General features: G+C 38.3%; 2 protein-coding genes, 2 non-coding genes and 2 pseudogenes across 10 annotated transcripts; 5 read left to right on the top strand and 1 right to left on the bottom strand.

Annotated features, from left to right (window-relative positions):
* Positions 1–12,193: 12,193 nt before the first annotated feature.
* CCNT1 (cyclin T1) lies at positions 12,194–47,462 on the top strand. 3 transcript variants are annotated; one of them, XM_020977157.2, is made up of 9 exons: positions 12,196–12,408; positions 14,988–15,069; positions 30,852–30,980; positions 32,025–32,085; positions 34,175–34,237; positions 36,171–36,216; positions 37,344–37,507; positions 38,245–38,315; positions 41,098–47,462. In XM_020977157.2, the coding sequence occupies exons 1-9, from the start codon at positions 12,257–12,259 to the stop codon at positions 42,487–42,489; spliced, it is 2,160 nt and encodes a 719-aa protein (XP_020832816.1). In that variant the 5' UTR covers positions 12,196–12,256; the 3' UTR covers positions 42,490–47,462. The 3 variants fall into 3 exon arrangements, with proteins under 3 accessions (XP_020832817.1, XP_020832816.1, XP_078012902.1); XM_020977158.2 differs by lacking the exons at positions 38,245–38,315; positions 41,098–47,462 and having other exon boundaries at positions 12,194–12,408; positions 37,277–37,399; XM_078156776.1 differs by lacking the exons at positions 12,196–12,408; positions 14,988–15,069; positions 30,852–30,980; positions 32,025–32,085; positions 34,175–34,237 and having other exon boundaries at positions 36,193–36,216; positions 37,277–37,507.
* A 17,358-nt stretch (positions 47,463–64,820) lies between these two features.
* On the top strand, positions 64,821–110,436 carry KANSL2 (KAT8 regulatory NSL complex subunit 2). Of its 5 annotated transcripts, none has more exons than XR_013487535.1 (10): positions 64,821–64,908; positions 65,668–65,926; positions 74,371–74,549; positions 75,112–75,226; positions 79,230–79,393; positions 79,632–79,798; positions 85,346–85,442; positions 93,151–93,404; positions 105,662–105,889; positions 108,312–108,398. XR_013487535.1 is itself a non-coding variant. In XM_020977170.2 (10 exons), exons 2-10 carry the CDS (start codon positions 65,676–65,678, stop codon positions 108,447–108,449), a joined length of 1,485 nt encoding a protein of 494 aa, XP_020832829.1. In that variant the 5' UTR covers positions 64,821–64,908; positions 65,668–65,675; the 3' UTR covers positions 108,450–110,436. The 5 variants fall into 5 exon arrangements, 3 of the variants coding, with proteins under 3 accessions (XP_020832829.1, XP_020832828.1, XP_020832831.1); XM_020977170.2 differs by having other exon boundaries at positions 105,662–105,781; positions 108,312–110,436; XR_013487536.1 differs by lacking the exon at positions 108,312–108,398 and adding an exon at positions 101,278–101,553 and having other exon boundaries at positions 64,822–64,908; positions 105,662–105,750.
* Positions 77,549–78,950, bottom strand: LOC110201506 (heterogeneous nuclear ribonucleoprotein A/B pseudogene; annotated as a pseudogene).
* Positions 85,540–85,674, top strand: LOC144455198 (small nucleolar RNA SNORA2/SNORA34 family). The gene has a single exon (XR_013483911.1). It is a non-coding gene; the product is annotated as a small nucleolar RNA SNORA2/SNORA34 family (small nucleolar RNA).
* LOC144455200 (small nucleolar RNA SNORA2/SNORA34 family) lies at positions 104,201–104,336 on the top strand. Its single transcript, XR_013483912.1, has one exon. It is a non-coding gene; the product is annotated as a small nucleolar RNA SNORA2/SNORA34 family (small nucleolar RNA).
* Positions 110,437–117,928: 7,492 nt separating the features above from the next.
* Positions 117,929–118,904, top strand: LOC110201512 (peroxisomal 2,4-dienoyl-CoA reductase [(3E)-enoyl-CoA-producing] pseudogene; annotated as a pseudogene).
* The last annotated feature ends 14,462 nt before the right edge of the window (positions 118,905–133,366 follow it).

Here is a 133,366-nt window from a genome sequence, read left to right as displayed (position 1 = left end):
TGGGCAAGTCATTTAACCTCAATTGTCTCATCAAAAATAAATAAATAAATGAATAAATTATTGGACTGTAGAATACAAAGAGGATATTATAGATGCATTCAATTTACAGTTGAAAGGGAACTCAAAGGTGATCTTAGAGAAGTGATTTTGACATTAATGGTAGTTAGAATTTTTTTAAACCTGGGGTCATGAAAACCTGGAGTTCAGATCTTGTACTTGATATTTACTAGATGAGTGACTATGGGCAAATCACTTAATCTCTCTAAGCCTTGGTTTCCTCATTGACAGTTTCTACCCCATAGGTTTTTGGGAAGGGATCCAATGAGTTAGTGGTTTGTCAAGTGCTTCATATACCTTAAGTTGCAAGACCCAGTGAGGGATGACATGTCTGAGTACAGCACAACCAAATAATGTTCATTACCAAAATGGCTAAAGAACAATATTTTTTTAAATATACTAACTTCGAAGATAATAAGGAATTATGATTAGGAATTGAGGAAGTACACACAGAAAAGTCTTTACAGACCCTAGAAGTATTCTGTAACTGAATGCCAGCTATATGCAAGGTATTCTACAAAACTGAAAAAGACAGAGGCCTTGCCTTATAAGAGTTTATAATCTCACAGGAGAGATGCTAAATTCACAAATAATTGTAACAAAAGGTAGGCTAGAATAAGTCCGCAAAATTAGTACAGAGTGCTGTGAGACACTCAAAAGTGTTCTGATCCTCAAGAAATGAGATAAAGTTCCAAGCCATGGGAAGATTAAGGACAGTTCTGGCCTCATGAATAGGCAGGGGAGACATTCGAACTGCATAGGGTACTAGGAGGGTCATACCTTCCTCCCTAGCCGCTAAAACTAAAAATTCCATAATAAGAGATTCCTTCCTTTACAACTCCCTTAGATTGTAAACTTCTTGACTGTCTTTTGCCCTTTTTGTATCTCCAGTGCTTTGCATAGTGCCTAGCACTTAGTAGGTGCTTAATAAATGTTTACTGATTGATTGGCATAAGGATGTTTCCTCATTAAAAATTAAATACCCTTGGGACAGGTACCACCACAATATCCATTACCAATATCAAAATGCGCAAGTACCACAGGAGAGTTACTAAGTGTTAAGAAGTTAGTAAAGCTATAAATTACTTCCAACTAAGGTGATAAGAAAAGGCATCTGGGAGGAAGTGACATTTGAGTTGAGTCTAAATTTGTGAACCATCTAGATTTCAGAAGTTGATTAATCTGATATAGAGGTAATAACATAAGGTGAAAAATCCTTTTTTCAAACTGCTATGATCCCTCAAGGGAAAAGAATTCAACCTCTTTTCGAATTAGTTAAGAGTTAATGGGTTTGCTAGAGGGAAAGGTACAGAATGCCTGAGGGCACTAAGGAGGAGGAAGGGGTTGCTAAGGGACAGATCAAGCCTTTACCAACAGCTTTCTAGGTGCTAGCCAGAGTGCTAAGTACTAGGGATACAAATACCAGCAAGCAAGATAGTCCCTTCTCTCAAGAAGCTTTACATTGTAATGGGAGAAGTTGTTCATTCCAACTTTCTATGATACTTTTTGGGATTTCCTCAACAAAGATACTGGAATGGTTTTGCCATTTCCTTCTCTAGCTCATTTTACAGATAAGAAAACTGAGGCAAACAGGGTTAAGTAACTTGCCCAGGTCACACAGCTAATAAAGTGTCTGAGGCCAGATCTGAATTCAGGAAGATGAGCCTTCAGCCTGTCCACTGCTCTACCTAGCTGCCTTGTAATAGGGGTAGACAACACATAAAAGAGAAAATGGAAAGCTGCAGGAGGAGGTAGAGATTGCCAGGAATGGAGGAAGAGGAAGGGTAAGAACAGGAAAAGGAGGAGAGAGTCCTGGTGTGGGTGAGGTGAAACATGGCTTGGGTCCTTGCCACAGAGGGAGTTTTTGTGTTGAAATGCTGGGGTCACCAAACAACAAAAATAAGTTTGCTTCATAATTTTGATCCAGGAACTCTAGCAACTGTACTCTTCTACCCTTTCCTGTCCTTTTTCAAGAAAAACTTACTTTCCAGAGGTTACCACAGTAAACCTTAGCTTTTAGGCATTATCATCCCTCTTCTGAAGGACTCAGGGTGTATCTTTCAGAAGAAATCATTAAGGAATAACTAGACTGATTCCATCTTTAGGAATCTGATATCTTTCAGTTAAGCATGGTATAAGGGCAAAAGCCTTCAAATCAAAAGACGTGGATTAGAATCCCAGCTTTGACTCTAAACAAGTGATTTAGGGCAAGTGAGCTAACCTTTCTGAACCTCAGTTTCCTCATCTATAAAATGAGGCTAGTAATACTTTTACTACCCTATAGCATTGTTATAAGGCTTTATAAATATCAAAGGTGCTATGTAAATGTGAGTTATTTTGTTGCCTTTGGGTGCACAATGAAACCCCATTTTAATTTATTTGTTTTCGTAAGCTTTTGAAGAAAAACTTAACTCTCCTTCCAGTTAGCTAAAGTCTCCTGAATATGTCAATGTCTGTCATTTACAAAGATTCTCCCTGTGGCTCTATAATCCCAAAAAGTATCTAAATGAATGGCCGAGCCCTAGTGCTGGAATCCTGGGTGTGTTAACAGGAAAGTCTGCTCCTAAACCATCCACAGGCTGCCAAAACCTAATGAATCATCATCTTCCTCTAAAACTGACTCAAGTATGCCCTAATAAGACAGATTAATATTTGCTTGTAGCTCAAGAGTGATGGCAAGGTCCAAAAGGACATGGCCTTCTCTGCTTGCTTTAAGAATGTTGCCTACATTACAAAGATAGGCAAACATTTCTGTCTGGTATATGACATGAGAAGTCACTATGCTATTTATCACAACACAACTGAGGTACAGAGAAAGAAAATCCTTTTGAAGGTACAAAAAGTATCCCGCATCCTCAGATCCTCTCATCAAGGTGAGTGATATAATTTAATCTGACTTGGAGACTAGCAAGATCAAATTTTATCAAGTTCAATACTGATAACCTGTATATGATGACTGGTGGACCTAATTTGGATTACATTGGTATGATCACCAACAGGGGATGTCATTCAGGCTCCTTCAATGTGGTACATGGCAAGGAAGTCAATGAAAATAGCTTTGCCACCAGGCTTTCAAACATTTTTGTTATTGACATAGGTAACAAGCCTCAGATTTCTCTACCCAGAGGAAAGGGCAATTTGTTTCAACATTGTTCAGGAAAGAGAAAATAAGTTGCAGCCAAATGTTGGTAGATAAATGACTGAAGATTACACTAGGGTTTCTGTGGTCAAATAAATGCTTATAAAAAGATTCTACATTTACAGTAGCAAAAGTAAAGTTGCTGTTGGTACAATCCAAAAACTGATTCTTAGCATCTTTTGCCTTCTCCTGCAATTACATTGTCATCACTGAGGAAGTTGGTCAACAAACTTTATTAACCAGGTACTGTGCTAAGCACTGGTTATACAAAGAAAGGCAGTCTCTTCCTTTCAGAAATATAAATTCTAATGGCAGAGGCAGCATCCAAATGACTACATACAGGGGCAGCTAGGTGATGAAGTAGATAGAGCACCAGCCCTGGAGTCAGGAGACCTGAGTTCAAATCCCACCTCAGACACTTGACACTTACTAGCTGTGTGACCCTGGGCAAGTCACCCAACCCCACTGCCTAGCCAAAAAACAGAACAAAACAAAAAAAACCCCAAATAAATAACTAGATACATAGAAGATGTATATATGTCGTGAATCAAAGGCAATCTCAGAGGAGAAAGCACTAGTAGCTAAAGGTGGGACTTAAACTGAGTCTTAAAGGAAGTTAAGAGGCTGAGGTGAGGGGACAGAGTATTCCAAGCTTGGGAACAGGTGAGTACAAAGGCATAGAGATAGGAGATGGAACATCACATTGGAGGAACAGCAAGGAGGGCAGTTTAAGAAGACTTAGAAAGGTAGAAAGAGACTTGAAGAGATGCTTCAAATGCCAAAAAGTGAAGTTTATATTTGATCCTGGAGGTAAACAGGGAACCATTGGAGCTCACTAAGGCAGTAAAGGGTGGGGGGGGGAAGGAAGAGGTGACAAACTTAAAAAATATCACTTTGGCAGCTGAATGGAGAATGGATTAGAATGGGGAGAGATTGGAGGCTGGGAGATCAAGTGGGAGGCTTTTACAATAGTCCAGACAAAAGATGATAGTGGACCTGAACTGGGGTGTGGCTGTATGAGTGGACAGGAAGTGTAAGGGAGTCAAAAGGACTGAGAGCCTTTTTGGTATTTTTGTCTATTTCATGGGTCACTAGCTGGTTGGATGAGGTATGCTAGGTGTGAACTCAAAACTTTTCCTACTTGAAAAGCACATTCTCTGAAAAATTTCCATACCACAATGTGTGGAATCAATTCTATACCAACAATGAAGCATTGTTATTAGGAGTTATTATTAATAGTTGTTTGTACTGAATTCTCATCTCATTCCTTCTTGGTTTAATTTAAAATCATTTCCTCTTAAAAACTCTTCAGTAAATTCAATTCTTCCCTCATAATTAGTTAAATGAGAATCCGAGTATCCATTGAATGAAGAACTTTACACTGACACTTTGAGAAAGATATAAAAGAATTAGAAGTTCTATTTTCTGTCTTCTGGGTATTTATGATCCTAATGTGGCAAATATACATACATAATTTGGGAGCAATTACCAATTAATACGTCAGCAAGTACAGAATGACAAAAGTGTGGTAATGCAATTGGAGTACACTCAATCTAAGAAGACTTCTTATAAAATGATGTTTTGAGTTGGATATTAAAGGAGGCTGTGGACTTCAGTGGTAAAGATGAGGTGGCAGGTATCCATAGAGGAGGAATGTGCAAAGGCAAGCAGGAATTAGCAAGCCTGTGCTGGAAAAACAGATTGACTTGGCTAGAATAGAAAGTAAAGAAAGACATCCCAACACATATGTAAGGTCAGCTCTGTGGCATGACTTAGGGCAAAGGTCTTGTCAACATAGGCAGATCCCTATTGTGTTACTTTTGGACACTTTTACTACATAAAAACTCCAAGGACATGAAAATTCAGATATCCTCAGCTGGGAGAATTGTGCTCAATAAACCTGAAGATGGTTAGACTCTTGTTAGCTGAGTTACCTTGTAAAAGTCTTGACTTTCCTGAACCTCAGTTTTCATCACTGGTAAAATGGTGGTAATGATACTTTCATTACCTACCTGAAAAGGTTGCTGTAAGAAAAGTACTATGTAAGAGTTATAAAAATTATAAAAAGCTACTATTATTATTACTATTCAGTCCCTCAGCTTTCTCATTCAACAAACATTTCTTGTAGATAAGCTATCATACTAGCTGCTACGGTTGGGATAGGGAGGGTGTCTTCAAATAGCTCACAGTTTAGTTCAGGAGAGAATACATACATACACACAAATGTAACTATGCCAGATAAAAGGGCTTTTTAAAAATCCTCATCCTAGTCTTCTCATCAGTACTGACAATGCAGGATACTCTACTTTCTGGGTTTCCATAGCATTGTTGTCTGTTGGTTCTCCTCTTACTTGTCCAGTTGCTTCTTTGATGGGTTATTATTTATGTCTGACCTCCAAATGAATTAACCTACGGCTCTATTCTGGGCTGTCATTTCTTCTTTCTACCCTCTCTCTCTCTCAGAGATCTCATCAGCTTCCATGGATTCAATATTATTGCTCTGCAAATGATTCCCAGATCTATATTTCTCTCTCTTGAGCTTCAGTCTCACATCAGCAATTGCTTATTGAATATTTCTAAATGGCTGCCCCATTTGTATCTCAAATTCAACATGTCCAGAACAGAGCTCATTATCTTTTCCCTAAAACCCAGCCCTCTTCCTAATTTCCCTATTTCTGTGAAGGTCACCACCATTCTCTCATTCACCCAGGTTTGCAACCTCCTACCTCTTAGCCTGGCCCAGAACTTGAATGACTTACCTTTAACTCCTCCTTTCTGTCCTGCACCTTCTCATATCCATTCAGTTGCCAAGTCCTGTTGATTCTACCATTACAAAATTTCTGGCAGCCATTACCACTCCACTCCTAGAAGAGCCACTACTCTAGTTCAGGCTCTCCCCACTTCTCATCTATTGCAATAGCCTACTTATTAGTCTCCCAATCTCTCCCTTTTTCAATCTATTCTCTACACAATTTCCAAAGTAAGATTCCTAAAGCATAAGTCAGGCCACGTCACTCCTCTGCTCAGTAAGCTCCAGTGGCTTTCCATTGTCTTTATGATCAAATACAAAATCCTGTTTGACATTTATAGACCTTCAGACTCGTCTTATCTTCCTAAGCTTAATACATGTTACCTCCTCTCATGTAGTTCAGCCATGTTCCCTTCCCTGTCCCCCTTTTTGGCTAAAGATTGACCACCAGCTCTATCTCCACCACTGCTGGAGGAAATGCAGAATCTCAGTTCCACTTAACCCCTCATCTACTCCCAATGGTAAGTGGTAGGCCAGAACCATTGAGGCCCCCCTGACCTGCACAGTGGATGTGGTTGGTCATAGCAACTGAACTGTTAGAATCCTCCCAGTTAGATGGAGGACAACTTCTAGCTCCCCTTCCCCTCCTAGCACTATCTTATGACTTGTCAATGTACCTTAAATATCCCTGAACCTTGCCATCTGCCCCATCATTTTATACTTAGGACTTCTGGGCCTTTCCATTTGTCCTAAAGTTGATTCCTATATTATGTGTCACCTCATACAATTGGAGAATGAGTTCCTAGAGAGTAGAACTTTCCACTTGTATTCTCAGTGCTTACACAGTGCTTGGCACACAGGAAACACTTAATAAATGCTTTTTTATAATTAATTTTTAGTTTTCAACATTCACTTCCATAAGATTTTGAATTTTGAAACTTCTCCTCCACCCTCCCCAAGATGGCATGCAATCTGATATAGACTCTACTTATACATTCATATTAAACATATTTCCACATTAGTCATGATGTAAAGAATTAGAACTAATCAGAGGAACTACAAGAAAGAAGAAACAAAACAACAAAAGAGAAGGAGAGCAAATAGTAAGCTTCCATCTGCATTCAGACTTCAAAGTTCTTTCTCTGGATGTGGATAGCATTCTCCACTGTAAGTCCCTTAGAATTGTTTAAAATCCTTGCATTGCTGAGAAGAGCTAAGTCTTTCAAGGTCAGTCATCGGACAATGTGGCTGTTATTGTGTACAATGTTCTCCTGGTTCTGCTCATTTCACTCAGCATCAGTTCATAAAAGTTTTTCCAGGTTTTTCTGAAGTCCACTTGCTCATCATTTCTTACAGCACAATAGTATTCCATTACATTCATATACCACAATTTGTTCAGCCATTCCCCAACTGGTGGACATCCCTCAATTTCCAATTCTTTGCCACCACAAAAAGAACTGCTATAAATATTTTTGTACATGTAGGTCCTTTTCTCATTTTTGTGATCTCTTTGGGATGCATAGAAGTGATATTGCTGGGTCAAAGGGCATGTACAATTTTATAGCCCTTTGGGCATAGTTCCAAACTGCTCTCCAAAATGGCTGGATCAGTTCACAACTCCACCAACATTTTCCCACATCTCCTCCAACATTTATAATTTTCCTGTTTTGTCATATTAGCCAATCTAATAGGTGTGATGTGGTACCTCAGAGTTGTTTTGATTTGCATTTCTCTAATCAATAGTGATTTAGAGCATTTTTTCATATGACTATAGATAGCTTTAATTTCTTCCTCTGAAAACTGCCTGTTCATATCCTCTGACCATTTATCAATTGGGGAATGACTTGTATTCTTATCAATTCGACTCAGTTCTCTATATATTTTAGAAATGACACCTTTATCAGAGACACTGGTCATAAAAATGTTTCCCAGCTTTGTTTCACTTCTAATCTTGATTACATTGGTTTTGTTTGCGCAAAACCTTTTCAATTTATAACGTAACCAAAATCATCCATTTTGCATTTCATAATGTTCTCTGTCTCTTGCTTGGTCATAAATTTTTCCCTTCTCCATAGATCTGACAGGTAAACTATTCCTTGCTCTCCCAGTTTGCTTATAGTCTTTATATCTAAATCATGTACTCATTTTGATTTTATTTTTGTATAGGGTATAAGATGTTGGTCTATGTCTAGTTTCTGCCATACTATTTTCCAGTTTTCCCAGCAATTTTTGTTAAATAGTGATTTCTCATCCCAGAAGCTGGAGTCTTTGATTTATCAAATAGTAGATCACTATTGTCATTGACTGTGTCTTGCATACCTAACCTATTCCATAAATGCTTTTTCCATTCATGCTGCAAGCCAAACTAGTCTTGCTTTACCTCACATGACATTCAATCTCCATTCCCAGTGTTGTTGTACAGGTTGTTCCCCATGCCTGGCATGCACTTTCCATCTCCGCCTCTTGGAATCTCTGGCTATCTCCAGAGTCAGCTCAAATACCACCTCCCACATAATCTTTCCTGATGCTCCCAGCTGCTGGTGTCTCTGTCCACAAAAAGCCTCCTATTTACTTGGTATATATTTTGTATCTACTTTTATGTGTACGTGTTTCTCTTATAGAACATAAGCTGCTTGAGGGAAGGGCATAATAAATACTTGCTGGCTAAATAACTTTTAAGTTAACAAGCATTTATTAAGCATCTGTTACCTGCCAGGCACTGTGCTAATAAAGGCAAAAAAATTACTTACTGTCAAACTCAGAAACTAATGAAAGAGACAACATACAAGCAACTATGTATAAGCAGTCCATAAAAAAGATAAATTGGAGATAACTTTATGGTGAAGGCAGTAGCATTAAGGGGACCAGGAAAGACTTCATGCAGAACGTTAAGTGCCATAAGAATTAGGTATGAAATGCAAGGGGAGTTTCAATAAAGTATGAATTACTTCCACTTGTGGGGTGGAGAATAAAGCATTTTAGCTGGGCTGTGAATGGTAGGCAGGATTTTGATAGATAGATACAGGGAGTTTGGGGGAGGGAACATCCTGGATAGAAGGAAATAGAAATAAAAATCTTAAGGGAGAGGAGTTTGAGTCAACTGGGGAAAAGACAGCAGATTGAAGTATGAATTGAAAATGAATAGTAGAGGGTAAAGCTCTAAAATACATTGAATGAGACAAAAGTATTTTGTTTCATTTTGTATGACAATAGTAAGGAAGGAGCAGGAAAATGAATGAGCTGTTATAAATTAATTCACTTTAGTTCTTATCCTTTCCTTCATAGCATCTTTATTCCAACTATTTCTTTCATTTTTAGTAATTTCAAATCAAATTAACAAATATTTCTTGATTATTTACTATATTTAAGCTTTTCATATTCCTCTGAAATTTCAGAACATATGCTCCAAAAAGTGGTGTCAAACTCAAACAGAAGCCAGGCCACTAAATTGCACATAAGGATCACTGCAGTCCTCATATTGACTTAGAAAACTACATTATCTGTGCTCTGTTGTATTTGTATTTATTTCATTAAATATTTCCCAATTACATTTTAATATAATTCAGGCCCAAGTTAGGAGTCAGGTTTGACACCTCTGCTCTAAAAAAGGGACCTTAAAAACCATCTAGTCCTACCTTCTCATTCTAGAGACAGGAAATGGAGGCTCAGACTAGTTATTCAGTCACGTAGGTCTCTATATGTTTTTAAATTCACTTCTAAAGAAGGTGAGGAAGCTGAGGACTTTCTCATCCTAAGCTAATGTTAAATATTTTGCACAAAACCCATTTCTCTTGATCTCTGTAGGAAAATAAAGCAGTATTATACGAAAAGAGCGAGCACTGGCTCCTGTTTAAAACTCCCTTCTTATACCACCTGGGTGGGCTTGGGCAAATAATTTAACCTCCCTGTGTCTCAGTGCCATCTACAAAATGAAGAGGTTGGATTAGATTGCTGTAAGGGTCCATTCTAGCCCTAGTTCTATGATCCTATGATCTTCCCAAATCTTCAAGGGTAAGGACCAGTCACAGGTTGGAAGTGGATGAAGGGTACTTTCTGAATCGTTGTTTGTTCTTCATTCTTGAAGAGGATCATGACGTCAAAGAGGTGATGCCATGACACGCAACTGAATTGGATTAAAGGGAGGGAGAGCTGTGTAAAGTCAGGAGCCTCACTTTCTCCTCCAGAGCCATCTGGGTCCAGTGGCCAGATATAGATCAAGACAACTGGAGATGGCCCTAGATACAGTGAGAGACCTTGGTTTTTAACAAGTCTCAGTTGGACTGAGACAAAGACCATTTGGTGATAAAGGCTAGGTAAGAAATGAGGCAGAGAATGGCCTCTTTTACCAAGTTAAAAAACACAAACAAAAACCAAACACTCTAGGAAGGAAGACACCCTTAGGGTTTCTTGCCCAAACAGAAACTGCTATTTATATTCACTGTAAGCCAATCAGGGCCCAAAAAATGACCAAGTGAGCCTTGGAGTGGGACCTATTGTTGGCCAATCAGTGAAAGTCAGGCTGCTTGGTAGATAGTATGCTCAAAAGACTCATCTTCTAGAGTTCCAATTTGACCTCAGACACTTTAATGGCTGAGAGACCCTGGGCAGGTCACTTAATCCTGTTTGTCTCAGTTTCTTCAACTGTAAAATTAGCTGGAGAAGGAAATGGTAAACCACTCCAGTATCTTTGCCAAGACCAAATGGGTTCACAAAGATTCAGACAGGATTTAAGAGCAACAACAACTTTCTGAATAGAATAGAGAAGAACCAACAGGAAATCTTTGACTAAAGCCCCTCTTCCAGTATTCCAGGTTGTACGTGAAAACTGCAAAGGATAATGTGAAGAAAAGATAAATGTTTAATCACCAGTATTTCTGGGGGGGAGGGGAGGAATGACATGACGCCCTTCCACATTCATTCTGCATTTTTTTGCCATCACTTTTTTATATCTAGACAATCAAGAAAATAATGAGGCCCCATTTATAGTTTTCTGATTTCTTAAGGTGTAAATACAATGAAATTTTAACAACTCTGGTTATGGTTGGCTCCAGCACAACACACATGATTTTTTTCATTCTCAAATGTCATTTTGTTTGCCTGGGCCTGTGGCTAATGGTGATCATTAAAGTCCTTACTAGATTTTTGGTTCTATTCTTAAACCCCTTTAAGTGACAGACTGCAAGGAGGCATTTGAGAACCTTGGATCAGGCTTGTGAACTGCACCGGCCCCCCCATCCCCCCCCAAAAGCAGAGTGACACTTTCCATTCGACATCAGAAAATAAATACCTCCAGATCAGGAAGAATACATTTTCTCATTATAAACCTGCATTTATAAAAACCAGCATTCAACACCATCCCCTACTGCGCATCACCTTGCCCTCTGCCCCAGATGAGTTGGGAAGGAATACGTCTTACCCAAAATCCTGACATCACCCTCTCAAGATTTGTACTGTCATTACTAAAATTCACATTTTAAAACATAACCCTACTAGCTCTGCTACTCTTTCGTCCTGTCATGCGTGAGTGAGACGAGCCGGAGCCCTGTCCCAGTTCCAACCACTGGGTTCTAATCCTGACGCCACTGTGGACGACCCGGGTGACACGGAGGAGAGCTGGACCGTGTGACTCCTAAAGCTCCTTTCTAGGTCTCAATTCTACAATCCAAGGAGCTGATAACCTTGGCCCGGCCCGGCCCGCCGCCCCATTCTAAGGGGCGTGGCTTCCAGGTCCCTTTATGCACCTTAGTGCAAAAACACCCACGAAAGGGCTGGGGCCCCCCAACGGGTCATCCTCCCAGGTTCACAACTTCAGAGGCTCTCAGTTAACTAACAGTGGAAAACCACTAAAAATAATTAACAATCATCAAGCTAATCCTGACGTTTGCTGGTTCCCTCCCTCCCACATCCACCTCAAGAAAATACTCCACCCTCCTCCCCCACCCTCCGCCCAGGCAAGGCAAGAGCGCGCCACAACCGTCGCTCCTCCCCCCATTCTTTTTCGCGCGGAGACCGGGACTCGAGGCGGGATCTCCTAAGAACTAACCACTAAACACCACCTTTCCCGGACCTGCGCCCTGGAGCCAGCCAATCCGTGCGAGGTTGTCGACTCGGTCCGAGGTCAAGTTGAGGCACTCTGCGGAAGTACCCGCCTCTCGCTCCGCCCCTGCTTCCTCGCGGGGGCCCTCCGGGCCACGGAATCGGATGTGCGTCACCGCGCGCTTCGACGTCTCCCAGCGGATGTACGTCGCTGCGCAATTGACGCCGGGACGTGCTTGCCGCTGCTGCCGCCGCCACCGCCTGGTTGAAGCACTATGGAGGGAGCTTCGGCCAAGCGCTGGTACTTCACCCGGGAACAGCTGGAAAAGAGCCCGTCCCGTCGCGCTGGCATCGACCCGGACAAAGAACTCTATTGCCGGCAGCAAGCAGCCAATCTGCTTCAAGACATGGGGCAGCGTCTCAACGTGTATCCTTACCTCCGCTCCGCGGCCTAGGCCTCGGGATCGCTCCGCTGGGCCTCCGATTCTGGGTTCGGTCGGAGACTTGAGAAACAGGGACACTGGGAGCGGGGCGTAGCATCTCGTTCTTTTCGGGGTTCAGGGACCGCTGAGTAGGCCCAGAATGCCAGCATGGGAAGGGTTAGGACACTGTGTTTCCGTGGGGGGAGGTGAAGCGGAGTCATTTCCCGCTCCACGGCCGCCTTCTACTCTTTTTAGCGCAGTGTGTGCATTTACCGCACCCAGTGTCTTTTCCCAGGCCTATGTTAGCCTTTTTCCTGACAATTTTTTTTAAACTTTGTACGGCCTTCCCGCACTCGGTGTTGGAGAATTGGCCTGCTTGTACCCTATGGGGTCTGGGAGAAAGGGGTTTCCAAAGCTTCAGCTGCCTTCTAGTTTTTGTTGAAGACGTGTCGAAGGGTGAGGCAGGGAGAGTGCAGACACGATGGGTTGTGAAGTAGAATTGTTAAACATGAATTGCTTGCAGTGGTTGACTGGAATTTATGCCCCAAGTGCTTTAGGTAGTAACCTGACTGTTAAAACACTGGGATGGCCTGAATTAACCTTCTCTCAATTTGTCATTGTGCCTACTCCTTCCACTAGTAGAAATGATCAGAACTCTGGTATAACTGAATTGGTGATGATCTGCATTTGAACTAAATTTAGGCCAGTTCTGGACTTACATTTTAGAAAATGTTTGTTAGCTTTAAAATCTTATATTTACTTTTATTAATGTTATAGCTTATATAAGGGCCCTGGGTGTGAATTAAAACTATTTCCTGTGCTAAGTTCCTTTCAGTCTACTGGCCCAGACTTAGAGTCAGATTTAGACTTGATGGTCTAGGGTAGGGAATCTTAACCTGGGTTAGATTTCTAGGGGTCTGGATGAAAAAGAAAATTAAATATTTTCCATTAACTTGATCCTGTAGTCAAGAAGACCTGATTTCAGATTCAGCCTCAAGACACTTAGTAGCTAGGTGACCCCTGGGCAAGTCATTTAAACATTGCCTCAGTTTCTTCGTCTGTAACGTGAGAATAATTAGCACCTACCTCCCAGGGCTGTTGTGTTGACAAAATGAGGTATTTATTTGTAAATGGTATTGCAAACCTTAAAGCACTATATAAATGTTAGCTACTTATAATTATTATTAACAAAAATTTAACATTTCTTTTAATTTTTTAAAAAGCATTCTGAAAAAAGTGTCCATTGGCTTTACCAGTCTGCCAAAGGAGTCCATAACACACACACACACAATTAAGAATATCTGATCTGGAGTTTGGGAGGTCCTACTATGTAGATGTTTTGGTGACTAAATCTGCTAATTCTTCAACTGTTTTGATAGAAACACGTGGTAATGGCTTTTTAAAGAGTGGTGATATATATTATTCGTATTCAGCAATGAAGTTGCTAGTAGCAATTATTATCTATGTGTTTGTCCGAGAAAATTAACGCCAGATCAACAGTTGTTTCTGTGCATATGAGGTTCTTGATTGTTTGGCTGGAATCTACAGTTCTAGAAAAAAAAGCCCAAGGTCTCTCACTGTATCTAGGGCCATCTCCAGGTGTCTTGATCTATATGTTGCCACTGTATCCAGATGGCTCTGAGGGAGAAAGTGAGCTTGGTGACTTTGCACAGCTAGTCATGACATCACCTTCCTGCTGTCTTGGTCCTCTTCAAGAATGAAGGACAAACAACAACAGTTCTAGAAATATGCTATTGAATGTGATTTTCTGTTATAGACTTAAAGTTACCTAGAAGAGCTATTGTTTTGTTTGCCTTTTTTCTCTAATGTTTTGGCATCCTTGTAGTCTGTAGATACTCCTCACCTGAAGTTGTGCTTTTGTTCATTTTTAGAGCAGTTTTTCTTTGGTATTGAATTTTCCCCCAATCATCATCGAGTTATAACTAACTTGTAGAGATTAAATGGCTTACCTGTTGTTACAAAACCTAGACTAAGAGTAGGAAACCTTATCTGCTACTTTACATATTCATCTTATTGAACAGATTTTTGAGTGCTTACTGTGTACATAGAATTGTGCTAGGCTTTTTGAATGATGGAAAAAAGTATAATGTGTTTCAGACCTCAAGCTTGCAATATAGTATAATTACAATTAACTGGTATAGAATATTAAAAGAAAAGCTTTTAGCTTTCCAATAGACATAGGAAAATCTCCTTGGTCTGAGTCATAGGGTCATAGGTTTATAGCTTAGAGGAACCTTAGAGATCACTGAGTTCAAACTTTTCATTTTAGAAAAGAGAAAACAGGAGCCAGAGAGGTGACTCTTAAAATGACACAAGAAGCGTCAGGAGTGTTTTAATATCCCAGTATTCCTTAAATATATCACATTTGATACTATGTTTTGTAGCTCGTTAGAGCAATTTCATGTGTACCTAGGACCTGTGATTGCATTGATAGATTATATTTTCATGCAGAAGGAATTATTTTTATGCTTTATGTGGTCTTTGAGAAAGGCAGAAGATTGTTAACTTTGGGGAAACTTTGGTCTGTGCCTATCTGTATTTTGACTTAACTTAAATCTCTTAGCTCCCAACTGACCATCAACACTGCCATTGTGTACATGCACCGATTCTACATGGTCCAATCTTTTACACAGTTCCATCGGAATGTAAGTATGGTTTTACAGAGGATAGAAGGATACTTTATAGATGGAGGGGGGGAATGGGAATGGGCATTTATGAAGCACTTACTGTGTGCCAGGCACTTGCTAAGTGCTTTACAAATATCTCATTTGATGGAGAAGTGTAAACAATGCAGTGTAAATAATTGGTATTGTCTGTACCTAATCTTATTTATTTAACCTATAGATGATTTGGAAGAGGAGTGCATAATGATATTTCCAATTCAGTTTCAATTCAACAGACATTAAGCTTTTACTAGGGCACATTAAAACTTTTGTTCAGAGATAAATTTAAGACGTCCTGCTTTGCACAATGGTTAGTAAATATGGGGAACTTTTAGAGATTAATAGAGATAGTAGACACTGAAAGTATAGAGAGAGATAAGGACATGGGGACTGATCCTGTGATTTCATTCATATGAAGAACTCATATGAGGAAACTCCTGCATTGGTCTGACTGGTCAGTACCTTCTCTGCAACTTAAAATATTCTAAGAGAGTTGCCTAGAGCATTGAGAGGTTAAGTGACTTCCTCAAGGTCACACAGCTATTGTGTATCTGAGGCAGGACTTGAATGAAGTCTTCTTGACTATAAGGCTGGCTCTGTCCACTACCCCAAGACTGCCGCTTAAGAATGTGAATAGATTTGAAGTGAGTTCAAGTAAATTCAAGGAAGTCATAAGAAGTTATAGAAGATCAGGATGTTTAGGATATAGCACTAACCTTTTTAGTTTAATGTCAGAGAGGACATAATTAGTTTCCTGTTAATGAAGGAGTTTGAATCCTGCCTCACACTTCATAGCTCTTTAACCCTGGACAAATCACTTAGCCTCTCTAAGTCTCAGTTTTCTCATCTGCAAAGTGGGGATAATAATAGCCCCTACCCTAGACTTCTTAATGTGTATCAAATGAGTTGTTCAGTTATATACACACCACACGATATAAGTATTATTCATATTATTGTAATAATTTTTAGTACCACTGTCAGAATACTGGGCTAGGCAAACTCGTGTCGTTGAAGCTGAACTAATATTTTTGTACAGTTCCTGTGTTCTTAAATTTTGAGATAAGCTGGAGAAAAGGCTATGGGTATGGCAAAATCAGGGTTAGGAATCATTGTATGGATAACTCTGGATTATTTTCCTAGTTTTGAACATTTGAGGTGTCCACTTTGAAAAGGATTTTAGCAGATGTTATATTAGCACCTAATATGAGTTTTCACCTTGATTTAATCAGAATGAAAGTATTAAAATTGGAAAAGCTAAAGCTTTTTAAAGAAGCAACAGCTGCTTTGGTCTTTCACAGGGTTCTCTAAGTCCTATCTCATCTCATGTGCAGGCTATCTTGTATGATTTGAAGCCTGCAATGAAATCTGAAATCATTAGGTTCACTGTACATACAAAAATATCATTTGACAGTATCTATATTATGGCTAAACTTCAACAAATATACAACTTTATAATATTATTCTTTTGGTTTAATAAGTTGGATTCGTGGTATATAATGGTTTTAAATGAATTAAAATTAGAGACAACCCAGAAGACAATAGAAGTTGCATGCTTTTTCTTTTTTGGGGAGGAATCACTATCAGTCTTCCCTCTAAAACACCTCCCTTCTTACCAAAAAAAAAAAAAGCCCTTCCTTTTAAACAAACATAGTGAAGCAAAACATCTGCACACACATCCATACTCTAGTCGTTCATTCTGTCGATGAATATTCTGATTGATCACTGGTCTTCTGGAGCCTATATTGTTCATTGAATTGATGGAAGAGCTTAGTCTTTCAAAAATGTGGCACAGAAGAAGGGGCACTAGACCTCTGGAGTAAGGAAGACCTTGGTTCAAATTCAGCCTTAAATACTTACTAGCCAATTGACCCTGAGCACTTAAACTTTTCTTCAGTGTCTTCAGCTATAAAGTAGAGAAAAATAACATCTGCCTTCCAGGGTTGTTAAATATAAATGTAAATAAATAAATAAATACAAATAAAATGAAATCATATTTGTCTAGTACCTTACAAACATTAGAGTGTTACATCAGTGATAGCTGTTGTTGTTATTATTCCCTTATTAACATTGTGGTCGTTGTATAAATTGTTTTCCTGGTTCTGCTCACTTCACTTTGTTCATGCAAGTCTTCCTAGGTTTTCTGAATCTGTCCCTTTCTTTACTTCCATTTCTTTTGTATTATCATAATTTTTTTAGCCACTGCTTAATTTATGGACACCCTCTTCCTTTCTAATTCTTTGCTATAACAAAAAGTTCCGCCATAAATGTTTTTATATATATGTCTTTGTCCTCTTTCTTGGAACTCTTCATGGTATAAAACTAATAGTGATATTGCTGGATGAAGGGGATAGGAATAGATTAATAGCTTTTTCAGAAATCCAGCCTTAAGCATTTCCCCCTGTGCCACGTAGTCTTGAGAATACTCATTGTTTAAGGAAAAGAACTTTTTCTCTTCATGTTGAAAAATACCGAATCATTTGCCCCAGGGTATTTCAAGGTAAAGTGGAGGCAGTGTGGCACAGTATAAAGAGTTCTGGGTATAGAATTAGAGTACTTGGACATCCTGCTTACCTACCACCTTTGTGAACTGGTTTGGGCAAGTCACTTAACCACCCTGTGAGTCTTAAGTTTCTTCCTCCATCAAATGAGGGTTTTGGACTAAATGAGGGGTCATTTTGAGTTCTATATAGGGTCCTCTGATTAATTGCTTTATTTTGGAAAAAGTTAAACTTTTTAACTTTCCCCTTTAAGTGAGTAAATGTTTCTGGAATATGTTATAGAAATTTTTTCTAGCTAAGCCTTTATAAGTACTGTATAGGCATTTGTGAAATTCTTTTTTCTTAGGCCTTGAATTTCTTCTTCAGAGTGAAGAATATAGCATATTTTCCATAATTTTCAAAAATAAAACCAAAACCTTTCGTTTGCCCTACTGTGCTCCATGGCTACTATCTTATTTTCCTCTTGCTATTCATTGCCAGACTTTTAGGAATGGTCTGTATCTGCTGCCTTCATTGCTCTCAGTCCTTTCTTAAGCCTTTTCATTTTGTCCTTCACCTCCTGCCCATTTTGCTGAAACTGCCCTTGCAGATGAATAAAGATACCATTTTGGGGGGCAAGTAGGTGGCGCAGTGAATTAGAGCGCCCGCGCTGGAGTTAGGAGGACCTGAGTTCAAATCCGGCCTCAGACACTTGACACTTATTAGCTGTGTGACCCTGGGCAAGTCACTTAACCCCATTGCCTAGCCCCCCCCCCGATATAATTTTTGCTTAACCTTTGTGGCATGTGACCATCTTCATTAATTTTCTTTCTTCTTTTGGTAATATTGTCTTTGTTTTCTAAGTGAGCTTTCCCGGAAGCCTTCTTTTTTTCTAATTACACTCTCCGTTTCAGAGAATTTGTCTTTTAATGGTTTCAATTACTACTACTATTCAGATAACTCCAATTCTTAACCAAGTCCCTACTCTGTAATATCAATTCAGTATCTTCAGGACGTATGAGACATTTCCATCTGTGTGGAAATTTCCGCCTTGCTATTGTTTCAAAGTAAAACCTATTCACTCAAACCCCCACTACCTGAGGAAGGAAAAAGGGAAAAATTTGACTTGCATGGACAAAGGATTCTGGGAAGATGATGGAATAAGGGAGGAAATCACCTGCCTCTCCCAAATTCACCTACAAACAATTTAAAATAAAGCCTCAAAGTTAAATAATTAAGTCTGTGTGAAGCAGTTATTCCCCATAATTAAGTGTGTGTGAAGCAGTTGTTCCTCAAAGAAAGCCCTGACTCCTGGGATGATGGTCTGGCTTGATTAAAGTGAAGACACCTCAGAATCAACACAACAAAACCTGGAGGCAGCTGTGTCTCAGCCTCAACTTCAGGAACTTTCGCCTCACTAGTAGTGTGGGGGTCAGAAGGGAGTTGAATAGTGGTGCTACACAGCCCAGGGCTCTAGGTGTGCTGACTAAACATTGTCCCAGGCTATGGCTATGGCTATGGCTATGCATGATGAGGAGGGAACATACACCAGTGAGGGGGGCGGGGGTCATGCTGCATTTGGACACTTGCAGAGTCCCTGATTTTGGTTCCAGGGAAGAGAGGTGAGCTGAAGCTTGAAGCCACAGGAGGGAACACAGGGAGTAAGAGCATTTGAGGTGACAGCTTTGCTGGGGGCCCTGGTTGTGGCACTGAGAGAAGTACCAGAGGTCAAGCCCTCAGATAGAACACAGAAAACAGCACAAAAAAACCAGAAGCCTGAAACATCCCTGACACTTAAGGATTAGAGCCCAACTCTAACATAAAGGTAACAGCCAAGAAATAAGCCTCTTAAATAATGAATAAGCAAAAGAGAAAGAACCAAAGCATAGAGAGGTACTGTGGTGATAATAAAGCTCTGGTTTCAAACTTAGAAGAAGATAATGAAGTTAAAACAGTTACTTCTGCTTGGAAGAAGAGCCCAAAAAGTTTTTGAAAGAGTTTAAAAAGGACTTTAAAAATCAAATAAGAGGGGTCGAAAAATTTTTAAAAATAAGTAATGCAAGGAAATAAAAAATTATGAAAAGAAAGTCAACCAATTGGAAAAAAGATCCAACTCCTTAAAAATTAGAATTGGGCAAGGGGAAGCTAATGCTGCCATAAGATGCCAAGAAATAGTTTTTTAAAAACTGAAAAGAATGAAAAAATAGAATGTGAAACACCTCATTAAAAAACAACTGACTTGGAGAACAAATCAGTTAGAGACAATATGAGAATTGTTGGACTACCTGAAAGTTATCAAAAAAATGTCTAGACATTATACTTCAAGAAATTAAGAAAATTGCCCTGAAGTTTTAGAATGAGAGGGTAAAATAGAAATTTTTAAAATCTGCTGATTACCACCTGAAAGAGATTCCAAGATGAAAACTGAAAGGAATGTCATAGCTTAAGTTTCTAAAGCTCCCAGGTCAAGGAGAAAATGCTACAAGCAACTAGGGGGGAAAATAATTTTAATACTGTGAAGTTCCAGTCAGGATAACAAGATTTAGTAGTTTTTGTGTAACTCAGTGTTATTTTAGGTAGTTTGAAAGAGCGTATATAGATAGCTTGGGGGTTGAGTTGAGCATGGTGGGGTAATCCTAAAAAAAATTGGGTAAGGAGGTAAAATAGAGCAATTATCTCATACAAATGAGGTATGAATGGAAGAACTGTTACAGTGGAGGCAGGAGTGTGGAGGATTGGTGGTGCTTCCTAAAACATTCTCTTCAAAACTGGAGTAAAGATAACTTAAATCTAGAAGGGTATAAGTTTTCTTAACTTCCAAAGAAATAGGGGGAAAGGGGTAGAATAGGGAGAGACTCAGAAGGGTGTGCAGATCAAGAAATAGGATAAGGATGGGATTCTTAGAATGGGTTTGGATTAAGGAGGCAGTGGTTAGAAGTAAATTAGATATTTGAGGAAGGATAGGGTAAAAAGAGGGAGAGAAGGATAAACTGAAGGAAAATAGGGTGGAGGGAAATACACGACTAGTACTTATAACTTTGAATATGAATGGGATGTACATACCCATAAAACAGAAGTGGCTAGCAGAATGGATTAAAAACAAACCAATATGTTGTTGACAAGAAACATTTAAAAATGAGAGATACATAGATACATATTTTTACATAGAGTAAAAATAGAGGACTGGAGTAGAATTTATTATGCTTTAGCTGATGCAAAAAAAGCAGGGGTAGGAATCATGATCCTCAGACAAAGTTAATGCTAAAATAGATTTAATTAAAAGAATTTAACAGGAAAACTACATTGTAATAAAAGATACCATAGATAATGAAATATCAATGCTAAACTTATATGGCCAAATGGTATAGCATCCAGCTTTTTAAAGGAAAAGCTAGAAGGATTACAAATGTAAATACATAGCAGAATTGTACTGGTGGGGGACTTCAGCCTTCCTCACTCAGAAATACATAAATCTAACCAAAAAATAAATAAGTCAAGGAGATGAATAGAATTTTAGACAAGCTATGTATAATAGATATTTAGAGAACTGAATGGGAATAAAAGGAATATGCCTTTTTCTTATCAGTACATGGTACCTTTACAAAAATATACCATGTATTAGGGCATAAAAACCTTATAGGTAAATGGAGAAAAGCAAAAATATTAAATACATTCTTTTCAGATCAAAATGCAATAAAAGTTATCTTTAATAAAGGACTGGAACCAGATTAAAAATTGATTGAAGACTAAATAAGCTAATCTTACAGAATGAGTAGGTTAAAGAATAATTCATAGAAACAATTTTATTAAAGAGAATGACAGTAACAAGTTACCTGCCAAAATGTATGAGATGTAGCAAAAGCAGTAATCAGGAAAATTTATATCTCTAAATGCCCTTATCAGTAGAGAAAGACCAGACCAATGAATCGGGTATGCAATTGAAAAAAACCTATAAAAAACGAATTTAAAATCTCCAATTAAACACCAAATTAGAAATCCTAAAAATTAAGGGTGTGGTATTACTCTCACCTTTAAATTGAATGTAAGAAAACCATTGAAGTAATGAATAAAATTAAGTTGGTTTTATGAAAAAAAAAATAAAATAGATAAATCATTAGTTAATGATTTAAAAAGAAGAAAAATTACTAGTGTAAAAAATGAAAAGGGTGAGTATGCCACTAATGAAGATGAAATGAAAGCAATTATTAAAGAGTTATTTTGCCCAATTATATGCCAACAAATTTAACAATTTAAGTGAAATGGAAGAATGCTTTTTCCTTTTATTTATTTGTTTTGTTATTTTGGAGTTCTTTAAAAACTTTTAATAGTATCTTATTTTTTCCAATTACATGTAAAAATAATTTGTAATATTCATTTTTATAAGATCTTGCGTTCCAAATTTTTTTCCCTCCTTTCTCTCCCCCCTCCCCAAGATAGCAAGCAATCTGATATAGGTTATACATGTACAGTCATGTTAAACATATTTCTACTTTAGTCATGCTGTAGAAGAATCAGAACAAAAGGGAAAAACCACAAGAAAGGAAAAACAAATGAAAATGGTATGCTTTGATCTGTATTCAGACTTCATGGTTCTTTCTCTGGATGGGGTTAGCATTTTCCATCATGAGTCTTTTGGGATTGTCTTGGATCATTGTATTGATGAAAAGAGCTAAGTCAATCATAGTTGATCATCACACAATGTTGCTGTTGCTGTGTACAGTGTTCTGGTTCTGCTCATGTCACTCAGCATCAGTTCATGTAAGTCTCCAGGTTTTTCTGAAATCCACCTGTTCATCATTTCCTATAGCACAGTAGCATTCCATTACTATCATAAACCACCACTTGTTCAGCCATTCCCCAGTTGATGGGCCATTCTCTGGTTGATGGGCATCTCTTCCAGTTTTCAAAAAGAACTATAAATATTTTTGTACATGTGGGCCCTTTTCCCTTTTATATGATCTCTTTGGGATACAGAGCTAGAAATGGTATTGTTGGATCAAAGGGTACTCAGCACAGTTTTATAGCTGTTTGGGCATAGTTCCAGATTGCTCTCCGGAATGGTTGGATCAGTTCACAACTCCACCAATAATGCAGTAGTGTTCCAAATTTCCCACATCTCCAACATTTATCATTATCCTTTTCTGTCATATTACCAGGCTCTTTTTTTTTTATCATAGCTTTCAAGTAATCCAGTAATTCTTAAATTATCTTTCTTGTATCTATTTTTACAATGAGGTATTTTACATTTTCTTTTTTTTTATTCTTTTGATCTTGTTAGATTGATTCTTGATGTCTCATAGAGTCTTTGTCTTCTACTTGCCCAATTCTGATTTTTAAGTATTTTTTAAAGTTAGCTTTTGTACCTCCTTTTGCACTTGGCCAATTCCTATTTTTTAAGGAATTGTTTACTTCAGGCAATTTTTGTCCTTGCTCTTCCAGGCTGTTGAATCTCTCTTGCATAAGTAATTTCTCAATTTTTCTTCTCTCTTATTTGATTTTTAAAATCCTTTTTGAGGGGCAGCTGGGTGACGCAGTGGATAGAACACTGGCCCTGAAGTCAGGAGGACCTGAGTTCAAATCCAGCCTCAGACTAAACATTTGACACTAGCATTGTGACCTTGGGCAAGTCACTTAACCCTAATTGCCTTAAAAAAATCCTTTTTGAGTTCTTCCAAGAAGGGTTTTTGGGCCTGAGAACAATTCACATTCCCTTTTGAGGCTTCGCATGTAGGCATTTTGACATTGTTGTCCTCTTCTGAGTTTGTGTTTTCATTTTCCCCATCACTATAGTAGCTTCTATGGTCAGGGCTTTTTTTTTTGTTTTTTACTAATCTATTTCATAACTTTTAAAGTTGAACTCTGCTCCTAGGGCATAGGGGCCACTGTCCCAAGCTTCTTACACACTGGGGGCCAGGGATCTGGTTTTCTGCACCAGGGCCTCAGAAGCTGTCAGCGTGCGCACTGTGCTGGGATGGCCCCACCTAATTGCACCTGTTGTGCCATGTTTCTGGAGCTGGCAGTTTGCCTTCTGTGCTGGTGCTAGAGGCCTCACAGCTGGCCTGCTGTGCCACTATCCTGCTGAGACAGGACTGAGGTGCTGTTGCTATGATCCTCCTCCTGGCTTGCCCAGATACCGTCTGTGCTGGGCTGTGCTCCCCTTTTACCCAAGTGAGACAGACCTTTTTTGAAGTCCTTCTAAGTTATCTTAAGCTGGAAAATTGTTTCATTCTGTCTTTTTGTGGGTTCTGTCACTCTGGAGTCCATTTAGAGGCTTGATTTAACATTGTTTCCCAGGGAAACTGGGGAGAGCTCAGGCAACTTCCTTGTTTCTCTCCATTATCTTGGCCCTGCCCCTCAAAATGGAAGAATACTTCAAAAAATATAAACTGCCTAGATTAACAGAAGAGGAAACAGCATATCTAAATAACCCTGTATTAGTAAAAACAAATTGAATATACTATAAATAAGCTTCCTAAGAAAAAAGCATCAAGACCAGATGGATTTACAAGGGAATTCTACCAAACATTTAAAGATCAACTAATTCCAATATTAAATTGATTATTTGAAAGAATAGACAAAGGAATTTTCTCAGACTCCTATTATGAAACAAATATATTGCTGATACCTAACCAGGAAGAGCAGAAACAGAAAAAGAAAATTATAGACCGTCATCTTTCACCATTTACCATGATACGGTCAAAATGGATACATGACCTGGGTGTAAAGGGAAATATAGGAAAATTAGAGGAACATGGAACACATTACCTATGTTATTTTTGGCTAGAAGAAGAATTTATGAATAAACAAGAGATAACATTGTGAGAAGCAAAATGGATAATTTTGATTATATTAAAAGATTTTATGCAAATAAATCCAATGTAGCCAAGATTTGAAGTGAAGCAGAAAGTTGAGAAAATATTTTGTAGAAAGTTTACAGATAAAGGTCTCATCTCAAATTTTAAAAGAATTCCTCAATTGATAAATGGTCAGATATGAACAGGCAGTTTTTCAGTGAAGAAATCAAAAACTGTGTATTGTCATATAAAAATCATTATTGATTAGAGAAATGCAAAATGAAATAACTTTGAGATATCTCATACCTGTCAGATATGGCTAAAATTAAAGGTAAAGTGATGGACATTGTAGGAGATATGGAAAAATTGGGCCACTGATACACTGTTAGTGGAACTATGAACTGATCCAACCATTTTGAAGAACAATCTGGAATTATGCCCCAAAGTTATAAAACTCTGTATACCCTTTGATTCAGGAATACCACTATTAGGTCTGCTTCCCAAGATGATAAAGGAAAGAGGAAAAGAACCTATATATTCTAAAATATTTATAGCATCTTTTGTGGTGGCAAAGAAGTGGAAATTGAGAGGGTGCCCATCAGTTGGGAAATGGCTGAGCAAGTTGTGGTATATGAATGTAATGGAATGCTATTGTGCTATAAGAAATGATGAGGGGCAGCTAGGTGGTGCAGTGGGTAGAGCACTGGCCCTGGATTCAGGAGGACCTGAGTTCTAATTCAGCCTCAGACATATAACATTCACTAGCTGTGTGACCATAGGCAAGTTGCTTAACCCCAATTGCCTCACCAAAAAAAAAAAAAAAGAAAAGATGAGCACAGTTGATCTTAGAAAAAGGTGGAAAGACTTGCATGAAATGAGAACGTTGTATACAATCACAGCAATATTGTTTTAAAAGTGCATGGATTGTTTTTTGGTTAATTTCCTGTTGTCCTTTCTAGCCTTCCCTTCTGTTCATCTTGTATAATATCACCTATTAGATTGCACTTTAATTTTTCACAAGTCCTAGATCATTATAAGACTTTATTGTTATTTTTCTGCCCTAGTACCTCAGTAACAGCTTCTTGTTTATGTGATAAAGTTCAGACACAAGCCTTTTTTTTTTTCAGCTAGGTTTATCTTCTTACTTTGCTGTGTCCCTTCTGTTTTTCCACTTTTGTTCATACTATGTTTATCCCACTTCATTTCTCATTGCTTTATGCGCACCTCTTGAAACAAGCTATCTTTAGCTTCCTTTGCTTCCCCCTTCTGTTGTGCTTTATGGAATCCTCTTTCTATTATTAATAAATTTCCACTCATTTTAGACCTTTTCCTCATAACTGCCTTCCATCTCCTTCCACTCATAGAAAACTGGGTTGCCACAGAAGGCATTGCCTCTTAGCCACCCTCTCCAGAACTGGGTATCCCTTATCCTAACTGCTAATTTCTAAAATAAGTTACCCTCTCTTTACTGTTATCATTTAGCAATCTTTTCTCCTTTGAGACTGTCTCTGTTAGTTTGTCATTGTGTCAGTATACTCTTTGGGGTACCTTGTCAGTCTCCTGGTCACCCAGTTAAGTATTTATTAGGTGCCTTCTGTGTGTTAGACACTGAACTAGGCATTAGGGGATACAGGTAAGAACAATCTCTATTTATACCATAAGGGGGGGAGACAATAAGGCCATGTAAAAATATACGTTAAATATGAAGTTATAAATATGTAAAAAGTAATTAATACAACATAGGGAGGATGAATGCCAGCAGATAATAGGGATCAGGAAAGCTTCATGCTTTCGTGCCTAAGCTGCATGTTAAAGGAAGAGAGGGACTATCTGAGGTGGAGCTGCAGAGAGAATGCTTGTAAGCCTTGAGAACAGAGGCAAAGACACAAAGTTGGGACACGGATTGTGAGAAACAGAAGGCCAGATTGGCTGCTACTAGTGTACAATGAGGATAAGTGCAGGTTGTATAGGGCTAAAACAATATTTTATTCTGGAGCCGATAGGAAGCCACTAAAGTTGGTTGATCACATGGTCAGATTTACACTTAAGGAATATTACTTTGGCAACTGTGTTTAGGGTGAACTAAAGTGGTCAGAGAAGAGGCAGGGAGACCAATTAAGAAATTGTTACTATTATATTCTAGTCAAGAGGTGATGAGTGCCTTGGACTAAGGTGTGTGAGTGGAGAGAAGGGCCTGAATTCAAGAGATTTTGTGAAGGATATATATTGGGGGGGCTGTCTAGGAAATGGGTTTAAGTGACTTGCCCAGGGTCACACAGCTAGTAAATGTTATATGTCTGATGCAAATTTGAACTCAGGTCCTTCTAAATCCAGGGCCGATGCTTTATCCACTGCGCCACCTAGCTGCCACTGAAGAAACAGCAAGATTTGACAAATGTTTGAATATGTTGGGTGAGGGAAAATGAGTAGTCCAGGATAATGCCAAAATTAGGAACTTGAAACACTGGAAGGATGTTGGAAAAGAAGAGTTTAGAGGGAAAGCTAATAAGTTAGATTTTAAACATATTGAGTTAAAAATGTTTCCAGGGCATCCGGTTTGAAATATCCAATAGGGAGTTGGTGATGCAGGACTCTCAAGGAAGAAACTGGGACTTGATATATACAGAATGTCCCCAAAGTCTTAGTGGAATTTTAAGCTATTTACTACACTAAGCCTTTTGGAAAGCCCTCTATAGATCAGAGTCATCTGTGTAGAGGTGATGGTTAAACCCATTGGAGCCGGTGAGGGAGAAGAGAGGACCTATGAACAGAACTGTGGGAAACACTTACAGTTAGGGGGCATGGTGTGGATGAAGAGACAGCAAAGGAGATTTGAGAAGAGGCATGTCAGAAATGTCTGGCAAACTCGAAGGGAATTATAAAAATCTAGAGAAAGGAAAGTATTCAGGAATAAAGCATAGCCAGCAGTGCCACCCGTTGAGGAGTAGAGTGAGAAAAGACCAGCAATAAAGAGATCATTAGTTACTTTGGAGAGAACAGTTTCAGTTGAGTGACAGGTCAGAAGATGGATTATAAAACATAAAGGAGTGAAAGTGGAAGCAGTGAGTGTAGATACTTATTTCAAGGAGTTTGAGAAAAGAGAGAAATAGAAGATGACAGCTTGAGGAGTTGTAGGGTCTAATGAAGGTTTTTTTGTTTTAAGGGTTAGAGGAGACTTCAGAATGTTTGAAAGGATTAGGGAGGGACCAATTAATAGGCAAAAGTTGAAGATTTATGGGGGATGGGGAGTAGATAGAGTTGACTAAAGATGCTTTCTGCAGTAGAAGATGGGGAGGGGATAGGTAGAGGGGTAAGCCAAGGGCCAACTCTTTGTCGGAGACTGAAGAAAGGAGTAGTAGATGATCTTATGGGGTTTTGAGGTGAAGAGAGAGAGGCTCACATTAAATGGCCGCATTTTCCCCCAGTGAAGTAAAAGGCAAAGTTCTCGAATGAAGTGAGGGGGAAGAGGATGTATGGAGCGAGCACTTGAGTGGAAAGGAGGTTTGGAATAGCTTATCACTTACTACTTCCACTTGCTCATCCTTCTCTTTCTTTGCAGTCTCTTGAAATCTGCCTCCCAGCCCACTATTTGATTGAAACAATTTCCTTTACTCCCTCCCCTCCCACCCCCAAAATTTCTTAACTGCTGTCTCCTGCTGGTCTTTGTTGTTCTTATCCTATTTGATTTCTCTGTATCTTTTGACACTGTTAAAACCTCCTCCTGGTTGCTCCCTCCTCCTTTGGACTCTGTGACAGTGCTTTCTTCTTGTTCTCACCTTATTTGATTGCCCCTTTATCTCTCTCCTTTGCTAGACCATCATTCATCCCCTATCTACTTAGGTTTCCTTTAATGTAGTGGTATCAGTGAGGATCCTTGTGGCCACACATCTATATTGTATCCTTTTTTTGTTAAATAATTGGGAAACAATTACATTTTAATCCGGTTCAGTACAGGCATTTGACACTTCTGCTTTAGTGTCTGTGATCTCTTAGTAATCTCATGGGCTTCCCTAAGTTAGTACAGTTGACTTCCAAAGCTATATATTCATCTCTAATCTCTCTCCTGAATAACAGGCCCACATTGCCAACTGCCTTCATCTGAAAGTCCTGTCAGCATCTCATTTAACATATCTAAATGCATCTCCTTACAAGATCTTAGAAAACTGATTGTATCTCCTTCACTTTGCATTCACCTAGATTTGCAACCATGTCGTTGTTCTACTTTAAAAAATCTTCTGTGGTTCCTTATTGCCTCTAGGATAAAATGCAAACATTTCAATTTGGTGTTTAAAGCCCTTCACAGTTTGGTTTGAATCTGTCTTTCATATTACTCCCTTTCATACATTCCAAATCCCATCCAAACTAACCTATTAGCTGTATCCTTGTACCAAATACTCCATCTCCTGCCTCTCAAATGCCCCATGCCTGGATTTCATTTCCTCTTTGACCCTTCTTCCCCTTTTCTGTTTTCCTCTTCAGATTGCTTTATATTTATTTAATTAATGTTGTATGCCCCAGTAAAATAGTCAGATACTTTCAATGCTCTATGAAGGATAGGGCTGTTTTGTTTTAATCTTTGTGTCTGCAAGGCCTACTTAGCACAAGGTCTTGATACAATTGAATTGAACCATTGATACAATTGAATTACATTTTTGTAAATGTAGGCACAAGTGAGTTTAATGAAAGAAGGTTGCCAGAAAGAAGTGATTTTGGAAGTGATAATTTATGGATTAGTAAAGAAGAGTGGACACTTAAAGCGGGGGAAATGAAATTACATTGATAAAGATTCCAGGCAGTGGCAAGGCAAGAGTTGTATGGGGATGCAAAGAAATTGGCTTGATGAGATTTCAGGAGCCTTGTAGAATAATAGTGAGATATAAGTTTGAAAATACAGGCCTTGGATGAAAGTTGTTAATCCTGAGTATAACACATTAAAAAATTATTTTTGTGCAATGGCCTGGGATAGGAAGCTGGTTTGGGGGTTTGTTTTTTAAAACTTTTTACAAATGCTGTCACTTCTTGATGATTTTTATATTTTATATCCTTTTTGGATTGATCAACCATAACAAATGGATAATCCTAAATTAATTTCCCCTTCTGGTCAGCATACCGTTGAACCACATACCCACCATCTCTCAGTATGTACTAATTAATATGCGCCAAAATAAAACAGTATAATTAGGAGAATTAGGCCCCCCCCAAAAAACCCTCATATCTCTGTACCTGGCTTTAAACAGACCTAACATATCAAATTCCATATTTATGAAATGGATAAATTAATGGATGGGTTTTAATGTTAAAGGAATCCTCTGAATATCCTTGTGAATAGTAGACTTCTTAGTAAATTTAATATTTAATTCATATAGTTTGTCCAGGAGCATATTTTGTCATGTAAATAAAGAGTAAAAATGATAGCTAGCTTTATGTTGGAGCATATGCCAAGGTCAAATATAATTAATATGAAGTTTAACTAGCTTTTTTGATTTATTTTAGTTCAGTGATATCTTTATGGATGATAGAAAATTGATGGTAGTAGTGGACTATTCATTTGTGCAATGTAAGTCATAAATGTCTTTGTTATTTTTGAAAGGGCTTTTCTTTTTTTCCCTCCCTCCGTTTTTTTCATCAGCTCAAGGTCTTCATGTTGCTCCTGTTTGGGATAAGATTAAGCAACACCCAAGGCCATGTGTAGTTGGGGAAGAACAAAGAGAACCAAACACAAAAGTTTTAAAAAGACTGATAACTCTTTCAATAAATTTGGGCCACATGAAGAGATCTTTCAGCCTGGTAAAAATATGTTGTAGTAGAGAAAGACTGCTGAAGTAATAACACTATCACCAGTTGCTATACAACTTTCTTATCCAGTGCTATAGAATTAATAAAAATCTGGAAGAATTCCAGATACATAAATAGAAACTCAAACTATTGGTATTGATTATTGAAATGGCTAAAGTTACTCTTTACGTGAAAAAAGCATCCTTTATTATATTTAAAGGTATAATTTATTTTTCATGTTGACATATATGTGGAAAGATGCTCACTTTCACTCTCGTGTATATACACATACAGAGAGAGAAAACCTTGGACAGCATTGTCTTTAATATATAGTTTAATCGATGTTATTTTGGCATCAACCTTCCTTGGCATGGATTTTCACAGGTTTTTTTTTTTCTGTTTTACCTGTACATTTTGCATTTGGCCTGGGATTAATGATAATAACTAAGTAGGCTACTTAGGTCACGACTTGAAAATGTAAAGCTGTCCTTCATATGTATCTCTCCTTAGTTTAATAGAAAACAATAAAGCTTTTCACTGCAGGTTGCCTTTAAATGCTATTAAAGTAGCTTCTCATGCAGCCAGTAGGAGCAGTTATTAAAGAGACATAAGATTAAAGCATAAAACATCCAGTTTTGTTTGTTTGTTTGTTTGTTTGTTTTGTAGACTTGGTGTTGGAAATAAATAATAAATTTCTCTTTTTTTCCCCCCCTTTAAGAGTGTTGCACCAGCAGCCCTTTTTCTGGCAGCTAAAGTAGAGGAACAACCACGAAAACTAGAACATGTAATCAAGGTAGCTCATGCTTGCCTCCATCCTCTGGATGCACTTCCTGACACTAGAAGTGAGGTAAGGGATTGTTTTTGGTAAGTTGTGACTTGCTTTATGTTTATAACTGTTTATGTGTAAATTGAGTTATCACAAGTGTATAATGGGCACTGACTGTTAAAGGAATCTCTGAATGAATCAAACATTTAGAATTTGTTGCAGTGGGTTTCCTCAAGCAGAGCACATCTGTACTGGCTTTAGTAGTCAAAGGGAGGCAAGTGTGGGGTAAAGATACTTAATTAGATTCTGAAATGAGGCCTTTCTTTACCATTTAGAAAGAGGTAGGTTTTTGCATCATCTCCCTAAGTGGTTTTTTTTTTCAAGTCATGGACTTTGTCTTGTCTTCCTTAGCCCTCTCCCTTTAGATTCTACATCAGAACAGTTTTAGTTGGAAGTTGTGAATATGCTGTATTCTAAGGCTTCTAGATTGCCATTTGCCCCCATAAGCAAGCAGGAGAAAACCCCCTTTTCCCCAAAATATTTTCACATCTTTTTTCTCCTTTGAATCTCACAAAGGAAAGGGGGAAAGGGCAGCTGTTTTCATTTTATTGAGAGGGAAATGGCATAGAAAAACATTTGCCCAAGATTATACAGTTATTTATAAAGTTGAGTCTACAATCCAGCTCTTTTTACTCTCAGTCAGCTTTCTCCTAGACCATGCCATTTGCCATCCAAGCAGTCTTCTGAAGATAATTAAATAACATATTACTCATTCTTCACAACACTTTTCCTCACCCTCTCTAAAAGGGAAAGCTTTATCCAGCAGCAAAATATTTAAGGCAAATTTGTTCACTTCTGGTAATGTCTTATATGCCAAAATATTATTAGACTCCACCCTGGGAAATGAATTTAACCCATGAGGCTTTTGTTACTAGTCATCTTTTAACAAAATACTATATTTTAGCATTTGGCCCTCTCATTTTAGGGGAATCTTTGATAATTCCCTCTGGTGTTATATACGGGATAAAGCTGTTTTTCCTGGTTATCCCAAGAGAGATTGTTATAATTCTTCAGGCTTTATAGAGTGCCTCATCGTGAGTAACCTGCCTGTCCTCTCAACCCCAGGCTTACCTGCAACAAGTCCAAGACCTGGTCATTCTAGAGAGCATAATACTGCAGACCCTGGGTAAGTTTTAAAAGCGGACGGGCTGCCACCTGTGGGCTTCACCCAGACTGTGAAGAGTTTGCAGAGCTGAGGGCCTAACCTAACCTATGTCCTGCTCCACAGATGAAGGATAAATACACCTGGCCCCTGAAAAAGCAAGACCTCAAACAACGGATTCCTTACAGACTTTGTGGTTCATATTTACATTTAATATGATTTTCAGGTTTAATATGCATTTTTAGTCTTTTGATAAATGGCAGCATAAAAACGAATCCAGGTCTACAAAACCTGTCTGCTTTTCTCCCATAGGTTTTGTGTTCTGTTTGGCCATTGGGCTCTGGATATTGATGTTTGTCTTTAAATTGTAACAAACCCTACTATTGGGTCTTGTGATCAGCCTGGACAGCAGAATGGGAGGCCAAGGGACTCTCTTATAGGTGTTCTGTTTGGAATAGCACTGAGATTTGTCCTATCTTCAATGCTATGAACTTTAAAAGCTAATTTAATATTTCACTAGGCCTTTGAATCTGAAGTTTTCTTTCTTTTTAAACCAGGATTTCTTTCTTGTGCCATCTTACGAGGCAAATTTGCTATGTGGTGTACTGTACCATATAAAGATGTGTTGTTGCAAAGTTGGTTGTAGAGTTTTTTTCCTTGAATCTAATAGTTTTTTCAGCTATTGATGTTATAAAATGAGAGGTGTATTACAGTTTTACCTAAAAACAATTAAAATCACGTTTAAGGAGATTGTATTTCTAGTAAAATAATGTCTCAAGGCATATCGAACTGGAATTTAAAAGTATTTTATCAGAAATTATTCCCATAGAACTAGATATGGGGTTTTTAACCTTTTTTTTGGTTTGTTTCATAAAACCCTTTGGCAGTCTTGTGAAAACCCATGGCCCCCATCTCAGTGTTTTTAAGTGCATAAAATAAAAACATGGGATATCAAAGGAAACCATTTCTATTGAAATAGTATGAGTTTTTTTTTTAAAGTTTCATTGTTTATAGGTAGCTCTGTCTTTACCCAAAGGTAAATAATGAGCTAAGTGGCACAATGGCTGGAGCTTTGAGTTAGGAGTTAGCAATACTTAAGTTGGAATCCTGTCTCAGATACTTAATAGCTTTTTCTGACCCTGTACAAGTCAGAACCTCTTTCACCCTCAGTTTGATCTGTAAAATATGGGGGTTGGACTCTATGGCTTCTTAAGTTCAAACTAGTTTTAAATCTAAATACTCCCTTTTAAGACAGATTTTAGCTGATGCAAAGCTATTTGTTTTGTATAACATGTATAAGGGCCTGGGTTATAGTTGATTGTGACTTTGAGTGTTTAGAATACTCTTTGTTCATTCTTCATTGTTGTAAATACCAATATAAACATTAATTCTATTATCTGATCCCATGGAATATTTTACATAAGAATAGTTTCCATGATGCAGCTTTTCCCTTATTAGGGATGTACTTGTATCAAGGGATTATGTACATTCCAAAACTTGAAAATTATGTTCTTAAAAAAATCCAATTTTTAAACACTGTTTAAAATTCTGCATTGAGGGTAGATAAAAATGGTAAGTATAATACCATTTATAGTGGACTTAAAAAAAGATAAAATTGTACAGCAAAACTAATTATTTTTTGGACTAAAGTTTAACTTTAGAATATAATTATGCGTTATTTTACATTTTAAATGGAGAAATGAAAGGAGAATATCCTTGACATTGTTATTTTTTTTTCCCCTGAGAAAGGACGCACCAGGGATTTGCCCCCTCCCTCTCCTCCCATCTGCTGCCCAGGCGCTTATACTAGGTTATTATGTTTGTGACTAAAAATTATTTTGTTTTCAGTGGTGTTTCAACAGTGAAGAAGTTCTTAATTACTTGGAGAACTAGAGACAGCAGTGGCCTTTCAATTTTATAACTAGGCATTAAATCACCCATGGAGATAATTCAACATAGAGAAGAGTTTCTATCTGTGGACCTCTTGTTCCCCTGAACAACTATTTTGGGGAGGGGAAGGAGGCATTTTACTTGCTCAGATGCAAGGGGTGCAAAATGTATTGAGTTCCTTTTGCTTGTTAACCAATCTTCTTCCTTCTGCATTTTTTTTCAGGCTTTGAAATAACAATTGACCACCCACACACACATGTGGTAAAGTGCACACAACTTGTTCGAGGTAAGGAATCCAAGATTGACGATTCTAACATGATCCAATGTTGCTGTAAAGGATAGTACTTCTAGATGGCATTTATACACACATTACATAAGCATTCATTTGTCAGGGATTAAAGTAAAAGTCTTGGCTTAACTTTCCTTTTTAATAGTCATAATACTGGAAGCAGCCTTAGAAGGTTACCAAGTCTATTCTGTCATCAATAAGGCCACACTTAGTCATTCCTAGATAAATGAGAAACCTCATTTTTAAAGATTTTTCCCAAACTTTTTAAAAATTGAAATTGATGCCTTTTTTACATTAATCTTTTACCTCTAAATACCTTTCTCCCCTTACCCCCAAAGTGAATCCTCTCTTATAACAGGGGAAAAACTCATTGGCAAAGCAACCAAAACATATGCATCATTCCATACCTTTCAGTCAGCAAGCCTTAAGCCCTTACTATATGCCAGGCACCGTAAAGAATTATAGTCTACGACCTCTCAGCCAATAGGAAAAAATGTGTTTCTTCTTCTCAGAATCAAGATTATTCATTGAATTAATATAGGTTCAGCTATCCTTTAAATATTATTTTCATTTATGTTACTGTAGTCACTTTGTATAATCTTTTGATTTCCTTTGATTTCCGCTTTCCTCATTCTACATCACTTTGTGTTTTCCTGTCTTTCCCTGAATTTCTTGTGTGTTTTTTCTTACTGTGCAATAATTCCATTACATTCATATGCCATTATTTTTTCATCTATTCTTCCAGTTGATAGAAACTTGTTTTGTTTCTGACATTTTACTACTTCAGAGTGCTGCTATGAATATGTTGGTCTATGTATAGTCTACATGGTTTCTTTCAGTAACCTTCATGACCCTTAGTGAGATCACCTAATTTGAAATTGCTTTCCGAAACAGTTGGACCAATTTAGAGTCCTTCTAGCATTGTTTTTTTTTTTGTCTTTTGTAATCTTTACCAACTTGATGGTTGTGAGCTACGAAACCTCATAGTTGTTTTAATTTAATTTCTCTTTAGTTATTTAGAGCATTTCACCTGTATAGTTCTTATTTTCATTTCTTCTGAAAACTGGTCATCTCTTTTGGCCTTTTTGTCGGGAACCTTCACAGTTTTTTGTGAACTTAATTTGATGTCTAACAATCCTTTGTGCCTATAAAATTTCTTTCTTTATACCCTCCTATATCCTAGTTAAGCCTGTTTCTCTCTCTGCTTGATCTTTCTGGTCAGTCTTCCGTATGAGAACACAGTAGTCTGGTAGACATTTTCTAAATATTCCTTCTTTCTGTTCTTCCAGGATTAATTATTAACTTAGTCTTATTGCAGATCATTAGTGGTCTTTCTCTGAATCTTTTATAAATCTGCCATGTTACTCTTTAATTATATTTTTAAGTTAAAAAATTAGTTAAATTTTAGTGTTGTTAAATGCCACTATTGTTGAAAAAGCAAAATTACTAGGAAATTCCCCAAATTTGGATTTTAACACACAATTTTTTCCTTTAGAAAGAATTTTTTGTTGTTGAGTTTGCAAATAAATTGTGGGGTTTTTGTTTTAAATTTCCATTAATATGATGATTGTATATTTTGGGAACTGATTTCCCTCATGGAGCCACTGAATTTTCTGAATTAACATCATCCCCACTCTAAAATAATTGCATTGTCTGTTTTCTGTAAAAGCTAGTTTTGCAGACTTGAGGCTGTTTTTCATATTTCATTTTGCTTTTAATTTTTTCTAAATCATAAATAATTTTTCCTCTGTATTTTAAAAGGTCCATTTCTAATTAGTTATGCTCTTTAGCATAAAGAATATGTAAAATGGGCTAATGGTGAAAATTTGTAAGTGACTCTCCTATAAATTGTTCTTATTAGGTCCTAAATAGGATCACATTTTCAACTAACATACTGTTTTTCCAATAGTTCTCTTTTTTTTTTCTCCAGCAAGCAAGGACTTGGCACAAACCTCCTACTTCATGGCAACCAACAGGTTTTTATTTTCATTTGTTTTCCTATACTGTGGGATGGGTTTTCTTTGGGTTGAGATAGCATCCTTCTAGGGACAGAAATGGATCAAAAGTTCAGGCTCTGGGGCTTGGGAAGCCTGGATCCAAGAATATTTACCTTGGCATAGAATAACTTTTGTCAAAAAAATGAGTCATATGAAAAGCTGACTAATTTGTATTTTCTGACCACTTTCTATAGAGTGCTATGCCTTTCCCTAGTGCTTTATGTTTTACTGAACTTAGTACTCCTGTGTAGCCTACTCAGCTGCCCCACCTCTTTGATAATGGCTTTAAAAACCTAGTAGCATAGTTCTAAGAGTTCTTTGTGAATTCTGGACTCACTGAAAACTGTTTCTCTTTATAAACAGCTTGCACTTCTGTTTGTACAGAGTTTTACAGCATTTTTTCCCTTATTTAAAAGCATCAGAACTTTCATAGATTATATCCTTTGTCTCCTTTTTTCTCCAACCCATTAGCTAACCTCAATAGGCAAAAAGGTTATGCTTCCTGTTTACCATTCACATGCCCTGTTATGGAAGGTTTCATAATTTTGAAATAGGCCACAAAACATGAGAATTTAAGGAATTTAAGGACATTCTGTATCATTTTAATCAGAGTGAATTATTACATTATTTTTGGTTCCATGGGATAATTTGCTGACAGTTGTTTTCCTCACTGTTTTATTTGATTTGAGAGACTACCACTTTATTATATACAGGGCAAGCTCAGGTCAGCCAAAATGAGTGTCTTATTTACTTTTGCTTTCCCAAAGGAACCTTGTTTTCAACTTAAGTAAAGCTCATTTTTGACAACTGCTCTTTATTAAATTATGACTTTAGCCTGCTCTGAAACTATAGAAAGGAATTATTTTGTTTATGTTAGCAACATCAGTCAGTGGACATATTGTCAGAGAGGCAGAACTGAAGTAGTTTGAGCAAAAAGGGGGGAACTTCAGATCTTGCATGTAGGTGAATTGATGGCAAGACCATTATGATTATTGAATCTGAGTGTTTTTACCTGTTTTTTTCCCCAATGTTTATTTAGCAGAAAATTTTGGGTTCAGGCTTGAGAGCTCATGGCTTTCTGTTTCTCTCCCTCCGATTGGTATCAGCCTGCACTTGACCACATTTAGCCTGCAGTATACACCTCCTGTGGTGGCTTGTGTCTGCATTCACCTGGCCTGTAAGTGGTCCAACTGGGAGATCCCAGTCTCCAGTGATGGGAAACACTGGTGGGAGTATGTGGATGTCACAGTAACCCTGGAGCTCCTTGATGGTGAGTTTTAGAGAAGGACGCCTAAAAATAATTTTCACTTGATTCTGTTACTGCAGTTTATCCAAGAAATTACTATACCTGTGGTTTCTTATACTTTAGCGTTTCTTGTCCTTATCAGGCTTTTGAGACTCAGTGGTCTCAAGTTTTACTCTACATTCTTTTCTTCCTGCTGCTGGTGGTAATGATGGTAATGAAGTTGGTTGTAGCTGGCATTTATATTTATAGTGCCCTTTTATGGCACATACAGATTTTTATTTGATAATTTCAAAAGTCCTTATAAGCAGAAATGGGTATTAATATCATTTTAGAAAGCCTTCGTGTGGTACAGTGGACATGGTCACCCAGATGGTATGTGTGACATGCTGCTTGGTGCTTCAGGGCTTTCTAAACTGTGAGTTGCGTTTGAATTGATGGAGTTTTTGTACCAGATGAAATGAAATTACAAATCTTACCTGTGGCCCCTTTCTTTAACCCACCCCCCTCTTCCCCAACCCTCTTAATACACACATATATAAATTAGGAAACCAAAGCTAAAAGAAGTTATTTGCCTTGCCCAAGGTCACATAACTTGTACATGGTAGAATTAAGATTCCAACATGGATCTTAGAACAAATTTACTGTCCTTTTAAACTTAACCATAGCTTTTACATAGATGAAGCTAGCCAAAAAATTGAAATCACCTTGTTTCAGTTATCTGTTTTTCTGAGTTTTTTATGTATTTTTTGTTGAATATACAGAACTGACCCATGAATTCCTACAGATCCTTGAGAAAACCCCTAACAGGCTCAAGCGCATTCGGAATTGGAGGGTAAGTGTTATTGTTATGAGCATGATGGACCAAAGCCAGTTATGTTTTCTAGACTGCATTAGATCATAGAAATTGAATGAATATACTAAGTTTGGAATTTCCCTTTTTATAATTATGCAATAGTTGTGACTTCAGTTACATAACTTGTGCCCTGGCCCAGAAACCAGGGACAGTGGGTGGTGGTAGGTATTCTTAGGTATTGTGTAACTGAACCATTTGTGAGGCAGTCATTCAGTAAACATTGATTTGAATGTTCATTGCATGAACAACCCTGTATTAAGTGCCATGGTGAAAAGAAATGGCTATCAGTCACTGAAGATTATTTTATATTAGAAGCCACTTTTCAAAATGAATGTTAGCAAGATTGAGTTGTTTGATTTCAGTTAAATTCCAGTTTAACTTTGTGTGTGAAAAGATTTTAATTTCTTATTCAAGTAGAAATCTTGACTTCAGATTTCCTCATTTCTCACAAACTGACACATGTGAGATTAATTTCATTATCTTTGAAAATCAGCTTGCCTTTCAGAGGCCTAGATTTAGAAGGGATCTTGAAGTCGTCTCATTGATTTCTCTATCTTAAACAGATTCATAGCCAGGTCATCCCAAAAATTTGAAGGGAAGTGTGTCAAGCATAACAGGACAGAAATATTTACTTACTAGGCTTCATCTTATCTACACTTTCTGTCTTTGAATCTCCCCCTCCTGTCTTCTCACACAGCTATTTCTATTGAATTGAGTCAAATTTGTTGGTGTTTTTTGATTTTCATTGAAATTTTAATATCTCTTAGGTTATTACAAAGTCTTTCAGTATATTTCCCAGTGTATTTCCATCTCTCTCTCTCTCAGGGACCCATCCCTTATAAAGAAAGAAAACCTGGTTTTGTATCAACCAAGTTGACATTATAGGCAGAGTTCCACACCACAGTCCTTTCTCCCTCATCTGGACACCATAAAGGATAGTGTATTCTCTTATTACCTCTTTGAGGCAGACTTGATCATTATAATTTTCCCAGTGTTCAGTCTCATTTGTTGGTTTTGTTGTTGTTTGAAATCCCCATGTATATTATTTTCCTCATGCTGCTTATGTAACTTTAATCAGTTGATAAGTCTTCCCATATTTCTCTGTACTAAATAATTTTCATTTCAACAATCCATTTCTTTCATTTTCCTCAACTTGTTTAGCCATTCACCAATAGCTAAGCTGTTTGTTTCCAATTCTTTGCTGCCACACAAGGTTCTCTAAATAGTTTGATGTATACAAAGGCTTTCTTTTTTTTATCATTGATCTTCTTGTTTGTGGAGTCCGACTACAGTTGAAAGGTTTTTCAGATCTTTATATGGGAATAGAAAGATGTTTGTTTTTTAATTCAGTATCAAGTAGAAAGTTTGACTTAAGATTTTCATTTCTTCTATCATTGATTCCCAGTAGTGGAATCTCTGGGTTAGAGAATATGGACATTTTAGTCATTTTTGTCAGCTCAATTTCAAATTTCCCAGAGCGGTTGGAACACTTCACGTCTCCATTAGTAATGCATTAGTATGCCTGTTCTGTCACCTTTTGTCAGCTTGTCAGTTTGCTGTAAGGTGAATTCAGAGTTGTTCTGGTTTGTATTTCTCTTATGACTACTTTTTGGGAGCAGTCTTTCATTTGAATGCTTTTTGTTTAGGTGAAAGTAAATTCACTTCTTGATTGCTTTGATCACTCTTGGCATAAGTTTATGTGGTTTTGACTTCTGGCTTCAAAGTCTTGATTTTGTTATTCAGCAAATATTTATTAAACTTCTGCTTTGTACAAATCACTCTGCTAAGTGCTGAAATAATACCTTATAATCACCTAGTATTGTATGGTGTTCAAAAGTACTTTCACAAATTACATTATTATTTCCATCTTCCAGATGAGGAAACTGAGGCATAGGTTAAGTGACTTGTCCGGAGTCAGTCATTTAGAATTCAAATCTCTGATTCCTCTTCCCCTTTTTTTATCCCCTACTAGACTATACTAGTGATAATAGTATAGGGAGTGAATTTACTTGTTGGAGCCTTCTGCATTGGTCCTTGTCACATCTTCTAAATATGCAGCAGAGCCCTTAGATCTCAGGCACTTAAGATTATTAATTATACTAGTGTTCTGCTGAGACTGCATTACTCAGAGAAGTTTGGAGTTACCCTTCCACTTTTCTGTTTCAAAGAAAGAGATATCTTTTAGCTATTCTATCTCCTGCATTAAGCTTCACTGTCTTTACATATTGCAAGAGAAAGAATACAAGGAATGTTACCAACTGCTTTATTTTTGTTTGACCAGAAGTAGGATTTTTGCGGTGGGGAGGAAGCTCCTAGTTAGAAATTCCCTCTCCCAATGCAGATTGTCACTTGTGAGACATCAGTCACTCAACAGGCATTTATTGTCTTTGATGTGCCAGGCACTGTGCTGCCTGCTAAGGATATAAACTTTAAAAATGAAACAGTCTGTACTAGGGAGCTTGCATTCTATTGAGTAAGATGACTTGTACATATATAAGTACATACAGAACAAATACAGGTTAGTTAATGATGGGAGGTGCTCAACTGGCAGATTGCCTTATGAAGTTTATAAGTATAAATTTAGTCTTAGCAAATTAGTCTTGTCTTGGGTCCGGGGATTAAGTGACTTTGTCTAGGATCATACAACCAGTGTGTGTCCAACTTGGATCCAAGGACTTGAACCCCAGTCACATAATCACCTTATTCTCATATAATGGACTTGTATGGAGTGGATATTTAACTGTCATCTGTTTAATTTCAGGCTTGCCAGGCTGCCAAGAAATCTAAATCAGGTGACCCAGGAGAAGATGACTCCCTTTCAGAACAGGCAATACTCAGCATGATCTCCAGGAGCTCTTCAGATATGAACATTGCAGGCTTAATGAGTATGTCAACTTCTAACACAACTAGCACCGTGCCTTCTCTCCCAGCCAAGGAGAAGTCCCCCAGTGATTTAAGCAGCATGGAGATGTTGCAGGCTGACCACTGGCTGCCTTCACAGCATTCCCTCAAGCTGGAATCTACTCAGGGTCATCGGACTAATGAGCATCTAGCACTTATGGGAGCTGAGCATTCTTTGCAACAGGACCCAGCTGCATTTGTTTCTCAGAAGCAGAGCAGCAAAAGTGCACCAGCTGCCAAGGTGTCTCTGAAGGAGTACCGAGCTAAGCATGCTGAGGAACTGGCTGCTCAGAAGCGACAGCTAGAGAACATGGAGGCCAATGTGAAATCACAGTATGCATATGCTGCCCAGAATCTCTTGGCTCAGCAAGAGAGCCACTCCTCCTCCGTCATTCTGAAAATTCCTATGGAAAGTTCTGAAAACCCAGATCGCCTTAGTCTGGAAAAGGCAGACAAAGCAGCCCTCAAAATGCGGATCCCCATGGTAGGTGGAGGAGATAAAGCCCTTTCAGCAAAACCAGAGGAGATAAAAATGCGTATTAAAGTTCACACAGCAGCTGATAAACACAGCTCTGTGGATGAGTTTGGGGCAAAGACCCGGGAGCACAAGGAGAAGCACAAGGTCCACACATCTAATCATCACCACCACCACCACAATCACCACTCACACAAACACTCCCACTCCCAGCTCCCAGTTGGTGCTGGGAACAAGCGACTGGGTGACTCAAAACATAGCAGCCAGTCAAGCATCCTGGCCCATAAAGCCTACAACTTGTCTGGTTCCTCTTCCTCTTCTAGTTTAGCCCGTAAAAGGCCCCTTCCTGAGGAGTCTGGAGTAATGTATGAGCACCCTGCCAAAATTGGCAAGACCTCTAAATCATCCTCTGTGACTTTCTCCTTCCCTCCTCTCCCTGCAATGACACAGTTGCCTGGGCATAGCTCAGAAACAAGCAGCCTCTCCTTCTCCCGAGCCCCTCATGTGAAATCGGACAAAGGCTCCACTGGAGCAAATGGACACAACACAACCCAGACAATAGACTATCAAGACACTGTTAACATGCTCCACTCGCTGCTTAGTGCCCAGGGCATGCAGCCCACGCAGCCCTCTGCTTATGAATTTGTTCACTCTTACGGGGAATACCTAAATCCACGAGCTAGTGGGGTCCCTTCCAGAGCAGGCAATTTAGACAAACCCCGACCACCTCCTCTACCATCAGAACCTCCACCACCACTCCCACCCCTTCCTAAGTAAAGAAAAAAAAAAAGAGAGAAGCCCCCTTTTTTTACTACTGAGTTTGGACTAAGAAAATTACTTTCCGTATATGAAATTTTTATCACCCTCCTTGGGCCAGGGAAGGGAGGGTATAGAGGGTAGGATGTTGTTATATCCACTGCCTCAGAAATAACTATTTTATTATAGTTTTTACTGGTATGAGAAGTGAGAATTCCTTAAAGCTGTGAAGGATTGAAAACACTTCCTCTGTTCTTTGCTCCTGTGTCTCCTAGCTGGGCAGTTGGTGTTGGTGGTTATTTTCCCCCTTCCCAGCTCCCATATTTTCCTGTCAGGACTAAAAAGTGTAACTTTCAAACAAAAAGCAACTTGTGGAACTATTGGGGTTTTAATATATCAAAAGAGAGGAAGTATTTAAACATGTCATAAAATCTTTTAAAAAGTAATTTAAAAGTAAGTTATCCGTTAAGTTTTTATATTTTATATATATATGTATATATATATATATGTATATATATATATATATGTATATATATATATATATACACACACACACACACACACACACACATATATATAATTGGGGAAGGGTTGTGAGTCTTGCTGGGTTGATGAAAAACAGCATTGACTTGAGGGAGAGAAGTTGGGGGGGGGCAGGGAGAAGGCTGTCAGCCTAGTCCTAGGCCCAGAGACAGGCCCTGGACAGTTTGAAGTGTTGAGACCTTTTTGTTTGTGTGTGTGCATTTATTTTTCTTTTCTATGTATAATTTTTGAAATCATGTTTCAACTTACCTTAACCTTCCTTTCTCTCAAGCAGTTATTACTGTAGGGAGTATAATGTGTCTCAAAGCTTTTAACAGGAAGGGAAGAGAGATATGTAGGTTTTGTTTAGTCTTTTCCCCTTTGTGTATGATGTAATAGATGGTAGAATGTGAACAGTTATGTATGGCAGCAGCTCTCTAAATTCTAGTCAAAGTCTTCTCAGCAATCCATTCATTGTCCTAACTTTGCAGGTTCTATTTTAAAACTTATTTTTATTCCACTCCATTTTAAGTCTTTGTGAAGTAAAGAATAAAGGTTGGGGTATGGGGGAAGGGATGGAACAAGTTGATCTTTTGTGCAGAATTGTTTTTTCAAGTTAGGTCTTGAAAAGCTTCCATATATGAACATTTTCATGGTTTCCTGTGGGAGCTAGAATATATCAGTAAGGACCATGTTCTATCCAGTTAAATCTAGTCCATATATGTTAATCTGGGGTCTGTGAGAGAAAACACTGGAAAATATTAAAAACAATGGAATTGTGATTTGGAATTTAGAAAACTATGTTTTAAACTGTATTATGAATGTGAGATTTGCTTTTCATCCGGATTGTTGAAAGGAAGGAAACACCTTCTTCCCAGAATGTGTATTGAATGAATTTCTGAAAATGGGGTCAGTGTATTAATTGAGCCAAATGGGTGCTATTTGGGTGTGATTACTTAGGTAAACCAGCATGTGCCATGGACACAGTCATGCTCAGTGAGGGTCTTATTCAGGGTCTCTGTCCAGGAACTTGGAAGGAACTTGTCAGAAGACTTAAAAAAATTAAAAGGCAGTTTAAAAAAAAAAAGATTCCTATGACCCTGAAGCTTCATATTTCAAAAGTGAACATATTTGGTAAAGAGGAAATCTTATGGTTTGCAAGTAGCTATTAAGAACCCAAAGCCAGATTCCAGCAAGTATCTTCCTCCTAACCTATAAATTTTTGCGGTGATTAGTCACATTAAATTTTCATACCCTGCTGGAGAGCTGTCTGACCAAAAGTGCAACATAGGTTTTCATTGTATCATGAGAAATAGTCTTGGATTTTTAAATGTAGCATCCTTCACACCATGTATTCTTAAGGAAGAATTTTTGTTTGTTTTCACTGAAGCAGGCAAGGGAGACATGAATTGATATATATAACCCTAGAAAGGAGGCTTGCAAATCCAAGGAATCCTGTAGGGAATGATTTGTCTGGTCCAAGTTTGGAGTCAGTTGTGAAGGCTTGATAATAATGATTAGAAAATATGGAGAGAGAAATACTGACCCAGTAGAAGAAATTTCAGGAATGAGTCCTGAAGACTGAAGAAAATTTGACTGAAAAAAGAGTGCTATGGAATTTCTTGGGCTGTTTCTCTATGCCTGTTTAAATTTTGCTTGCTCTATATTGTGTAAAATGAGGAACTCTGAGGACCTGTAAACTGGTAAAGCTTCTTGACTTGACTGGCACTTGGTGGCTTTTTGGTTTTGTTGTGTTTTCTGTGTGGTGCTAAGCTGTTGGTAAACCAACAATTCAGTGATTAAACTGATTAATACTCAGTTTTACATACAGATACACAACTATACACCATCTCTGGGAATTCAGATTGTGTTGCGTATGAGGTTTTTGCCCATTATTTATTTAAACTTTGTTTATTTAGAAGTTTCTTTCTGTTCTCTTTTGGCTTTGTTTTTGAGGGTTTTTTGGGGGGGGTGGGAAATGGGGAGAATGCTCCCCTTCTTAACCTTACCAAAATGACATTTACCACACCATCTAGTTAGCATCTGCATCTTTGGTAGATGGTGTTGATCACTGAATTAATTTTGCAAGTGAATGTTTGCTAGGCCTTTTCCTTGTTTTTTTTTCATCAGACTTCCATGCTCAGTGCCACACCAGAAGTACCTGTCCATACCAACCTGCTAGCACTACACCATGGTAATACTATTGTGTCTTCTTTGATAAGGACTAAACTGGGACAAAGTATCTAGGGAAGGCCATAGACATATCCTTCCTTCTGCCTTAAACTGTATTATCTTGGCTGTATACTAATTATACTGCTCATACAGGCCATTCTAGAGCTGTCTCTAGTTTTATAAGTATTAGTGCCTGCTGGGTCCCGACTTCAGTGAGAGCTGCCTGCAGCGCTTGCTTGCAGATCTATGCAATAGTCCAAGTTCATCTCATGTGAACCACACCACACCCCCTACATTCATTGCCTTAACTCCTCCTCTGTCCATTAACCCACAGAGTATGGACTGAGGAGCTGTAGATCCAAAATTATTTGGATATGTGATTTTTTTATTTGCCTGAGATTTTTAAAGATTATAAGTATCAGTGAAAAAGATCTGAAGCATGGGTATACCAAATCTTCTGACTCTCAAAGTGATTCAATTCACTCCATTTTGACAGTGAGAAGAAATTATCCCACCAGATCTCAGTGCTGCTATAATAGCAGCTACAAGGAAATATTCGTCTTAAAGCTACTTTATGAACTAACATCCTAAGAAAAAGCTTTTTATGGTCTCTGGGTGTAGAAGACACTTTGGAGATTTATTTTACTCTTCCTACTTAGGCATCAATATGTGTTCTTTAGAGAACTCTTGCCATTCTTCAATTACATATAACTTTCCTTTTTTGTCAGGTGAGCTGGCATTGTTTTTATGGCTTATGAGTTTTAGTTTAATACATCTTTTTGAGCTTATATTCCGGTTAACCAGTGCTGAAATCTGATCAGTAATGAAAAAGGGTAGAAGCTTAACAATTAGCCTTCTATTAAATGCTGCAGATTAAGATATTGAAATAAAAATCATGATAACATCTCTTATGGTGTCTAAGCTTAACTAGTTTAAATTAGAAATTCTTGACTCCTTTAACAACCCTTACTTCAGGGCATGGAATTAGAGGTGGCTTTCTATCATAGTATACTAGATTTAAATGCAACAGTGTTTTATCTGTCGGAAACTGATTCATCCTTTTTGCTGGCACTTTTGATATTTATGGTAGGAGAGGGAGACTCTTCTTAGGGTGGGTTACAAATGTTCTTCAGGGCATGGGGGAATTTATGGTCTATGCAATCCATCAGTGGTGAGAAAGACACACTGGTTCCACTGAGCTGTCAGTGACTTTGATACCTCCTGAAATCTCACGTAACTGCTTTTAACACCAAGTTTTCAAATGTTTGGTCCTGATGTTAAGAAAATATTCATGTTGCACCACACCATTAATTTTTATTTTGTCCTTGTGCCCCTCTGTGGACCTGAATTTCAAACAAGCTTTGTACTGTAATACTCCATGATATATAGTGAGGCTTGGGATGAGAATTGGGGTAGTTTTTAAGTGAAAGAGTCCCTCCATTTTAATATGTTTCTTAACTATTTAATATAAACTTGGAATTGGGGAGGGTAGGGAAGAGAGGGAAAGAATAAGAGAATAATGTTTACTAAAAAAAAACCAGTGTCCATTCCCTTTCCCTTATGTGAGTGGGTTAACCATAGTTGACTGAAATGTCAGAAAAGACTGACTCAGGTTTTATATTGCCATATTGTGCATGGAGAGGGATGCTTGACAGCATGTGAAAGCTATATTGATTAATTGATGCCAGAGCAAATATATGCTTCTCCAGATATTTGGGTACTTTTTTTGGTGGAAAACTGTAGAACTGACTGGTTAGTGATTGGAGTATACTGGAATTGTTTGGGGAGAAGTGAGTTTGTTTCATGTTCCAGACTAAAGACTGCAACAGCGTAACACTAAGTTTCTGGATTCGAAACTGTTCTTTCCCAGATTCATCCTGACTGAACACCCCCATATCAGACCAAAGAACACCAAAAAACAAAAACAGCACCCTCCCCCTCACCCCAACACTTTACTGATCTTTGTCACTCAGGTACTACTTTGTGGTAAGACTTTTGTGTGTTTTCTTTATATAGTTCCCAAGAGCCCTTTCTACAGCATACGCATTCTCTGCTGCATTTGCCCACCTAGGGGTACATCAGTTGGGATGTTATCCCTTGTATCTCTTCTGCTGGTATGTGGATGATAGGATATGAATGACCATTACAGTAAGGGCTCTTTGTACAAAAAAAATTTTTTTTTAATTGTATACATTTTATAGTCTGGCTATCAGTTGTTTGATAACTTGCTGTCAAGTATGTTTCTCTATTTGTATTTATCCACCACATCAATAAATGCTAAAGGTAAAGGAGTAATTGGATTGTGCTGTTCATGTGTGTGTGTCTTTAATTGTTGATAAATATCACAATCTTGACATGACTTCCCCTTTATTTTACTTTCTGTATTTTTATATTTTTGTTGTTTGGTTGTTTCAGTTCTATTGACACTTAAGGGCTTCATTTGAGATTTTCTTGGCAAAGATACTAGAGCAGTTCTCCTATTCACTTTACAGATGTGGAAACTGAAGCGGGCAAGGTTAAGTGACTTGCCCAGGGTCACACAGCTAGTAAATCTGGTCTGAGGCCAGATTTGAACTCAGGAAGATGAGTCTTCTTGACTCCAGGCCCCGCACTCTATCCACTGTGCCACCTAGCTGCCCTTTGTTTTTGTATGCTGTATTTATTCTTGTGTAAGATTCTCCAGTAAATCCTATATTTACACTTTACTGTAGTGTAATGTGACTTTGGATTCTTTTTTTATATTAGTTTTTAGTTTTCAGCATTCACTTCCATAACATTTTGAGTTCCAGATATTCTTCCCCTCCCTTCCATCACCCCAAGACTGTGCAATCTGATATAGGGTGTACATACACATTCATATTATACATATTTTCACATTAGTCATGTTGTAAAGAACAGTTAGAACCAGTGGGAGGAACCACAAGAAAGAAGAAACATAGAAAAGAGAGAGCAAATAGTATGTTTACAGCTGCACTCTGACTCCATAGTTTTGTTTTGTTTTCTGGATGTGGATAGCATTTTCTATCATGAGTCTTTCGGAATTGTATGATCCTTGCATTGCTAAGCAGAGGTAAGTCTATCAAAGTTAAGTCATTGCACAATGTTGCTGTTACTATATCCAATGTTCTCCTGGTTCTGCTCACTTCACTCAGCATCAGTTCATGTAAGTCCAGGTTTTTCTGAAGTCTGCCTGTTCCTTATTTCTTATGGAACAATAGTATTCCATTACATTCATATACCACAACTTGTTCAGCTATTCCCCAGTTGATGGGCATCTCCTCAATCCCAATTCTTGGCCACCACCAAAAGAGCAGCTATAAATATTTTTGAACATGTGGGTCCTTTTCCCATTTTTATGATCTCTTTGAGATACAGAGCTAGAAATGGTATTGTTGAGTCAAAGGGTGTGCACAGTTTTATAGTCCTTTGGGCATAGTTCCAAGTTTCCCCAGAATGGTTGGATCAGTTCACAACACCAACAGTGCATTAGTGCTACAATTTTCCCACATTTCCAGCATTTATCGTTTTCCTGTCATGTTGGCCAATCTGGTAAGTGTGATATGGTACGTCAGAGTTGTTTTGATTTGCTTTTGTCTAATCAATAATGATTTAGAGCATTTTTTCCACATGACTTTAGATAGTTTTAATTTCTTTATCTGAGAACTGCCTGTTCATATCCTTTGACCATTTGTCAATTGGGAATGACTTTAGATTCATTCATTTGTACTCCAAGGGAGTACAGAGCTGTTCTAGGTCCTACCAACCACCAAAGAGGAAAGACCAGAACGCAGACCAAGCAAAATAAGCTTATAAGAAAGTTGGTCATTAGGTCTTTTTTTTTTTGTCCATGACAGTGAAGCTGATGGGGATGGGCAAACCCAGATGCTAAGAGGTAAATGAAGGTGTGTCCATATTGATAAAGTCATAGGTCCTTGAAGTATATAGTATCTTACACAAAAGATTTTGTGACTATTACTGACCTGTGTAATCTGATTCTGCATTTCCCATTTATTTTTGGTTTGGAGAAACAGACTATTATTGGACAAATTCCATTTGAAAATCCAAAGCATTAAATATTCATTGCAACAAATTACAACCTATCGACGCAGGTTCTGGGGGTGATAACAGATAAAAGAAATGATCAGCCCTTTCTTCAAGGAGATTACAATTTGTTATCATTAATCATGGGGAATTTAAACTATTCTGTATAATCTATGAGACTAGAGTAGAAAGGTGGGGAGCCTTTGGTCCTGGTGGATAACAGTGGTGACCTATGAAGGGGGAAGAGTAAGTGGAAAAATTTGCCATTGTAAGTTGTATGGTTGCTCCAATTGGAGGTAATGTCCTTTTAAGTGAAAAACACCTCAGAGACAGGAACATGATATAACTGCAAAGAAGATGAAAAAGTTTGGACCCTTTAATGACACTCCTAACATTGGTCACAACAACCACAATTGCTGGGACTACACTAAACAATACATTAGGCTTTGAGATTAGACCTGTGATTTCATTAGGGAACTCTTAAGATGAGGAAATTCCCTCTACCAATACACTTTCTCTGTGATCTTAGGAGACTTGACTGAAACATTAAGTGACTTGCCTATGCTCACCTGGTCAGAAGCAGGACTTGAACCCAGGTCTTCCTGGTTCAGAGGGGAGCTCTTAATCCACTATGTCATGCAGCCTTACAATACATTGTGACTTAAAAATACATTTAGGGGCAGCTAGGTGGCACAGTGGATAAAGAGCCAGTCCTGGAGTCAGGAGGACTTGAGTTCAAATTTGCCCTCAAACACTTACTAGCTGTGTGATCCTGGGCAAGTCACCTAACCCTAATTGCCTCCAAAAAGAAAAAAAAAATTTAAAGAAAAAAATGCTTTCCTGATAATATTCCAAATAAGTTTGAAAACATACAAAAGTGGACATGGTTATTTTTATATCTGGCCTCAAAACTGAACTATAATTTGACTTCTCTTAAACTTACCTAGTTTTCTACTGTATTCTAATCCCTTGCCCCCTTATTGTATTATTCATGCCTTACTAAACTCCCAAAGCCTTGAGTTTCTCCCACTATCTGCTTCTGCTCCTGTTGATGAATGAAGCTAGATGAAGTCATGAAACCAAACTGATTGTCTCATCAAATTTGTTATCTTAACAGGATTCTCCTAATAAGCAAGAACATCATTTTCCTCCTCTCTAATAGATTCACTATCCCACTCCACACAGCGGCTGCTCCATACTCTTGTCAAAATTACTAAGTCATCCTTCCCTCAAACCTCACAGCTGAGAACCTTGATCTCACACTTAAAATAGGTGTTGTTCGTCATGAAATCCTTCTTTACTTCCCTATATCTCAAAATCCCTTGATGTAATCTCCCATTCTCCTTTACTCCAGTCTCTGATGATGTGGCCTTTTTCACCAAGGTCAACCCTTACTTCACTTACCCTTTTCCCATCTTCAGTCTCCAGCAAATTACCCCTTCAAACATTTCCTTCACTCTTCAATCTCTATCTACTGATTGCTTCTATGCTGCCCACAAACAAGCTTATCTCTGATACTTCATATAAAAAAAGCAAAACAAACCTCCCTATGCCCTCAGTCTATCCTTTATCTCTCCTCCCTTTCTCAGCCACACATCTAGAAAAAAGTTGTTTGCAATTGTTGCTTCCACTTCTCTGGCTCACTCTTCAATTCCTGACAATCTGGTTTCAGACCTGATCACCTGGTATTGCTCACTTCAATGATCTTTTAATTGCTGAATTGGATGCCCTTTTCTCAATCCTTATTATTTCTGACCTCTCTTCAGTATTTGATACTATTAACCACATTCTCCTGGGTTTTGGCAACTTTGCTTTCTCTTGGTCTTCTACCTATCTGACCACTCTTTAGATACTTTTGTTGGTTCATCATATCATTCCTTCAACACTGGGTGTCCCACAAGACTCTTTTTTGGCCCTATTCTCTCTTGGTAATCTCACTGGCTCCTGTGGGTTTAGCTGTTAGTACTATTATGACGCCACTATCAGAGAACAATGCCAGTTTATGTCAAAGGTAGTACCCAAACCTAGGTTTTTCTGGCTCTAAGGAGCTCTTTACTATGCCATAGCTGCCCTTAGAAAGGATTTTAATGATATAGGGAAGGAGAAAAGGAGGGAATACACATTGATATAGTGCCAAACACTGTGCTAAGCACTTTTACAAATATTGTCTCATTTAATCCTCCCTATGAATTATCATTACTCTCACCATTTTACAGTGGAGGAAACTGAGTTGGAGTGACATTCCCAGAGTCATACAGCTAATAAGTGTCTGAGCCCAGATTTGAACTAAGGTGTTCCTGATTAGGTGAAACAGAGGATAGAATGCTGGGCCTGAAGTCAGACTCATCCTCCAGAGTTCAAATCTGACCTCAGACGTTTACTGGCTCTGTAATCCTGGGCAAATCATTTAACCCTGTTTGCCTCAGTTTCCTCATTTGTAAAATGAACTAGAGAAGGAAATGGCAAACCACTCCACTATCTTTGCCAAGAAAACCCCAAATAGGGTCATGAAGAGATGCACACAACTGAAAATGACTCAACAACAACAACTTCCTGGCTATAGGTCCAGTACTGTATCCACTGCACCCCCTAACTCCTCTCATGCGGGAAACTGAGCATGTTTGTGGGCAATTGGGAATGAGCCAGAAGATAAGAAATTATTGAAGATGGGGGCAGTATCCTTGAGGAGAGGGAAGAGGAGCAGGTTCCCAGAAATGAGAGGTGGTGATACATTAAGGATATAAGAAGAGTTAACCTTGACAAGAAGGGCTATGCCATCCTCTGAGACTAAAGCAAAAAAGAAGGGGATTGGCAAAGAAAGGGGAGTTTTGAGCTTTGGAAGGAGCAAAATGGGACAGCTCATGATGGCTTCAATCTTTGTAGTACAATCTGGGCTTCTCTGGGCACGCCCAGTCTTAATATGTGAACGACTCTGAGAAGGGCTTGTTGAGCATGCCCAGTAATGTGGGACCCTCTGGCATCACCTACCATATGAGTTGGGGTAGCCTCCTCTGACTGACTGCCTGAATCTTTAAAAGCAAAGGAGCTTTCCAACTGGGAATGAGGTAACTCAGCTCAACCAAGAAAGAGAATCTCAGATCTCACCCAAGGGGAAGTTCCCTAAAGTCCCTAGTGTAGTGAACTGGAGTTAGGGACATGACAGAGAATGCCAGATCCTCTCATGTTGGCCTCTTTCCAGATTCTTTTCCTCCAGCAACCTGAAGTGGGGTTGGCCTTGTCCATCTTCTCTCTCAAAGCTGAAAGCCAGAAGAGCCTGAAGCAACTTCAGAGTCCAAAGAGACTGAGGAAGACTGAAGAACGCTCAAAAGATGTGAAGTACCTGGAACTCTCTTCATTCCACCTTGAGTCAGCTCCCAGCCTGAAAGGCACTGGGCGTTGATCTCCATCAATAATGAGAGAGTCCTATACCATCCTTCAGTTCCTTTAAAACTAAAATTTAAGGATCACATTAACAGGACGTGCAATAGGCATGCAATATGTCACTATACATACACATCACCACTTGAGAGGATATTACAGTGACAACACACCTATATGACCAACATACCTTTTTTTTTTTTTTTGGCAATTGGGGTTGTGACTTGCCCAGGGTCACACAGCTAGTAAGCGTCAAGTGTTTGGTCTGAGGCCGGATTTGAACTCAGGTCCTCCTGACTTCAGGGCTGGTGCTCTATCTGCTGCGCCACCTAGCTGCCCCTATGACCAACATACTTGTATGTACTACACACAAGAGATAACACACGTATTTCAAAAGTGCATGTATATCTGTAGCGCACAATCAATCAAAAGCAATAAGTATGGCTGAGAAAGGAAAGCTAGCTAGCTAACTTACACAATAACACTATCAGCAGGCCTGTATAAAAATACAACTTAACTATAAGCAAAACAATGAATAGATATGACTCTAACACAAAACACAGTCAAAAGAGCGTAACAGCAAAGTAAAAAAAAAGTAGTGATTCACATGTAGAACAGTAAACATGCAATTACATGGGAAGCACATTTTACACGGGCAATCTTTAATATTGTCCTGTAGAGACATGTGTAACTACCATCATAACTTAGCTAGTGACTGGTCTAATAGGCCTAGTTCACCTGTCCCTTTTTGATTTCTCAACTCCTATACCACTGACAGTAGTTGGGTATAGGTTGACCATCAGGATCACTATAGATGTTTGTCCACACCTATGCCGACAGCTACATCAGGCTGGCTGTTAGTAAAAGAGAAGTTGAGGTCATCTACTGAGAAAGAGAAGTGAGGATTGAACTGGGAGGCTTGACAAGAGAGAATATTTGGAACAACTCTGGGAGGAGTATATTAGGGAATCAGAGATAAACAAAAGGATTGCTGTGTAATGGTGAAGTCCCAATTGATGTTGGATGACAAACTTGTAGTAAATTCTGCTATAGAGGAATAAATGAATGAAAAAGCATTTATAAAGAATTTATTATTCACCAGGTAATGTGCTAGGCAAGCACCAGGAATGTAAAAGTATGCAAGTCAGTCTTGCCCTCAGAGAACAGGTTCTAACAGGGGAAAACAACACATATAGGGAAATAGTGGCTAGGGAGTATTGTTTTGGACTAGAAAGAGCAAATGGGGACTAGAGTCAAAAGGCAATTGAATTACATTCTTCCTTTGCCTCCTTCCTTCCTTCTTTTATTCCTATCTCATCCAGGCTACAAATGCATCAGTGCCACTAATGAGCTCAATCTCAGTACTGATCAGCACAGAAGCTTTAACATGTTCTATTTTTCTTACCTAGGCTGATTCCTTCCCTTAGGCAGCCCGGTGGCAGACTTAATTTGTGCCTGACTTAATTCAGACATCTAGTTGGCTTTAGCCCTCCTACAACTTAGAGCTCATTGGCCTAAACTTCCTCCAGGAGTAGGGATTAGAGGCATGCTTCACCATGAAAGTCATTGTGACTTCCTTGAGTAGTATCCACTGGATTGGCAGTAAAAGCAGATCAATACAGTAGAGACATTGTCCTTAAATACTGAAGGGAGAGGTATGCAAACTGGGGAAAAGCAGTCTGACACTTTAACAGCCCCAAAGGTAAAATTACATTTTTAGGGATCCTTAACTTTAGGGTAGCACCAAGTCTGAAGGACCACATAGGTCCCTGGGTGAGATGGGATATCCTGGAGGGAATGGGGTTTACTCTCCCAACTGTTTTCCCCTTTTAGAGGAACCTCAACCACAATCTGGAGGACTGGAGTTCTCTGTCAATCAACAAATATTTATCACACACCTACTATCTGGCAGGCATTGATGATACAAAGACAAAAGTAAAATAGTTTCTGCCCTCAAAGAGCTTGCAGTCTAGCTAGGGGAGACAACATAGACATATATATCAGTGGATAGAGGGTAGGGAGTTGAAGAGGAGTGTATAGCCGAAGAGGAGAATGAGCTATCCCTTTATCTGAGTTTGACTCATTTGTGGAGTCACTCTTACCCAACCTTTGTACTAGTCACCAGCCTCAGTTTGGGTGTGGGGAGTGGTGAGGGAGAGAGCTAAGAAGAATTTCCTAGAGCCTGCTGTATAAATGTAACAATAATAGGAAAGGAAAATTTCCCAAGTCTACTTCCTCAGAGGAGCTTTGGGAGAAAACTTCTTAGCAAGCTCCCTCCTTCCTAACATAGTTAACTCATTTGTGCCCAGGAGAGTCTATAACAGACTAGATTCATGTGGCTTAATCTTTTCCCTGCTTTGGAAGTTAGGATAATAATTATCAATTAAGTCTCTTTGGTTCATTCAGAGCCCCCAGCAGGACACCTGAGTAATTTGGAAAGATAATTTTCTTCTTTCTACATATTCAAACATATTCCTCTTCTTAACTGCTCTTAAGCAAATGAAATCTATACTGACCAATAATATATTGGGCTAACTGCAATTTTATCTTCTAAAATTCCATATTCATTTATTTATTTATTTATTTATTTTTGGGCAGTTGAGGTTAAGTGACTTGCCCAGGGTCACACAGCTAGTAAGTGTCAAGTGTTTGGTCTGAGGCTGGATTTGAACTCAGGTCCTCCTGACTTCAGGGCCAGTGCTCTATCCACTGCACCACCCAGCTGCCCCAAAATTTTAAATTTATTTTTAACATTCATTTTTTAAAATTTTGAGTTCCAAACTCTTTCTGTCTCTCCAACCCCTCCTCCACCAAATGAGAAGGCAAGCAATACAATATCAATTATACGTGTGAAGTCATGCAAAACATATTTCCATATTAGCCATATTGGGAAAAAAGGGAAGAAAAATAAAGTTAAAAAAACAAAACAAAACATGCTTCAATCTGTACACAGAGTTCATCAGTTCTCTCTCCAGAGGTGGATAGCATTTTTCATCATTAGTTCTTTGGAATTGTCTTGAATCATTGTATTGATTAGAGTAGCTAAATCTTTCACAATATTGCTGTTACTATGTACAATATTCTCCTGGTTCTATTCATTTCACTTCGGATCCGTTTATATAAGTCTTCCTAGGTTTTCTGAACCCATCCTACTTGTCATTTTTTTTATAGCACAATAAATATGCCACAGCTTGTTGATCCATTCCCCAAATGATGAGCATCCCCTCAATTTCCAACTGTTGGCACCAGAAAAAGAGCTGCTATAAATGTTTTTGTGCAAATAGGTCAGCTTTCTTTTTCTTTGATCTCCTTGGGATACAAACCTAGTAACAGCATATTCAAAGAGTATGCACAGTATTATAATTCTTTGGGCATACTTCCAAATTGTTCTCTAGAAGGTTGGATCAGTTCACAACTCTACCAACAATGCATTAATGTCCCAATTTTCCCACATCTCAGCATTTGTCATTTTCCTTTTCTGTCATGTTAGCCAAGCTGGATGGATTATGAGGTGGTACCTCAGAGTTTTAATTTGCATTTCTCTAATCAATAGTGATTTAGCACATCTTTTCATGACTATTGATGGCCTCGATTTTTTCTGAAAGCTTCTTGTTTGTTATCCTTTAACCACTTATCAAGTGGGAAAGGTTCTTATTTTTATAAATTTGGCTCAGTTCCCTGTATATTTGAAAAATTATGCCTTTATCAGAGAAACTTGCTGTCAAATTTATTCCCCAGTTTCCTATTTTTGTTCTAATTTTAGCTGCATGGGTTTTGCTTTTACAAAACCTTTTAAATTTAATATAACCAGAATTATTCATTTTATTTTCCACAGTCCTCTCTAATAAACTCTTCCTTTATCCATAGGTAATTTTTTTTAGACTTTCCCTAATTTGCTTAAGACATCACCCTTTATGTCTAAGTCATGTTCACGTTTTGACCTTATCATGGCGTACAGTGTGAAAAGTTGGTCTATGCATGGTTTCTGTCAATCTGCTTTCCAGTTTTCGCAGCAACTTTTGTCAAATAGTGAGTTTTTGCTCCCAACATTTGGATCTTTGGGTTTATCAAACACTAGATTACTATGGTCATTTACTATTCTACTATTTACTGTTTACATGGATATTGTGTACCTAATTTATTCTTCTGATCTACCACTCTACTTTTTAGTCATACCAGATTAAACAATCTGAATTAAAAATTAAATCAAAATTGATGATTACCATTTTGTAATATAATTTGAAATCTGGTATTGCTAGCCTACCTTCTTTCACATTTTATTCATTTATTTCCCTTGATGTTCTTGACCTTTCCAGATGAATTTTGTTATTACTTTTCTACCTCTATAAGATAATTCATTGGTAGTTTGATTGGTATGACACTGAATAAATTAATTTAGGTAGAATTGTCATTTTTATTATATTGGCTTGGCTTGCAATTTTATCTTAATACCAGCTTTTAGATACTAGGTGAACAGCAAAAAATATAAACTTTAAAAGAGATAAACTTTGGGATGGATACATACTCTTCCCAAAAGGGAGAAGGGAGAAAAAAGTTTCAACATTTGAAGTTCTAGGCAGATGAGAACAATCAAAGTTTTTTCCATGTTGGTTCCAGGTGATCTCCTACCTCAACCTTTTGTTAGTTGTGGTAATGGCAGCCCTTGTGGTAACGGCAGCAGCAGCAACAGCAGTAAAAATGCTGCTTCCATGTCTTTCTAGGTTCCAACTCATAGAAGTCGATGATTACTCAGTCAATAGGCATTTATCGTTCATTTACGATGCACTAAGCACTGGAGGTAATAAGAAAGGGAAAAATAAATCATATCTTCAAGAAGCTTACATCCTAACCACAGAGATAACATGTAAATAACTAGGTATATAAGATATATAAAGACTAGATAGAAGATAATCTGAGAGGAAAGGCATAGGTAGGGGGAGAGGATACTAAAAGGCTTATGAAGAAGGTAGGCTTCCAGCTGAACTTTGAAGGATATTAGGAAAACTCAATGTCAGAGGTGTTCAGGGATAGGAAAAGGATTCCAGGCATGGGTAACAGTCAATGCAAAGGCACACAGAAGGGAAATGGAATGTTTTGTTCCAGGAATTGCAAGTAGAAAAGTGTTGCTGGATTTAGAATACATGGAAGGGAGCAAAAAAAACAAGGGAGCAAAATTTTCAAAATGGTAGGAAGGGGTCAGATTATGAAGAGATTCAAATGCTAAGCCTCTTGAGCCACGTTAAGGAAGTGGTGGTAGTGGTATTGGTGGAGTGATGGCAGCTGCTTTACCTTCATACAACATCCCAACTGAATAATTTCTCTCCTTTGTGGTAGTAGAATTTGTTCTTAGGACCTTGACTACCCCCTCAGAATCCATAAAGTACTTCTTGTCTTTCAAGAGATTTCAGCTCCCCCACCTTTCACCTTCCCTAAGCCACCCTAATATGGAAGAGTAAAAAGGATAGGTTTTTTTTTTTAAGCAGACCTACAACCCGCAGGATTTTATAGATAGGCAAAAGGGATTTTTATATCTGCCAGCTACGATCTCCAAGGCCCAATTAGACTTCTCCCTAGGGATCAGAAAATTTTCATTCCTTTGAAAAATCACCTATAATACTTGATATCTGGAATTATATATCACAGCAGGAAAATGCATAGAACTATAGAATTTAGAGCTGGAAACAAAGACACTAGAGATTATCAAATATAATTCCCTCATTTTATAGATGAAGAAACTGAGGTATAGAGAGGTTAAGTGAGACACCCAAGGTTTCACAACTAACAAGTATCTAAGGTGGGATTAGAAGCCTGACTTTATGTCCAGGACCTTATCTACTATATCACATTGCATCTTCCCTTCTGGACATCTCAAAGGGAATGTCTTGGCATCTCAAACTGAACATGTCCAAAAAAGAGCTCATTATCTTTCCCCAAGAAACTTTTCTTCCAAACTTTTCTGTTATTGCTGCGTGCACCATCATCTTCCTAATGACCCAGGCCAAAAGCCTCAGTGTCATCCCTGACTCCTCACATTTATGCTAGATATTAAATCTGTTATCAGATCTTGTCATTTCTACCTTCATTACATCTTTTGTATATGCTGCCTTCTCTCCACTAATACAACCACTATCCTAACTGACTATAAGTGGTCTCTCCCCCTCAAGTTTCTACCCAATCCATTCCATCCTCTACTTAACTGCTGAGGACATTTTTCAAAAGCTTAGTTATGACCTCTACCAATAAATGCTAGGGGCCCCCTTTTACCTCCATTATTAAATATAAAATCCTCTGTTTGGTATTTAAAGCCCTTCACAACCTGGTCCCTTCCTACCTTTTTTTTTTTTAAAAATTTTAATTTTTCTTCCTTTCCTACCTTTTTTGTTCTTTCTTTTTTCCTTGTGATGCATCATTTCCTTTACTTGTACAAAATAGAGATTGATGATTCCCTAGCTGAGAAAAACTATTGTTTAGGATTTGAACAAGTCCTTCTGTCCTAAGTCATCTATTTTAATGGTCTGGGACTAGCAATAAGGGCCTTTGCACTGGCAACTTTGGGTTTGGTTTCCTTAGGGTCATTAGTATTGGCAGGCTTGGGGTCTTTCAGTCTGGCAGGTTTGGGGTCAGAAAACTTTGAGGCCTTGGTGACCTCAGATTTGGATTTAGTGACCTTGGTGACTTTTGCTTTTGATCTCAGAGTGTCATTCACATAACTATAAATGGACATAAATAATACATTCAATAGATACAATATGGTGCAAAACATCACTTGAATGTGACTTCAGTGACTATGCATCTAAATTAGATGTAGAATATATTACGTTCATATTTCATAGCAATACATGCATTTCCAAAGAACTTAAATATACAAAACAGCAAAGCTAAAGTAAAGAAATAATATCAGTAGGCCTACAGAATAGCAAAAACTATGCAAAAACAGCCATGCCTATATCAATAACAATAAAACTATACACAGTTAACAGACTAATGCAGCTACAATACTAACAGAGACCAAATAAATATATCATCATCAGCCATCTATGCCTGACACCAGTCATCCATAGACTGCTGAAGTGGAGGTTTGCTGGGTGTTTCACATATAAACTTTATTCCTTCTTTAGGTCACCAATAGCTTCAGTGTTATGTGGCCTTCAGGACAGGGTATCTATAACCATATTAGCCTTCCTTGGCTGTTAAAAGTTGGCTAGCTTTGCTACTAGCCTCTGGTAAGCAGCATCTCATTTGGCATTGGTTAGCATATGTTAGTGGATTGTTGTCAGTCCACATTTGCAACTCTGCTCTATAAATCTTATCTTCGAACTTCTCTGTGAGTCTGCTTCCAATCCAAGAACTCAAGCTTGTGTGTCAGATAGCAAGTTTTGCTGTTTCTCAAGGTATGTTGACAAGTGTCACTGTTTTCTAGCCTATTGGTAGAGAACTTCTTCCAAACCCTCCAAGTACAGGACAATGTTTAGAACTATATAATTTATCTAACACGTTCATCAGTCTCTCCCCACGTGCTTCTATGGTCTTCCCAAAGAAGGTCATTAGGCTGATGGAGGATTAAAAGAAATGATAGACTTGGCTCTTTCAAACAATACAATGATCTAAGAGAATTTCAAGACTCATGATAGAAAATGCTATCCACATTCAGAGAAAGAACTATGTAATCTGAATGAAGATCAAAGCATATTATTTTCACTTTTTTTTCCTTTCTCTTGGTTTTTCCCTTTTGTTCATGTGCAAATATGTTTAATATGACTGTATATGTATAGCCTATATCAGATTGCTTGCCCGTCTTGGGGGGGGGGAAGGAGAAAGGGAGAAAAAAATTTGAAACTCCAATTTTATAAAAGTGAATGTTGAAAACTAAATACATAAATTAAAAAATGATAGAGGCTTAAAAATAGCATACTTCACATGTAATACTCATATTTTAAAAATATTGCTCCATAGTGACAATATTTGACAATACAAAAATGAAATGGCCATACAGTTTTCTACCTCAAGTGATACTACAAAGTGGTGCTCTAGGGAATTCATACGAGCATAGATTTATACCTCAAAGAGACCTTAGAAACCATTTAGTCCAACTCCCTCATTTTACAAATGAGGAGCTGAGGTTAATTGCCTACAGTCACACAGCCAGTAAACGTCTCAGGCCAGATCAGTATTCTATCCACAACACCAAGTTGCTTCTCAATTGAGACGTAGCATGTAATAGAAGAACAAATCTGCAGATTACCAGGAATGACATTAACAGTGTTCCATTTACAAGCTGACATGCAACTACATAATGCTAGATGTTGCAGTTAGGGCCATTAAATAGCAGACTTACATTGTATATATAACATATAGAAGAATAGGACAGAGGGTACAAAGAGAATAAAAAAACTAAACACAAAACAAAAATAGTAGCAAAACAAAAGAAAACTAAACATAGAAATAGGGTTCAAAACAAAGATCAAACTAAAAACTTCTGTGAGACAGAAAATAAAATATCACAAAAAAAGAAGTGTACAAGAAGAACAGAATTGCAAGTCAAAATTATAAACTGTAACAACTTCCCCCAAACCAGCTAAATCAGTGAGCTAAATTAAACTCTATTTCAAAGCATCAAAGAAAAAATGAAATGAGCATGTGAACAATAAAAAATTATCAAAACTAAAATGTTCAGTAACAATAATGCCAGAGAATTCTGCTTAAAAGAAGCAAGTGGAAAGAACTAATAAAATATTTAAATGCTCAAGTAGAGAAAAAAAAAGTTAAAAATAGAGTTAAAATAATACTTTAAAAAAATCTCTTTGGTTTTGTTCCAAGATCCCATCAAATAAACATCTAGCAATTTAGTTTCCTTCTCTCATTCTGTGTAGCTAGCTGACATAACTTCACTCTTAACTGTCCTAAGCAAATGAAATTCATTCAGACCATTAATGTGTTGGGTTCACCTTGGTTTTATATTAATGTTAGGCTTTAGAGACCAGGTGAACAGAAATTTAAAATATAAATTTAAAGAAAAGAGATGAGTTTGGGGATTAATATACACTCTCCTCCCCAGGAGATAAAAGGGAGAGGGGGATCCCACCATTTGGGTAGTTTCATATTTCACCCCTGCTTATAGCAGCAGCAGCAATATCAGTACCATCCCTAGCCCTAGGAGCAGCTCCCATCTCTGTTGCTCAATCTGTGGCAAAAAACAAAAACAAAAACAAAAACTAACCACAATAGTCTTGGGTTGCCCCAGTGAAGAGGGTGGAGTTGGAAAAGGGGGGTGAAATGGCAGCCCTCTTTGCCTTTACATACTGTTATAGCTGAATCACTGGCTACCCCCTGAGAAACTTTTCCTCTCTAGGCATTCTGATTCCTTATTCTCTCTAGGATGGATGGAGGGAAAAAACTGTCTCTTCAGCTACAGTCACAGCCCCATGGCTCCCAGAGTTCATATGGATAGATACTGGGGACTTCATATCTACCACTATCAACTGATCTCCAACCCTTCCCTACAGATATAGGTATATACAAATTAGCTACAAGTTAATTGGGTTGGTGGGAGGGATACTCACTGTTACAATGATAACCTCATTTAAAGTCCAGGAAGCAATATAATGGCCCCTCAGGTCTACCACATCCTTAGAGGAAAATTTATGAATTCAGTTTTAGCCTTCTGTTGAGGTTTAGGGGAACCCCAAAATTCAAGGGCAGAAGACACGGCTCCTGCCTCAAATAAATTCAACTCAAGCCTTCTTTCAGTCAGAGACAAGATTTATTAGAACACTGACTGAGGTGGGCAAGATTTTAAGAATCTGTGCTATTGGCCAGATTTTAAGAATCTGAGCCTTTGAAATGAGAACACAACTGGGCCAGACTCTAAAGGAATCTGAGCAATTTGGTTGATGAGACTGACCTTCTTATAGTGTGGCCAATAGCTTGGGGTGACTGGGAAGTAACAGAAGAGGACCAGGATGGGCTGAGTGCCCCAGGCAAATGACAGGGACCTGGGCCATAAGGAAGGGATCTAGATGGAATCAAGGAGGGTGGTCTAGGGTGGGGCCAGGTGCAGATCGTGAAGCCTGGGCTGGTTTAGAAGTACCAGAGAATTGGAGATTGGGGCAGGGTCAAAGCCACAATGCAAGCACAGTTGAAAGAATTATACTGAGATGAGCCTCAGGTGAATGCCAGGGACCTGGGCCACACGGGAAAGTCCAGGGCCTTTTGCGGGTACATCATTAGTGCCCCATCACTTCTGAGGCCCCCATTAGGAAAATTCCCAACATTTAGGAAGAGGTTGGGAGCTCTGGGTTATATTTTTATCTATCTCTAGTTAACCCCTGACCTCTTTGTGCTTGAGGCAAAATGCAGCATACTGGAAACTTTTGGGTAATGTAACAGGAGATTGTTACATGGATAGAAAAGCATTGGGGAGGGATGTTGTGGAAAGTAGAGACTTTTTCTTGCTATTTCCCCTAGCCTGGATATTCTGTTCTCCTCGTACCTTTGCTCATCAGAAACCACATGCTCCACTTTCTGGAATTTTTCTCTGTTCTCAACTCACTTGATAATTTATAGACAATCCCTGAGAGATCACCATTTCCCCCATCCTATTGGAACAGAGTTCCTTTTTAGCATTATTGCACTTCATTCAATGCTTTCAATAATTTTTCACAATTAGTTGAAGTGATATGAATGATTGATATGTATTCTCACCTAGTTAGGCATCATAGCAAAAATGGGGTGAGGTAATTTCAACCCCATCTTTACAATATAAAAGGTGGAGCTTGAGTTAAAGCCTTGAAGGAAATTAGGGATTCTAAGACTTGGAAGTGATGAGAGAGTTATTCTATTTTATAGTTGTTTGATCTTCACAAACAACCAGTGCCTGACTGTAGCCAGTTTAGAGGTTTAGAGAAACAACTGAGGAGTGGAGGGATTAGAGGGATGGAGGTCACAGTGAGGATGAAGAACAGGGTTATGGGCTGAGGGCAGAGGAAGTTGTAATGACAGACTGTAATCAGATAAGTGAATTTCAGAGCTCATGAACACAGAAACCGAACAGTTGATAGCAGGATCAAGGGTATGACCATTTCTGTGTATAGGTGAAGTGGGATGATTAGGTCATTGGAAATGAATAAACTGAGGAACTTCGAGGTTAGGGTGCTTTAAGGGAATATCAAATTGTTTGAAGTTCATTAGTATGAGGCAGAAGCTGAGGAAAGAAAGGCTTGGAGCCTGAAAAGAAGAGGAATGTCATGGAGGTCAGAAGCCAGCAGCCACTAGAATCTGGATTGGGTAGAATAGATTGAATAAACCTCAAAAGAGAGGTTACTGAGTAGCAGTGGTAGAAGGAGAGCCTGGAAGTGGCAAAGGGGAGTGAATATTTCAATTATCCTGGAAAGGGTAGCTACTCCATGAGGACATTGCTTCTTTCACTGACACCTAAAAATAATGGCGCCTCCTCTCCCAGGATTATTGTGAGAACCAAATAAGATAACATTTTGTGCTGTAGAAATGCTAGCTATTATTAATATAGTTTGCATTCTTTATCTACATGTTTTTTTCCTGTGTGGCTTCCCCACCCTATCTTGAGTGCCTATGCCCTTACTGAGGTCCCAAAGCATTTGTTCTGAGACTACTACAGAGTAGTATAATAGAATGCACCAAAAAAAACACAAAAAACCAAACCAAACCTCCCAAACCGAGCATTAGAGTGGATAGGGATCATTCCTGTGTGGGGAAACCTCCTTTTCTGTGACTTACACAGTCCTAGCTGCCTAGAGGGCTGAGAGTTTGGGCGACTTGCCCAGCTCACAGGCAAATACGTCAGGAGTGGGACTTGTGCCCTGGTCATCCCGGTTTTAAGGCCAGCTCTCGAGGCTGCCTATCCTGGAGTCATGATAGGTGGGAGATCTTGCCAACAAACATCATTCAGCCAACTTTTATTAAGGCTCACGTGGCGCCAAGAGGAAGTTATAATCTACCGCCTCCCTTTTGGGAAAATCCCAACGGAAGTCACTGCTGCAGCCCGGAACCTGGTTAATAGCCGGCGCAGCCTCGCCAGGACCATTAAAAGCCCGCGAACCTTTGATCTTCTCTTGTTCTCTCACCTCCCATCGGCTCCAACTGCAGAGACGATCCGTTCCAACCGCCCCACCCCCACTCCCACCCCATTTCCTCCCAGGGCAATACCCGCCCAGGTTTGATGGACGTGAGTATTCTGCCAATGGTGTGGCCGCATCCTCTAGCCAAGGATCCAATCGGTAGATAGGGGGCGGGGTGAGCAGAGCTAGAGGTAGGTGGGGGAAGCGCTTGAGAACTAGCTGCAAGGCCGTTGAGGTAAGATGGCGGCGCCGGCCTGTTCGCTCTTCTGGTAGCCTGGCGGCTCTTTTGTCTCTCCCCTTCGGCTCCACCGGGGGCCGGGGCTTGAGCCTAAATGGCGGCGCCCTTTGAGGGGGCTTTAAAATTTCTTTTCCTCCCATACTTGCCCCAGCCCCCTTCGAAAAGGATTCTCTGGACGCCCTGATCCTTGGGCCAAAATGGCGCTCGCTAGAGTCTCCGTGGGCCGGCTGGGCTCCGTGTTGGGGGAGGGTCGGGCTCCGCCGCTGGGGCGGGACAAAGCCACTGGGAGGGAGCCCGAGGGCGGGGTGCTGAAGAAGGCCTCGCGAGGCTGGGAGAGGGGAAGCGGGGGCGGGGGAGGAGAGATCCTCGAGAGCTTTCTTGGCTTTTTCCTATGAAAAGGACCTGGGGAGAGTTGAGGGCAGGGGAGCCGAGCCGACGCGCATGCGTGGCTCTGGAGCCGCCCCCCCCCAAAGAGAAAGGGAAGCCGCGGTAGAAATCGAGCTCTCTGTTAGTTCATGCGAGACTCCGGGGGCAGGAGGAACCGTTCCTAGGGCCCTTAGTAGGCCGACTTAGGGTAGGTGAGACTACTTTTTGACCTTTTTTTCTTTTTCTTTTTTTTGTTCAAAAGAGAAACGGTTCTTCTTGGGGTCTGAATGTGGGGACTTGGCTGGGTTTGGCGGCGAATGGGGGAAGGGCTATGGAGGACCCTTGGGCAACCCGACCTCTCAGTGTGTAGTCTCTCCGCCTCCCCCGCAGGTGTTGGTATGAACAGAATTCGGATCCACGTCCTGCCATCGAATCGGGGGCGCGTCAACCCAGTGCCCAGGTCTCAGGAGCCCCTGTCTTGTTCCTTCACACACCGTCCATGCTCCCAGCCCCGTCTCGAAGGGCAAGAGTTTTGCATTAAACATATCCTTGAAGACAGGAATGCACCTTTCAAGCAATGTAGCTACATATCCACCAAGAATGGAAAGAGATGCCCAAACGCTGGCCCTAAGCCTGAGAAGAAAGATGGGTATGTGGGTTTTGGTCTTTTTTTTTTTGATCGGGTTTCATTTTGGAATAGGACAGTGCTTTGACGAGGGAACGGTGTGGTGGTATTTTCGTTGTGGTGCATTGGAATATAGAGACTGGGAGCTGAAGGTGGTGCATGCTGGCTCTTATTAACTACAGTGAATTTGTCATTTTCTGAAAGTGACAGTTGAGCTGTTGAATATTTTATTAGGTAATGCAGAATGTTTTGTAAAGGCAGAAAGGATTGAGTGTTTGCTTTGTCTCAAACTTTAGCACCATTAATAACGAACCAATATGAGTAACATTCATCTTTGTGTATGTCTTAACACCAATGTAACATTCACTTCTTAGCTTCATAAAAAAATGATGTGAGGAAATGTTTTGAACTCCCTCCCCCTCAAGGTGTTATGTAAATATTAGTGAGCCAGGAACAGCATATAGTAAGGAACTTGTAGTTAGTATGGTGTGCTGAATTTACTTTATTTTTCTGTACAGGTTTTGTAGTCCACTTGTTACATTTTTATTCAGTGTCCGTCATACTAGGATAGTAGCAAATCTTGAGACAATTTTAAGTTTTTTTCCTTAAAGTTTGAACCAAATAATCTTCAGGTTGGTACTGGGACAGTGTCTTTTTTTTGAATGAGATAAGTGATTGCGGTAAGATTGAGTATTGTGCTCAAAATGTTTGTATATGTATACATATATATAAGCACATATAATGTGTATGACATATATATATCATATATAGGGGGAGAGAGATGGATAGTACCTTATTTGCGTATGTTGCTAATGCTAGTTATCTTTATCAAGATTATGTCTTTTTTCAGAAGTTATGATTGAGATACCTTAATTGTGTATGCTGATAATTTTCTTCATCTATATCAAGACAAATATGTCTTTTTTCTAAGTCTTAATTGATTTGCATAGATTCAGCCACACAATTCATCCACTTTCTCTTTTGATTAGTTATTTGCATTGGCCATTGCATAGAGCTTCACTATCTTCTGGGCCAAGTGATCTTTATGAAAATTGACCTTTTGATTTTGTTTTCTTTATTGCCATATATTTTTCTTTATTGTCCATACTTGCACTTATATCAGTCCTTGAAAATTACTTTACCAGCCACTCTCACCCATAGCATAATTTTATTGAGATAATACTGCTTTTCTAATTTCAAAGGCTTTACTTGGCTCCCACCTCTTTCTCAGAGCTGCTACTTTTTAATTCCTAATTAACATGGGGGTGGGGTGTTGTCTGAAATCGTAATTAATAAGGACAAGAAGCAAGTATTTTACAGGTATAATCAAAGCAGGAAATCATTAAGGTGATTTTTTTTTATCAAAGAATGGAGAAGAAGAAGGGTGGAGAAAGTAGAAAAGATTCATGGCATAAAAATTACAAGAATGCACTAATGTAAACTAATGTAATATTCTGTGCAAACACCAACTTAGATGAAACAACACTGTGGGGTGTACATGGAAATGATGTTATAAATGGATAACTGGATGACTCAAAAAATTTCAAAAATTTTAGTGGGGTCTATTTGTGATGAATCAACTAAAGTCACTTTGCAGTGATGTTTTCAGGGCAATGTTGAACATCAGTCAATCAAGAAACATTATTAAGTGTTATCTATGTGCCAAGGACTGTGCTGAATATTGTGATAGAAAGAAAGGCAAAGTTAGTCTCTGCCCTTCAGAAGTGTACATTTTAGTGGAGAAGACAACATCTAAATAACTAGGCACTTAGGAGATATTTACTGTACAGAGTAGATGGAAAGTTATCCCATAGGGAAGGGACCAGTAGCTGAAGCATCTGAGAAAGGCCACCTAAAGAAAGTGGAACTTGAACAGTGTCTTAAAGGAAGCCAAGGAAACTAAGAGGCTATAAGGTGAGGGGACAGAGTATTCCAAGCATGGGAAACAGTGAATACAAAGGCACAGAAGTAGGAGATGGAGCATTACCTTGGAAAAACAGTAAGTACATCAGGAAAGCTAGGAAGGAGTCTGGTTATGAATAGATGCTTTATATGCCAACAGAGAAGTTTATATCTGATTCCAGAGGTAAATAGGGATTCATTGGAGCCCATTGGGCAGGCAAGGGGGATATGATATGATCAGACTAGTCTTGTGCTTTAAAAGAAATCACCTAGGCATCTCAGTAAAGAATGGGTTGGAATGGGAAGAGTCTTGAGATAGGGAGATTACAAAAGGAACCTATCGTAGTAGTCCAGACAAAAGGTGATTGAAGGCCCCAACTGGGGTCATGTCTATCTGAGTGCATAGGAAGTGTTAGGGTATCCTGCAGGACTGAGGACCTTTATGGTATTTTTGTCTGTTTCATGGATCACTGCCTAGTTGGACGTGGTCTGCTGTTTTCTAACTTGCAAGGTATGTTGGCCTATGAAAGGCATATTTTGGAAAAATCAGACTCACTTCTGTACCACAATGAAACATTATTATTAGGAGTTGTTATATTAGTATCTGTTCTTGATTCTCATCTCATTCTTTCATAGTGTAATTTAAGGTCATTTCCTCTTGTCTTTTTAGTAAACTCAATTCTCCCCCTGTAATTAGTTAACAGTTAATTAGAATTTAAGTATCTACTGTGTGAAGAATGACACACACAGTTTGGGCAGGATATGAAGTGATTAGAAGTTCTATTTCCTGTTCTCTAAGAGTTTATGATCATATCGTGGCAAATAAAAAGTACATAATTTGAGAGTAATTACCAAGTAACATGTCAGCAAATGCAGAATGACAAGACAAAAACGCAGAAACACGAGTGGAGTAGAGCCAATCTAGGAAGGCTTCTTACAGGATTGTATTTTGAGTGGGCTTTTCTCTTTCGTTTAATGGTGTAAGTCATTGTACTACCTGCTACAGGGGATGCAAAGATGAATTACACAGTTCTTTTCCCCAAAGAATTAACAGTTTAGTTCAGAAGAGATTGTGCATATGCACACATGCATGCGCGTGCTGGGGCCCCAAATATTGGGGCTTTTTCTCAGTCCCCATCCTTCATATCTTTGCTGCACTGACACTGCAGAAGGACACTGCGGCACTGACATTACTTTCTGGGTTTCCATAGCACTGCCCTCTCTCTCAGATTTCCTCCTGCCCTATCTAGCTGGTATCTCTGCCTTACTCTTAAACTGTGAGTGTGCCCCAAGGCTGTGTTCTGCATCCTCATTTCTTCTTTCTATACATTTTCAATGATCTCATCCGCTCCTTAGGGATCAGTTATTTCTCTGCAGATGATTCTCATATCTGTTTCTCTCTTCTGAGCTTAGTAACTGGACATTTCTAAATGGCTGAGAGGCGTATCAGATTCATGTCCAAAACAACTAATTTCCCTAAAACCTAGCTCTCTTCTTAACTTCCCTATTTCTGTCAAGGGCACTACTGTTCTTCTGCTCACCCAAGTTTGCCATCTCCTCTCATTACCATGCCTGGAACATTATCAGACCCCCTTGTTAAATACTGTTGATTAATTGACTGACTAGCAACTCTTTATTGCCCTTCAACATTCCCCTAGTCCATTCAGTTGCCAAGTCTTGTTGGTTCTACCATTACAACATTTCTTGCATCCATTCCTTTCTCCCCTTAGATGGCCATTAACCTTATTCATGCTAGGTGGAAAAGTGGATAGAGTGCCAGGCCTGGAGTCAGACACTTGCTGTGTGACTCTGGACAGTTGTTTGCTTTAGCCTTGTCTGTAAAATGAGTTGAAGAAGGAAATGGCAAATCATTCCAGTGTCTTTGCCAAGAAAACTCAAAGAGCTAAACACGACTGACTGAAAAACCATAGGGGTAGGGATAAGAGCAGGGTTTCACAGTGTCCAGCTGGTTAGACCATACTTAAAAACAAGAAAAAAACTGTTATTAATCATTTCTGAAACTTGTCACTGCTAATCCACACAACCAGCTTTGCCCCGTGTCCTTTACTTTCATTTGCTTTTTTCTTTGTTAATCAGTAATATTCTTTCAGTTATATATTCTTAAAAATTGTTTTTCCCTTCTGTCTTCTTTTTGTCTGTTCCTCTCAAGGCCTAATTGCATCATTCAGTGATGATAGAAATTATTTCTTTTCTTAGCCTGTGGTGATTACATTAGGATGGTGATTAATCAGTTGAAAAATACTGTTCCAAGCTCAGCTATCCATTGAGTTATCTAACTGTCTCCTTATTTTATGATAGTACCCTAATAAAGAAACAGGAGAGACCTCATTATGCTTCCATTTAAGTATATACAAATAAGTATAAATTTAATACAGATGAACACCAGGTATTTGGGGAGGGCCCTGTAGCAAATGGAGTGGGGATCAGATAAGGCTTCTTGTAGAAGGTAATGTTTGAGCTGTGTCTTGAAGGAATTGGGAGAAAGGGGGAATGTGTTCCAGGAAAGGAGGATGGTCAATGCAGAGGTACAGAGATGGGAGAGATGCTGTGTGTGAGCAACAGAGAAAGAGCTAGTTTGACCGAACTGGAGAGTGAGTAAGGTACAATGAGTCTGGAAAGATAGATTGTGGCTAGATTTTGAAAGGCTTAAAAAATGGACAAGTTTGATTTTATCCTAGAAGGTTATAAGGAGCCAGTGGAGTTTATTTAGTATAAGAGTGACATAGTTAGATGTGTGCTTAGGGAAAAGCACTTTGTTGGAATTGGGGAGGATAGACTAGAGTGGGGAAAAGGTAGAGGTGGAAATTAGGAAGGTTTTGCAATAGTCCAGGTGAAAGATAATGAGGGTTTGGAATAAAGTGATTCTTGCTTGAGTAGGGGGAAGGGATCAGATTTGAGAGCTGTTGTGGAGGTAAAAATAGCAAGATTGGACAACAATTGGATATGTGAGGAAAAGTGAAGAGTTATGGATATCACTGAGGTTATGAACCTGAAAGATTGGAAGAATGGTGGTGCCATTGGCAGAAATAGGGATGTTTTGGAGGAGGGGTTGGTTTAGAGTTTCAGACAGGTAGGAGGAGAACCAGGAGAGAAGAGGAGTATGGCCAAAATCCAGAAAGGAGAGAGTATCCAGGGGATACGGGATCTCACTGTTGTTAGCAGTATCAAATGTTGCAGAAGAATGTGAAGAAGAATGAAATTTGAGAAAAGACAGATTTGACATTTTTAGGTCTTTTCTCCTTGACCTGTTTTTCCAGGTCAGTTTTAATAGGAAGTACCTTACATTTCCTGATATTTTTCCAGTCTTTTGGTTTTGTTGTAGTATTATTGTCATTGATCTTTGTTTTAATCTAATTTTCAAGGAATCTATTACTTGAGTAAGGTTTTGTACCTTCTGTATTGTTATTTATTTTCCTTTCCCTTTCTTTCCTTCGTTTCAGTTATATGCTCTTTTATGAAACTCTTGCTTCATTTTTTCTAGGAATTCCTGTAGAATGTATGGCAAAGCTGATTTTCTTTGAGGCTTTGCTTGTAGATGATAATGGAGTTAGTCATTTCTTCTGGACTCATGCTCTCAAACTTGGCTCTGTGGTATTTATCGTGTGTCTAGAATTTTTCCTAATTATTGCCTTCCCAGTTCCATCTCTGCAGGTTCCTGAGTGGGGGTGTCAGTCACAGCTGCAGGGCCCCCTTGGGCCATCCTTGGTTAGATCCTGGTCCATTAGGGGCAGGAAGAGCAGAGGGTATACTCTAGTGCTCAGATTAGGAGGGTTTTACTGCATAGGGGCTCTGAGCTTCTTAACACTCTGTTTTAGAATTCTGGCAAGAGCCTTTAAGATCCAGAACTCTAATATCAAAGATCAGCACAGGAACCCAGGTGATATAGGTTAAGGGACAACCCCTCCATACAGAAGTGAAGCAGGTATCAAAACTTGGTCCTGGCACAAAGCTTCAGTTCAGGAACTAAAGCTAGAGAGCTGAGTAAACCAAAGAAGGCACTGACCAGCTTGAAAATTACACTATAAGATCTAGAGATCTATTCCCTTCCCCTCCCAGAAAAAGCAATTCAGTAATTACATATAGAGATTCAAAGGAAAAAATGGATTTTCTACAAGGACGACATGTATACCTAGAAGAAGTGAAGGAAGAGAGGGGGGAAAAAATCCTGAAATAAAACCTCTGGAGTGAAGAATTGGAAGGAGAAATAAATAGCTTAAATTAGAAAGTGCTGAACCATACCCAGTTAATGAATTTCCTGAAAACCAGAATAAACTAAATAGAAATCAATGATTTTTATGACATATTAGATAGATTTTAAGATATATTTGAATCAAATCAAAAGACTAGAAAAAAAATTTCTTTTTCTATCAGCAGTAACTAACCTGAAAAATAGGTTAAATAGAGAATCACTGGACTCCTAGAAAAACAAATAAAAAAAGCTTAAACACTGTTTCAAGAGATAATAAGTGAAAATCAGCTAGATCTAATAAAACCAGAGGGCAAAGTGAAGATAGAAATAATACACTGATGACCTCCAGAAAGAAAGTCCAAAAGTAAAAGTCCCAGGAATGTCATAGCCAAAATGCAGCGAGCTTCCCTGTCAAAGAAAATATAATGTAAGCAGAAAGAAGCAGTTCAGATACCAACGAACTATATAGCTAGGACCCTGCAGCACTTGGCAGCGTCTACCATAAACAAAATATCTTGGAATTCTGTATTCCAAAAGACAAAAGGAACAGACTTATAACCAAGAATAACTACAAAGCCGAGTATAATCCTATATGAGGGAAAATTGAAAATTTAATAGAAGATTGTTATGAGTTCCTGATAAAAAGATTGGAGCTCTGTGTGTGTGTATGTGCTGCTCCATTATGTATATGTGCATGCATTCATGCATACCTTTAAGTGGTTTCGTAATAAGAGTTCTGGAAGAGGCCAGGAATAATTAGACCTACTTGGTAAGGGAGAAATTGGTGAACATCTTAGTATTTTGGCAAATTTTCTTCTGAAATACATCTATAGGGCTAAAATGTATACAGCATGCAGAGAATACCGTAACATGTAGAAGGCCATTTATAATAATAATCAGAATTTAAAACTGTATTAAAATAGTAACTAGTTTGGTCTAGTGTGTTTTTTTCAAGAACTATATTTTTTTTACTTTAGTAGTATTTTCTTTTTTCAATTACGTATAAAAACAATTTTTAACATTTGCTTTTTAAGAATGTTGAGTTCCAGATTCTCTCCCTCTTTCCTTCTCCCCCCAAGCAATTTAATATAGGTTATATATGTGCAATTATGCAAAACATATTTCCATATTAATCCTGTTGTGAAAGAAGACAAAAAAAAACACTGGAAAAAAAAGAAAGTGGAAGATAGTATGCTACAATCTGTATTCAAATTCCATCACTTCTTTCCCTGGATACCATTTTTCATCATGAATCCTTTGGAAATGTCTTAGATTGTTGTATTTTGAGAATAGCTAAGTCTATTCACAGCTGATTATCATACAACATTGCTGTTACTGTGTACAATGTTTTCCTGGTTCTCTTCACTTCATTTTGCATCAGTTTGTGTAAGTCTTTCAGAAATCATCCTGCTTGTCATTTTTTGCAGCACAGTAGTATTCCATTGTAATCACACGTTCAGCCATTCTCTAATTGATGGACACATCCCCTCAATTTCCAATTGTTGGCCACCACAAAAAGTGCTGCTATAAATATTTTTGTACAAATAGATCCTTTCCTTTTTTTTTTTTCTCTTTGGGGTACAGACTTCATAATGGCATTGCTGGATCAAAGGGTATGGACAGTTTTATAGCCCTTTGGGTATACTGCCAAATTGTTATGTAGAACCGTTGGATCGATTCTTAACTTCACCAACAGTGCACAAAATTTTCCCACATCTTGCATTTATCAATTTCCTTTTCTATCATATTAGCCAGTCTGATAGGTGTGAGGTGGTACCTCAAAGTTGTTTTAATTTGCGTTTCTGTGATCACTAGTGATTTAGAACATTTTTTAAATATGATTATAGATGGCTCTATCTGAAAACTTCCTAGTCATATCCTTTGTCTACTTATTAATTGGGGAATGACATGTATAAATTTGATTCAGTTCTCTCTATGTTTGAGAAATGAGACACTTTCCTTCTAATTTTGTTACATTGGTTTTGTTTGTGCAAAACCTTTTAAATTTAATATAATCAGAATTATCTATTTTACATCTCACAATGCTCTGTCTTGTTTTTGGTCATACATTTTTCATTTCTTCATAGATTTGATAGGTAAACTATTCCTTGCTCTCCTAATTTGTTTATGGTTTCAGCCTTTATGTTTAAATCATGTACCCATTTTGACTTTATCTTGGGATATGGTGTGAGATGTTGGTCTCTACCTAGTTTCTGTCATACTTTTCCCTAGTTTTTCCAGCAGTTTTTTTGTCAAATAGTGAGTTCTTGAAGGACTGTAATTTTCAAGGACTTATTCTAAAAGTTTTGGAAGCTACAGAGATAAATTTTTCTCGTTTCTTGTTTTATCTCTCCAGTGTATCCTTCTGTGCAGAACACGCCCGTAGGAATGCCCTGGCACTTCATGCTCAGATGAAGAAAAGCAACGCTGGACCCATGGGCGAAACACTTTTATGCCAGCTGAGTTCATATGCTAAGACAGAACTAGGTTCCCAGACCCCAGAGAGTAGTCGTAGTGAAGCCAGCCGAATCCTGGGTAAGAGTTTCCTTCTAGAGTCAAAGTGGAGTGGGTTGACTTGAGTAAAAACAAACAGAGCTCATACTGCTGGTTTAGTACCTTGCACATAGGCTAGCAAATATTTGTTAAGAATTCAAACGTTGATTTATTAGTTACCAACTTCTTTGAATTTGAAGAGTATCGTTGAATGTGATTAAACTGATTTTCTTTCATATCTGTTTCATTAAACTGATAAAGGAGCAACTTTTTAATGGTTTACTAGTTTTGTTAAAAAAAAAAAGTTGGTTAGTTCAGGAGACAACATTACTTAGGAAGTTGGTTTTCCTGTCTTAAAGTGTGACTAACCCATTTATATGATTCGATATTGAATAATCTTCCCCTGACTTTAACCTAGATACATTTTTGGTGATTTTATTCACTCAGTTCCAAAATATCTATAGTATCAAAACTCTAAATAAGATCTTTATATTTTGTGAAGTTTGGGTTGTTGTTTAAGTAATTTAGGCCTTTTAGTATTACTGTTGTAATGGAATTACAGAAGAGGGAAGTTTTAGTAACGACATTCCTTTTCTTGTCTCAGATGAAGATAGCTGGAGTGATGGGGATCAGGAGCCTATAACTGTGGATCAGACATGGAGAGGCGATCCTGACAGTGATGCTGATAGCATAGACAGTGATCAAGAAGACCCCTTAAAGTAAGTTGCAACTCTATAATTTTTGAATGTTTTCTGTAGTTAGTGACAGTTTTCTAAACTATAAGGCAGGCCCTACCCTGGGGCCTGTGGTATAAAGCAGTTACTTTTGAGAACAACTTGGTGCCTGAAGAACAAACATTTCTCTGTGGTACTTTTCACTCAGATGCTTAACTATTGGCTATTGATGCATTTTTAAAAATGTACAGAGGAGAACAGAAGAAAGGCCAGAAGAAAAAACAGAAAAGTAGAACAGCTTTGAAAGTTATATGTTGAATTTATTATATACTTTGGGGCATCTAGGTAGCACAGTAGATAAAGGGTAGGACTGAGAGGCAAAATGATCCTGCCTCAGAAACTTAATAGTTGTGTGAAACTGGGTAGGTTGCTTCAGCCTTTCTTATCAATAAAATGGGAATAATAATAGGATCTACCTCATAGGGTTGTTGTGAGGAACAAACAAGTTAACATATGTAAAGCACCTTAAAGTGTTGTATAAATATTAACTTTATTATTGTTAGCTATGTTATACTTAAAAAGAAAACTAGCAGTATTTCAATAGAGAATTTAGAATCTGCTTTCTCTTCTTTGTATATGGAGGTGCTCATAAAAGTTTAAATTCAGAATTTATAAAATTTTCCAAAAGAAAAGATTGGTTATCATATGTAATGTCCCATACTTAGAATTCCTCAAGCCTTCAAGGAAGGGGAGGGGATAGCAGTGTAATGGTCTTTGCCTTCTCATATGTTGTCTTTGAGGGCATGCATTTTCATTATAATTTCACAGGATTCATTTTTGATTGTTGCTATCCTTTCTATTTACATTGTTGTCGTCACACACATACCACTATCCTGGCTGCTTTTAAAAAACTTTTATTTTACTTTTTTTCAACTAACACCTATTAAATTTCTCTTCCCAGCCACAAAAAATGATAAAAAAAATCCCTTGTCACAAATATGTGTGATAGTCAAGCAAAACAAATTCCTTCATTGACTATGGCCAAAAACGTTTGTCTCATTCTTCGTCTTGACTCCATCACCTCTGTCAGGAGGTGCGTAGCATGTGGTTAGATGCTGTTAATTGTGTTGTGCTTAATTTTGCGTTAGTTCACATAAGTCTTCCCATGGTTCTCTATATTTATCATGTATTACATCATATTTATCTTTTCTTCGATTACATTCATGTAGCACAATCTGTTTTAACTGTTCCCCAATCAAAATTCATCTACTTCGTTTCCAGTTCTTTGCTACTATAGTGAGTTGCTCTTTTTTTCCCCCCAAATAAATGTAGAAACAATGTCAAAGGCTTATAAAGATCTTGAATGTGTTAGTAGATATCTCATGGAGTGAAAAATCTTGGAATGAAAATGTAATGAATTATGGGACAGCTAGGTGGTGCAATGCATGGAGGGTGGGCCTTGAGTCAGAAAGACTCTATCTTCATAATTTCAGATCTGACCTCAGACACTAACTGTGTGATCTGGGGGAAGTCACATGTTTGCCTCAGTTTCCTCATCTATAAAATGAGCTGGAGAAGGAAATAGCAAACCACTTTAGTATCTTTGCCAAGAAAACCCCAAATGGGATCACAAAGAATTGGATACAACTGACAACAACAACAGATGGTGTTAAAACCTGTTTTATGAGGTTGTAATCTGTAGTATATACTTGCAAAGTGGGTTTTTTAGGAGGAGGTGTGTTTTTAAATTTTTTTCAAAAACTAGAAAAGATTATTATCCATTCATGGTAATCAGGACACATGTAAAGTACTTGACAATACAGTAGATTCCTAAAAGATACCGAAAATTAATGGTTCCATATCCAGAAATGTGTCACACAAACAATGTAAAATTAAAAGGTGTAAAGAGAAGGTATTTTCATTTGTGTAACTGGAAAATTGCAGAGGCTGTGCTGAGCCAAAAAAGCTGAGCTAGGCTTTAAGCAGGCCCATAAAATCATTGCTATTTAATCTATTAAAGCATACACTGAGACAGTTTTGCAGATATTCAACATGAAAGACATTTTTCAAGGGGGAATTTCAAATAAGATGCACATTGAATAAGCCTTATAAAGTTTGCAAAGTTAATTTTAATGTTCACCTAGAGCATTTCCTGATAAAGTATTTGTATTCCTTCTGTATACTACTGCATACCAGATAGAACTGTCTCAGTGTGGTTTATTATTCTGATGAACACAACCACATCTTAAAATCTTTCTATAATTTGTGCTGCTTTGACTATATTTGCTACTTAATCAGTCCATAGCCATAAAACCATAAGAGGAGTATTTGAATTTGCTGTAAGCCCTTACCCTGACAATATCCCTTTGCCATTATCCTTGATTCAAGTAATTTTGAATCAGAATTCTGATTCCAATTTTCACTTTGAGCTCCCCTTCTACTGCCTCTGCTGCTGTCACTACTGCTGCCTCTGCCATCTTCTCGATTCCCTCTACTTCAGCCTCCTTGACTGCTGTACTGCTGTCACTGGTATACTTATTTTAATTGGACAGCCTTACATTTATTTTCACCGACATTACGGAATTTCCTTTCTATAATCTTCTTAACTGGATCTTCTTTAAAAGTGATGAATACAAACTGTCTTGTTTGTTTTGGATCCATTGGATTCTTGAATGTCTTTGGATCCATTGGAAGTTTGATGGATTCAGTATCTCCAAAGTCTCTGAGATAATTCCTGGATTTTATCTTCAGTAAGCTTCTGGATTAAGTTTTCCAACAAAGATCCTCTTCACAGAATCTTTTTTTTTCACAGCCATAAACTTTTTGGTTCAATTACCTGTTCATCTAAGCTGTATTCTTTCTGATCCAAAACATTGTCACCATTGCAGATTCTTTAAAGAGGATAAACCCCAAATCTCTAGATGTTTGTGTACTAGAGTCCATTTTTATTGTGCAAACACTTCACCAGACTTGGTGAAATAGTTTTTCAAGTCTTTTTTACTTGTTTCTCACCTGAGGCCACTTAATGACATTTTTCCTGCGTCCTTCTCATTCTTACTGATGTTGATGTGATCTCCTTTGGGTCTCTGGCTCCTATCTGGGGCTCTGACCCTGAAATTTTTCTTGTCCTCGGCTCCTCATTAAGGGCAGTTTCACAGCCATTCTCAGTATTGGCTGTTAACTCCCTCCATTGCTTCAGACATGGTGGCCTGACAGTGGTAATGGGGAGAAGTCTCAGGATATTTTCCTTGTGTTATGAGTCACCCACAAACATTTGACAGGTGTGATGCAGAGCTCCTGTTCCTCCCACTCTTTTCTACATTGCTTCTTTTTGGCTGCCTCATTTTTCTTTTCTTTTTTTAAATTAGAGAAGACTACTTCATAAAGATGTCTGAGCTTATCTTGAGCAATTGAGACTTTTCTACCATGCTCTAGAATGCGCAACAACCAAAAATTAATTAAAAACCAAATATGTAATGAATCCAAGGTGTTTCTGGCAGTGCTTGCCCATGTTGCATCATGCAGCTTCACTGCAGCCTTGGTTCTGAACACACTGTATGCACACTTTACCTTGTGCATGTCTTCAGGCCATGCTGCAGAAAGTTGAAAAGGGGTCCCTCTTGGTCCCAGAATCCCTTTAGCCCTGGAATTCACACCTTGGTGGAAGTACCTTCTCTACCATGTGGACCCTTCCTTCTCATTGGATAGTTCCTTTCAGAGAGTGCCCTGGCCAGCTATCTTTTTATCTCTCACTGGAGTTCTCCATCATGTTCCACCCTCTTCTTTTCAGGGTAGGGACTATCATTCTTTTTGCTTAATTTGTCTTCCCAGTGCTTGGCACAGTGCCTAGCCTATGACTTAGTCTATATTTAATAAATGCTTGTTGGCTGGCAGACTGACTGATTAAAATAACGTAACAGTTCAGATATAGAGATATAACATTCTTCTAGTCTTGCTTCTCCATCTGCCCCCACCTAAAAAAAAAATGATTGGATCTTGCCGTTTTGCCATTCTACCCATTCTGTGCTTGGTTACTGTTTTGTTCCAGGCATGCTGGCGTCTACACAGCTGAAGAGGTGGCCCTGATCATGCGTGAGAAACTGATTCGTTTACAGTCTTTGTACATTGACCAATTCAAAAGACTTCAGCATCTGTTGAAAGAAAAGAAACGTCATTATTTACATAACCGCAAGGCGGAACATGAAGCCTTAGGCAAGTAGTGTGCCAACCCCAACAAGTTGATACTCTTTTCCTGAAATGTACTGCAATTGTGATCATTCTCATTGCTTTTGGGGGCATGTGTGACAGGGAGAATTTCTTAAATACTTTAGTTCCTCTTTGGCAGAGGTTTTCTCCGTTTATTCCTGCTAGTTCAGGGTCATGTCTTCAAAGGTATACTAGGGTGGCATTGTCAAGGGGGATATGTCTTTTGACTATTGTATCTTTCCAGGTAGTAGCCTTTTGACAGGTCCAGAGGGACTTTTAACAAAAGAACGGGAAAGCTTGAAGCAACTGAAATGTCTTCGGCGCTACCGCCAGCGGTATGGTGTGGAGGCCTTGCTACACCGACAATTAAAAGAGCGCAGAATGCTGGCCACAGATGGGGCTGCCCAACAGGTACTTACTGCTTACTTAGGAGTTAAATTTATGTGTGGTTACCATAGTCAGCCTTGCCTTGTTCTTTAATTTTGGACATCATATTTACCAATACTATGCTCTTTGAAACTATATTTTTGGTAAAAATAGAATCTATTACACTGTGAATTTGCTCAAGATAAGCTCAGACATCTTTATGAAGTAGTCTTCTCTAATTTAAAAAAAGAAAAGAAAAATGAGTTTGCTATAAAAAGAAATTAGTTTGGAACTTGATTGTGATGTAGTAATGAGGGCTCTATAAGGCCATGAGAGGTAGGAAGATAGGGAAAAATTCTATTTTTTAACTGGATATCACTTACTAGCATTATCGCCCACTCTTTTTCTTGTTAATGAGTGAATGGAAAAGTATTTTCTTATTATTCCTTTATTTATTTATTTACTTATTCATTCATTCATTCATTTATTTATTTTTAGTTTTTAGACAGTTGGGGTTAAGTGACTTGCCCAGGGTCACACAGCTAGTAAGTGTCAAGTGTTTGGTCTTAGGTTAGATTTGAACTCAGGTCCTCCTGACTTCAGGGCTGATGCTCTATCCACTGCGCCACCTAGGTGCCCGAAAAGCTTATTAAGCACATAGAAAAATGACACAGTCCCTGTTCTCAAGGAGGTCACGTTTTCTAATACTTTATTTTTAAAAATAATTTATTCTTGGTTTTCAACATTCACTTTCTTAAGAGTTTGAGTTTAAAATTTTCTCCTCTTCTCTCTTCTCCCACCTCCTCAAGACAGCATGCAATCTGATATAGACTCTACTTACACATTCATACTAAGCATATTTTCCCATTAATCATGATGTAAGGAAGAATGAGAACTAATAGAGCGAACCACAAGAATGAAACAGTAAAACAAAACAATAAAAGAAAAGGAGAGCAAATAGTAAGCTTCCATCTGCATTCAGACTCCATAATTGTGTCTCTGATTGTGGATAGCATTTTCCATCGTGAATCTTTTGGAGTTGTCTTAAATCCTTGCATTGCTGAGCAGAGCCAAATCTATCAAAGTCAGTCATTGTACAGTGTGACTGTTACTGTGTATAATGTTCTCCTGGTTCTGCTGATTTCACTCCGCATCAATTCATATAAGTCTTTTCAGGTTTTTCTGAAGTCTACCTGCTCATCATTTCTTATAGCACAATATTCCATTATATTCATATCCTACAACTTGTTCAGCCATTTCCCAGTTGATGGGCATTTCCTCAATCTCCAGTTCTTGGCCACAATAAAAAGAGCTGCTATAAATATTTTTGTACATATTGGTCCTTTTCCAGTTTTTGTGATCTCTTTGGGATATAGCCCTAGAAGTGCTATTGCTGGGTCAAAGGGTATGCACAATTTTATAGCCATTTGGGCAGGAGCTCACATTTTAATAGAGGGAGACAATGCATAGAGCTTCTTCTGTGCAGGAGGATATCAAACTCCTATACCTGAACTTTTTCATTTGTGCCTTCATTTTTTTTTTTAAAGGTTATTTCCTACACTGGAGATAGGGCTCTTTAACATGTGGATTCTTTCCATCCAGGACACTATGGGCAGAGAAGTGGTGTAGTAAGACAGATGGATTACTTTAAACCCTTTTAATGTAAACCAGATTTCAGTCTTGGAATATTAAGGTATTTGAGTAACCTTCTGGTATGAGTCGCGTGAACTGAGTCTCTGTGCACTTTCTTGCGGTGTTTAAATAATTTGTGTGTTTTTGCTTTAGGAAGGTGGTACAGGAATTGAATTTCCATTTTATAATTACAGAAATATATTAAAAGGAAAATGACAGGTTACATCCCACTAGTGTTACAGAACTGGTTCAATCAGTATCATAGACTCTTAGAGAGTTGGAAATCGTAAGAATAGCCCTATTTCAGGACCGTTAAGACCCTTATCTCATTTCTACAGCACCTTGTTTTAGCATTCATCTTTTCACTCTCATGTGCCTGCAGTTTTTCTTTCCTTCCTGAATCCTTCCCATTGGTCTATAGACAGGCAAGTATACCCAGTCCTAAAAAACATTCCCTTGATCTTCTTACTTCAGCTATTGCTTTTCTCTTTACTTCTAAACTTCTTGGGGAAAAAGGCAACATGTAGCAGTGGATAGAGTACTAGACATGAAGTTGAGAGCCAGATTTGAAGCCTGCTTCAGATGTTTACTGGTTGTATGACCAAATAACCTTTACAAGCTCGTTTCTTATCTGTGAAATGGAGATAATACTTTAAAATATCTGCTTCACAGGATTGTTGAGATGAAAGCGCTTTGTAAACTTAAAGAATTATATAAATATGAGATGGTTTTAGTAATAAAACTTTTTTTTAATCTCCTCACTACCTTGTCAATTCCTTGAACTCTAATTTCTGCCCATAGCACTTTATTGAAACTGCCATTTCAAAGGTCGTTAAGGACATAGTATGGTTCAGTGGAAAGAGCTCTGCATTTGGTATTAGATAATGAGTTTGGATTCTGACTCTGTACCTTACTATAAGCAAGTCAGTTTCCTTCTTGGGAATCAGTTTCCTCATTTGTAAAATGATTAGATGACCTCTTAAGTTCTTTTATAATTCTGTGACCATGTGATCACAAAACTCAGTAGTCTTTGGTAACACCATACTGTTCTGTTTCTCCTTTTACCATTCTAATCACTTCTTTGTCTTCATTGTTTCCTTAATGTCAGTCAGTGTTTTCCAAGAGTCTGTTCTTAGCCCTTTGTCTTTGTCTCTCTGAAGGTCTCATTCATTTTCTGTGCCTTCGTCCCTCTTTGTTTGCAGAGATTCTCAAATCTGTATTTCTAGTTCTGACTTTTCTTCTGAGCTCTAGATTTGTGTTTCTAAATGTTTTCAGTTCATTTCTGCCTACCGCTCCCAGCAGCACCCCGAACTCAGTATATCTGAATTTAACTACTTTTCTTTTCCCTTGAATTTAATCTGCTCTAATTCCCTATTTCTGCTTGTGGCACAACTATTTGCTATCCCTAAGTCTGTAATATTGAGGCTATTTATTGCTCATTCCCACCCTCCTTTTCATGTCCTGCCAATTCTGCTTCTATAAACTTTCACATCATCTGTTCCCAGGTGCAATAGATAGACTGCCAGGCTTGGAGTCAGGAAAACTCTCTGAGTTCAATTCTGGCCTCAGACCCTGGGCAAATCATTTAACCTCATTTGCTGTAGTTTCCTCATCTGTAAAATGAGCTGGAGAAGCAAATGGCAAACCCCTTTCTTTGTCAAGAAAATCCCAAATGATGTCACAAATTATTGGACATGACTGAAGTGACTGAATTCCCACTGCTACCACCCCTAGGATGAAGCCCCCTTTGTGCCCTATTGAAACTGCTGTGTGTAATAACATCGTAACAGTTTGTTATGCCTCCATGGTCTTACCTTTCAATCCATTCTTCATAGGCCTCTCCAGATAATCTTTTTTTTTTTTAAACGTATAGATCTAATTGTGCCATTCCTCCTCAAAAATGAAGTGGCTCCTTCTTTATCTACGTAGAAGTCAAACTCCTTTGCCTAGGTGCTCACAATTGAGTGTGCTGTCTAATTTTTCCAGTCTTATATTTTTTCTGTGCACTCTGGATTCCAGCCAAATTGGGCTATTTTGGCTTCCTAGACTCTTCCCTGCCTCCTCCCACCTTTTAGACCTTTGCTCACATTTCCTAGGCTTGGAATTGCTTACCTTCCACTTTTTAGACTGTTGAATTTTTGTCCATAACTTTCAAAACTTAATGTGCTTATTACCTTCTTTATGAAATCTTTCCTTGGCCTCCCTTTGTCCATGTGATGCTTTTTATTTAGGCCCACTGAGCAAATCAATGATATGATTACTTCTGGAAAGTACGTGCCAGTTAACTACATATCTATTTACCATGTTACTATGTCTCCTTAGACTAAAACTTCCTTCCCTGTCTACCGGTCTCCTACATGTGTTACATTCCTTAGTCAGAAGAGAAGTTTTTTGTGTCTCATTCACCTTCAGGACTGTACATTTCACAAGGATGGGGATCTTGTTTTTATGAAGTTTGTCTTGGTGTTCTAGGAAAACTAAAATCTGAAAAACTTGTATGTGAAGCTTTTTCACAGATCTAAGATAAGTAGTACTTAAGTCATTTTAAGGCTTAAAGGCAGCACCTTAATCACATTTGAAAATGATTGGGCATGTAGTAGAATTTGAGATGCTGCTTTCTATAGCAACTGAAGCTTCTAATTGGTCTTTTAAAGGAAACTGTAAGGATAGAATATTGACTTGAGAAGCACAGGTATGAGTCTCTTAATGCCAGCTTAAGTGGTATAAAAATGTGTTTCCTGTTTTGGCCATCTAGATTCATGTGTTTGGGGGATAAATTTGAATCTCTTTGCTTGCAGTTTTAGAACCTGGAAAAGGTGTAAACTACTATTGGGTGGAATTGACCAAGAGTAAGTGTTACCTACTTACAGTCATGTATGTATATGCTATATTTTTCTCAAATTTAAAAGATGAGTTATTAAAAAAGTATAAATGAATAGCTTATGAGTCATATATCACTTGCAGCGTTTTCTGGTTTTGAGAGATGATAATCTTCAAAGTATTGCATTTTACCCTTGGTGCTGAAATTTGACTTCATGGACAAGCAGTGAAGTGGAAAGCCTACTGGACTGAAAGCCTGGAGAACTATTTTTTTTCCTGGCATTTTTAATTTAGGTTTGTTTTATTTAAGTTCAGTGTTAATTCCATGCTATGTTTCAGTAAGAACAATACAGATGCTGTTTCTATGACTCTAGTCAGATATCCAGTAGTACAAATTAGCTTCAAATTATACCTACTGAATGGAAGAGGTTGAGTGAGTAAAGTACCTCATAGTAGTTTAGGATAAGAATATGTTGGATTTTGTGTGATGGATAAGAATACGTTGAGTTTTGTGTGATCTTTGGGTCTAAGTTTCCTTAGTCTTAACTAAATTTGGACAAGATCTTGAAGGTCCCTTTCAGCTCTAACAGGTTATGATTTTATGATTGGATTTCAGGGAGAGGCCAAACATCTTAAACAATCTATTTTTAATGGTGACTTGAAAAGAATGTAGATTAAGAACTATAGAAGATTGGAACAACTTTGGACTTAAGTAATTTCACTTCCTCTCTAAATAGTCATCTGTCTTCTTTGGCTCCTTAATGTGGGTATTCTCCTAGAAGTTGTCCTTAACCCTCTTTTCGTTGTCTACATTATCTCCTTGGCAATGTCATTCATTCCTGTGGCTTCAACTATTGTTTCTTTGCTCCCAGAGAGATTCCCAGATCTATATTTTTAGTTCCTGATTTGTTGGTTGAGGTAAAACTTGCATTCTTTTCCTCAAAAGAAGATATTTCTGTTACAAGTATGCATGAATAGAATAACACAATTCTTAACCATACTCAGAATTTTTAAGTGTCTGGGAAGAACTTTTCATTTAGTTCATAACTGAGAACTTCTGTTTCATGTAATTGTATTTTATCTTTTATTATGACATTGTAATATTTTCTTGAATGATCCATTCTTTCTTCTTTGTTTCAGGCACATACTACTCGTTCCAGTCAGAGGTGTTTGGCTTTTGTTGATGATATTCGTTGTTCCAACCAGTGTCTCCCGATGACCAGGCATTGTCTGAATCGTATGTTTTCTCCTTGTCTATTTGGCTTATGATTTTTCCAAATGGGGTGAGCTTTAATGGTTACCACTTTTCTTATTTTCAAGATTTCAGTTTTCCATTGGCCCTGAATCAAGACCAACAGTTTGTTGGAATTGTTGGTTTCAAACAGGAGCCTAAAGAAATGTCATCCTACGGTCTTCTGGCCATTCCAGAACATTATAGAGAATGGTCAGTTCATTAGGAAGAAACACTTGAATTATTGGAAATGCAATGGTCTGTGTATTAATAAAATAGTTATTCCTTTTTTAATGGAATGCTGAACATATTATTGAATGGATAAATTACAGCATAAAATCATTGTGGATAGATAAAAATCTCTTAGTTGACATTGAACTTCTGCATGGCTGACTTAGAGAAGCCATTTGTCTTTATGCAGCAGTGTGGTATAGAACTTTCTTTTCTTGTTATGTATATAATACTCATCTTGTTGAGGACTTCCTGCTCCAAAAATTAGGAGATAGGTTTTTTTTTTCTTTTGGAGTTTGGCCTTTCACTCCCCCCCAAAATATGGAAAAATGGGCCAGTGAAACTGTATTTCCCAGTGTGCTTCCATTTTAACTCTTCACCAAAAATACTTAGCTAAGTTTTAAATTTTTTCTTTGAGAATGCACCTCCAATTTTGTTATGGAAATACTTTGGGGATGGAAAGTTTTGCTTTACAGTTTTCTTTTATGTGTAAAGGCCAAAGTCTGCTGTCAGTACCTGCATATACATAAGCGAGGGGGGAGTGGGAAGGGTGGGTATTCTCAGGATGTTGTAGTAACAGATGGTGATGGCTTTTTTCAGTGCCACAAAAGAAAACCTTTCATGGTTATGATTGTTGTTAATGAAATTGGTTGGTTTTGCTAAATACATTCCCTAGAAGCTAATCATGTTGTCCTTTGTACTGTGCTTGCAAGTCTGATTGATCAGCCTAAAACTGTAGCTTGCATTTTGAACTCAGCTATATCTTGAAGCCTTTGCCTGAGGTGAGATGAGTTACTGAGGTGAGATGAGTTACTGAGGTGAGATAAAACACATACTCAAGGCCATTGATTTGAATTGTTCTATAGAAAAAATTTTTATTAAAACAAGTAGTATAAATAATTAAACGTGATACATGTATATATCAGTTTGAGGAAGAAATACCCTCTGGAGTAAGACTTAAAATCAGCTAAGAATAATGTAGCATCCTGTTGATTGACCTTAAATTTTGCATTTATTAACCAGTTAGATCAGTTTGTTTTCAATTTTTGTTCTCCCAGAGTTTCGTTGCTTGGATGTACCATCTTTCACCTTTGCTTGTAGCTTTTAAACGTTGATTTTTTAAAAAATTACTAAGCTTTTATTTTCTCTCCCTCCCGCTTTCCTATCTCCAAATTGAAAGAAAAAAAAGAGAAGAAAAACAAAACTCTTGTAACAGATAGGCAAAACAAATCCACATAGATAGAGGTCATGTCCAAAAAAGTGTGTCTCTTTTACTTTGAGTTCATCCCCTTTCTGTTAAGAGAGAAGATAATAACTTGCTTCAGAAAAGGTCTTGAGTCATGGTTAGTCACTGCATTGATAGAAGTTCTTAAAAGTCTTTGAAAGTTGATTTTATTTAAATTATTATTCTTGTATAAATTGTTCTTCTAGTTCTGCTCCTTTTCCTTTGCATCAATTCATATTACCCAGGATTCTCTGAAGTTGTCTCACATGTATCACAGTAAAATAAATTTTTCTCCTGGCTTTGCTCACTTTACTCTGTATCATGTCATATAAGTCTTCATATTACCCAGGATTCTCTGAAGTTGTCTCACATGTATCACAGTAAAATAAATTTTTCTCCTGGCTTTGCTCACTTTACTCTGTATCATGTCATATAAGTCTTATCAGGTTTCTCTGAAACCATCCTTTTATTCTTTCTTATAGTATAATAATACTATTACATTTATATACCTTAATTTGTTCAACTCTTCCTCAGTTGATGGGCATCTCCTTAGTGTCTAGTTCTTTGCCTTTACAAAAAGAATTGCTGTTAATATTTTTGAACGTATGGATCCTTTTCCTCTTTCTTAAAGCTATTTATTTGTTAATCTATTTAATCTATTTACTCAATAATAATTGAGACAGCTAGGTGGTCAGTGGATCCCATAACAGGAAAACCTGAGTTCAGATATGGCCTCAGACACTTAGCAGTTATGTGACCTTGGGCAAGTTACTTAATCTCTGCCTCGGATTCCTCATCTGTAAAATGGGGATTATGATAGCATCTACCTCCCAAGGTTGTCGTGAAGGTCAAATGAGGTATTTATAAAGTGCTTTGCAAACCTTTAAGGACTATATAGTTTGATAATTACAACAACTACTACTATTCTAGTGGTATTGCTGAGTTAAAGAGTCTGCATAGTTTAATTATTTTTTGTCTCTTTGCAACGCAACTTCATAGAATGTGTTGAGGAACTCAGTGCTCTCAAGGTGGTTCTTTGTAGTCAGGCCTTTCCAAGTGGAACTTTACTGTTTGTTTCCTTTCCTTTACTATCAGGTGCTGAAGAATATGGAGCCAAATCAGGGTATGTTCCTTTCCAATCTTAGGATATAGATACCTCATTGAATATTTCTGATGAGGGCTTTTAGTTTTCCCCTGGTAATCTACTCTTTTCTGAGTGATGGGTCCATTTACCTTGAATAGTTTCTTTGTTAAGCTGAGTCTTGGGAGAGTTTGCTGGGGAGGGAGATAGAGCCAAGATGATGTTGTAGAAGGAGCATCTGGGCCCCTGTCCCCAAGTCCTCCAGACGGATCTCTAAAATACACCAGACTGACTCCTAATGGAGAAATCCAGAAAAAATCATAGTGAGTTCTTTGGCCCAGGTTGGTGTGGGGAGACAGGTCTGCAAATATGGGGGACCGATTTGGGGCTGGAGCACAAAGCACACGGAAGATTCTAGTGCCCAGTGATAGGTTGCACACCAGCACAGAAGGAGATCCTCACCTATACTAGGGCACTGCCATGGATAGAGGTGCCAACTGGCGATTTATTACTCACTGCTGGTCCTGGGTCACAGATCCAGGGCAGATTGAGGAGACCTGAGCACCACTTAGGGAGGCCCTGGGCAGTGTACCAAGAAAGGAGGAAAGTTCAGAAAACAGCAACAGCGGTGGTGTGTCTCAGACCTCAGATGCAAGACCAGGGTAGCACTTCCAGGATCTAGCCCAGTTTGTAGAGCAGTAAGCAAGGCAGGAAACCCAGACCAAAGGGGAGCCTACAATTCTGCCACTTTGAAACAACAGAGCTTTTCAACCGGTTCATAGGGACAGACGCTAGCAAGAGTCTATTCCTTGCTCAAAACCAAATCTAGGTCAGGAAGTTGAAGAGCTCAGACAGGGCAGCAGTCAAATTTGGCACTTGATCAGACCTCAGACCATTTTGAGATCACTAAAAGTTTATAAGTCTGTCTCAGAATAACAGCACTCCAGGAAAGCAGCAAAAGGATTAGCCCAGACCTTCCTTCCAGAAGTGTGGCAGAGCCCATCCCTAACATTCAAGAATAACTTATCCAGCAAAATAAAATAACTACTGGGAGGAGGAGGGGAAGAGGAGAAATAGGCCTTTATTGAAAAATAGAACTTCTGGGGCAGCTCGGTGGTGCAAGTGGATAGAGCTCCGCCCTTGGTGTCAGGAGGACCTGAGTTGAAATCCAGTCTTAGACACTTGATATTTACTAGCTGTGTGACCCTGGGCAAATCACTTTTAACCCTGATCGCATCACCAAAACACCACCAACAAAAACGAAATCTAGGACTTCTAAGTATTCCTGATTAAAAAGAGCAGAGTTAGGGAGAAACTTTGAATTTGAAACATAGGAGTGAAGAGAAGTATAAGAAGGTAAATAAATGAACAGTAATAAAGGACTAAACAAGGATAAATTGCTTACATTCAGATATGAAGAGATGATACCTGTCCTCTTTAAACCCTATCATCATCAAGATTTATGCAAGTCCAATTAGATAAGGATTGGGAATAGTTCTGTTATGTCCTGATGATCTTAGGAAAATACAAATTGGAGAGGGTGGGTGAAGGAAAAGGAAGGTTAGGGGAAATTATTTCACATAATTGGGTTGCACAAGTAGATATCTATATGAACAAGGAGGTGTGGGGAGTGGCTGTCACGTGAACCTTACTCATCTGAACTGGAACCCCTCCCCCCCCAACATGCACATAGCTAGATTAAAAAAATCCATTTCACTCAACAGGAAAAAATGAAGGGGAGCAAGAGAAATTAGCGAGTTGTTTAAGTTCTTAAGTTGTTTAATTTCTAAGCAAAACAAACTAAAGATGTAGAAAATTTCTTAGGACTTTCTGAGGTGACAAAGAATGTGAATCTGAGGCAGTGCCTAGAAACTTAGATAATCAACAGATAGTAATAATGCTAATACATAATCAAGTTGTGATATATAACTATGATGAAATACTATTGTGCTGTATTTTATCAGAATAATGACCAATCAGGATTCCAAAGGATTACAAAGGGATATGCTCCCCTCCTCCTTATTGAGTGATGAACTCAAAATGCAAAATGAGATAACGTTTTTTGCTCTTGGCCAGTGTGGACATTTCTTTTGATTTACTATGCATTCTTATGATGGATTTTGTTTACCTTGTGTTCCCAATTTGGGAGGGATGAGGAAAATGATTGGGGTGGGAAGGTGACAAGGCTGATCTTGGCTAGTTAAAGAGAAATATAATATTCTTTTAAAATGCAGCATCTTTAAACATGTATTTTTTTTATTGATACCTTGTTTTTTTAATTATCTCATTTTTTGAGAATTTCCCCTCCCCTTTTAACTACCTAGCAAGCAAGAAATAAAGATGAAAGGGGTTCAGCAAAACCATCCAACATATTAGCTCTGCATTACGATGTATGCATATCCATGTGGCACACTGCAAAAGGTGGAGTGAGGTACATTTTCTCAGATTTTCCCCAGCACCACACTTGGTCATTATAATTTCACAGCATCCTTTTTTTCTTTCTACTTATATTGTTGGAGTCATTTTACAAACACACACACATGCACACACATACGTGCAAGGGCATATGCACATATATATTTACGTATTTTTTTCCTTTATTACAGACTTTGCTTTGGTTCATCTATATCTTTGAGTTCCTCATATTCTTTATTTCTTATTGTGCAGTGATATTCCATTACATTTCATGCATTACAGTTTGTTTATTCCCCACAGCCTCCACTTTTTTCCAGTTCTTTGCCTAACAGATTTTATGCTTCTTCAGCCTCAAAGAGGCTGATTCTTAAATGAGCTTTGCCTTATTCTTTCTGAAGTTGGTTTAGCTATAACATGATAGAATAAATTTTAAACATAGTTGTTAGTTTTCTCATAGTAATACTGAGAGTAATTAATAGTAATATCCTTAAAGTTTCCCAGTTTTAAATAGGTATGAATTATTGCTTCTGAATCTTGTCCTGTTCTTTTGGATTTGCATTTTTTTCCTCTTACCCATAGTTCCTCCAGGGGGAGAGTTAGAAGAAAGGAGACAAGTTGAGATGAAAGAAGAAATCCCTTTGCTAAGGGATTTGTGCTAAGAAGTTAGTTATACCATCGGTTGTTGCCTGCCTGTTGCGTGTATGGCAGGCAGGTATGATAGGGATCTTGCCTTTGGGGTATTGATTTTTTATGTTGCTTGGAATGACTGATCAGATGAAGAAGTTGTGCATAGACAGCTATTTTTTTGTGATTATAATTATAAAATCACAGAAGCATTAAAAAAATTTTTTAGACCATTTTTGTGTCTTCTGGTTATTTCACTCTTAATGGTGTATTGCTAAGAAATGAGTACCAGCTGTGGAGTCAGGACTTGGGTTTAAGAGTAAAGTGAGTGAACTTGGGCAAGCTGTGTACCCATCCTCATTCTCAATTTTTTTTTTGCAGTTGGGGTTAAGTGACTTGCCCAAGGTCACACAGCTAGTACGTGTCAAGTGTTTGGTCTGAGGCCAGATTTGAGCTCAGGTCCTCCTGACTTCAGGGGCGGTGCTCAGTCAACTGTGCCACCCCGCTGCCCCTCAATTTCTATAAAATAGGAATTAGACTGAATGGCTTTTGAGGTCCCTTCTTCTAGATCTGTAATCTCATAATCATTCTTTTAAAAAACATTCTCCACTTAGTGTTGCATTTAGGAACTTAGTTTTAAAAGACAAGTAGTATTCTTGCATATTAGTAGGTATGTGAAGTGGATATTTTTGCCTTCATTTAGCATCAGTGAGACTTCTGTACTTTTTAACTGGTTATTTTTTGATGGAGGAAGACAAGGTGGTTATTAGTGGACTAAGATTTCAGAATCTATGTAAAGCTGATTATTGGGGTAGTAGGAAAGATACAATTAATCTGTTGGTATTCTAGATTTTGGTTATATATCTTAGATTTTCTTTTTTTAAAGCAGTTTAGAAATATAGGGTGATGTGTTATTTAAAATTATGGTCTGTGAAATAGGGCAAATTTTAATGTGATGCAGCATTTTAAAAAAGAGAAATTATCTAACTCTTCTGCCTGAACCAGAAGTGGAAAATATATCATTGATGTATTCTTGAGCTAGAGCTGTAAGGGGATAGTCCTATGGTGACTCCGTTCTTCATGTAGGCAAAAGAAGGGAAAAAGGTGCCTATAACCTGCTAGCACTCATAGCATAAGCAGAGTTTCTCTTATTTATATTTATGCTCATGTTTGTCGATTAAGGACTAGATGAATGTGGAATGTGATTTTTTATCTTTCTGCCTTAACTTATAGTTAGCTATTAGCTGTTAATATATACCACATGTATCAGCTATTATTATTATCACTATTACTAGTTATTAATAAGAATTGCTTATTTTTAGATAAATTTAAAATGAAGACTTTGAGTTTGGCAGGAGAGCACATACTGGTGGGAAAGAGCTTTGGGCAAAAGCACTGTGTAGGGGCAGGTAGGTGGCTCAGTGGATAGAGCACTGGCTCTGGAGTCAGGAGGACCTGAGTTCAAATACCTCCTCAGATACTTGATCACTTGATACTTAGTAGCTGTGTGACTCTGGGTAAGTCACTTAACACCAACTGCCTTGCCCCCCAAAAAAGCAGCACTGTGTAAATATTAAATGGTGGTCTTATTAGAATTGCTGTCATTGTCATTTTAGATTTTGACTCTCAACCTGGAGAGAGACATAGTAATGTGGAGTATTCTTTTGGAATTGTTCCCATTTACAATAATGCCTAGAAGTAAATTGTGTATATATGCTTTGAATAAGAATGTGTTTCTAGGAATATTATTAATGTTTTTCTGTACTCAAGACTTTTTTTTTATAATTGAACATTGCTTAATTTTTGTGTCCTTTAAATGAATTTATCACCTGAATTATCATTCACATATCTCTGAGGACAGAGACGTTGTTCCCATTTGACAAGATAGGATCCTAAGACAGAAGTTGGAAAATTAAGTTTTAAGATAATTTTATTACTTAATTTGAAAATCACTTTCCTTCTCATTAATTAATTATGCCTTTTGGTGTCTTGTGTCAGATATAACTGTAGTTGTTCTGTGTAGCCCAGTTTTTATCATTTCCTGTGTTTGGACAACTTTCAACTCTTCAAGATATATATTTTAGTATTTTGAATATTCATTGCTTTCCACTTTGTTTCCTTTTGCTATTTCTTCACAGATATCTGTCAGGATACCAATCAGGTTCTTTTCAAGTGGTGTCAGGGCTCTGAGGAGGTACCCTGCAACAAACCAGTTCCTGTCAGCCTCTCAGAGGATCCCAGTTGCCCACTGCATTTCCAACTGCCACCTCAGATGTATAAGCCTGAGCAGATACTCTCTGTGCCAGATGAACTGGAAGCTGTCCCCATGGATATGTACTTGAGTGCTGCTGAACTTCAGCCCACAGAGAGTTTACCTCTGGAGTTCAGTGATGTAAGTTGGAGAAACTTTGTTTGGCCATTTTTCCATAAAGCCTTGCTATTGTGGAGATTTTATCCTTTGTGGTCAAAAAAAACCTGGTTATAAAGTGGCCATTAACATATGGATTCAAATTCCTATGGCTGGTTATTTGAATTATTACTCACAAATATCAAAGAATTAATGAGTAGATACTAAAGGAATCTTTGGGGGCTAAAGGTTGTATGAACATTTTCTCCTCTTCCTTTTAAGCCATCCAGATTAGGCTTTTTCAGACTTAGGAATCTGGACAGTGTTTTTTTAAAGAATTTTTTTTTTTAAATAACATGATATTTGTAACCTAGAATCTGTTCAGGCAACTGATCATGCCAAGGTCTGACTGTTGGAAGCACTTAGAAAATGTTGCCAATTACTTTAATATATTGTTTGTATGCGTTTTTGGTTGGGAAGGAGGCACATTTTTACCTTTGAGGGGATTTGGGAAAACAAGTCAGTGATTTTTAAAAGATTAATGTAAAGAAGAATGAGGTAGAAAGGTGAAAAGGTCACTGGAATTTTACCAACACAAACTTTGCTTATAATGATAATAAAGATTCTAGTAGCTGAATTCACATAGCATTTTAAGGCTTACAAAATGTTTTATATTAGGGGCAGCTAGGTGGCATAGTAGATAGAGCTTTGGCCTTGGAGTCAGGAGGATCTGAGGTCAAATGCGGCCTCAGAGACTTGACACTTACTAGCTGTGTGACCCTGGGCAAATTGCTTAACCCCGATGGCCTCACCAAAAAGCCCCCCAAAAATGTTTTATATAAACTAATTCTTTTAGTGGGCAACTTTTGACAGTATACACATATGCATTCAAAGTAATGGGTTTTATTGTGTAGATTGATCGCCTAGAAGTTGTTTCACTGAGATATGACACAGTTCAGTTTCAGTTTGTTCTTTATCTTAAATTTGTTGCTATAGTTTTATAGAGCTCTGGTTCTGAACGATGTGATATCTTTGTTATGAACTTTGATCTGTATATGTTTGCTCATAAAACTTTCTAACTGACTCACATCCTTGTTGTTACCATTTACAGCTGCTTTTAGGATTACCTGTCCCAAGTAAGCAATCTTCCTGCTATGTAGTTGAGTCTAAGGATTAGATTAGTATTCCTATTTAAACTTTTTTTTTTTTTTGCTTTTTGGTGAGGCCATTGGGGTTAAGTGACTTGCCCAGGTTCACAACCCATCTCCTGTCCATCAATAAATTTAATATTTAATCCTAGTTTGATCAACCTAGATAAGCTTTCATGCGTTTCCTTAATCATATTTTCCTCTGTATACTGGTTATTTAGTTTTTTTTAAGTTCATAATAAAGGGATTTTGTTTGTAACACGTTTCTGCTGTTCCCTGTAATGAAGGGCTTTTGTACATATTGGTAGTTGTGGGGATTGGGGGGGGTGGGAATTGTTTGTGTAGGTCAGTAGGGGTATGGAGGTTGGGAATGCTTGATTAAATAGAAACCTGGAGGATGTGCTTGTCTGCCAAACTATGTGATTGCCTTTTGAAACTCTCCTGAAGCTTCCTTAAACCCCATCTAACTGTTTTTACTGCCTTTATTTCAGCAGTTTAAGTGGATTGTGATGTATGATGAAGTTAACTGTTCATTTACTTTTACTTTTGGTTTCAGGATGGTCAAGAATGATTACTTTTGCTCTGGCATGTGGTCATACAATTTATATTTGGGATCTCAGTGGTTTTATTTGATTCTGAACAGTGATTCATGCAAACCAATTTCATAAGGAAACTGATTTGTAAACCAGAATGACAATGTACTAGTCTGCCAGGAAATCAGTATTTGCTGAATCTGTGTTTACTTTTCTGCTTATCCAGTTGAGAGTTCCCTCACCTTTTGTATAGGAAAATTCATTTAGTAGTTTTCCAGTTTTTTATCTTGTATAATGAACTATTACCCTGTCTTTCCAGGAGACAAATTTAAATTGAATCTGGTTTGGAAAAATTATTTTCTTTAAAAAAAAGTTTAGTGATATCTTTTGTTTTTGTATTACCTAAATTCCCTTGCATGTTCTCTTTCCCACCCCAGAGAGCTATCCGATATGACAAAGAATGTTTTTTAAAGGAAAAAAAAAACGAAAAAGAGGAAGAAGAGAAAAAGCAATTAGCAGAACTGATCACATTGAAAATAGCTGAAAATATATGCAATGTTCCACACCCATGGACCTCAGTTAAATAGTTATTAAGGTCCTACTATGTGCCAGGCACTGCTAAGTGCTAGGGATAAAAAGGCAAAAGGCAGTTCCTGCTTTCCAGGATCTCACAGTCTAATGGGCAAACAAATATGTACAAAAATAAGCTGTATGCAGAATAAATTGAAGATAATAACTAAGAAGGCACTAGAATTAAGGAGGATTATAAAAGACTTCTATGGAAGGTTGGATTTTAGCAAAGACTTGAAGGAATGCAGGGAAGCCAAGAGGTGGAGGTGAGGAGGGAAAACCATTCCAGGTATGGGAGACTTCAGTGAAAATGCTTAGAGAAAAAACAAGAGTTGGGGAGAGCAGTGTCTTCTCTTATATCTTCTTTGGGGCCATATTTGTGCTTTGTAATTTTTCAGGACTCATTTTCAATTCAGTTCTTTACATTTATAGTGTTCTAGTTATTATACATACTGTTTTCTTGGCTCTGCTTACTTCATTCTATATTGTTTAAGTCTTTCCATACTTCTTTGTAGTTATTGTATTTGTAATTTCTTAGCCAGTTTCTTTCTTTCTTCCTTCCTTCCTTCCTTCCTTCCTTCCTTCTTCTTCCTTCCTTCCTTCCTTCCTTCCTTCCTCCCTTCCTCCCTCCCCCCTCCCCCCCTCCCTCCCCCCTCCCCCTCCCTCCCCCTCCCTCCCCCTCCCCCCTCCCTCCCCCCCCCCCCTCCCCCTCCCCCCTCCCTCCCCCCCTCCTCCCCCTCCCCCCTCCCCCCCCCCTCCCTCCCTTCCTCCCTCCCTTCCTTCCTCCCTTCCTTCCTCCCTTCCTTCCTTCCTTCCTTCCTTCCTTCAGGGGTTAAGTGATTTGCCCAGGGTCACATAGCTAGTAAGTGTCAAGTGCAAGTGTTTGGTCTGAGGCCAGATTTGAACTCAGGTCCTCATGACTTCAGGGCCAGTGCTTGATCCACTACGCCACCTAACAGCCCCCCTGTTTTTGTAATTTCTTACAGCACATTCCATTACATTCGTGTACCACAATTTGTTCAGTCATTTGCAGTTGATGAGCATTTGCATTATTTTTAGTTCTTTGCTACCAGAAAAAGTGATGCTATAAATATTTTGGTGTATATGAGGACTTTATCAGTGATCTCCTCGTTGGTGTATATGCCTAATAGTGGAATCTCTGGGTCAAAAAATACTTAGTTTGCATAACTCCATATTGAATGGTTATACTGAATCGAAATTCTACCAAAAATTTTACATGTGTACCTTTCTTTCAGCAATCTATAAAACATTTTTATTCCCTTCTTTAGATTACTTTTCTTCTTATCCTAGATGTATTAGTTTTGTTTGTGCAAGATCTTTTTAATTTCATGTGATCAAAAATTGTATCTTTTCTCCCTTTATTTTATCTTGTAATTGCTTCTTTCCTTTGGTTAAGAAAATACTTCCTACTTAGAGCTATGAAACTTTTAAAGATACATGATCTACTTTAATTTTTTAATGGTTTTGTAAAAAAATTAATTTATTTGTAGTTCTCAACATTCATTTCCATAAGATTTTGAGTTCTGAATTTTCTCCCCTTTCCCCCTCCCCAAGACGATGGCCAATCTGATATAGGCTATACATATACATTCATATTAAACATGTTTTCATGGTATAGTCTTTAAAATTAAGGTCATATATCCAGTTTTGTAGATATTGTAAGAAGCTGGTCTAAGACCAGTTTCTGCCAACTGCTTTCCAGTTTTCCCAGAAATTCTTAATCAGATAGGGAATTCTTTCCTATAGACACTGAGTTACTGAGTTTCATTATTTTTTTTTTTTGATGAGGCAGTTGCCAGGGTCACACAGCTACCAAGTGTCATGTGTCTGAGAATGGATTTGAACTCACATCCTTCTGACTCCAAGGCCAGAGCTCTATCCACTGCACCATCTAGCTGCCCCTGAGTTTTATTATTTTCCAATCTCCCTTTAGTAGGTTCCATTGATCTACTTCTCTTTTTTTTTTAACCAATATCAGGTGGTTTTGATGATTCCTGCTTTATCATCATATCAGTCAAGTAAACATTTATTAAGTGCCTGCTATCTTTTTAGGCACTGTGCTAAGGTCTGAGAATCTAAAAAGAAGCAAAAAACAGTCTGCCCTATGGGAGCAAATATGTACAAACAAGCAACATACAGGAAAAATGGGAAATAATTAAAAGAGAGAAGGCATTATAATTAAGAGGGCTTGGGAAAGTCTTCCTGTAAAAGATGGAATTTTGGTAGGTACTTGAAGGAAGCCAGTAGGTAGAGATGAGAAAGGAAAACATTTTGGGCAATGGGATCAGCCAGAGAAAGTGCACAGAGGTGAGAGATGGAGTGTCTTGTTTGTGGAACAGTAGAGGTCAGTATGGATGAGTATATAACAGGAAGAATAAGGTATAAGAAGACTGGAAGGGGTAAGTAGGTCTTTTTTTTTTTAAATATACATTTATTTATTTTTAGTTTTCAACATTTACTTCCGTAAGATTTTGAATTCCAAATTTTCACCCCATCTTGCCCCTCCCCCCACCCCAAGGTGGCATGCATTCTGAATACCCCTTCACCTAGTCTGCCCTCCCTTCTATCTCTACCCCCCCTTCTCTTATCCCCTTCCCATTCTGTTTTCCTGTAGGGCCGGATAGATTTCTGTACCTCATTTCCTGTATTTCTTATTTCCCAGTTGCATGTGGAAACATTTTTTTTTAACCATGTGTTTTTAAAACTTTGGGTTCCAAATTTTCTCCCTCCCTCCCACCCCACCCGCTCTCATTGAAAAGGCAAGCAAGTCAATACAGGCCATACATGTGCAGTTATGCAAAACACTTCCATAGTAGACATGTTGTGAAAACTAACTCTATTTCCGTTAATCCTATCCTGCCTCTCCCATTTATTCTGTTCTTTCTTTTGACCCTGTCCCTCCTCAGAAGCACTTCCTTCTGATTACCCCTTTCCCAATCTGCCCTTCTCTCTGTCATCCCCCTGCTCTGTTGTCCCCTTCCTCCCCTATTTTCCTGTAGGTTAAGACAGATTTCCATAGCCAATTGAGTGTGTATGTTATTGCCTCCTTAAGCCAAATCCTACGAGAATAAGATTCACTCATTTCCTTTCCCTTTTTCTCCTCCACTGTAAGAACCTTTTCTTGTCTGTTTTGTGCGAGATAATGTACCCCATTCTACCTCTCCCTTTCTCATTCTCCTAGTATAATCCTCTCTCAGGGATAGGTAGGTCTTGAATGACTGATCTTGGAGGTGATAGGGAGCCAGTGGGTTTATTAAATAAGGAAGTACGTGGTCAGACCTGTTTTAAGTAAATCACTTTGGTGTGTAAATGAAGGAAGAATTGGAGTGGGGAAAGACTGAGGCAGGACAACCCACCAATAGGCTGTCGAAATAGAACAAGTGAGGTGAGGATGGCCTGCACTGGAGTGTTGGCAGTGTTAGAGAGGAGAAGGGGACTTTTCAGAGATGTTGCAAAGGTAAAATCGACAGGACTTGGCAACAGCTTGGATGTGAGGGTATGAGAGTGAAGGATGACACCTAGAATGTGAGGCTGAGTTTGAGGTCTGGAAGGTGCTATTCTTTCTTTATTTCTGCTTTTTAAAATTATTTTCCATGGTTGAAAAATTACATTTTTATTATAGCTAGCTTAGCCCTTTACCTGACCCCTCCCAGAGAAGCATCCTATAATGAAGAATGAAAAAGAGGGGGAAAAAAAACAGTTCAGCAGAACTAACTAGCACATTGAAAAAGTCTAAAGTTATCTGTAGTGTTGGATATACCCAGGAGCTCCTATGCTTCTTATATTTCATCTTTGGGCCCAAACTCGGTCATTATAATTCCACAGCATTGAATTTTTAAAGCTTTGATAGCTTAGAACTGCACTGAGACTTTTGGAACACTTTGTATGTTTGCAATCAGAATGCTTTGTTCAGATTGAACATGTATCAATCGTCCTATTCCTGTTGATCCAGATTAAAATACAGATTAAGAATTAGATAATATTGGAAACATCTATATAATTTCTTCCTAATTATACTTTTTTCTAGGTTCAATATTACTGTCAATCAGGTTTACTGCAATTTTCACTTTTATTATTCTACTTCATTTCTGACTGTTGTTCTGGTTCAGTCATTTGTCAGGCACGTAGTCTGGCATCTAGTACATAGTAGTTGCATAATAAATTCTTGATGATTGCTTAATTGGAACTAAATAGAACAAGTCCAAGTCTAAATATTTAGAGACAGCTGTCATGTTTCCCCCACATTTCTCTTTATCAAGCTAACCTTCAGCTGGTTCTCATGGCTTAATCTCAAAGGCCTTTCACCATCCTGGTTTCCCTGTTCTGGATGCTCTGAAGCTTATTTGGTGTTTTTTCTAAAAAATACTACTCTGAACTGCACATAAGTAGCCAGATGTGGTCTGACCTTATTCTGGCCATTATGTAGTTCAGTATAATCTAAAATCTTATTAATTTTTTTTTGGCTGCTGTACCACTTTGAGCTAACAGTACATTAAGACTCATAGATCTTTTTCAGGTGAGCTACTGTTTAGCCATACCTTCATTATCTTGTATATGTGAAGTTGACTCTTGGAACCTAAGAATAACATTTTTCTAATTATCCCTCTTTAAGTTTCATGTTTTAAAATTTGGCCCAGTATTCTAGCTTCTCAAGAATGATTTGAATCTTGATACTGTCACCTGATATATTACTATCTTAGTTTTATATTATTTGAAAATTTGTTCAGGGTGCCATATATACCTTTTTATGTAATTAATGTTAAATAGTACAAGGTCAGACACAGATCCCCATTCTTGACCAAGCCATGCTGGGCCTTCACCCCCTCTTTCCCCCTCAATTAATATTTGTTGAGATCTTTTGTTTTTGCATTACTTTTTATTTCCACATATATCCCTCCCCTACCCATTGAGCCATCATAACAAAGGTTAAAAAAGAAAAACAATTAGCAAACCAACCAAACATTTTCTGTATTTGAGAGTATACAATATTCTACATCTGTAGTCTCCCATCCCTGCGACAAAGGAAGTGAAGTGAAGTGAATTTTCTTTTCTAGGGCTGGTACTCGGTTTTTGTCCTTTTCCATTATACTGTTGTCATTGTGCATGTGATTTTTACTTTTTTTTTTATTCGCTCTATCATTTTCTACAAATCTTCCCATGCTTCTCTAAATTATTAATATTTGTTGTTTCCTGTGGCAAAATAATACTACATTTACATTCACATACCACAATTAGTCATTCCCTAATTTATGGACACCTATTTTTTTCTCCAGCTTTTTGCTGTCAGAAAATTGCTGCTATGAATATGTTGGTGTGTGTTACTTTTCCATAGGAAAAGAGGATTTTGACCTGTGGTGTGGGGGACCAGAATTTAGTAATCTGGATCAATATTTCATATAGTTGTTAATAGTTTGCAGTTGTTAAAAGAACTGTTCATATTCTTTGAAATCATGTCTATGGGAGAATGGCTTTTGGTCTTATATTTGTGTAAATTCCATATATGTCTTGAATATTTAACTCTTATCAGAGATATTTGATGCAAAGATTTTTTTCCCCAATCAACAGTTTGCTTTCTTATCATACTTGCATTGATTTTGTTCCTGCAAAAACCTTTTAATTTCATATAATTGAAATTATCTATTTTAGTGACTTAATCCACTCAGCTTTGGAACCACGGCCCTGGGGCAGTGCTGTCCTGATTGGTGAGTCAGTCAACGGCAACGTACATGGCCCATATTATCTAGTGGCCCCAGACTCTAGACCATGCTTCACATCCCATCTGACCGTCCACCCTGGCCATCTCCTTGCCATCTGTCCTGCTGCTGCTCCCTCTGGACCACTGGACCTCCTGAGACCATGCCCTGGGTGACTTAATCCACACAGCTTTGGAACCACCGCCCTGGGGCCATACTGTTCTGATTGGTGAGTCAGCCAGAACCAGTGCACATGGCCCACTGTATCCTCTCTAGACACGTCTTGACCTCAGATTCAGACCTTGCTTTACATCCCATCCAGCCTGTACCCTGGCCATCTTGCCATGAGAAATGTGTCTCTTTTCTACCTCTTGCTCTGGGAATAGTAATCAGATCAATCCTGCCATTATTTCTATAAAAGGATGTCATTTGACTGTGCTATGGCTCCACTCACTAACTATCCCTATTATTTCCCAAACCAAAACATCTTACTATGTCCACCACCTTCTTATATGCATTATTTTCCTCTCCCAGAATGTAGGCTTCTTGAGGGTAGAGACTGTCTTCCTTTTTATATATCCCTAATATGTGCTTTGGATTCATTTTGCAAACTGCCCATTTAAAATACATTTAAAAATCATTCATTCCTTTTTAAAGTGTTTACTAAGCATCCCATTAATAATATATTACAGAATTTTACCAGGAATTAAGGTTAAGCTTACTGTTCTGTAGTCTACAGACTGTTCTCTTTATCTATTTTGAAAATTGGCAGTTTGCTCCCTTACCAATCCAGTGGTACCTCTTCTGTTCTTCAGTTTTTCAAAGTTTATTAATGGTGGCTTACCAGCCATGTCTGTAGTGTTTTGTAGGTACTTTAGCATCAGTTCCTGTGGACATGTTGACTGGTAGCTAAAGGCTTTTACTCTCTTTACTTATCTTGGGTACCAGCTCTTATTAGCTATTTTTATTATATCTTTTCCTGGCCAAAGCTCATATTCCTTGGCAGAGAAAATAGAAGCAAAGTTAAGAGTTGAGCAATTATACATTTTCTCTATACAGTCCTATTTTTATCATTCTCTTCACCCTGAGTCCTATACATTCTTTGATACTAGTCTTTTCTCCAGTATGGCTTTTTAAAAAACATTTTTACTGTGTGTTTTTTCACCTCCCTTAATTTCATTGTGACTTTTAGACACTATTCCTTCAAAACTGGGCCATTCTTTTATATTCAACCTGTTACTTATTCTTGCCTTCCATCTTTTATATGTGTTTTTAAGAAAAAATCTCAAGTTGTTAAGTTCCTGTTCTTTCACATAGGGCATTTTTAGACAGCTCTACCTTTTTCTCTCAGAATTATTTCTCTTTGTGTCTTAATTTAAGTTTTGGGGATCCCACTTGGGTTGACTTCCCCTATAAAATTTTAGTCTGTGGGATCCTACCTATCCATTTTGAAACTTTTGAGGTATGCTGTCCAAGAATATAGGATATAGTCTTGTGCCCCATTTTCCTCTCATCTGTTATAAATTCTAGAATGGAGAGCTATCTTCTCATGGTTCGTTTCTACCACAGCAACCAATTCCTTCTTGTTGATGAGAATCTTTTCTACTTGAGATCTGCTTCCTGAATACTTTTTCTGTTTCAGTCTTTGTGATGTTCTAAAGACAGTACTATTTCTCTTCATGTCTTAATTGATTTTCCCTCAAATACTTTTCACCACAGTTCTAACGCTCCACTGATTTCTGGATTTCCTCATGTATTTGCCCCACGTTTAATTCTTTTTTTTTTTTTTAGTAGCATTATGCTTTGAAAGTTGTATTCTGGTTATGGTGACTCATTCCCCTAAATTTCAGTCCTGTCTGTGAGATCAAATATAACCTCTTGTGTTTGGCTCTCTAGTAATTTTTTTTTTATTACTCATACTTTTTTTTCCTCATTTTTGTGCAGGCATCTGAGGCTGTAGGTTTAATTGCAGACTCCTTTCTTATATTTTTGGTGTGCAGTTCTTACATGTTGGCTACTCTTTATGGTATTTAATTAATTAAAAGATACCATAGTGAGCCAATTTTCTCTGTTGTCTTTTTACTGTAAAGCATTGTGCAAAATGATCTGTAAGACTCCAGGCAACTAATTTTTACCAGCAGTTTGACCTATACCTTTTTAGGTATGTTCCATTCCTGGCTGTTTTGTTCTTATTTTCAGTGACATGCTGGGGCACACTGGAAAAAAGCAGTAGAAAACTTATGTAAATTTATCTAAATATAAAGCCAACATTTCATTATATATCATTCACTAGCTGAAATGCTGAGTCCTTTTGATCAGTTTAAAAAACATATCTTTAGCAAAGTGACTTTTGTGAGCTAAAAGAGAATTATAGATCGAAAGAAAATGATTGTTTTAAAATCATCTGGGACAGGAAATTAGAAAATGCATCTCCCTTCTTTGCAGAGGTGGGTGACTATGGGTATAGAACATTGCATATACTGCCAATCTTGATGTGTTGATTAGTTTTGCTGAACTACTTTTTTCCCCTTCTTTATTATTGGATTGACTCACTGGGTATTTAAGCATAGAGGAGGAGTATATTCAGAAATGAAGGTGATGTAAAATCAAAGACCAAAAGTAAAAATAAAGAAAAAGCAACAACAATGACAAAATAAAGTGACCTGAGATAGAGCATAGCAATTCATGACAAAACTAGAACACCACATTTTGAGGGACTAGGGATATAGACTCATTATAAAGGTATAAAACCCTTGATTTGTTTCTGGCTTCCACCATATGAAGGGAAAAAAAAATTAGTGTTGTAACAGAAATCCTTGGAAAGCAGTGGCAAATAAATTTTCTTCTTAATATCTGAGTTTTTGCAATGTCTGTGACAGGCCCTGAATCAAGACCAGTGGTTTGTTGTAACTATTGGTTTCAAACAGGAGCCCAGAAGAATGTCTCTCTGTGGTCTGTTGGTCATTCTAAGTCTCTAGTGGGGAATGACCACTTCAGTTGGAAGAAACAAAATCTGTGGAAAGTGTTGTTTGGATCAAGATTAAACATGGAACTTAACTCCAACCTTGACATGGGAAAATTATATAATTTAATTAAGTGAATGTTTATTCTTATAAAAAGTGACATCTGTCGGGCATGTAGAGAAAATATTTTTCATTTTCTTACTGCTTTTGTTACCATCATTAATACAATGTGGTGTAACCACTGGAAAATTTCTTTTGCACGTTTTCCCTTAAACCTGCTCCCCTTTCTTACTCTTAAGGTTTTTATCTTAATGGCTCTACCCAGTTGCCTGTATTCAAAACCTGAGTTTTGAGTTAAGAATCTTTTGATTCTTGTTCACATAGTAATTACCTAATCCTATCATTTTGACCTAATAACTCTTGCATCTGCTAACTTTCTGTCTTTCTGCCACCACCAAACCAGTATAGGACCTCATTACTCATCCAGCTTGGCTTACTTCAGTAGCCTCTTAATTTGTCTTTTCATCTTTTATTCTTGCCTCAGATAACTTGTTTGGTCATTGTTCTTTCTGTTGCCCAATAAGTAATCTTGTCATACCTCCGTAACTTCCCTATCTTACTTTGCCATTTTTATTCTATACTTTTCTCTGTACCATCCCATTTACCTACCTCTTCATCTCTACCTTTATTTCTTTTGCTTATGATATTTTTTGTGCCAGTAATTTTCTCCTGCATGGCTGTTGATTTTCTACCCATAGAAACTCATTGCATTTCCTTTAGGAAGCCTTTCCTTCCATCCCCCTCCTTTCACCCAAAGTTAGTAATGACTTTGATCTCACATCACACTTTATTTTTATCTCTTCAATACACTTAGACATCCTTTTGTAGTATAATGTTTGTGTTTATGTCATTTAATAGATTATAAGTCCTCTGGACAAGGATTATGATTAGACCTATAAACTTTGAATCTTGCCTAGCACCAAGGTTAGTATACATATAGGGCACTTAATACATGTTTGTTGAGTTGAGTATTTGTAAAATGGATATAACTTGATCAAAATCGTAAATTTAAAAAGGCAATTAATTTATTATCTAATCTGCAGTATTTCCTGCTTTTCTTCCTTTAAGCTTTTTGGTTATTTTGTTGTTGATTGTGCCATCTTTGCTAGGTTGGGAAGAGGAATCATTGTGGAGTCAGCTGTAGGTAGCTTTTTAATAAATTGTATTTCTTTTTGAAAAATAGAGTCAGTGAGAATAATTAGGAGTTGCCTACAGTTGGTTAAAATGAGGTTACTATATCCCCTGTAGCTGGTATCAGTTCCTCTGATTTTACTGATAGACTTGTCTGTGGTATTTTTTTTTTCCGTCTTCTAGGACTTGGATGTAGTGGGTGATGGAATGCAGTGCCCTCCTTCTCCCTTGCTCTTTGACCCTTCACTAACTCTGGAGGATCATTCAATCAAAGATGTTGCTGAAGCTCCTGTGGATATTCTGGCAAGTGAAGAACGTCCTTAGCTAGGTGTCCCAAATGCAGTAACACAGCCAGGCAAGGGGTTTTCTGCTGGCCAGCCTGTACCTTGGGGAGTGGGAATATCATCACAGGTAGAGTACAAAGCTACCTAAAATTAATTTTGCCTTCTTAATTGTACATGCCTTTCTAATCAGTCATTTGGTCCAGAAGCCTTTATTAAGGTCCTAGACATACCAAACACTGTGCTAGACACTGGGAAATAAAAGACAAAAATGAAACAGTTCTTGCACTCAAAGAGCTTACATTTTATCATTTTAATTTATTTTCTTTGAATCAACCAACAAGGCACTTAAGTGCACTTCACCTCAAATATGTATATGAATTCTTTTATATTATGATAATCTCTTCAAAGACTTTATAATCCTAAAACTTTTCTTTCTTGTGTCTTTTTAGCTGGGTTACCTTTCTTTAGTCATCTAAAAAAAGATTGTGGAGAGACTACTGGGTTTTTGGGCCCTGGATTTTTTCTACTTTCTACTTTTTTTTTAATTTTCAGGAAATTGGGGTTAAGTGACTTGCCCAGGGTCACACAGCTAGTAAGTGTCAAGTGTTTGGTCTGAGACCGGATTTGAACTCAGATCCTCCTGACTTTAGGGCCATTGCTCTATCCACTGTGCCACTGAGCTGCCCCACCTTTTACTTTTTAAGAGCAGGTAATTAAGTAGTACGTTGTACTTGGAGTTAGGAAGACCTGAACTCATATCCTGCCTCCAACTCTTATTAGGTATGTTACCCCGGTCAAGTCTTAACTTATCTCAGCCTCAGTTTTCTCATCTGTAAAATGAGGCTGATAATTGATAATATCACCTACCTCACTGGGTCATCGTGAAGATCAAGTGAGATTATGTGTAAAGCATTTTGCAAGCCTTAAACTTTAAAACCTTATAAATATTATTGTTGTTGTTTAATTTACGTAATACAGAAATAAAGAAAATGATAACAACAATGGGAAAAATCCACTACTGATTCATTAATCAGCAAGCATTTATTAAGCATCAGACATTGAAGGTTAGCAGTAGTATGTAATGTGGTCTTTCTCCAGTTTTTAAGCATTTGATAGAATATGTACGATAGCCAGAAATTTTGTTGTAGCCATTGTTTTCATAAGAGTCTAGATGAAGGTCTTCCTGTTTTAGAACTCTAAGAGGGAAAGTGGGTTAATTTGGAAGAAACTGCAGAGTGGTGTGATTGGTATTATAGGACATTGAAAAAATCAGTTCCCAATAAACAAGCATGATTAACACTTAAAAGTACTGCAATTTAAGAATAACTTGAAATAAACTGCATTAATTAACGGTGGTTTTTTTTTAAATGCATAAGGTATAGAAAATATAGATAGGAAGAAAATTTTTATTTTAAAATAAAATTACAAAAAATTTTTGCATGTACCTGCCTGCTGTATATCCATCACTGTGCTGAGTCCTGGGGATATAAAGACAGTAAATAGTCTCTGCCCTCAAGGAGCCTACAGTCTTTCTGAAGGAGACATCATGTACATATATATGTATGGATATGCAAAAATCTAAGTTAGTATATATAGATACAAGATAAATTTTGGTGGGGAAACACATTAATGACTGGGAGGATCAGAGGAAGTCTTGTGTAGAAACTAGTATTTGAGCTGAGTTCTCAAAGATCTAGGGGTTCTATGGAGAGGGGCTCTCTACTTGTCTGATAGTGAAGCAAAAAATGAAGGAATGCAAAAGTCTTTATTAAGTGCCTGTCATGTGCCAGGCACTGTTTTAAATGCTGTGTATATAAATATAAACGAAAGACAGTCCTTACCTTCAAAGGACATGGTGACCAGAGAAGGGTAGAATTATAGAAGGTATATGAGTAGTGAATGGGACAATTGAGAAGCTGATTGACTTTCCAGAAGCAGAGGTAATATTTAATTTATTACTCTTTCTAAAGTAAGAAAGGTATAAAGTAAGGAGGAAGTGAAGGAATGTGATTGATGGCATGGTAGGAAGATGGATGAGATCAGGGATGGGGAACCTGCAGCCTTGAGGTCATATGTGGCCCTCTAGGTCCTTAAATGCTGCCCTTTGATTGAATCCAAACTTTACAGAACAAATCCCCTTAATAAAAAAATTTATTGTATAAAACTTGGACTCAGTTAAAAGGCTACACCCAAGGTTCCCCACCCCTGGTAGGTTCTGGGGCTTGCAGGGCATAGTTTAAGTGGGCTTTTGCTGGCAGGACAACATAGTTCTATGATAGGAATTCCAAAGTTCAGTGACTTGGTTCCTCTAGGTCATTGTCTCTGGAGATTAGATCTGAAGGGTGTAGCAGCAGTGGTGTGATAGGAAAATGGCCAGGATGGTAGTCAGGAGGTATAAGGGCTGGGGATACAGATTGGGTGGGGATGACATTCTGAGAATATTGGCACAGAACATTTTGCTATTCCTTTTGTTATTAGCTTTAGTAAGTCAGTTTTCTACCTCATTTAGGGACTGAATTCTTAACCAAGACATCTGTTTCTTTTAACAGAACCAAGTACAGATTGCAGTAGGTGTACCCAGGCCGCAGGGATCCCAGAAACCTGAAGAAACCACAGTTTCTGCAACATTGCCCGGAAGTGGAGTGGTTGCCACCAATGGGAAGCCAGAACATATTTCTATCAGCTGATGGTTGCTACTGAGAAGTTGACTTTGGGAGAGGTCGAATTCTTCATTTCCCTAAGAAAAATTTATTCCTCACCAGAAGAGAGAACCCAGGCTGACTTACTTTTTCCCCTTCTGGGCAGCTAAGGTGTATAGTGAATCATAAAACCAAATTGTTCTGCGAATAGAGCAATAACTGTCTCAGCTGTGGGTTACTCTTTAAATTGAGCAAGATGTGTGTAATGCTACTTGTTGGGGATCAGCGAATGAGTTTGTGTCTAAGGGGAAGAAAATATCTTAATGGAATCCCAAAACCTTGACCAGGAAACCAGTTGGGTAGCCAATATGACTTCTGACGCTGGAAACTGGTTATCCAGTATCTTATATTTTCCTAGCTCCTCTTGATCTTTCACCAAAGTGGAGTGCTAAAATGGGCATGTCCTACTCCCTCCACCCCAAAAGGAATTCAGGTGTGGACGGTCTGCAGGCTTGAACCCTTCTTAACCTTCTAGCTTCCTGCTTTTAACCTGTCTAGAGTTCTGTAGTGGTCACCTTGTGTAAGATAAAATATAAATTTTCTGTACAGAATTTCTATGAAATGATCTAAAAAAGAAAGAAAATGTATTGAAAATGAAAAACAATCTTATCACTTGGAATGAGAGTTGTGGGTTTAGTTGAATAATTCGGTATTTGAGAGGGCCACCTCTGTGATGGAAAAAGGGGTACTGGCCTGTAGCCTTTGTGAGAATCTTTTACTTTATAGAGAAGAACTCTAAATACCCATCTTCTAAACCTGTTTACACACACACACACACACACACACACACACACACACACACACACACACACGATCATGTCTTCATGTAAATAAAATGTTGAAACTGCTTTGGATTGGGGCAAGGCTATGGGGACGTTGGTCTGGAGGATCTATTGAGAGCGTCACAGTGTATGAAAAAGTTACTAAAAGCATATGTTGCCAGGGAAAGAGACAACATAATCATTTTCTCTTCCCCCTTTCTGGTGTCCATCTGCTAGGGTCCTCCTTGCTTAAATTTGAGGTCTCCACAGCCCATGGATGTTAGTGACAGTTGCAAAAAGACATTGAAGAGATATGGTTCAGAGTAAATGAGGTTCTTCTCCCTCTCCCTCCCTCCCAGTACATGTAGAAGGGATGGGGAACCTGCAGCCTCAAGGCTACATGTGGCCCTGTATGTCCTCAGGTACTTGACTGAATCCAAGCGTCACAGAACAAATCCCCTTAATAAAAAGATTTGTTCTGTAAAACTTGGACTCACCCAAGGAGTTCCAAAGGCCATATCCAAGGACCTCTAGGTCCACTTGTGGCCTCGAGGCCCCAGGTCCTGTTCCCTCTTTCTCCCTGCCCCCACTCCCCCCAAAGTACATGATGGTTCTCTGTTGTAATGCTATATATGCACATCAAGGAGTTTCCAACTAAATCTATTCCAGCCTTGAATCTAATTCTGAATTTATTTTAACCACATCACTGACCATTGCTACCAAAATTCATAGTCTAAATAGTCTAAAACTCTCATTCTCCTCTTAGAGTTCCAAGTTATTTCCCAGCCACCCTCTTTTAAAGCTTAGCCTGTTTAAAAAATTGAAAATTGAGGTAAAGACTAAGACTTCATGGCATTTAAATATATTTTTTCTGTCATTCTTTTTTTTTTGTCTATATGAAATGCTCTGGGTGGCCCTGCTTATCACTGTATCCATGCAGAAGTTCTCAAATTGACATTTATCTGCTGAGAACCATCCCATTCCTTGCCAACATAAATAACTATGCTTTTGGTATCATCTACTTTTAAACCTATCGCACTTTATAATCTTGGAAATCCTCATTGGATCTACTATCCTTTCCAAAATCTCACTCCTTCCTGGAGGAACTGTTCACATCCTTTTTGTTTAACTCCTATCCATTTGCTATCTCAAGTCAGGAAGCAAAGTGTCTAGCATATAGTAAATGTTTAATAAATACTTGTTGACTTGCCAAATCTGACTTTGATCCCAATTATTTCACTGAATTATGCTGAAGTGCAGTGCCCTCACCCTGTCTTCTGGCCAATTTGGCCAAATCTAAAATGTTTTTTCCTTGACCTTTTTGGTGACATGTCTGGAAACTATTGATTATCCTCATCCTAAGGCAACTTTGATATGGAGAGGCTGGATTTGTGAGTCTGGAGACCTATGTTTGAAGCCTGGCAACTATGTAATAATAGGCAAATGACTTAACTCTTCTGAGCTTCAGGTTATACATCTATTTAATGTGGATAATGTTCTACCTTCCTCATAATCTTCTTGTGAGGAAAGCATTTTGTAAATACTGTGATTTTGTAAATCCATTAATATTTGTAATTATGCTAGGTTTTCTAACTTTGACCAATCATCCTACTGACTCTAGCTCTCATTTTCCATTGTCTTCATAACTTTTTTTGGTATTTTTTAGTATTTAAATTTTCCCAAATTACGTGTAAAAACAATTCTTAACATTTGTTTTTAAAACTTTTGAGTTCCAAATTCCATATAGGTTATATATGTGTAGTCATGCAAGACATATTCATAATAGTCATGTTGTGAAAGAAAAAACCCTCAAAAATAATGGGGGAAAAAAAAGTATGCTCAGTCTGTATTCAGACACCATCAGTTCTTTCTCTGGGGATTTATAGCATTTTTCATCCTTCAGAGTTGTCTTGGATTGTTGTATTGTGAGAATAGCCGAGTAATTCATGGCTGATCATCTTACAGCATTACTGTTACTTTGTACAAAATACATGTCACTTTGCAGCAGCTCATGTGAGTCTTTGGAGGTTTCTCTAGAGCATCCTGCTTGCTCATCATTTCTTATTGTACTTAGTTTTTCACATGACTACTATGGAAGTGTTTTGTGTGACTACCCACATATAACCTGTAATGAGTTGCTTGCCATCTCAATGAGGGGTGGGTGGAGAAGGGAGGAAGGGAGAAAATTTGGAACCCAAAGCTTTAAAAACATGTTAAAAATTGTTTTTACATGCAACTGGGAAATAAGATATACAGGCAATGGGGTATAGAAATCTATCCTGCCCTACAGGAAAATAGAAAGGGAAGGGGATAAGAGAAGGGTGGGGGGGGGTGGAGATAGTGTTTCCTTATAATTACATGCCACAACTTGTTCAGCCATTCCACAATTGATGGGCATCCCCTCAGTTTCTAGTTCTTTACCCTCAGAAAAGAGCTACTATAAATGTACATTTTTTTATGTGAGGCAGTTGGGGTTAAGTGACTTGCCCAGAGTTAACACAGCTAATGAGTATTACATGGCTGGATTTGAACTCAGGTCCTCCTGACTCCAGGGCCAATTCTCTGTCCAGTGTGCCACCTAGCTGCCCTTTCTATAAATATTTTTGTACATATAGGTCCTTTTCTTTTTGTTTTTTGTCTCTTTTGGTATGTAGACCTAGTAGTGGCATTGCTAGGTCAAAGGGTATGCATGGTTTTATAGCCCTTTGGGCATAATTCAAGATTGCTTTATAGAATGGTTGAATCAGTTCACAACTGCCAACAGTATATTAATGTCTCATTTTCCCCCCATCCCTTCCAACATGTCATTTACCTTTTCTGTCCTATTAGCCAAACATTAATAGGCATGAGGTAGTACCTCAAAATTGTTTTAATTTGCATTTCTGTAGTCAATAGTGAGTTAGGATATTTTTTCATATGGCTATAGATAGCTTTAATTACTTCATTTGAAGACTGATTTTTTTTTTATCAATTGGGGAATGGCTCTTATTTTTATAAATTTGACAGTTCTCTATATGTTAGAGAAATGAGACCTTTATCAGAGAAATGTGCTTCAAATTTTTTTTTCATGGTTACTATTGCTAATTATTTCCCTCCATCCTATTTCCTCTACCTGTTTATTCTGTTCTGTCTCTCCTTTTACTCTGTCTTCCCTCAAAAGTGTTTTGCTTCTGACTACCCCTTCCCCTAATCGCCCTCCCTCCTATCACCACCATTCCCTTCTCTTCTCTTATCCCCTTCCCCTTCTGCTTTGCTCTAAGGTTGAGATAGCTTTCTATACCCCATTGCCTATGTATCTTATTCCCTCTTTGAGCCAATTCTGATGAAAGTAAGGTTCAGTCATTCCTTCTCACTCCTCCCTCTTCTCCATTGTAAAAATTTTTCTTGCCTTTATGTTAGATAATTTACCCCATTCTACCTCTCCCTTTCTCTTTCTCCCAGTATATTCCTCTCTCACACCTTAATTTTATTTTTTAAATACCATCCCTTCATATTCAACTCATACCTGTGCCTTCTGTCTAAATATACTCCTAGTTACTCTAATAATGAGAAAAGTCTTATGAGTTACAAATATCTTCTCATGTAGGAATATAAACAGTTTAACCTAATTAAGTTCATTGTGATTTCCTCTTCCTGTTTATCTTTTTATGCTTCTCTTGAGTCTCATATTTGAAAGTCAGATTTTCTATTCAGCTCTAATCTTTTCATCAAGAGTGCTTGAAAGTCCTGTATTTCACTGAATGCCCATTTTCCCTTCTGAAGGATTGTACTCAGTTTTGCTGGGTGATTTCGTGGTTGTAATCCTAGCTCCTTTGCCCTCTGGAATATCATATTCCAAGCCCTCCTGATTCTTTAATGTAGAAGCTGCTAAATCTGTTATGCTGACTGGCTCCATGATACTTGCATTGTTTCTTCCTGGCTCCTTGCAGTATTTCCTCCTTGACCTGGGAACTCTGGAATTTGACTATAATATTCCTGGCAGTTTTCATTTTGGCATCTAAGGAGGTGATCAGTGGATTCTTTCAATTTCTATTTTACCCTCTAGTTCTAGAATATCAGGGCAGTTTTCCCTGATAATTTTTTTTTTTATTAATTTATTTTTAGTTTTAAACATTGACCTCAAATTTTGAGTTCCAGATTTTCTCCCCATCTTGTCCCTTCCCCCACCCTGAGGTGGTGTGCATTCTGGGTTGTTTTTTTTTTGGCTAGGCAGTGGGGTTAAATGACTTGCCTAGGGCCATACAGCTAGTAAGTGTTATGTGTCTGAGGCCAGACTTGAACTCAGGTCCTCCTGAATCCCAGGCCTGTGTTCTATCCACTGTGCCGCCTAGCTGCCCCAGTGGTGTGCGTTCTGAATACCCCTTCTAATCTGCCCTCCCTTCTATCTCCGCCCCCCTCCCCAACCCTTCTCTTATCCCCTTCCGTTTCTATTTTCCTGTAGGGCAAGATAGATTGCTATACCCCGTTGCCTGTATATCTTATTTCCCAGTTGCATGTAAAAACAATTTTTAACATTTGTTTTTAAAGCTTTGGGTTCCAAATTTTCTCCCTTCCTCCCTCTCCACCTACCCTCATTGAGATGGCAAGCAGCTCAATACAGGTTATATGTGTGTAGTCACGCAAAACACTTCCATAGTAGTCATGTGAAAAACTAAGTATATTTACCTTAATCCTCTCCCGCCCTCTGTTTATTCTATTCTCTCCTTTGACCCTTTCACTCCTCAGAAGTGTTTGCTTCTGATTACCTCCTCCCCCAATTTGCCCTTCCCTCTATCATCTCCCTGCTCTCTTAACCCCTTTCTCCCTGTTTTCTTGTAGGATAAGATAGATTTCCATACCCAATTGAGTGTGTATGGTATTCCCTCCTTAAGCCAAATCTGATGAGAATAAGATTCACTCATTCCCTCTTCCCTTCCCCCTCTTCCCCTCCATTGTAAAAGCCTTTTCTTGTCTGTTTTATGTGAGATAGTTTACCCCATTCTACCTCTCCCTTTCTCCTCTCAGTATAATCTCTCACCCCTTAATTTTATTCTCCAGATAGCACCTCTTCATCTTCAACTCACCCTGTGCCCTCTATCTCTATCTATCTATCTATCTATCTATCTATCTATCTATCTATCTATCTATCTATCTATCTATCTATCTGTCTGTCTGTCTGTCTGTCTGTCTGTCTGTCTGTCTGTCTGTCTGTGTCTGTCTATCATCTAATACGTACATATAATTTTCAACTACCCTAATACTGACAAAGGTCTCATGAGCTACAAATATCATCTTTCCATGCAGGAATGTAAAAGGTTCAACCGTAATAAGTCCCTTATGATTTCTTTCCTGTTTACCTCTTCATGCTTCTCTTGAGTCTTGTATTTGAAAGTCAGATTTTCTATTCAGCTCTAGTCTTTTCATCAAGAATGCTTGAAAGTCCTCTATTTCGTTGAATGTCCATTTTTTTCTCCTGAAGGATTATACTCAGTTTTGCTGAGTAGGTGATTCTTGCCTGTAATCCTATCTCCTTTGACCTGCAGAATATTAATATTCCAATCCCTGTGGTCCTATAATGTAGAAGCTGCTAAATCTTGTGTTTTCCTGATTGTGTTTCCCAAATACTTGAATTATTTCTTTCTGGCTGCCTGCAATATTTTCTCCTTAACCTGGGAACTCTGGAATTTGGCTACAGTATTCCTAGGAGTTTTCCTTTGGGGATCTCTTTCAGTAGGTGATTAGTGGATTCTTTCAATTTCTATTTTGCCCTCTAGTTCTAGAACATCAGGGCAGTTTTCCTTGATGATTTCTTGAAAGATGATGTCTAGGCTCTTTTTAAAAAATTAGTTTATTTTGGTTTATCAACAATCACTTCTACAAGCTTTTGAGTTTTAAATTTTTCTCTCCTTCCCCAAGGCGGTGCACACTCTGATGTAGGCTATACATATACATTCCTATTAAACATATTTTCATATTAGTGATATAAGAATTAGAACCAATAGAAGGAACCACCAGAAAGAGTAAACAAAACACAAATGAAGAAAAAAAAATAGCAACTAGTATTATGCTCTTTTTTTGATCATGGCTTTCAGGTAGTCCAGTAATTTTTAAATTATCTCTCCTGGCCTTATTTTCCAGATCAATTGTTTTTCCAATGAGATATTTCACATTGTCTTTTTTTGTTGTTGTTCTTTTGGTTTTGTTTTATGATTTCTCATGAAGTCATTAGCTTCCATTTGCTCCATTCTAGTTTTTAAGGAATTATTTTCTTCAGTGAGCTTTTGAACTTCCTTTTCCATTTGGCTAATTCTGCTTTTTAAGGCATTCTTCTCCTCATTGGCTTTTTGTGCCTCTTTTACCATTTGGGTTATTCTGTTTTTTAAGGTGTTATTTTCTTCAATATTTTTCGTGTCTCTTTCACCAAGCTGTTGACTCATTTTTCATGATTTTCTTGCATCACTCTCGTTTCTCTTTCCAATTTTTCCTCTGTTTCTCTTACTTGATTTTCAAAATTCTTTTTGGGTTCTTCCATGGCCTGAGACCAATTCATATTTTTCTTGGAGGCTTTGGATGTAGAAGCTTTGCCTTTGCTATCTTCTTCTGAGTGTGTGTTCTGATCTTCCTTGTCACCATAATTACTTTCTGTAGTCAAGAGTTTTTTTCTGTTGCTCATTTTCCCAGCCTATTACTTGACTTTTAACTTTTTGTTGAAGTTGGGCTCTGCTTCCAGGGTGGCGGATGCACTGTCCTGAGCTTCAGAGGTTTTGTGCAGCTGTTTTTAGAGAAACTTCTAGGGACCTGTAAGTTTTCAAGGTGGTATAATCTACAGACTGTACTCTGGTCTGTGAGCGACTGCAAGAATTCTTTTCTGCACTGGAACTGCGAGGGTCCACCCTCCCACTGCTGTTGCAAGCTCTGCACTATACTAGTGCTCCTCCCTGCTCTGGGACTGCCACCCAGGATTGGGACCTAGATCTGAGTGTGGGCAAAGCAACAGAGTTGTGCTTCAGTGCTAGCAGAGATTCCTATAATCTTGTTCTGACCAGCTGTTTGACCCCCTTCCCGTCTGTGAGCTGGGAGCCCTGGAAGCAGCCACTGTTGCTGCTGATTCAGTCACTCCCAATGCCTGCTCCTGGCCTGCTGGGGCTGTGCTGTGCTGGTGGGGCCTGTGCTGGATTTCAGACATCTTCAATTAATCCACATTCTGAAAGGAAATCTACATAACCTTCCCTTTCTCTGACATTTTTTAACTTTGGAGTCTTTGTTAGCCTGTAATTTCCTGTAATTCTTTATGCCAATCTGTATTCTGTCCTTGTTTACCAAACTCTTCATACTGCTGTGCTTGTGGAAGAGGTGAAGCATGTGGCCTAGGTGATAATAGCTGACATTTATGTGATGCTCTGGTTTTATTATCCCATTTCATTTTAAAGAAAAAATTAAGATAGAAGGGTTAAGTAATTTCCCCAGCATCAGAGAAGATAAAAATCACATTTCTCCCATCTCACTTTGCTCCATAAATATACACAGAAATACAGTAAGGGAACCTAAGTGCTACCAAGTGGTAGGTCCCTGGATGATAGCAGTTAGGTGTATTTAGAAAGTGTTGGATGGTAGAGTACAAAGGCTAGTCATTAACGACTTGATGTCAACTTGGAGGGAGTTCTCTAGTAGTGTGCCCTAGAGATCTTATCCAGACCTTATGCTGTCTTAACAGTTTCTAGCAGTGACTTGGATGATGACATAAAATACATTTAATGGTCATATTTGGTTTCCTATGATCATATGAAACTAAACTTGGAAGAATAACCAACATGGGTGATATCTGTATCTGAAAAAATCTCAACAGGCTAAAATAACAAGCCAAATAGAATATGAAATAAGTATAAATTTAAAGTTATACATTTTACAGGTTTGGGAAGACATGGCTAGACTATATAATATATATGCAGAAATTATATGTTTGTATATACACATGTGTATATGTATCTATACACATATATACATATGTATGTATATACACTTATGAAAACAATAGAATACATACTACCTAGTAAGGTCCCATACACATGACATGTATATGAATGCTCCCTAGATTAATTTTTAAAAATTTAGTTTGTCTGGTCACCTACTCTGGTTTGGTGTTTGTGGGCTTTCATCCTAATCCCTGCTGTATGGACGTTACAGAGATAGGTCAGGTATTCTTCTGTGCTCTTTCTCATGACAACCAATTGATTTTCATTATTTGTCAATCTGGCCTTAGCATTCAGTTGTGGCTTTGGAGCTAATGGAGATTGATATTTGTATCTGATATAAGTCACGTCCTGACCTGTCGGCTCAACAGACATTTTACCAGTTGCAGAGAAACCATAATGTATTTCTCAGACACTTAGGCCTTTAGGAGAAACAATGGTTCATCTTCACCATTATTGCATACATTCCCTGTCTTCTCTTTCTCCAGGGATACTAGGATGTTACTTTGGGCTTGCAGCACTCTACAACTGGGCAATGGGGATCCTGGATCCAAATGGTTAAAATTAGTGACCATTCTGTGAGAAGGGAAGGAAGGTGTTGTAGGGTCTGTGCTCGTAAGTGACCAGTGGCATGGAGCCCTGTCTCCTCTACCCCCTGACATTGCCACTGATGACTGTCTCTGAAGTTATAGCTACCTCTTTAGCCCAGATATCCTTCATGACAAAGTGGCCTTTTTCACTGAAAGAGTCTCAGGAATTGGGTTCCAAATTTCAGGAATTTTCATGTGGCATGGCTGCCAGTCATTGCTAGCAGAAACCAGCAAAGGATGTCTGAAGCTGCCAAGAAACTGATTACTGCTACTAGTCAGCAGTGCCTTGCCCTGTCTCTGGGTGTCCAAGAGCCTCAGACCATTAGTGCTATAGTCAATAAGGCTCTGAAGACATTTGGCAAGATTGACATTCTCATCAGTGATGCAGCAGGTAATTTTTTTGTGTGCAGCCAGCAGCATTTCCTTCAATGCATACAAAACTGTGATCGATATTGATACAACTGGCACCTTCAACATCTCCAAAATGTTTGAGAATTACTTCCGGGACCATGATGATGTGATCATTAACGTCACTGCTACCCTGGACTACCAAGGGTAGGTGCTCCATGTGCATGCAGGCAATGCTAAGGCAGCTGTGGATGCAATGAGAAGGTGCTTGGCTGTGGAGTGGGGTTACAACAATGTCCGAATTAATAGCCTGATTCTGGGCCTTATCAGTGGCACCGAAGGGATGTGTTGACTTAGTGGCCATCAGTCCAACTGGTATAGAAATATTTTAGGAAGCCCTCTCAAGAGATTGGGGAACAAGACTGAGACTGCCCACAGTGCACTGTACTTGGCCAGCCCCTTAGAATCCTATGTGACAGGCACAGTTCTGGTGGTGGATGGTGGGAGCTGGCTGACTTATGCCAGTGATTACATGAAGTTGTTGGGGATTGAAACATACCCTTCCAAACTCTAGGTAGCTGCCCTTCTGAGATAAATGGAGGAGGATTCCTAGCTCAGACCTACTCTTCGATCCAGTGCTACAGCTTTCATAAGTCTTCCCTGTCCTCTTCTCCCTTTGATTCCCTCTGGCATGCCAAGCTATTTCAAGGCAAAGCTGTAGGGTGCCGAATCTAACTAGACTATTTCTCATTCCTTATACTTATAGGGTTTTTCTGGCCAGAAAAGCCTGGTGAATCTACAAACATCCCCTTCTTTCTAGTGGCCTCATTGCTGATGCTACCAGGCAGGTTATGGGGTCCAACTTGATGAGCTGCTGGTAAGAATCTTATTATGAGGTAGAACTAGATTGGATTGAAACAAAACTTTTTCAAGCAACCACAAGATTTTGACCATTCTAAGCACATCTTTCACTAGTTTATCCTTTCAACAGACACACTCAGGGAAATACATTAAGTCTGTATTGTGTATGCCCTTGGAACAAAGGGCTCTTTGTTGTAAAGATGTCAGCTTCCTTTCCCAGCCTTTAGTGCTGACTAATCCTGCTGGGAATATTGTTCAAAACTTGCCTAGTGATAAGAGCCTCATTTTAACCTGAGTCATCTTTGCTCTCCTAAGGATAAATATGACTGTGATGAAATGACTCCCAGGCGAAAATGACCAGAACTTCAGGTTCCTACCATAACTTGGACTCCTCCATTCCCAAGAGCTCCTAGTCCAAACAGTGGGCCTTCAGGTTTTTCTGTGCTCCCTGATGAGGTGAAGTTCTCTACCCTCTGGGAGAGAAGGGAAAGTAAGGGTCATTATACTAAACTTTATCACAGACAAAAGGAAGAAGAAAATTGATGTTGTTAAATAGTCTAGATCCAAATCCCTCTTTTGTTCAGACTCTGGAGTATTGCTTCAACTGTTCCCTTTGCTTAGTGTAGTTTTGAGCTTTTTCTTTGGAAGGGGAGAGTATGACAGGAAGGAAGGAAATGTGACTGGATCTACTCTGACCTCCTAGACTCATCTTGAGCCCTTTCCCACCATGAAACTCTTGCCAGCTGAGAATTGCTTATGGCAAAGTGAGGCTTAATAATACACAGTGGTATTTTATAAGGACCTGAAAGAAATGACATCTCTTATTGGGTACAATACACCCCTTCCTTGGGCATGCTAATAGCATATTAAGCAGAGGCATCCCTCCTAGATTGCATATAGATTTTGCAAGGGGTTTATTCACATGCTTTTGGTAACTGAGATGCCAGCAGCAGATAGGTTGCTCTGACTCAAAGCTAATTAGGGCCAGGTATGCAGATAGGGTAGGGTTAGCTGGGAGAGTGAGTGATTGCATTAATTCCCTATGATGCTGACCACTTCAAACATGACAGGAGCAATCTGTTTTGTTTTTTAATTTTTTTGGGGGGAGCAATCTCTTCAAATGCAGTGAGCTTTTTGATTATTCTGGGGACAGTTACCTAGACCTATTCCTCCAGCTTCCCACTGCTTGCTATTTTCCTGCATGTTAACACCTCTACCATTGTTTGGGCAAGGACTAGGGAAATAGCCCTTTGATTTAATTACTTGCAAAGTTTAATATTGAACCTATTGGCTACAACGGCATGTTGCAGCAACTCTGGAAGTTTTTTATCCATGTAGTCCTATGTGAAGAATTTCCCAAGGGAGAGCTGAATTTATACTACTTGTTTAAATGAGGCTACTCATATAGGAGGGTAGGGGCTACCATCCTGTTCTGAAATCCTCTTTTTTTCCTTCCTGTTTCCTATCCCCTAGTACTCACTATCCCCAGGTCCGTTGGGGGCAGTCAGTATTAGTAGCAGCAGGTAATAGGTTTCATCCACTGTGTATCATTGATCTTTGCTACATTAATCCTGTATTTTACTTAGAAATTTATTTTTCAGAGCTTTTTTTTTCCCTTGGAGCCTTACACCATAACTTTCAAGTATAGAACATTCTATTAGTGGAAAGTACATCTTCCTCCCTTCCTTATGGTGCAACATTGAATTATGAAGCTTCTCTGGAGTCTGTTGTTTTGTTTAGGAAAGATTCAGAATGTTGGATAAGGAACACACATAATGATAGAATATGATGTTTTTCTCTTTGTATCCTGATTGTAGATGGAGGGGGAAGTTTACAAAGAAACTTGAGGCTTAATCTTTTATTTGTTTAATTGTCCCCTGCAAAGAATAAAATTTTGTTCTTGAAGTTAAAAAACAAAAGTTAAAATTAGTCCAAGGTATATATTAAGAACATCTAGTTTAAAACTTTCTACAATGACTCTAAATTCCAAAAATCTGAATTTAGAGGGTTCCAGTGCCAATCACAGATTTGGCAGGGTGTGGTTGGACCTGTCTGTTTCCCTGTCCCATTGATATCATCACTTCCTGCTGCAAATGACTCCCCAAATGGTAACATTGAAGGTCAAACTGCAGGATGTTGAGCCACAAGCTCCTTTAAGGGAGGCATGCCCTTTAGCTCATCCTCAGTAGGATTGACATATAAATCTGGACCATGTCAGATTTAGGGTAACACTGAATGATTATTTTACCCTTTCTACATTGACTGCATCCAGGACAAATCCATGGTAATTTCCCAGTGTTCAGTCTCTACATTGTATAAGAATTTGGCCACATGCCCATGGTAACTTCTTAAATCTGGTGGATCTAACTATGTGGATCCCCACCATATCCACAGAATAGGTTGTTTCCTGTTTTCTGAAAGTGTAACTGCATTATTCCACTCTTGGGGATGAAGTCTCTGATAGCAGGAGTTGGAAGGTAAGAAGTCCATCTTTTGATGACAAGTAGGATAGAGGCATCATTGATCAGGTGATCAGTTTCTTCAGTGAGAGCAATCTTATCAGCATTAAGTATTGGAGCCAGAATCCAAAGTAATGATTTCAGTTCTTCCTTCAATTTTTCCAATTTCTGAGGAAATACAAATGCCAAAAGGCAAATCAAGGGTATATAGAGCGCCCTGGTTTGGATATGCTCTGTGCTGTTCTTGGACACCAGGTAACACAATTCTAATTTGTCATCCAGAGGCAGGTCATTTACCCATTGGCCAGAGTCTGGATTCCAGATGCTTAGAAGTGATTTGATCTTTAGATGAGGAGATAACCTCAGGATCCTGCACGGTTCAGTGAATCAAGTACCTCAGCAACAGTTCATTGGGGAGTTTTCGGGATTCACCTGTTGACATGACTTGTTATTTGGAAGATTTATAAGCAATTGTTGATGACTATCTTGTGAATCTAATAAGGCTGTACATACCAGAGGCCAGTCCATCTAACCCTAAGTTTGAGTGAATTGAGGTACCTACTGTAAAAAGGACTCATATTGAGCTCCAGAATCTCTCTACCACGCTCTCATTGTCATACATTGCTTCCTTATAAACCCCTACTGGTAGTGGTAATGGATCATCAGCTTTCACATCTGGGTTCCACCATGAGCACTTTACATCTTGAGCTTTTGCATTGCCCATTGATATTATTGCCTGCTGTCTCAAAGTTCGGAATTTCTCAATAAGAATACAATTATCTAGAGGAACCTCGGAAGAAGAGGAAGAATCCATTTCTTTTTTTTTTAATATTTCTTTTTGTTTTTTTGGCATGCATTCTGAATACCCCTTCTCATAGTCTGCTCTCTCTTCTATCTCCCCGCCCCTTCTTATCCCCTTCCCCTTCTATTTTCCTGTAGGGCAGGATAGACTTCTGTACCCCATTTCCTGTATTTCTTATTTCCCAGTTGCATGTGAAAACACTTTTTTTAAACATGTGTTTTTAAAACTTTGGATTCCAAATTTTCTCCCTTCCTCCCTTTCTACCCACACTCATTGAAAAGGCAAGCAACTCAACATAGGTTATACATGTGCAGTTATGCAAAACACTTCCATAGTAGACATGTTGTGAAAAACTAACTCTATTTCCCTTAATCCTATCCTGCCCCTCAATTTATTCTGTTCTTTCTTTTGACCTGTCCCTCCTCAGAAGTACTTGCTTCTGATTACGCCCTTTCCCAATCTGCCCTCCTCTCTATTATCCCCTTGCTGTCTTGTCCCCTTCTCCCTCTGTTTTCCTGTAGGGTAAGACAGATTTCCATACCCAATTGAATATGTATGTTATTCCCTCCTTAAGCCAAATCCTATGAGAATAAGACTCATTCATTCCCTCTCATCTTCCCCTGTTTCCCCTCCACTGTAAGAGCCTTTTCTGAATTTTTTTGTGAGATAATTTACCCCATTCTATCTCTCCCTTTCTTCTTTCCCTAGTATAATCCTCTCTCATCCCCTTAATTTTATTCTCCAGATATGACCCCTTAATCTTCAACTCACCCTGTACCCTCTATCTATCTATCTACATACATACATACATACATACATACATATAATTTTCCACCCTCCAACTACCCTAATACTGATAAAGGTCTCATGAATTATAAATATCATCTTTCCATGCAGGAATGTAAACAGTTCAACCTTAATAAGTCTTTTATGATTTCTCTTTCCTGTTTACCTCTTCATGTTCCACTTGAGTCTTGTATTTGAAACTCACATTTTCTATTCAGCTCTGGTCTTTTCATCAAGAATGCTTGAAAAGTCCTCTATTTCACTGAAAGACCATTTTTCCCCTGAAGGATTATACTCAGTTTTGCTGGGTATGTGATTCTTGGCTGTAATCTTATCTCCTTTGCTCTCCAGAATATTATATTCCATGCCCTGCGGTCCTTTAATGTGGAAGCTGCTAAATCTTGTGTTATCCTGATTGTGTTTCCACCATACTTGAATTGTTTCTTTCTGTCAGCTTGTAATATTTTCTCCTTGACCTGGGAACTCTGGAATTTGGCTACAATATTCCTAGGAGTTTTCCTTTGGGGATCTCTTTCAGGGGAGATCGGTGGATTCTTTCAATTCCTATTTTGCCCTCTGGTTCTAAAATATCAGGGCAGTTTTCCTTGATAATTTCTTGAAAGAGATATCTAGGCTCTTTTTTTGATCATGGCTTTCAGATAGTCCAATAATTTTTAAATTCTCTCTCCTGGATCTATTTTCCAGGTCAGTTGTTTTTCCAATGAGATATTTCACATTGTCTTCAATTTTTTCATTCTTTTGGATTTGTTTATGTGTCTTGATTTTCATAAATCACTATTCTCCAATTGCTCTATCCTAATTTTTAAGGAAGTATTTTCTTCAGTAAGCTTTTGGACTTCCTTTTCCATTTGGCCAATTTTTCTTTTTAGGGCATTCTTCTCCTCATTGGCTTTTTGGACCTCTTTTGCCATTTGGGTTAGGCTATTTTTTAAGGTGTTATTTTCTTCAGTATTTTTTTGGGTCTCCTTTAGCAAGCTGTTGACTTGTTTTTCGTGATTTTCTTGCATCACTCTCATTTCTCTTCCCAGTTTTTCCTCTGCTTCTCTTACTTGCTTCTTAAAATCCCTTTTGAGCTCTTCCAAGGCCTGGGACGGATTCATATTTTTCTTGGAGGCTTTGGATGTGGGAACTTTGACTTTGTTGTCTTCTTCTGGTTGTATGTTTTGATCTTCTTTGTCACCAAAGTAAGATAATATAGTCTGACTCTTTTTGTGCTGTTTGCTCAACTCTTTGTTAAGGTAGAGGTCTGCTTCCAGTGTGGAGAATGTACTGTCCCAAGTTTCGGGGGTTTGTACAGCTGTTTTCAGAGATACTTCTAGGGACCCATAAATTTTCAGTTCTTCTAAGGTGGTATGATAAGGGTCAAGGTGTTTACTCTTTTCCTGGCCTGTGCTCTGGTATTTGAGTGACTGGCCACAAGCAGTCTTTTCTCTCTTGGAAATGTGAAGAGGGTTTCCTCTACACCGCCACTACAAGCTCCACCGTGCCAGTGCTCCTCCTCACCTCAGGACTGCCGCCCAGAACTGTGACCCAGATCCAAGCATGGGCAAAGCAAGATGTTCCTGCCTCAGCACTGGCAAAGAGATCCCTGCAGTCCCCCTCTGATCAGCCACTCGATTCCCCCTCAGTCAGTGGGCTGGAAGTTCAGGACGCAGCCACTGCCCCGGCGCTCTGGAACTGGCTCTGACCTAGCTCTTCCCTCAGTGAAAAAACGGAGTTTTCCCACTGACCTTCTAAGTTGTCTTTGGCGTTAGTGGACTGAGGAGTCTGGAAACTGCCACAGCTGCCTGTGATTCATTCCTCTGAGGCCTGCTCCAGGTTCCCTGTGGCCTACATGCCCTTGCCGACTGAGCTCCTCTACCGCCTGGCATGATATGCCTTTCCGATCAACCATCCAGGCTACCTTGGGCTAGAAATTTGTTTTACTCTGTCTTTTTTGTGGGTTCTGCTGCTTTAGAATTTGTTTAGAGCCATTTTTTTATGGGTATTTGGAGGAGTTTGGGGGAGAGCTTTCAAGCAAGTCAGTGCTTTCGCTCTGCCATCTTGGCTCCGCCCCTCCCTAATGCTTTTTAAATGCATAAAATACATAGTATTGTAAAGGAAACTAGTCATATTGCAGTATTGTTATCAAAATATATTTTTTAAAATTCATGGACCCCTGTTTAATAACCCCTGGGTTACACTATGATTGTAGTTACTATAACCTAGTGGGATCAACTTATTTTGAGCCTGATATGAAAGACCAATGACCTGTCTAGACAAATCAAAAAGGTACTCTGTTTTGAGTTTGCATGATATCAGTCAATGAAGTTTCTATTCCGAGAAATTCCAGTTGTTATAGCTCGTGTATTTTACAAAGGCATAAAAATCCAAGTATGACCAAGCCAGTATTGGGATGTTACTTTTGGAATGATGAGGGACATGAGAACACTTTGCATTTACATCTTCAAGTCAAGTGGACTGGTGTAATAATTGGAAGGATGTGTTCTGGTAGTCACTTGGAACACATGGTCTGCCGAGGCGGTAGGAGTCATTCTAATACCTGATTAATCTGTGATCTATGGTCCATGCTAATCCTTGTAGGGAAGGTCAAAGGTTGACCATTCCAGGAACTAGGTTTGGTAGAGAATTTTCTTTCCCAGATGGCATTTCTCTGTGCTGTGGAGTGGCAAATCCTGTTCCCCAGTGGGTGCTTGGCTAAAACAGCCTTGCTGCCCATTGGCACAGGAGTCTTTCAAGTGACATCAGTGATGGTTGTTTGGAGTCTAGTGGCATTTCCAAGTTAGAAGGACTTGGCACTTTTTTTCAGTGTCAGGAGAATTTTGTGTAGGCTTTTCTAAAGAGGGTTGGTATGTCATCACATAGACTCACTGAGTGGGATGGAATGACAGGATTCCTTTCATTCCTTTCATTCTCTGGGCACGTACGCCTGTGTATGGAAAGTTTTGACATGTTTCATTGTTACCTTTCATTAATTCAAAATAATGTCATCAACCACATTTCAGGTCAGAAAATATGGTTGACACTAGTGATATAGAAAGTTGTGGGGATCTCATTAGTCAGGAGTCAATAATAGTTAATGAACATTAAGTGCCTGTTATATGCCAGGTTAAGTGCTGGGGATATAAGTAGAAATAAATGGAAGCAAAAGACAGTCTCTGTCCTCAAGGAGCTCCCAGTTTAATAGGGGAGACAACAAGCGAATAAATATGTACAAACAAGCTATACACAGGATAAATAGGAATTAAGAGATGTTGGAAATGACTTCCTGTAGAAGATGGGATTTTAGTTGAGACTTCTGGTAGACTTTATGCACCTTAAGAGTTATGGACAAAAAGCACCTAAGTCCAGGTTTGACACAAATTATACCTATTTTATTTTTAAGAATTCAATTTTATCATTCTGCTCTTGCAGACTTGGAGATATGGGCATCGAAGATATTGAATGCCTTGCAAATTTACTTTACAGTTTGTTCTGGAAAGTGGATACCTCAGTTGGTCCAGGTATAAAAGACACCATACCAGTCTCCAAGTATCTTTCTCAGACCTGTTCTTAGAGAATAGCAACTTCCTCAAGAATTGCTACAGGATGGGGGCAGCACAGTGGATAGAGCGCCGGCCCTGGAGTCAGGAGGACCTGAGTTCAAATCTGACCTCAAACACATAATATGCTGTGTGACTCTGGGCAAGTCACTTAACCCCAATTGCCTCGCCCCAAAAAAAAAGAAAAAGAAAAAAGAATTGCTACAAGAGACTGACTCTTAACAAGAGAAGCAAGCAAAGGTGTGTCCTGAGTTGAGGAAAGAATCTTCGTAGTTGTCAAGACATTCTTACCAGTAACCTATGGGGTTTCTGGTAAGCAACTCATCTAATAATAGCAACAGCAAAAGGTTGCAGAGCATTAAAGAAAGTTATTACAGAAGTGTAGTTACTAATTTTTGCATCTCCTGCCATGAAGAAATCTCCAAAGCAGACCATAATCATGTACATTGCTAAAGGCACACTGAGAATCTGTAAGTATTTACAAGATTTACCAGAGGCTAATGTGCAAGACAAGAAGTTCTGTAGCTGACATAGACCAAAATCTTACACCATATACCAAAATAAAATCAAAATGGGTACATGATTTAGATATAAAGGCAAACTATAAGCAAATTGGGAGAGCAAAGAATAGTTTACCTGTCAAATTTATGGAGAACAGAAGAATTTATGACCAAACAAGAAAGAGAACATTATGAAATGAAAAAAGAATAATTTGGTTTACATTAAATTTAAAAGTTTTTGCATAAACAAAGCCAATGCAACCAAGATTAGGAGGGAAACAGAAAATTGGGAAAGAATTTTTACAACCAATGTCTCTGATAAAGGCCTCATTTAAAGATATATAGAGAACTGAGTCAAATTTATAAAAATACAAGTCATTCTCCAATTGATAAATGGTCAAAGGATATGAACAGGCAGTTTTCAGATGAAGAAATTAAAGCTATCTCTAGTCATGTGAAAAAATGCTCTAAATCATTATTGATTAGAGAAATGCAAATCAAAACAATTCTGAAGTACCATATCACACTTATCAGATTGGCTAACATGACAAAACAGGAAAATTATAAATGATGGAGAAGATGTGGGAAAATTGGAACATTAATGCATTGTTGGTGGAGTTGTGAACTGATCCAACCATTTTGGAGAGCAATTTGGAACTATGCCCAAAGGGCTATAAAAATTGTGCCTACCCTTTGACCCAACAATAGTGTTTCTAGGGTTCTATCCCAAAGAGATCATAAAAATGAGAAAAGGACTTACATGTACAAAAATATTTATAGCAGCTCTTTCTGAGATGGCAAAGAATTGGAAAGTGAGAGGTGTCCACCAATTGGGAAATGGCTGAACAAGTTGTGGTATATGAATGTAATGGAATACTGTTGTGCTATAAGAAATGATGAGCAGGTGGACTTCGGAAAAACCTGGAAAGAATTGTAAGGACTGATGCTGAGCAAAGTGAGCAAAACCAGGAGAACGTTGTACACAGTAACAGCCACGTTGTATGATGACTAAGTTTGATAGACTTAGATATTCTCAGCAACACAAGGATATAAGACATCTCCAAAAGTCTCATGATGGAAAATGCTATCCACATCCAGAGAAAGAGCTATGGAGTTTGAATGGAGATTGAAGTATACTATTAGCTCTTTTTTTTTCTTCTATTTTGTTTTGTTTCTTCTTTCTTGTGGTTCCTCCTATTGGTTCTAATTCTTTACAACATGATAATGTGAAAATAGATTTAATAGGAATGTATATGTAAAGCCTATATCAGATTGCATGCCATATTAGGGGAGGGAGGCAGGCAGGGAGGGGGAGAATATTTAAAACTCAAAAGCTTGAGGAAGTGAATGCTGAAAACTACAAATAAATTAATAAAAAAAGTTCTGTAGCCTATACAAGAGCATACAAAAGGTTGGAAATAACTTTTCAACTACCTCATTTTGAGATCATACAACATCCTATAGTGGTGCTTTTAAGATAGCTCAAGGCATTGCGAGGTGAGATGTAGGTTAATATTGTGTTTCACCATAAGATTGAAAACCAGACAATGGATGAGGGTGATATGACTAGCAGAGAGCAGTAAAACTCCATACCTCAGTGTAGCATTGGATAAATGTGTTTTTGTTTTAAAAGAAAATAAAGGAACAGTAACTGGAGCTCCCAACACGCTGGTGGCAGTGGCTTATACCAATGAAGAGACAGCTGTCCTGAAGCAACTGAACTGAGAAGTGAACTATAATAAAAATGAGAAATTTGAGTAAAAATGCCTTTGGCAACGCCTTATTTCTCATGATGAAAAAGGCCTATTATTTTTAGAAAGACTTAAGAGGGAGTTTGGTAGTTTAGTTAAAGGTCATTCTATTAAGGAAAAAAAAATTTTCTTTCTTGTTACCATGAGAGTGTCAGGGACATTGGGAGCATAAACTTGTGTCCATTGGTGCTAACATGCTATTGGCAACTTGTTTTGTGCAAGACATTTCTCATTTGTGACCTTGTAGTAGGCCTGAGTATTTAAGAAGAGTTTCTACACAGGAAGAAAGATTATGTTTTCTTGAAGATATTCCAGATAATGTTCTTTCCCTGGAGGCCTTTTTGAAAGTTTGGAACAAGATCAAGAATACCCACATGAATGATCCTTACTAGAAGAAAGTGAGTGACCTAAGTGTCAGAACTCCACATTCAGTTCACTGTTTGGTCAATTCAAATCACCTCTACTCAACCCAACCCCTCACGCATAAGGAATTATAACATCATTTTATCTTGGCTTTACTTTTACCTTTTAAATAGGAAAAAGGATGCTATTGATATTGGAGCTAGCTCCTCTGTTCTCAGGATTTTCTTAATACCTCTCTATCCTCTAAGGCTCTAAATGCTATTGGCATTTCTAACCAAGTTATCTTCATTTGGTAACCTTGACTATTTCATGGAGGCCATTTCATACAATTTTCTCAGTCCTTTGCCTATAAAATTTTCTAGGTTGAGATGTGTCAAACTGTATTATTTACTACATTCTACTCAGAGTACCTGATGTTCCTTGTGAAAATGAGTCGTCTGATGCAACGGTTTTTGTAGAAATCCCCTCTCCACTCCTCAGTTTTCTCAATTAAAAGGGAATTTTTTTTGGACTGGTTTTTATTTTTTATTTTTTAAAATTAATTTATTTTGATTTATCAACAATCACTTCCATAAGCTTTTGAGTTTTAAATTTTTCTCCCCCTGTCTCCCCACTTCCCCTCCCAAGACGGCGCACAATCTGATATAAGCTATACATGTACATTCCTATTAAATGTATTTTCACATTAGTGATGTTGTAAGTAAGAATTAGAACCAATAGGAGGAACCACCAGAAAGGGGAAACAAAATGCAACAGAAAAAAAAATAGCAAGTAGTATGCTTCAATCTGCATTCAAACTCCATAGTTCTTTCTTTGGATGTGGATAGCATTTTCCATCATGAGGCCTTTGGAGATGTCTTAGATCCTGGCATTGCTGAGAAGGATTAAGTCTATCAAGATTAGTCATTGCACAACATGGCTGTTACTGTAGACACTGTTCTCCTGGTTTTGCTCACTTCACTCGGCATCAGACCATACAAAGTCTTTCCAGGTTTTTCTGAAGTCCTCCTGTTTATCATTTCTCATAGCACAATAGTATTCCATTACACTCATATACCACAACTTGTTCAGCCATTCCACAATTGATGGACATCCACTCAATTTCCAATTCTTTGTCACCATAAAAAGAGCTGCCATAAATATTTTTATACATGTGGGTCCTTTTCCCATTTTTGTGATCTCTTTGGATTACAGCCCTAGAAGTGCTACTGCTGGGTCAAAGGGTATGCACATTTTTATAGCCCTTGGGGCACAGTTCCAAATTGCCCTCCAAAATGGTTGGATCATTTCACGACTCCACTAACAATGCACTAGTGTTCCAATTTTCCCACATCTTCTCCAACATTTATCATTTTTCTGTTTTGTCATGTTGGTCAATCTGATAGGTGTGATGTGGTACTTCAGAGTTGTTTTGATTTGCATTTCTAAAAGAGAAAATTCTTAAAGGTACTGGCCTTAATATTCCACTGAGAATGAGCAAATTTGACTTGCTCAACCTGTCAGGATTAGACTTAAATCCTTAGAAACCCTGACCTTGAGTTCCAAAGTATTCTTAAACTGGAAGCTGAAAAAGGTATCCATCACTAGTGAAACAAGATATTGTCATTCCTACCAAGAGCCCTTTTGTAGTCCTACTTGGTAAAAGTCTAGAAAAGAATACACTGGAAAATATAAATCAAGAATAAAGAATCAGAGACTTGTAAACTACACTGAAGTTTCATGCCTGTCCTATGCACAAGGAGTACTTTCTTTAAAAAATTATTGGGTGGGAGCCAAGATGGCAGAGCAAGAAGTAAGTTGCTCTCACCCTCTCTTATTAACCTCTGAAAGCCCAGAAAATATCACCCCAGGAAAAATCATGGAACAGCTGAACCAGCAGAAAGATGGGGTGCAGCAGTCTGGTAGCCCAGGAAGCTTGAGGGATTAATGGGAAAGGACCCTCTTCCCCTGGGGGGAGGGACTACAGAATGGGAGATGTCCTAGCAAGCTAGCAGAAAGCCCCACCTCAGCATACCAGAGGGAGATCCTGAACCCCAGGTGGTAGAGCAGGCAAGCACCAACATCAGGACCACCTAGTGCCTCAGTACGGGCAAGGGAACCAGTGAAAACCTGCTTGGAAAAACACCATGGGCCAAAGAAAGGAGCGAAAGGCCTGGGTAAGCAGGCATCCTCCAGGGGCCAGACTTCCCACCCCTACCCCTAAAGCCCCAGTGTTGCTAATTCCAGCCCAATACCAGGTAAGCTGCTAGAGCCCTATAGCCTCCAAGTGCCAGCATCTGAGGCCCCAGCACACAAAGCCAGTGACCAGGCTACCAGCCCAAGAAGCTAGGTTCAGTGCCCCCTGCTCCCCAGTAGGAGAGCTCAATTTTTTTAAAGGCCAGCAAATAAGCAAACACCATGAGCAAAAAGAAACATACTATAGATCCTTATTATGGGGACACAAAGATCAAGGCAGAAATTCTGAAGAGGACAACATTGTCAACAAACCCACATCTGAAACTTCAAAAGGGAATATGAACTGGTCTGAAGCCCAAAAAGCGTTCTTGGAAGAGCTCAAGAAGGATTTTAAAAGTCAAATGAGAGAGGTAGAAGAAAAAATGGGAAAAGAAATGAGAGATATGCAAGAGAGAGTCAATAGCTTGGAAAAGGAAGAACAAAAATTAACTGTAGAAAACAAGTCCTTAAAAAATATAATTGGCCAAATGGAAAAAAAGTACACTGAAGAAAAAAAGTCCCTAAAAAATACAATTGGTAAGTGGAAAAAAAGTACACTGAAGAAAACAACTCCTTAAAAAGCAGAATTGGCCAAACAGAAAAGGAGATATATAAACTCACTGAGAAGAACTCCTTAAAAAATAAAATGGGTCAAATGGAAAAGAAGGTACAAAATCTAATAGAAGAAAACATTTTGTTAAAAATTAGAATTGGGCGAGTGGAAGCTACTGACTCTATAAGAGAAGGAGAATCAGTCAAACGAAACAAAAGAATGAAAAAGTAGATGAAAATGTAAAATACCTCATTGGTAAAACAACTGACCTGGAAAATAGATCCAGGGGAGACAATTTAAAATTATTGGTCTACCTGAAAATCATGATGAAAAAAAGAGCCTAGACAGCATCTTTCAGGAAATTATCTGGTCCCAGAACCAGAGGACAAAATAGCCATAGAAAGAACCCACCAATCACCTCCTGAAAGAGATCTGAAATTGAAAACATCAAGGAATATAGCAGCCAAATTCCAAAATTACCAGGTCAAAGAGAAAATACTGCAAGCAGCCAGAAAGAAACAACTTAAAATATAATGGAACCATAGTCAGGATTACGCAGGACCTTGCAGCTTCTATATTAAAAGATTGTAGGGTGTGGAATTTCATAAGGCAAAGGAGCTTGGATTACAACCAAAGATCAACTACCCAGTGAAAATGAGCATAATCTTTCAGGGGAGGAGATGGGCATTCAACAAAATAGGGGACTTCCAAACCTTCCTGATAAAAAGACCAGAGCTCAACAGAAAATTTGATCTTCAAATAGGAGACTCAAGAGAGACATAAAAAGGTAAACAGGACAGAAAAAAACATGTTATTAATAAGGACAAACTGTTTACATCCCTACAAGATGACACTTGTAGCTCTTGAGAATTGTATTGTTATTACAGTATTTTAAAGGGATATATATATATATATATATATATATATATATATATATATAGACAGAGGGGGTGGTTATAAGTTGACTTTGCTGTAATGATTAAAAAAATCTAAGTGGGTTAAATGGATCTAAGTAAGTGGATTAATCTGATCTAATTAAAGGATTGTACTGGGAGAAAAGGAAAGGAGGAGGCAGACAAGAGTAAATTAGTTACAGGAAAAGGCACAAAAACCTATTACAATAGAGGGAAAGAAGGGAGGGAGATGAGCATTGTTTGAACCTTACTCTCATCAGATTTGGTTCAAGGAGGGAATAACAATCATTTAGGTATAGAAATCTAACTTGCCATTTAGGCAGTAGGAGGGAAAGGGGGAAGGAGGATAGAAAGGAGGGAAGAAGTAGTAAGGGTAAAGGGGAAGAAAAGGGAGGGGCCTTATAGAAGGGAGGCAGGACTGAGGGAGGCAGTGGTCAGAAGCAAAACACTAGTGAGGAGGGAAAGGGAGAAAAGAGAAAGAAAAGCATAAA

The sequence above is a fragment of the Phascolarctos cinereus genome, unplaced genomic scaffold, assembly GCF_003287225.1.
Source record: "Phascolarctos cinereus isolate Bilbo 61053 unplaced genomic scaffold, phaCin_HiC Scaffold_1;HRSCAF=81, whole genome shotgun sequence".
Classification (NCBI taxonomy): domain Eukaryota; kingdom Metazoa; phylum Chordata; class Mammalia; order Diprotodontia; family Phascolarctidae; genus Phascolarctos; species Phascolarctos cinereus.
Note: the sequence above shows the minus strand (reverse complement) of the source record. Positions and strands in the feature narration are given on the sequence as shown.

Coding starts and splice junctions, on each gene's coding strand:
- KANSL2 (XM_020977170.2), top strand. CDS start 65,676: ATGAACAGAATTCGGATCCACGTCCTGCCATCGAATCGGGGGCGCGTC. Junction 65,927..74,370: donor AAGCCTGAGAAGAAAGATGG/GTATGTGGGTTT, acceptor TTATCTCTCCAG/TGTATCCTTCTGTGCAGAAC. Junction 74,550..75,111: donor TGAAGCCAGCCGAATCCTGG/GTAAGAGTTTCC, acceptor TTCTTGTCTCAG/ATGAAGATAGCTGGAGTGAT.
- CCNT1 (XM_020977157.2), top strand. CDS start 12,257: ATGGAGGGAGCTTCGGCCAAGCGCTGGTACTTCACCCGGGAACAGCTG. Junction 12,409..14,987: donor ATGGGGCAGCGTCTCAACGT/GTATCCTTACCT, acceptor TAAATCTCTTAG/CTCCCAACTGACCATCAACA. Junction 34,238..36,170: donor GTGCACACAACTTGTTCGAG/GTAAGGAATCCA, acceptor TTTTTTCTCCAG/CAAGCAAGGACTTGGCACAA.